This window comes from Apostichopus japonicus, chromosome 4, assembly GCF_037975245.1.
Source record: "Apostichopus japonicus isolate 1M-3 chromosome 4, ASM3797524v1, whole genome shotgun sequence".
Classification (NCBI taxonomy): domain Eukaryota; kingdom Metazoa; phylum Echinodermata; class Holothuroidea; order Aspidochirotida; family Stichopodidae; genus Apostichopus; species Apostichopus japonicus.
The window spans coordinates 22,469,917-22,614,095 of record NC_092564.1 but is presented as its reverse complement, the minus strand read 5'-3'; the positions used below and the strand labels follow the sequence as shown (position 1 = coordinate 22,614,095).

The 144,179-nt window shown below is 37.9% G+C and overlaps 4 protein-coding genes across 16 annotated transcripts in view; 2 read left to right on the top strand and 2 right to left on the bottom strand.

Annotated features, from left to right (window-relative positions):
• Window positions 1-27,489, top strand: part of LOC139966826 (uncharacterized) — a 44,106-nt gene extending 16,617 nt beyond the window's left edge. Inside the window, exons 7-27 of one of the 5 annotated variants that reach the window (XM_071970209.1) lie at window positions 708-950; window positions 1,690-1,932; window positions 2,671-2,913; window positions 3,642-3,884; window positions 4,624-4,866; window positions 5,604-5,846; window positions 6,575-6,817; window positions 7,557-7,799; window positions 8,538-8,780; window positions 9,514-9,756; window positions 11,209-11,454; window positions 12,599-12,703; window positions 13,968-14,098; window positions 15,370-15,540; window positions 17,921-18,266; window positions 19,430-19,653; window positions 19,996-20,163; window positions 20,809-20,918; window positions 22,086-22,348; window positions 23,004-23,103; window positions 25,171-27,489. In XM_071970209.1, coding sequence (XP_071826310.1) covers window positions 708-950; window positions 1,690-1,932; window positions 2,671-2,913; window positions 3,642-3,884; window positions 4,624-4,866; window positions 5,604-5,846; window positions 6,575-6,817; window positions 7,557-7,799; window positions 8,538-8,780; window positions 9,514-9,756; window positions 11,209-11,454; window positions 12,599-12,703; window positions 13,968-14,098; window positions 15,370-15,540; window positions 17,921-18,266; window positions 19,430-19,653; window positions 19,996-20,163; window positions 20,809-20,918; window positions 22,086-22,348; window positions 23,004-23,103; window positions 25,171-26,425 — 5,549 coding nt within the window. In that variant the 3' untranslated portion in view covers window positions 26,426-27,489. The remainder of the gene's footprint in view (window positions 1-707; window positions 951-1,689; window positions 1,933-2,670; window positions 2,914-3,641; window positions 3,885-4,623; window positions 4,867-5,603; window positions 5,847-6,574; window positions 6,818-7,556; window positions 7,800-8,537; window positions 8,781-9,513; window positions 9,757-11,208; window positions 11,455-12,598; window positions 12,704-13,967; window positions 14,099-15,369; window positions 15,541-17,920; window positions 18,267-19,429; window positions 19,654-19,995; window positions 20,164-20,808; window positions 20,919-22,085; window positions 22,349-23,003; window positions 23,104-25,170) is intronic. The other 4 variants (XM_071970212.1, XM_071970211.1, XM_071970210.1 and 1 more) reach the window with 4 other exon arrangements.
• A 188-nt stretch (window positions 27,490-27,677) lies between these two features.
• On the bottom strand, window positions 27,678-56,330 carry LOC139966833 (aspartyl aminopeptidase-like). Its single transcript, XM_071970232.1, has 15 exons — window positions 56,144-56,330; window positions 53,007-53,094; window positions 51,903-51,991; window positions 51,243-51,356; window positions 43,594-43,719; window positions 42,731-42,858; window positions 42,307-42,382; window positions 41,464-41,571; window positions 40,084-40,161; window positions 39,537-39,617; window positions 37,164-37,315; window positions 35,347-35,386; window positions 34,454-34,555; window positions 30,680-30,847; window positions 27,678-30,129 (listed from the first exon to the last, which is right to left on the bottom strand). The coding sequence occupies exons 1-15, from the start codon at window positions 56,159-56,161 to the stop codon at window positions 30,079-30,081; spliced, it is 1,419 nt and encodes a 472-aa protein (XP_071826333.1). The 5' UTR covers window positions 56,162-56,330; the 3' UTR covers window positions 27,678-30,078.
• Window positions 56,331-64,766: 8,436 nt separating this feature from the next.
• Window positions 64,767-108,172, top strand: LOC139966824 (condensin-2 complex subunit G2-like). The gene is made up of 28 exons (XM_071970203.1): window positions 64,767-64,924; window positions 68,516-68,621; window positions 70,874-71,029; window positions 71,743-71,863; window positions 73,835-73,904; window positions 74,730-74,817; window positions 80,699-80,833; window positions 81,497-81,591; window positions 82,791-82,860; window positions 83,354-83,446; window positions 86,208-86,300; window positions 86,597-86,722; window positions 87,365-87,544; window positions 89,139-89,291; window positions 92,145-92,370; window positions 92,971-93,215; window positions 95,382-95,459; window positions 95,946-96,016; window positions 97,063-97,258; window positions 98,024-98,197; window positions 98,990-99,103; window positions 100,234-100,431; window positions 100,813-100,912; window positions 101,870-102,066; window positions 102,909-103,156; window positions 104,315-104,415; window positions 105,861-105,981; window positions 106,441-108,172. Exons 2-28 carry the CDS (start codon window positions 68,520-68,522, stop codon window positions 106,616-106,618), a joined length of 3,729 nt encoding a protein of 1,242 aa, XP_071826304.1. The 5' UTR covers window positions 64,767-64,924; window positions 68,516-68,519; the 3' UTR covers window positions 106,619-108,172.
• On the bottom strand, window positions 107,616-137,799 carry LOC139966821 (nuclear envelope integral membrane protein 1-like). Of its 9 annotated transcripts, none has more exons than XR_011792772.1 (10): window positions 137,520-137,799; window positions 136,929-136,958; window positions 123,998-124,104; window positions 120,445-120,655; window positions 118,803-118,875; window positions 116,720-116,813; window positions 115,262-115,617; window positions 114,404-114,571; window positions 108,448-113,794; window positions 107,616-108,368 (listed from the first exon to the last, which is right to left on the bottom strand). XR_011792772.1 is itself a non-coding variant. In XM_071970195.1 (9 exons), the coding sequence occupies exons 1-9, from the start codon at window positions 137,617-137,619 to the stop codon at window positions 113,659-113,661; spliced, it is 1,275 nt and encodes a 424-aa protein (XP_071826296.1). In that variant the 5' UTR covers window positions 137,620-137,799; the 3' UTR covers window positions 107,616-113,658. The 9 variants fall into 9 exon arrangements, 5 of the variants coding, with proteins under 5 accessions (XP_071826296.1, XP_071826298.1, XP_071826297.1 ...); XR_011792769.1 differs by having other exon boundaries at window positions 107,616-108,708; window positions 108,947-113,794; XR_011792770.1 differs by having other exon boundaries at window positions 107,616-109,551; window positions 109,709-113,794.
• Window positions 137,800-144,179: the final 6,380 nt, after the last annotated feature.

Sequence of the window (144,179 nt, the reverse complement as noted above, 5' to 3'; positions counted from 1 at the left end):
ACATATTGCTAAGAATTAAAAAAAAAGGATATCTGAATGCTTCCTGTTTAGTTCAGTCTCTTCTCACAAATTTATTTCCATTATCAACAAAGATCATTTAAAGCCTAATTTATTTGATGGGAAGTTACGGAAAAACTGTTACGGACAAATGCATGTATCAATTAAGCACCAGATAAGGTTATTTTGGCAAGAAGCTTAGCTCAGTGGCTGATCTGCACAGATCTTACCTACAGATGACATGTTTTACTGACCAAAACTCCCTACCTATGGTCCATTCCTAAAACAAACATTGATACCAAATATCGGAATGGGCCTTTATGATATTTCAGACTGATCAAAGCTATATTTATGTTCAAATTTATTGATAAACATGAAGCTGTTACCTATACTTATACCCATGATGTTTTACTTCCTTCAATGAAAAGTTGTGAAGACAAGTGTCAACAAGTTTTAGACATTCTTTTAGCTTAAAAAACATCATTACTGGTAGATTTAATGATATGTGGCTGACAATTGCAACTGCATTTATTAGCAGCATCTTTTACACGACGTACTATAGCGTTTGTGACCATCAATTTGTTGCAAATAGAGAGTTAGACAATAAGCAATGATATTTCTTAGCGCCTCCCAATAATGAAATCAACAGTATTATCACATTTAAGTACATTTGCTAGTTAACCTTTCTTGTCTGCCTTTATAATTTGAAGATGTGACTCATCCTACGGCTAGCTGTCCAGATGATATAGATACTGATGCAAGGCTGCAAAAAGGAACCACTGCAAGAGTTGATTTTGTGACAAAATGTTCTGACAACGTTGACACAGGCATTCAAGCTGTTTGTAATGCAACAAGCCAAAGTGAATTTCCAGTGGGAGTAACAACAGTGAATTGTTCTTGTGAAGATTTGTCTCAAAATACTGATGGATGTTCTTTCACTATCACAGTTAAAGGTTAGTTTGAGTGAAATCCTTACATATTGCTAAGAAGTTTAAAAAAGGGTTATATGAATGCTTCTTGTTTAATTGAGTCTTTTTTTCGAAAGCATATTTCCATTATCAACAAAGATCATTAGAAGCATAGTTCATTTGATTGGAAGTTACGGAAAAACTATTACGGACAAATGCATGCATCAATTAAGCACCAGATAAGGTTAGTTTGGCAAGAAGCTTACCTCAGGGGCTGATATGCACACATCTTACCTACACATGTGATGTTTTACTTCCTTGACCAGAAATCTCTACTTATGGTCCTTTTCTAACACAAAAATTGACACCAAATATCGGAATGGTGCTTTTTGACATTTCAGACGGATCAAAGCTATATTTATGTTTAATTTTATTGATAAACAACAAAGCTATTACCTATACTTATACCCATGATGTTTTACTTCCTTCAATGAAAGTTGTAAAGACAAGTGCTAACAAGTTTTAGACATTCTTTTAGCTTGAAAAACATCATTACTGGTAGATTTTATGAGATGTGGCTGACACTTACAACTGCATTTATTAGCAGCATCTTTTAGACGACATACTAAATCTTTTGTGACAATAAATTTGTTGCCAATTTAGAGTTAGACAATGAGCAAGTTTTTTTCTTAGCACTTTCCAATAGTTAAATCTACAATACTATTACATCTGTTAAAAAAACATTTGCTAGTTAACCTTTCTTGTCTGCCTTTATAATTTGAAGATGTGACTCATCCTAATGCTAGCTGTCCAAATGATGTAGATACTGATGCAAGGCTGCAAGAAGGAACCACTGCAAGAGTTAACTTTGTGACATCATGTTCTGACAACATTGACACAGGCATTCAAGCTTCTTGTAATGCAACAAGCCAAAGTGAATTTCCAGTGGGAGTAACAACAGTGACTTGTTCTTGTGAAGATTTGTCTCAAAATACTGATGAATGTTCTTTCACTATCACAGTTAAAGGTTATTTCGAGTGAAGTTTTTACATATTGCTAAGAATTAAAAAAAAAAGGTTATCTGAATGCTTCTTGTTTAATTGAGTCTTTTCTCAAACAATATTTCCATTATCAACGAAGATCATTAAAAGCCTAGTTCATTTGATGGGAAGTTACGGAAAAACTATTACGGACAAATGCTCGCATCAATTGAGCTCCAGATAAGGTTCGTTTGGCTAGAAGCTTAACTCCGTGGCTGAGCTGTACAGATCATACCTACACTTGTGATGTTTTACTTCCTCGACTAAAATTTCTTCTTATGGTACCTCTGAAACACAAAAATTGATACTAAGTATCGGAATGGGCCTTTATGACATTTCAGACTGACCAAAGCTATGTTAATGTTCAACTTTATTGATAAACAACAGAGCTGTAACCAATACCTATACCCGTGATGTTTTTCTCCGTTGAATGAAAAGTTGTGAGGATAAGTGTTAACAAGTTTTAGACATCTTTTAACTTGAAAAACATCATTACTGGCAGTTTTAATGATATGTGGCTGACACTTGCAACTGCATTTATTGACAACATCTTTTGGACGACATACTATAGCTTTTGTGACCATGAATTTGTTGCTAATCTTGAGCTAGACAATGAGAGAATTTTATTTCTTAGCACCTTTCAATAGTTAAATCTACAATACTATCACATCTGTAAACAAAGCATTTACAAGTTAACCTTTCTTGTCTGCTTTTACCATTTGAAGATGTGACTCATCCTAATGCTAGCTGTCCAAATGATAAAGATACTGATGCAAGGCTGCAAGAAGGAACCACTGCAACAGTTGATTTTGTGACATCATGTTCTGACAACGTTGACACAGGCATTCAAGCTACTTGTAATGCAACAAGCCAAAGTGAATTTCCAGTGGGAGTAACAACAGTGACTTGTTCTTGTGAAGATTTGTCTAAAAATACTGATGAATGTTCTTTCATCGTCAAAGTTAAAGGTTATTTCGAGTGAAGTTCTTACATATTGCTAAGAATTAAAAAAAAAGGATATCTGAATGCTTCCTGTTTAGTTCAGTCTCTTCTCACAAATTTATTTCCATTATCAACAAAGATCATTTAAAGCCTAATTTATTTGATGGGAAGTTACGGAAAAACTGTTACGGACAAATGCATGCATCAATTAAGCACCAGATAAGGTTATTTTGGCAAGAAGCTTAGCTCAGTGGCTGATCTGCACAGATCTTACCTACAGATGACATGTTTTACTGACCAAAACTCCCTACCTATGGTCCATTCCTAAAACAAACATTGATACCAAATATCGGAATGGGCCTTTATGATATTTCAGACTGATCAAAGCTATATTTATGTTCAAATTTATTGATAAACATGAAGCTGTTACCTATACTTATACCCATGATGTTTTACTTCCTTCAATGAAAAGTTGTGAAGACAAGTGTCAACAAGTTTTAGACATTCTTTTAGCTTAAAAAACATCATTACTGGTAGATTTAATGATATGTGGCTGACAATTGCAACTGCATTTATTAGCAGCATCTTTTACACGACGTACTATAGCGTTTGTGACCATCAATTTGTTGCAAATAGAGAGTTAGACAATAAGCAATGATATTTCTTAGCGCCTCCCAATAATGAAATCAACAGTATTATCACATTTAAGTACATTTGCTAGTTAACCTTTCTTGTCTGCCTTTATAATTTGAAGATGTGACTCATCCTACGGCTAGCTGTCCAGATGATATAGATACTGATGCAAGGCTGCAAAAAGGAACCACTGCAAGAGTTGATTTTGTGACAAAATGTTCTGACAACGTTGACACAGGCATTCAAGCTGTTTGTAATGCAACAAGCCAAAGTGAATTTCCAGTGGGAGTAACAACAGTGAATTGTTCTTGTGAAGATTTGTCTCAAAATACTGATGGATGTTCTTTCACTATCACAGTTAAAGGTTAGTTTGAGTGAAATCCTTACATATTGCTAAGAAGTTTAAAAAAGGGTTATATGAATGCTTCTTGTTTAATTGAGTCTTTTTTTCGAAAGCATATTTCCATTATCAACAAAGATCATTAGAAGCATAGTTCATTTGATTGGAAGTTACGGAAAAACTATTACGGACAAATGCATGCATCAATTAAGCACCAGATAAGGTTAGTTTGGCAAGAAGCTTACCTCAGGGGCTGATATGCACACATCTTACCTACACATGTGATGTTTTACTTCCTTGACCAGAAATCTCTACTTATGGTCCTTTTCTAACACAAAAATTGACACCAAATATCGGAATGGTGCTTTTTGACATTTCAGACGGATCAAAGCTATATTTATGTTTAATTTTATTGATAAACAACAAAGCTATTACCTATACTTATACCCATGATGTTTTACTTCCTTCAATGAAAGTTGTAAAGACAAGTGCTAACAAGTTTTAGACATTCTTTTAGCTTGAAAAACATCATTACTGGTAGATTTTATGAGATGTGGCTGACACTTACAACTGCATTTATTAGCAGCATCTTTTAGACGACATACTAAATCTTTTGTGACAATAAATTTGTTGCCAATTTAGAGTTAGACAATGAGCAAGTTTTTTTCTTAGCACTTTCCAATAGTTAAATCTACAATACTATTACATCTGTTAAAAAAACATTTGCTAGTTAACCTTTCTTGTCTGCTTTTATAATTTGAAGATGTGACTCATCCTAATGCTAGCTGTCCAAATGATGTAGATACTGATGCAAGGCTGCAAGAAGGAACCACTGCAAGAGTTAACTTTGTGACATCATGTTCTGACAACATTGACACAGGCATTCAAGCTTCTTGTAATGCAACAAGCCAAAGTGAATTTCCAGTGGGAGTAACAACAGTGACTTGTTCTTGTGAAGATTTGTCTCAAAATACTGATGAATGTTCTTTCACTATCACAGTTAAAGGTTATTTCGAGTGAAGTTTTTACATATTGCTAAGAATTAAAAAAAAAAGGTTATCTGAATGCTTCTTGTTTAATTGAGTCTTTTCTCAAACAATATTTCCATTATCAACGAAGATCATTAAAAGCCTAGTTCATTTGATGGGAAGTTACGGAAAAACTATTACGGACAAATGCTCGCATCAATTGAGCTCCAGATAAGGTTCGTTTGGCTAGAAGCTTAACTCCGTGGCTGATCTGTACAGATCATACCTACACTTGTGATGTTTACTTCCTCGACTAAAATTTCTTCTTATGGTACCTCTGAAACACAAAAATTGATACTAAGTATCGGAATGGGCCTTTATGACATTTCAGACTGACCAAAGCTATGTTAATGTTCAACTTTATTGATAAACAACAGAGCTGTAACCAATACCTATACCCGTGATGTTTTTCTCCGTTGAATGAAAAGTTGTGAGGATAAGTGTTAACAAGTTTTAGACATCTTTTAACTTGAAAAACATCATTACTGGCAGTTTTAATGATATGTGGCTGACACTTGCAACTGCATTTATTGACAACATCTTTTGGACGACATACTATAGCTTTTGTGACCATGAATTTGTTGCTAATCTTGAGCTAGACAATGAGAGAATTTTATTTCTTAGCACCTTTCAATAGTTAAATCTACAATACTATCACATCTGTAAACAAAGCATTTACAAGTTAACCTTTCTTGTCTGCTTTTACCATTTGAAGATGTGACTCATCCTAATGCTAGCTGTCCAAATGATAAAGATACTGATGCAAGGCTGCAAGAAGGAACCACTGCAACAGTTGATTTTGTGACAAAATGTTCTGACAACGTTGACACAGGCATTCAAGCTACTTGTAATGCAACAAGCCAAAGTGAATTTCCAGTGGGAGTAACAACAGTGACTTGTTCTTGTGAAGATTTGTCTAAAAATACTGATGAATGTTCTTTCATCGTCAAAGTTAAAGGTTATTTCGAGTGAAGTTCTTACATATTGCTAAGAATTAAAAAAAAAGGATATCTGAATGCTTCCTGTTTAGTTCAGTCTCTTCTCACAAATTTATTTCCATTATCAACAAAGATCATTTAAAGCCTAATTTATTTGATGGGAAGTTACGGAAAAACTGTTACGGACAAATGCATGCATCAATTAAGCACCAGATAAGGTTATTTTGGCAAGAAGCTTAGCTCAGTGGCTGATCTGCACAGATCTTACCTACAGATGACATGTTTTACTGACCAAAACTCCCTACCTATGGTCCATTCCTAAAACAAACATTGATACCAAATATCGGAATGGGCCTTTATGATATTTCAGACTGACCAAAGCTATATTTATGTTCAAATTTATTGATAAACATGAAGCTGTTACCTATACTTATACCCATGATGTTTTACTTCCTTCAATGAAAAGTTGTGAAGACAAGTGTCAACAAGTTTTAGACATTCTTTTAGCTTAAAAAACATCATTACTGGTAGATTTAATGATATGTGGCTGACAATTGCAACTGCATTTATTAGCAGCATCTTTTACACGACGTACTATAGCGTTTGTGACCATCAATTTGTTGCAAATAGAGAGTTAGACAATAAGCAATGATATTTCTTAGCGCCTTCCAATAATGAAATCAACAGTATTATCACATTTAAGTACATTTGCTAGTTAACCTTTCTTGTCTGCCTTTATAATTTGAAGATGTGACTCATCCTACGGCTAGCTGTCCAGATGATATAGATACTGATGCAAGGCTGCAAAAAGGAACCACTGCAAGAGTTGATTTTGTGACAAAATGTTCTGACAACGTTGACACAGGCATTCAAGCTGTTTGTAATGCAACAAGCCAAAGTGAATTTCCAGTGGGAGTAACAACAGTGAATTGTTCTTGTGAAGATTTGTCTCAAAATACTGATGGATGTTCTTTCACTATCACAGTTAAAGGTTAGTTTGAGTGAAATCCTTACATATTGCTAAGAAGTTTAAAAAAGGGTTATATGAATGCTTCTTGTTTAATTGAGTCTTTTTTTCGAAAGCATATTTCCATTATCAACAAAGATCATTAGAAGCATAGTTCATTTGATTGGAAGTTACGGAAAAACTATTACGGACAAATGCATGCATCAATTAAGCACCAGATAAGGTTAGTTTGGCAAGAAGCTTACCTCAGGGGCTGATATGCACACATCTTACCTACACATGTGATGTTTTACTTCCTTGACCAGAAATCTCTACTTATGGTCCTTTTCTAACACAAAAATTGACACCAAATATCGGAATGGTGCTTTTTGACATTTCACACGGATCAAAGCTATATTTATGTTTAATTTTATTGATAAACAACAAAGCTATTACCTATACTTATACCCATGATGTTTTACTTCCTTCAATGAAAGTTGTAAAGACAAGTGCTAACAAGTTTTAGACATTCTTTTAGCTTGAAAAACATCATTACTGGTAGATTTTATGAGATGTGGCTGACACTTACAACTGCATTTATTAGCAGCATCTTTTAGACGACATACTAAATCTTTTGTGACAATAAATTTGTTGCCAATTTAGAGTTAGACAATGAGCAAGTTTTTTTCTTAGCACTTTCCAATAGTTAAATCTACAATACTATTACATCTGTTAAAAAAACATTTGCTAGTTAACCTTTCTTGTCTGCTTTTATAATTTGAAGATGTGACTCATCCTAATGCTAGCTGTCCAAATGATGTAGATACTGATGCAAGGCTGCAAGAAGGAACCACTGCAAGAGTTAACTTTGTGACATCATGTTCTGACAACATTGACACAGGCATTCAAGCTTCTTGTAATGCAACAAGCCAAAGTGAATTTCCAGTGGGAGTAACAACAGTGACTTGTTCTTGTGAAGATTTGTCTCAAAATACTGATGAATGTTCTTTCACTATCACAGTTAAAGGTTATTTCGAGTGAAGTTCTTACATATTGCTAAGAATTAAAAAAAAAAGGTTATCTGAATGCTTCTTGTTTAATTGAGTCTTTTCTCAAACAATATTTCCATTATCAACGAAGATCATTAAAAGCCTAGTTCATTTGATGGGAAGTTACGGAAAAACTATTACGGACAAATGCTCGCATCAATTGAGCTCCAGATAAGGTTCGTTTGGCTAGAAGCTTAACTCCGTGGCTGATCTGTACAGATCATACCTACACTTGTGATGTTTTACTTCCTCGACTAAAATTTCTTCTTATGGTACCTCTGAAACACAAAAATTGATACTAAGTATCGGAATGGGCCTTTATGACATTTCGGACTGACCAAAGCTATGTTAATGTTCAACTTTATTGATAAACAACAGAGCTGTAACCAATACCTATACCCGTGATGTTTTTCTCCGTTGAATGAAAAGTTGTGAGGACAAGTGTTAACAAGTTTTAGACATCTTTTAACTTGAAAAACATCATTACTGGCAGTTTTTATGATATGTGGCTGACACTTGCAACTGCATTTATTGACAACATCTTTTAGACGACATACTATAGCTTTTGTGACCATGAATTTGTTGCTAATCTTGAGCTAGACAATGAGAGAATTTTATTTCTTAGCACCTTTCAATAGTTAAATCTACAATACTATCACATCTGTAAACAAAGCATTTACAAGTTAACCTTTCTTGTCTGCTTTTACCATTTGAAGATGTGACTCATCCTAATGCTAGCTGTCCAAATGATATAGATACTGATGCAAGGCTGCAAGAAGGAACCACTGCAACAGTTGATTTTGTGCCATCATGTTCTGACAACGTTGACAAAGGCATTCAAGCTACTTGTAATGCAACAAGCCAAAGTGAATTTCCAGTGGGAGTAACAACAGTGACTTGTTCTTGTGAAGATTTGTCTAAAAATACTGATGAATGTTCTTTCATCGTCAAAGTTAAAGGTTATTTTGAGTAAATTTCTTACATGTTGCTAAGAAGTAAAAAAAAAAGGATATCTGAATGCTTCCTGTTTAGTTCAGTCTCTTCTCACAAATTTATTTCCATTATCAACAAAGATCATTAAAAGCCTAATTTATTTGATGGGAAGTTACGGAAAAACTATTACGAACAAATGCATGCATCAATTAAGCACCAGATAAGGTTCGTTTGGCAAGAAGCTTAGCTTAGTGGCTGATCTGCACAGATCTTACCTACAGATGTGATGTTTTACTGACCAAAACTCTCTACCTATGGTCCATTCCTAAAACAAAAATTGATACCAAATATCGGAATGGGCCTTTATGATATTTCAGACCGATCGAAGCTATATTTATGTTCAACTTTATTGATCAACATGAAGCTGTTACCTATACTTATACCCATGATATTTTACTTCCTTCAATGAAAAGTTGTGAAGACAAGTGTTAACAATTTTTAGACATTCGTTTAGCTTGTAAAACATAATTACTGGTAGATTTTATGATATGTGGCTGACACTTGCAACTGCATTTATTAGCATCATATTTTAGACGACATACTATATCTTTTGTGACAATAAATTTGTTGCAAAACTAGAGTGAGAAAATGAGCGATGATATTTCTTAGCACCTTCCAATAGTGAAATCAACAGTACTATCACATCTGTTAAAAAACATTTGCTAGTTAACCTTTCTTGTCTGCCTTTATAATTTGAAGATGTAACTCATCCTAATGCTAGCTGTCCAAATGATATAGATACTGATGCAAAGCTGCAAGAAGGAACCACTGCAAGAGTTGACTTTGTGACATCATGTTCTGACAACATTGACACAGGCATTCAAGCTTCTTGTAATGCAACAAGCCAAAATGAATTTCCAGTGGGAGTAACAACAGTGACTTGTTTTTGTGAAGATTTGTCTGAAAATACTGATGGATGTTCTTTCACCGTCACAGTTAAAGGTTAGTTTGAGAGAATTTTTTACATATTGCAAAGATATATTGAAAAAAGTTTATCTGAATGCTTCCTGCCAAATAAGTCTTTTCGCAATCGATTTATTTCCATTATAAATAAAGAATATTAAAAGCCTAGTTTATTTGATGGGAAATTACTAAAAACTAGCACGGACAAATGGTCTCATCATGCACCAGAAAATGTTCGGCTAGTTTGCAAGAAGCTCAAATCTGTGGCTAATCCTCACAGATTTTACTTACACATGTGACGTTCTACTGTATTGACTAAAGATGATTTCTTTTGCTCCCTTTTAGACCCAAAATTGATAAGTATTGGAATGGGCCTTTACACAATTCTGACTGACCAAAGCTATAATAATGTTTCACTTTATTGGTAAGAACAAAGCTGGAACCCATTATGCTGTACTTACTTGAATAAAAAGTTGTGAAGTCCTGTGTAAACCAGATTTGGACATTCCTCTGGCTTCAAATAAAACATGATGACTAGTACATTTTGTGACATATGGCTGACACTTGCAACTGAATGTTTGTCAACATGTTTTCGACGACATGTTATACATGGTACAAACAAACTAATACAGACCGGCAACGAGCGGGATTTGATCCCAGTTACCTCACATATGGGTGTCATTGTGGAGAAGTTAGACTCAATTAATTCATTTTTATTTCGAATCTTTGAATACATCAAATATAGTGAACATCTGGTATATCTAAGAAGGACATTCCCCTGTTAGAGTTACTCTGCACTGTGATGTTGTTAACTCTCAATTCAGTTTTGAATATTAATATTACTATGCCCAAGTAGACGTTTGACTTTTCATATCAATGGAACGTACTAAAATTGTTTTATTGGATCTATCTGTTCAACAATATTGCTCGAGTTGTAAATCATTTCAACCTGGAACCAGATGTCGTGGAAATTACAAAATTACAATTACTTATTACTTACAAATTACAAATTACTTACAAAATTTGATCTCTGATGCCTTCAGCGGTCTTTTCCTGAACTGCTGATCGTGTGCAACAGTCATCTTAAATTCATAACGTTTTCTTATAATGGGTTTCATGCGCACCAATAACTGTAAATATATTTAATCTTATATCCTTATATGGGCCCATTTATTTAGTACAAAACATGAATAATAACTGTAATTACAATTCTCACATGATCCAAATCATTTCAGTCTTTGTTCTCTTTCATTTTGTGTGTCTTGCTTTCTTTGGTCATAATACTAAAACAAGGGTCAAATGATCAATTACTAGTCCCTGAAAATCCCACACGAGCACCCTTGCACATATATACCACATGCAGCCTAATTCTCTTTAAGTTGGTACATGGCAGTCATAAATGTTTTTGATATTTCTAAGGCAATCATATATCTATAATTGCCCGAAATCTTTGCCAAAGACGATTTACCCGATTTTATTTTACATTGATAGATGTTACTGAGCCAAATGCTACCTGTCCAGGAGATATAACTACTGATGCAACAGAGGAATCTAAGACCACTGCAAGAGTAACTTTTGTGGCATCGTGTCCAGACAATATCGAAATGGGCATTCAACCTAATTGTAACGCTACATCAAACCAAACTATGTTTTCAGTAGGAGTAACAACAGTCACTTGTTTATGCGAAGATGCCTCTCAAAATATCAATGATTGCTCTTTCAATGTCATCGTTAAAGGTTGGTGTGAGATGGATATAGATAAATCTTGATTAAAAATTCATACTGTTGATCAAAGTTTCTTGGGTATGAAAAACTTTGTATATTCTACTCACTTATTCTGTTCCTACATGTATAATAAACTTCTCTAGATCTTTCCTGGTTCACTCTCCCATGTATTTGTGTCAGTTTTTGTTGCAGTATAATATTAAATCCTTTAATGTTATTCCTTTCATTCTTATTCACATTTTGACTTGTGAACATTATATTATTAACTGCCTGATTAGAGTCTATATTAATGCAGTTAAATTGATGCTTCTCCCAGAGATATTGATGACTATACTGTTAGTTAATTTGGGAGTATGTATGGTCATCATGATGGTAAATATAGTGTGTTGAAGAATTTTAATTTAATCCTGTAATCTGTTCCCTTCCATTTAAAATTGGGTCATTTTGATGCATGTGGTTACATCTCCACATTCTCTCCCCTAATATTATATTAGAATCTATGCCCAATGACTTTTGACCAGTGAACACTTTGCTCAGTCTATTGATGGCCTGGACTATGTCTATATAATCAAAACATTTGCTCTGCAATTAATTCTCTGGATATTACAGCATGAGAACATAATAGAGTATTGCAGACTTTGATTAAGATATACCTGGGATACCTTGCCAACCACAACAAAAAATCAGACGAACTGCTGAAAGTTCATATCAGTAGTATGATATATGCTATGGTGATATAAGTATAATGAAACAGGTAACATTTTGTTTTATTGCTTCCCTTCACAGCTTCTTCTGCTCCACATATTACATGCCCTAGGGATGTTAATGTAGCTTTGGAACAAAACCACAACACCACACTAGTATTATCCGATAACCCTCTATGCCAAGATACATTCAACAGAAGTAGCTCTGCATATTGTACACCAGAATATCCAGAGAATTCAGTTTTCTCTAGCTTATATGCAGTTTGTTTAAACACCATGCATGCTATTGTCATTAACTTAGTTCCTTCATCACTATTTATCATTTGTCTTAGAAGATTGCACTACCAAGGATGCCGCTACAGATTGTTTCATATTGTTATGTACTCTCAGTAACAAAACATTACCAGCTGCATATACTCCAAAGTTCATTGGCCTTTTGTTCTACTCCATAGGGTATTGTTACGAGGATAGATACGATTACACACCCGATATGAGATTACAATTCCAAAAGACTGAGGTAAATGAAAATAAGGGGTCCAATGAAAAGTGTCCTTCAGGTAAGCACTGGTTTGAATTATTAGTCTTGTTTGTGGACTATAGAGTTGGATCAATAAGTTTAACAAAAATTGTCTTTGGAATATTTCTATATTGTGTATAACATTGTATATACTCTTGATATCATTATAGTATCCAAAAGAAAGTCAATGTGAACAAAATTTAAAGTTTATAGTTGCATTACATTATAAACACAGTCAAACAGATACATACCTTGACAATCTTTGCTTGCTCTAATATGTGCTTTCTAATTACTCAGTCATGAAAATACACCTTTGTAGAGATTAGGCAATCCAAATGTAAACATGAACCATAACTGTGTCTTGCCATTGGGTTAATAGCTGGGTCTTGGTCCTAGTTCAAAACATTAAAAGTTCATGCACAAATGGTCTCACCTCTAATACACAATAATAATAATGACATTACAGCACTATAATGTGTTATCTATCTGGAAAGTTTATTACAGGGTACAAAGAAAAGTAAAGTCCTTAAATAAAAGCAGCACCAAACAGGTGCGACTTGAGACAAACAGTGATGAAATCAAGACAAGTACATCACCAAAGGATGAAAAACAGTATATTTACCTCCATAATGGAATGTTTAATATAGCCCAATCAGTATCAATCATGTGATGAAGTGGTAGAAACATGCTACAAATACTTGTAAGACAGAAGAACAACCATGAGAAGCAGAAGTAGTTTGCTGTTGGATGACAAAACTATTTTCTGTTGAGGAATTATTGCATGGACCTGTGTGAAGAGAAGCACATCCTCATAGAGCTGAATAGTGGAACTAGGGTTGTATTAAATGTCTTATTAAAAATGTTAGGAAACATTGCAAATCAACCCCAACAAGTGACGAAAATGTGTGTAAAAGTAAGAGGGTCTGACGTTTCAATGTTACTGATCTTCGCCCCGGTAATCTCTTGTAATCAATTAGGTCCAGACAGCAGAAACAAGTTTTAGCAAGAAAGAACCCTACACAGACTGAATATGAAGTGTAAAGCTATATAAGAAAAGCAGAGCTGGTACACAACTCTCTCTTGTACCACTTTCAAAAATTTGATAAACTAAATTTTTCTTAAAATTATCAGTTTCGGAAACAGTCTGGTCGGTTAAACTGCTTCCTTCCGGAATCCTTTGAAGTGATTTGATTGAGGAAAGACACAATGCTGAGTTTGTCTTCTGTGTATTCTTCAAGCTTAGTTCACGTCATGTTTTTTTTCATTCCTTGAAGCAACAACTTATTTTACTTTTATCATCGTAGGAAAACCAAGAGCTTTACGTAACTGTTCATTGTCCGTTGACGGAAAAGCTATTTGGAGCAATCCTGTGCTTATGGAGTGCTTTGAAAAGGCAAATAACACTAAAACTCTAGTCCAAAATACATTAAAAGGGGTAAGTAGCTTCCTATTTTCTCTCAGCTATATTGATGTGTATGTAGCTACAGTATATTATTAGCCCCATGGTGGTCACGTCTGCCTATAGAAAGACAGTCCTCAAATTCACTTACTCATTAATAATTTGTTACTTGATAGCATAAACTACCCCAAACACTGCCATCAGGATTCATCATTGAGCGCACCTAAATAATTGACCAGTCATTGTATGTGGGTGAAGACAAATTTGGATAGTATAATGTGTGTTTAATCTTGAATTTGTGCAGAGGAGCGTTAGGTATGGTAGCATTGCCAAGTGAGGTAGATATTCTGTCTCCCCAGTTTTGGGCCAAAAACAGGGAACTCGGGGGGTATTTGCTATAGGCAGGGAACATCATAATGTAGGTTTTTATCTCATGCCTTGTCATATGTATTGGTGAATAGAGTAGGTATTTAATCGTATAATATGTCATAGGTATTGGTGTATACAGTAAGTATATTATCTCATAGGTATTGGTGCATGTATATAGTATGTAAATGATCTGATACTTGTTATAGGTATTGGTGTATGTAGTAGGTATACCATATCATCCTAATCACAGTGATTGGTGTATGTAGTAGGTATATTATCTCATCCTTGTCATAGGTATTGGTGTATGAAGTAGGTATATTATCTCATACCTTATCATGGGTATTGGTGTATATAGTAGGTATATAATATCATCCTTGTCACGGATATGGGTGTGTAGAGAATCTATATCTCATACCTTGCCCTGGGTATTGGTGTATTTAGTAGGTATATTATCTCATCCTTGTCATGGGCATTGGTGTGAAGAGAAGCTATATTATCTTATACCTTGTCATGGTTATTGGTGTGTATAATAGCTATATTATCTCATGTGTACAGTAGCTATATTGTCTCATACCTTGTCAGGGGTATTGTTATGTAAAGCGGGTCAATATTTACATTGAATTGAATTATAATTAAAGATATTTGTATGTCGAGTCAGGTATTGTAATAATGGGGATATAAAACCTTTCAGACCTCCCAATTTTTGGCCAATCTGTCTAATATTAATGTAACCTACATATGTATTGTAACTTCATACTTGTGAAAACTTCCCCTACCCCCTCTTTTTTTCAGTCTGGAATGAAACCAGCACCTAGCACTCTACATACCTAAACAGCTGTACTGCACTGTACATAGGCCTACACTGTAGCTTTTGCCACACAATTGCTAGCAAGTTTTAATAAATTCATATACTTTTTGCAACATTGTTGTGCACACAGCTGGCTAAAACATCCAATGTAACCACAGAAAATGCTGGCTTTGTTGCTGAAGACTTGGAAACAACTATCAATGTGGTGAGGGAAGACACAACCTCTCTGACAAAAGAAGTTATTGATGATGTAGTCAACGTGTTTGAAACCCTCAGCAAAGTTGTCAACCAGACTCAGAACGTAAGGATTACCATTGCCTGATTAAATCTTAGATTATCATATTAAAACCTTGTGTAGGCAAATTGAAGCTGCAGTTGTTGTTGTCCAGAAAATTTCTCTACCCTCCCCACTTACTTTAACTTATATTTCAAATGAAGATATCATACATGTCTGCTTTAATTAGATCTATAACTATCATTCAATGATTGTACTAGTCAACAGCCTTTACCTAGCTTATGGGCTTTAACCAGTACTGCTTACGTCAGCCATGATGAACATGCACTTACTGTGGGTTTCACTAAGGTTGTTGAGTTATAAACAGTGCGCCGAGATGTGCAACAAATACAAATACAAAGAATACAATCAGCCACAATTGTGTCGTTAAAACTATTTTATAGGCGACATTTTCACATTTGTTGTTTCGATGCTAATCGTAACCTTTGTAGCCATGCAGGTGTGCGTCTGCCTGTGTGTGTGTGATGCCTTCCTTGTAAACGTGATATCTCAAGAAGGGAAAATTGGACCAATCTCATATTTGGTGTGTAGGAGTACCACTTTGAATAAAGGAAGCCTATTGTTTGGGGAGGTCTAGGTTATGTGGGGTTACCAGGTGTCAAATTGTGAAAACCTTGTAAACATGATATCTCAAGATGGGAAGCTTAGACCAATCTCATATTTAGAATGTACTTGTGACACATAGAGTACAAGAAACCTATTGTTTTGGTGAAGGTCAAAGGTCATTTAGAATCACCAGGGGTCAAATTGTGGAAACCTTGTGTATATTCTACCGAATCTCCCACAGACCGGCCTGTTAGATAACATGTGTGTTACGGCTCATTAAAATAGTAGAGGCTGTAGACAATGTGAAATTAGATTAAGGCCATCCTTAGATCAGAAGTTTCGACCGAATCTCCATTGACTTAATTTTGAAGGTAATTTTTGGAGTTGCCATGTACGTCGCTGCATACATGCCTGTGCACAAAGGTGTGTAATGAACGTTGTTTGCCATTGGAATGGACAATGTCATTGTGAATCATCGGTAATATATCTTTGCTTCCGAAGTTGAAATTCGACTGTCGTATATAGCAACTGTCGAGATTCAGTGTCAAATAAAAACTTCAGGTTTGGATGTAGTAAAGTTGAGGAACAGACCGGGCGCCATTTACGAAACTTAACTGTCGCCTACTTAGATATTTTGGAGGCTTGCTAGATGCAAAATCTTGGGGACCATTAGGGTGAATCGCCCGGCGCCTGCTTAAAGTACGACTTGTAGGTGTAACACATGAGTAGGAGAAGCCTGTTGTCTTTGGTAGAGATCACTCTGTATGCTGAATACAAGGATAGTTTAAATCTTAGTCATCAGCTGCCAATGTGAATATTGTTTGTCATATCTCAATGTTTTTTGCTGTACTACTTAGATTGAAGTATGTTGTTCATGGTGGCTATACCCTACAGCCTAGTGTGTCACATACATATAAGTTTATTCATGTAGCATCATCAAAACCACTCTGCAGTTTTGCTGTCTGTTTTTTTATTGACTTTCAATAATAGTGGCATAGCTGCTATTATGTAAGACGAACATTGTTCAATGCCAAACTGGTAAATTTTATTGTCACTTTTCATATCTAATATGAAAATCACTTTTAAAATATATAACTGCATTTTAATACTCCTTTTTATCCAGTATTTTGCCAAAAGTAGTAAACTTAATTTCATTATTCAGTATTCAAATGTAACATCAATACATTTCACTGGCTTGGTTTGAATGAAAAGTAAATTGCTTAGAAAATTTCTTATTTTAGACCAGATTTATTGTTCATGTGAAATGTATTTCTGTGTGACAGCATGTCCAGAATGTATGAAGTCAGTGATTGCTTTGAGGGTATTCTAATATTGAATAATACTATAAAGTATGTTTGAAGTCAGTAATTAATTGTCGATATTCTATATTTATTAATACTTTATAGGTCTGATGAATTCCAGGTACCTATGTTGTCGATGACAACACTGGTCTTGTGGTCTAATATCTTGCGATATGTAAAAGATTTTCTCAAACTTAATTTAGTGTTGAAAAGTAACCTGCACTGATAATGGTTGTATTTTAATGGTCCGTCTGCAAAACATCAATTCATCACATTATACTATGCGAGGTTGTCAAATAGTCATGACTTATTTCATGTGAGCACATATGACTTGGATATGTTCCTTCCATTTGGATATTTTCATTCAGTTAATGTTTTCATGTTACTGTTAACCCTCATGTAATATGTCTTGTTACTATTTACCATCATATCATATGTCTTGTTACTGTTTACCCCTCGTAGCATATGTCTTGTTACTGTTTTATTGATATAGCTTTCGTTCTGATTATCTTATATTTTTTAATTGATGTTTTTTTCAGGTAACAAAATCAGTTATCAACACAATTGACAAGTTTGTGTATATTTTGGATAATACAGAAGAGCAAGTACCTCAAACGTCGACCAAACCTAGTACAGACAAACTGTTGCTTGCTTTGGAAGCACAGGTAATGGCTTTAGGAGCAAATGATGGGAACTTCAGCAAATCTGGAGAAATGTTTGATATATGTGTTACCCATATATCACCCCCTCTTGAACTAACATTTCCTAGCGTCAATGAGGAGCAAGTCGACAATTCAGGACAAGTCGAAATTAAAGATGAGGAAAAGAGCAAGGTATCTGCCTCCATTAAACTACCCCAAGAAATACTCGACGATTACTTCAAAGGTGTGCTATTTTATCTTCAGTAGTTCTCCTTTCTCTACCAACTTTCTTGAATGAGTAGTAAATCTTTAATATTAAAACAAGAAACATATTTATGCATAGTACAAATAGATTAGGAGCATTATTGTAAGCCAGAGGGAGGGATGTTCGGTGGTGACATTCCTGGGGGTGGGGGAGCTCGGTTCGTACTGGTACAACAAGAATGGAATTTACAACAAGTAAGCGTAGTTTCTCATTCATATATTTACTCTACTAACAAGCTCTCATAGAGCTATTATTAGAACTATTAGAACTTTATCTGAAGCAAATCAGAGACCCAAAACGTAGTTAAGAAGTGCGTGTTTTAGAAAGTAACGATATGAGAGAGAGCAAAATATTTCGAGGATACCCCTTGACGGGTTTCTAAATCTTAACTGAAGGGTTCGAAAAACTTACTGCGGTATTATACATCTAAGGAAGGCCAGTTACATAAAAATAGCATGGCCCTACATAATTGTAGAAATTAAAATAACGAATGAAACCTGCATTTAATTATAAACGACTGGGTTAAAGGCAACTAGCTAATTTGACTAATTATTTTAAAAGCTTGCCAACTATTTATACCCAATTCACATAATGCAGCTTACATTGATTTAGAGCAGATGTATAGCTTAGTTATAACCATTTTGATGAATTGTAACAAAAGTAGCTTCAACTGTCCTGTAGGACTAAAATGCTGTTTTTGCATCAGTATATTTAATATGAGGCATTTGTTTGACATTTCCCCAAGAGAATACCAAAATACCTTAAATGATGATGATATTAATGTGTACCTGTTATTTAACCAGCTTACATGCATATATCAAGACTTTCTCCCAGTACACTGCCTCGATAAATGTCATAGAATTTAGCAATACACTGTCAAATATGTGCAGTAGGAAAGACCTCTGGGAGACATTGTTTTTCCTTCATTTTAGAAACATGGATCAGGTTGTTTGAAACTAAGGTTGGAAGGGGTGATTGTAGACTTTCAGTAGATTTGCAGGGTAGGGGTTACGGCAGGTTAGCTGGAAAGATGGTCGGCAGAGACAGACTCCATCATAGCGATAATGCACAGCATTCTGACTGATTGTTTTATCTTGTTGTTACTTGTTACTTGTTTTCTGTTTTCTGGTTTTTTTTTCAAGGAGAGACATTGATTCCTATTTCATTGATCCTCCACCATTCTGAAGTCCTTTTTCAAGACCCAGCAATTGAGAAGGAAGGCAAGAAAATCGGGTCTGCAATCATATCGGTCTCCACACTAGAAGAAATTAACAACTTAACATCGCCAGTTGTGCTTACATTTAAATTAAACGAGAACGTCATCACCGAACATGAAGTAGAGGAAAAGAAAAAGAAACCTGTTTTGGTAAACAGCAACATAAAAAACAAGCAAAAGAAAAAATGATATATATACTTGTCTCTTCATTAAATTAAAATACTGAGTTCGCATGCTCTGAGATTGTCATGATGATATTGATGTGCTCTACTGCAGGGTATAACACAAAACTTGAGTTAGTGGAATATTAGCTCATTAATTTTACTCTTAGGTTTTCACAGCTTTGTTAGAATTCAGAACTTGCCTGTATTTGTGGCTGCCAGGAAAAAAATCGTAGGACGGTGCTCCTCCTACAGTTGGCTTCATTTTGACATACTGTAGAATACTTTCTAAGCAGTTCATAAATAATCACTTTTACTTCTTACTCCACAGACCCTAAACGATTGTACAGATCCACCAAAGATACCAAAGCCAACTTGTGTCTTCTGGGATCATGCTACAGCTGGGTGGTCCACCGAGGGCTGCCAAACTATTCACCGGACGAACGATAACTACACAGTATGCCGTTGTACGCATTTGACAACTTTTGCTGTCTTGATGGTAACTCATTACAATATCTCTTTTTAGCTTATCTTCAAAGAAAATGATAATTCCTTCCCTGTTTTTTTTTACATTACTTGTCATTACTGCCACAGGATGTTGTGTTTGGTATGCACCATGTAGTTATTTTAATGTGGTCGATGATTACTTAAAGTGATCATACAATATATATGCATTGTGTTGCTGCTACTAGATATTACATGAAACTGATCTTGAGAAAGCTGTTGGCCTTCTAAATTTATAATTCAAATGCCTTCATTACCAGATGTAACCCTGATATCGGCTTTACTGGGATATTGAGTTTTGATACTCTCATGATGGGTTAAATATTTGATTTGCTGCCATTGTAGGTAAATAACCCTATGCACTGGAAGAGGACATACTGTTTCTGAAGTGTTTGATGATATCAGACTTGAAATAAAATAAGCAACTACCTGTCCCAGGTTCCTGAAGTTGTTCTATATTTCTAATGCTGATTGATCTTAAGTCTTTAAAGACCATGGATTAGTGCCACAATACAAGACTCCTCACAGGTGTAAACATTTATCCTGTCTTTGCTCATTGTTCCTTGGCTTCACAATACAAACTTAATGTTTATTTTAAAACGCTTATTATGTGTGTCTGTGTAATTTTGTTCATTGAAAGGATTGGCAAGGAGATATCAAAAAACATGGATTGACCATCTTTAGTCAAATTGGATGCGCTGTGTCTGTCTTCAGCCTGGCTGTTACTATCTTAACCTTCCTCTCAATAAAGTAAGCAAACATTTATTAAATACCTGAAGAAAACGTTATTGGCCAATGAGGTACCTGACACAACTCTTGCAGACTCCATTTTGTCATATTTTATAGTACTCTATAGTCATACTTTACAGTCATACTCTATAGTCATACTCTATAGCAAGTTACTTTACAGTCATACTTTACAGTCATACTCCATAGTCATACTTTACAGGCATAATCCATAGTCATACTTTACAGTCATACTCTATAGCCAGTTACTTTAAAGTCGTAATTTACAGGCATACTCCAGAGTTATACTTTACAGGCGTACTCCATAGTCAAACTTTACAGTCATACTCCATACTTATACTTTACAGTCATATTTTATCATACTTTGTAGCCAGTTACTTTACAATCACACTTTACATTCATACTACATAGTCATACTTTACAGTCATACTCTATAATCATACTCTATAGTCATACTCTATAGCCATACTCTACAGCCATACTCTATAGCCAGTTACTTTACAGTCAAACTTTACAGGCATAATCCATAGGTTCCATAGTTATACTTTACAGTCATACTCTATAGCCAGTTACTTTACAGTCATGCTTTAAAGTCATACTTTACAGTCATACTTTACAGTCATACTCTATAGTGATAGTAGTGCTGTTTAATGAAAACACAGATGGATTTGTGTAACTTGACACTGGTTTATTTGGACATTTTGTTGCTCATGTTTAGAGTATACCTTTACCTAAGGATCATTACAATAGAATATCAAAACATTACAGTCAAACTTTAACCATACACGTAGCATCTATAACATTATTCTTTAACCATACACGTAGCAAAAATTACATAATTCTTTAACCATACACGTAGCATCTTTTACATTATTCTTTAACCATACACGTAGCATCTATCACATTATTCTTTAACCATACACGTAGCACTTATAACATTCTTCCTAGTTTAGAAATGACTACACTGTAACGGTTTACATGCCAGTTATTTAAATTACACTGAGAAGTTGCCAAAACTTCTGAGATGTAATTATCACCGAACTGTCAACATAAACCTATTCCCCTATTAAAAAACTGATCAACAAATTGAAAGGAAATGAAATGCTCTTGCAAACATTGATGTGAATACTCAAGAAGACATATTTTGTTTTACTTTGGTTTTAATGACAGAAAGCTTCGCAGCAGTAGACCACAGCAGATTATTCTTCAAATTTGCATAGCACTACTGGGACTTGACATTTTCTTCCTGGTCGGTATCGATAGAACAGAATTGGCTCTGGCCTGTGACATTGTTGCAGCATTGATACATTTCTTCTGTCTGGCATCCGTAGCGTGGATGAGCACCGAGGCAACTTACATGTATCTTCTCTTCGTGCAAGTTTCCTCTAGCAATGATCGCTACTTCATGCAGAAAGCTTCTGTGATTGGCTGGGGTATGTTAAAGTTAATATTTTCCTTTAGTCTTTCATACTGAAAGCTTCACTAATTCATTGGGGTTATTACAAATTAGTGTGGACCTACATGCTGAAAGCTTCTCTTATTGGCTGGGGTTAGTTAAAATTAATATGGTCCTTCATTCTGATTGGCTTAAGTTAGTTCGAATTAGCATTTTCCTTCATGCTAAATGCTTCTCTGATTGGCTGGGGTGAATTCAAATTAATGTTGTTCTTTATGCTAAAAGCTTCTCTGATTGGCTGGGGTTAATTCAAATAAATCTTGTCCTTCATGTTAAAAGCTACTCTGATTGAGCAGGGTTAGTCCAAACTAGTATGTCCTTCAGTCTAAAAGCTCTGATTGTCTAGGCCAGTGATTAAGGTAGTTTTATTCTCCAATGATACATTCGGAATGGTTTGCCTGGTGGCTACGTCCTTGCAGACCGGGCAAGAGAAAAGCTTTCAATCAAAAAACAATAGTGCACATTAATCTGACTCGCTCTTATCTGCGAGCGTTCATAATCGATGAATCTGCGAGCGACAGTGTCGCACAAATATGGGCTGGCTAAATCAATGGATGGGGCTAGGTCTGCCAGTAACCATGTATACTTACGATTCATTTCATTGAATTATTCTATTTGATGTCTTTCCCTAGGTTTGCCTGCAGTTATTGTAATAACAAATGTACTGTTGGAAGTAGAGAAACATGAAGAACATTATAAGTGGAACCATTCATACATCTCCACTTGTCAATAGTGAGTATCACGAAAGACATTAATAATGCTTTGTGCAATTCAAATTATTTTCTGGTCACACATAGCAAGATGCGATAATGGGTAGGTTGGTAAACAAATGCAGATTACTGTGCCACTATGTCTACAAAGTGTATTTCATGGAAAGAATAAACTAATAAGGTTTATACCGCTGTACAAAATGCAAACACTACAGAATTCCTTGCCACCATGTAGAAATATTACAGTTAACATAATTTAACAAAGTATTAACCTTTGATAACATGTAGCGTATGACTTTGAACAGTGGATACGAATAATGTTCATATGATAGATTGGATAAGATTTTGAATTTTCTGTTCTTACTACATCATAACTAGAATGTAGCGTCGGTAAAATTAAGAACCCTAGGTAATGTTTAGTGGACCACTTTTATGCTGTTGATTGTTCCTACTGAACTAGTAGATATAGAAGCTTCAGCTCCCAGTACACAGTTTCTCTGTTGATTACAACTACTGTAATAATTGTTAGAATTCCTGGCTACAAACCTGCTTGTATTACAGGTTGTGTATGACATGCTTCAGCTCCCAGCATGCATTGTCACTCTGTTGATTGCAACTACTGTAGTGATATACAGAGCGGCTTCAGCTCCCAGCATATATACTTACTATTTTGATAAAAACCACTGTAGTAATAGGTAGAGAGGCTTCAGCTCCCAGCATACATAGTTAATTTGTTGATTGCAACTACTGTAGTATTATATAGTTATAAAGTTTGCAGGTCCCAGCATATATAATTACTTTGTTGATTGCAACTACTGTAGTATTATATAGTAATAAAGGCTTCAGGTCCCAGCATACATAGTTACTCTGCTGATTGCAACAACTGTGGTGCCAGAGAGAGACGCTTGGGCTCCCAGCAAACGTTACTCTGTTCATTTACTGTTTGCTAAGCAAGGATATCTTTATACCCATTCCTGGCAGATTCTTTCCGTCAAACCATAAATAATTGAATTAATTTAAAGTAGCTTTATGCTGTTAACATTACGTTTATGTATTATTATTTCCTGGTTTAAATGCTTCAAAATCAGGACAATAACTAGAAATCCAGAGGGCTTATTGTTGTTCCTTGCCAATTGAGATTATAATCCCAAGCTTTTGTTATTGTTGATTAAATTGATCAGCAAGGTTCTTTCACTGTGGACCTACCTTCTAAATATGTTAACTTACCATGTTTACAAGCTATTTTTAGCAAAATTCAACTCAACTCAACTGTACCAGCTATCTACCAACACCTTCACACAAAGTATGATTCAATTCTGAAAATGTTGACATTTAACCCTGTGACCTCATTAATATTCTTGAGATTAGCACCAAAATCATTATGGATCTTCTACTCATAATGGCGCATATTTGTACCAAGTATGACATCAATCCAATTACTTATCGTTATTCAGTTACTGTTTACCAGCTAGTTTAGTGAAAATCAACTTAAGCCCCGCCCCCTAATGAATATACATAATATCAACTTAAACATATATCACCGTGTACCAGCTATCTATCAACATATTAATACCAAGTATAAATAAATTCTTACTTTGGGTTGCGGAGTTATTAGCATTTGAAGAATTTTACGTTTGACCACATGACCTCATTATTATTCATGAGATGAGCACCAAAATCAAAAGGGTTCTACTCAGTATGGCGCACCTATGTACCAAGTATAACCAAGTATCCAAATTGCCATTGTTGGGTTAACGTGTTTACGAGAAAAGGGCGTCACAACACACACACGCAATCACTGTCGCATAGATTCCTTGAGCCTTCGGGCAAGAAATAATAAAAATGAACAGAATTTCTCGGTAGGTGGTAAATAGAAGCAAGTTTGATGCAAAACTCACCTATCTTACAATCTTCATTATGACGGGCATAGCTTTATTATCATTGGTAGGATGAAAGTCTCAGTATGGAAATGCTCATAGGAAATCCTCATCTGAAGAACAAAGTGTGGTGTATATGGCAAAAGATTAAAATTAATGAAGGATTTTATGTCAATGAGTACTGGTTATGTGAAAGTTTCTTCCAATTACAGTTGCTTCCTAGACAACAAATCTAACGGTTTTCGGTTTGGCTTGGTGGCTGTCCTTGCTGTGTTTCTTACCTACAACCTACTACTCTTCATCATGATTGCATGGAAACTATCCTGTGGTCGCAAGAGGCTGAAAAGCAGCTCTGCAACTCGACGGCAACAAGTTGTTCGACGGATGCAGAATGTTTCTGCAATCTCCATCCTTCTGGGAATAACCTGGATCTCTGGTTTCTTATCCATTGGTCCTTTCCAATTGGTATCTAACATCATATTCTGTGTTAGCAATTCCTTGCAGGGCTTCTTCATCTTCCTTCTCTTCTGTGTCCGTCAGAAGGACATTCGATCAGCTTGGAAAAATTCCATCCTGGCTAGACCTCTCACTACTAGTCTACACAGAAAGACAAGCAGACGCCCCTTCAAATTAAGCAAGCACATCAAAGTAGAAAGCCAAGCTCAAGCAACAGATGGTTCATCAGAAATGACAAGGTTAGCCAAAAGAAACACATATGAAGACTTTACGACTACCAGAGCAATGCTGTCGGGAAATGAGGATGTTGATTGTGCTGCAGCAGCATTAGCAAGTTGCGCAATCATGGAGCCCACCTCCAGCAATTTTGTCTCCGTGCAACAATCACCAGACTTTATTTGTCACTCTCCCTCCATGGCAACTTCCAAAGGTCAAGTAGGTCAATTGATTGACATTGACATTGATTCAACTGAAAAAGGTTTGGATTTATCACCTCCATCCCCCCTTGGGACCAATGAGACACCATACCCTGGCCCCCTGACAGTAGTGCCACCAAAAGAGTCCCCAAGTTTTGATAGGGGACCTCCATCCCCCATTGGGACCATGGAGACACCATACTCTGGCCCTCTGATTGTAGTACCACCAAAAGAGTCCCTAAGTTTTGATAGGGGACCACCATCCCCCCTTGGGACCATGGAGACACCATACTCTGGCCCCCTGACTGTGGTGCCACCAAAAGAGTCCCCAAGTTCTGATAGGGTACCTCCATCCCCCCTTGGGACCATGGAGACACCGTACTCTGGCCCTCTGATTGTAGTACCACCACAAGAGTCCCCAAGTTTTGATAGGGTATCTACATCCTCTGATGCCAAACACACAACAGAGAATCCCTATGCAATGTTCATAGCGGCAACAAACACAGGGGGGACTCTGAGCACGGCGAAAGTCATTGATGAAGGCGACAATTCTCCACTTCTTGGCCCTCCAATAAAAAACAAAGATTACAATTAGCAGAAACTATAACAATCGAGAGATGAGTGGACTGAATCAGAGCGCATCACTAGTTGATGTGATTCTTACTGACTAGGGCAGTATGAAGCCTAATGAAGCTATCATTGGTCTACATATGAATAACATCACTTCCTTTTTATAGTCATAAAGTTTCATGTTAATGTTAAGTCAACTTTTCGTGTATATCTTCATGAATATTTCAATCAAGTTGGATCAATTTAGCTTTACCCACTGGAGTTACATTTCATATAGTCAAAATTTTATTTTACAAGTGACTTATACAAGACATTGAGAATTCATGCACTATTTGCTCTTTACCATTAACTTGTAAAAACATCTCAGAGGGTTTTTAATTGCCATCTTAGTTGTATACAGCTCAAAAAATTCCTGCAAAATTATTTCAAAGGCTAGATAACACAATTTTATGACTGGTATGTATGAGGGTGAAAATGTTTGACTTAAGCTCAGAATCATTGCAGTTATGCTATATATCAGTTTGTACAAAAATCTGCACCGTGATTAAAGGTTAATTCTCTTGCACTTTGTGAAACCAGGGAACTTGTCGTCTTATAAATATTTCCACATCTCAACATTATTTGATTATATACTTGTAATGTCTGCTATAATTGAGACAGGCCACCAAGAGCATTTGTTGCAAGATCATTTATTTGAGGTGTGGACTATATTGGTTTTCACTCCTGCATCAAGTTGTGGAGTTGTTCTAGTTTGTAATCACTTTCTATTGATTCTTCTTCTACTTTTTTCCATTTGCACATATCCACATCACTTTCTTCTCTCATTTATAACTGCATGTAGCTAACTCCATTATTGGAGAAAGAACAGATATCAAAAGGTTTCTATCAAGTAATTTTACTAAACAAAGAATTGTCCCAGACGAACATGTAAATACTTCTCTTGAGAGGTCTTCAGTATTAAAATTGCACTCAGAATTGCTTCGATTCTAGAAATGTTAACTACAATTAACAAACATTATTATGTCAACATTTTTTAAACTTATGATGGCATCACAAGCTTTTCTTTAATAAAACATTCCATTTCATTCATTTATAGTCTTGTCTTTTTATTTTCTTGTACCTGATGAGTTATCTCTGAACTAACACCTGTTTCTCTGAGATTTTTTAGTTCTTGCAGTAGTTTACATTGGACATATCCATACAATGAGCATGGCCATACCATTAACACAAACGTAACAATGATGACATTTTAAAGAAGTACACTTTGAATTCAAATCTGAGTTTGACAATTATATTTCAAAATTTGAAATTGCAAGTTTGACAAAATTGTTATTTCTGTTACTTGATTATTTATACATATGTATGATTGCATATGCCTGTACTAAACAAATGTCTTTTGCACATGATAAAAGTTTTCTGTTTTATGGAAATGCAAGAAAAAAATAGTATGAAAGAAAGATATCAGGTTATCTTTCTGATGTTTAATTGGCTCCAAAAACTAACATCAGTACTGCTACAGAAGACAATCTTTCTACTGGGTTACTCTCAATAGACAAACCAATTAAACTGAAGCAAGATATTCTTCTTCTGCTGTCAATTGTCATTGTAAATATACAACAACTTAAGGCCAACCGGCCTTGAAGGTATTTACTTTCAACCAAGAATTCATTGTTAAGAAACCAAAACTTTAGGACACCAGGCCTTGAAGGTATTTACTCTCAACCAAGAATTCATTGTTGAAAAACCAAAACTTTAGGACACCAGGCCTTGAAGGTATTTACTTTCAACCAAGAATTCATTGTTAAAAAACCAAAACTTTAGGAATACAGGCCTTGAAGGTATTTACTCTCAACCAAGAATTCATTGTTGAAAAACCAAAACTTTAGGAATACAGGCCTTGAAGGTATTTCAACCAAGAATTCATTGTTAAGATACCAAAACTTTAGGAATACAGGCCTTGAAGGTATTTACTCTCAACCAAGAATTCATTGTTGAAAAACCAAAACTTTAGGAATATAGGCCTTGAAGGTATTTACTTTCAACCAAGAATTCATTGTTAAAAAACCAAAACTTTAGGAATGCAGGCCTTGAAGGTATTTACTCTCAACCAAGAATTCATTGTTGAAAAACCAAAACTTTAGGAATACAGGCCTTGAAGGTATTTACTCTCAACCAAGAATTCATTGTTGAAAAACCAAAACTTTAGGAATACAGGCCTTGAAGGTATTTCAACCAAGAATTCATTGTTAAGATACCAAAACTTTAGGAATACAGGCCTTGAAGGTATTTACTCTCAACCAAGAATTCATTGTTGAAAAACCAAAACTTTAGGAATACAGGCCTTGAAGGTATTTCAACCAAGAATTCATTGTTAAGATACCAAAACTTTAGGAATACAGGCCTTGAAGGTATTTACTCTCAACCAAGAATTCATTGTTGAAAAACCAAAACTTTAGGAATACAGGCCTTGAAGGTATTTACTTTCAACCAAGAATTCGTTGTTAAAAAACCAAAACTTTAGGAATACAGGCCTTGAAGGTATTTACTCTCAACCAAGAATTCATTGTTGAAAAACCAAAACTTTAGGAATACAGGCCTTGAAGGTATTTCAACCAAGAATTCATTGTTAAGATACCAAAACTTTAGGAATACAGGCCTTGAAAGTATTTACTTTCAATCAAGAGTCATTGTCAAGATATAACAAGTTAAGGATAACAGGCCTTGAAAGTATTTAGAGCCAGGAAGTATGACATCAAAAACCCCATCCATACATCATATGAAGTGCTTTAAGTCATACTGAACTTGGAACATTTGCTGGCAGACTATTTGCTAGTAAAAAACCATCTTCCCTCGGTCATACTCTTGAATAGTACCTTGTTTAGAGGTATGTCAATATTCAATGCTTTTGATTACTTAATGACTTGTATTCAATGCACCAATTCCCTACAGGGTAATCTTCAATACTAACAACAACTGCATCTGCCTGTTAGTGAGCTGGTAAGCTCCTGCAGATTGACACTTGGTTCAGTCTCATTTCACCATACACAGGCTTAGGCATTGATTAATTTGAAATTAATTAATTGACATTGAAAAGTAACATAACCACAATCACTGCTGAAATACAAGTCAATCTGGATCTTTGATTGAGATCTTTATAAACTAGGTAATTCAAAAGTAATTTTACTAATCATATTATAAAAATCCATTAAGGCCATCTGTGCAATTGATATCATCTTAGCAATCTATGAAAGCAGAATAAAAGATTATAGAAATACATAGTTCTGTCTCTCTGCTGCAGAAGAATCCTTCCTTAAAGTCATGAATGTTTGCAGTACATAATGTTAAGTATAGTGCCCTTTGATTGCAACAGAGTAAAATACTATTAAGTTGTCAGCTGCCAGGACGTTTTATTTGAAACATATGGCGATAAATCCTTTCAAACTACCTTATCCAGCAATGATATCAAACTACTCAGTCTTCAAACCATCTATATTATTTTGCTTACTTGAAGTAGAAAGGAAGCGCTGTTCCAGCTTCAACCCCACCCTCACACCTTTGTCAATGTGATGTTGCTTTTTCAAATATGTTCCCCTTAATTTTAACCAATATTGTTATCATCCTATGCACCAGTTGTTGTCTTCTTGTCCCTCAATAGTACCAACAACAGACATTCAGTTTTCAGTCCACCGTTACTTGAGCATCAATAGCTGGGAAATCTATGTAGAATGCCTGCAAGGATAACCAATAAAGTGGTGAAAGTCAACATGTACAATGTTACACCATGCACTTTGCACCATTCACGCACTTTATAATAGTGTTCACACTTATTCCAACATTAAGCCTGCTGGCAACAGAAAGGCAATGTTTGTCTCCTTCAATATGCTGTTGCAATCATCTTATATCACCGCTTACGCTTCAAACTTCAAAGTAAAATCTTATTGAGATATCATGAAAATGTAGCTTGACACTGCAACCTTCACTTTATAAACAAAAGTTCAAATTATAAATGTTAACTTAAGAGGAAAACAAATAAAAGCCTTTGCCTGTATCGTAGGCTTATTTTAATCACAACTCTATAGGTTAGGTGAAATAGATGACCGAGGGCAAACAGTTGCTGTAAAATTATACCTTTCAATATCCTATCACACCCTCCCCCCACCACCACCACTCTCCACAATCTCCCCCAACTAGTGACACAAGCTGGTATAAACATGAATGCATTGTGTACATATTTAGCCTTATTTAACAGACTACATTGATCATATAGCTACAGCCTTACCTTAAACAGCTGTGTCAGTTGGTAGATGGATGTCGTGCAGCAAACCTCGCGTATTGAATGCATACTTAACTGCGGAGAGCCCAGGTCTACTGTCCTCAGTCCAAGCTTCGCAGACAGGATTGGGCCAATGGTGGACCCACAAGGGCTGTCATTTCGAACCACAATATCCTATAATTGAAAAATAAATCAGGAAATGCATTGAGGATGCATTGCAGTCTCTATGATATAATCAGCTGCATTTCTTAGGAATGTCTGAAGGTTCCCTTCCTGGGGTATCATGCTAAAGGAGTTTCCACAGACACTGAAAGGAAGATTAAACGTCAGCAATATTGGAGTTGATGTATGTAACGTGACTTTACCATCTATCATGGTTGAGGGTTTATACACCATGAAATAAATCTTTCCATATTGCCTGTTTGTGTAACAGACCCTATTGAGATACTATTCCTGTTATTCACTTTGGCCACTTGTACTTTATTGAAGCATACCAGTAACTTATACCATATTTTCTTTAGAAAGGGGGAACATTTTAATGATTTGGGGTCTACAGTAGCCTCAGCCTTATTTCCCACTTCCAAAATTGTTCAATATACAGTGAGAAAGATACTATTGTAGTGGCAGAATGAATACATCCCTTGCTTGGTAATATCAATGTCACACTGTCAGATGTATGGGCACAGGGCATCCACAGGGACAACACATGGATAGCACTGTCACATCTAAGGGTATAGGACATCCACATGGATAGCACTGTCACATCTATGGGTAAAGGACATCCACATGGATAGCACTGTCACATCTAAGGGTATAGGATATCCACATGGATAGCACTGTCACAACTAAGGGTAAAGGACATTTACATGGATAGCACTGTCACATCTAAGGGTAAAGGAGATCCACATGGATAGCACTGTCACATCGAAGGGTTTAGGAGATCCACATTGACAGCACTGTCACATCTAAGGGTATAGGACATCCACATGGATAGCACTGCCACATCTAAGGGTATAGGACATCCACATGGATACCACTGCCACATTTAAGGGTTTAGGACATCCACATGGATAGCACTGTCACATCTAAGGGTATAGGACATCCACATGGATAGCACTGTCACATCTAAGGGTATAGGACATCCACATGGATAGCACTGTCCCATCTAAGGGTATAGGAGATCCACATGGATAGCACTGTCACATCTAAGGGTATAGGAGATCCACATTGATAGCACCGTCACATCTAAGGGTATAGGACATCCACATGGATAGCACTGTCACATCTAAGGGTATAGGAGATCCACATTGATAGCACTGTCACATCTAAGGGTATAGGACATCCACATGGATAGCACTGCCACATCTAAGGGTATAGGACATCCACATGGATAGCACTGCCACATTTAAGGGTATAGGACATCCACATGGATAGCACTGTCACATCTCAGGGTATAGGAGATCCACATGGATAGCACTGTCCCATCTAAGGGTATAGGACATCCACATGGATAGCACTGTCACATCTGAGGGTATAGGAGATCCACATGGATAGCACTGTCACATCTAAGGGTATAGGACATCCACATGGATAGCACTGTCACATCTAAAGGTATAGGACATCCACATGGATAGCACTGACACATCTAAGGGTATAGGACATCCACATGGATAGCACTGTCACATCTAAAGGTATAGGACATCCACATGGATAGCACTGACACATCTAAGGGTATAGGACATCCACATGGATAGCACTTTCACATCTAAGGGTATAGGACATCCACATGGATAGCACTGTCACATCTAAAGGTATAGGACATCCACATAGATAGCACTGACACATCTAAGGGTATAGGACATCCACATGGATAGCACTGTCACATCTAAAGGTATAGGACATCCACATGGATAGCACTGACACATCTAAGGGTATAGGACATCCACATGGATAGCACCGTCACATCTAAGGGTATAGGACATCCACATGGATAGCACCGTCACATCTAAGGGTATAGGACATCCACATGGATAGCACCGTCACATCTAAGGGTATAGGACATCCACATGGATAGCACCGTCACATCTAAGGGTATAGGAGATCCACATGGATAGCACCGTCACATCTAAGGGTATAGGACATCCACATGGATAGCACCGTCACATCTAAGGGTATAGGACATCCACATGGATAGCACCGTCACATCTAAGGGTATAGGACATCCACATGGATAGCACCGTCACATCTAAGGGTATAGGAGATCCACATGGATAGCACCGTCACATCTAAGGGTATAGGAGATCCACATGGATAGCACCGTCACATCTAAAGGTTTAGGACATCCACATGGATAGCACCGTCACATCTAAGGGTATAGGACATCCACATGGATAGCACCGTCACAACTAAGGGTATAGGACATCCACATGGATAGCACCGTCACAACTAAGGGTATAGGACATCCACATGGATAGCACCGTCACATCTAAGGGTATAGGACATCCACATGGATAGCACTGTCACATCTAAGGATATAGGACATCCACATGGATAGCACTGTCACATCTAAGGATATAGGACATCCACATGGATAGCACTGTCACAACTAAGGGTAAAGGACATTCACATGGATAGCACTGTCACATCTAAGGGTATAGGACATCCACATGGATAGCACTGCCACATCTAAGGGTACAGGACATCCACATGGATAGCACTGTCACATCTGAGGGTATAGGACATCCACATGGATAGCACTGTCACATCTAAGGGTATAGGACATCCACATGGATAGCACTGTCACATCTAAGGGTATAGGACATCCACATGGATAGCACTGTCCCATCTAAGGGTATAGGAGATCCACATGGATAGCACTGTCACATCTAAGGGTATAGGACATCCACACGGATAGCACTGTCACATCTAAGGGTATAGGACATCCACACGGATAGCACTGTCACATCTAAGGTTATAGGACATCCACATGGATAGCACTGTCGCATCTAAGGGTATAGGAGATCCACATGGATAGCAGTCACATCTAAGGGTACAGGACATCCACATGGATAGCACTGTCACATCTAAGGGTACAGGACATCCACATGGAGAGCACTGTCATATCTAAGGCATAGAGCATCCACAGGGACAACACTGTCACATCTAAGGGCACAGGGCATCCACAGGGACAGCACTGTCACATCTAAGGGCCCAGGATATCCACATGGATAGCACTGTCAACATCTAAGGGCACAGGACATCCACATGGATAGTACTGTCACATCTAAGGGTATAGGAGATCCACATGGACAGCACATGCAAATAAATATTACAAGCTAAGAGTAAATGCTTGAGTATTTTCTTTGAAGTGCTAGCTTCAGCATACATTCAACAGGGTGCTCATACTGGTTTGCAAGGGATAATAATACATGTAATGAAACGAGTGAATCACAGAAGGAAACTTAGGATTTTGAAGGAATAGTACTCACTTATGGGCGGTTGTACCTGCTACTAGTACTAACTTGGGAAATTCCAAGATATTCTATGAATCACACAAAATGCCGTTTAGCTTCATTAGTCACTCAACTTCACAAGTATTGCAAAACTGGTTGTCATGGTTACTCAGAGAGGCTTTATGAAATGAATTAGCTTGCTGTGTGTTCAAAGATCCCTGATGGTCAAGATGGTGATGTGTTCTGTTTGATGCTATAAATAATAGTAGATACACTAACTAGCATGATACCAGTTAATGCTGCTATGCAATGAACTCATTTACTTTACCTGTAAGGGCACATTTGCTTTCTCTGCTACCATTCTAATGAGGGTGGCTGTTACAGCAGTTGTTGCATATCTCTGGTTACTGTTGAACTTCAGCACAGGTCCCTGTAGTAACAGTAAAATCGATACAAAAGTCATCATTTAATATGAAGTCTTTATTTTATAAGGAAAGGCAAAGTGACATTGGGGATAGCAACAGAAATGTGGATAGCATTTAACATTGGTATAGCAACTGATAATGGTATAACATCTAACTAACATTATTAAAGCATCTGACATTGGTATAGCATCCAACAATTGTATAGCATCCAACATTGGTATAGCATCTAACATTGGTAAAGCATCTGATATTGGTATAGCATCCAACAATTGTATAGCATCAAAAATTGATATATCATCTAACATTGGTATAGCATCTGACATGGGTATAACATCTAACTAACATTAGTAAAGCATCTGACATTGGTGTAGCATCCAACAATGGTATAGCATCCAACATTGGTATAGCATCTAACATTGGTAAAGCATCTGACATTGGTATAGCATCTAACATTGGTATAGCATCTGACATTGGTATAGCATCTAACATTGGTATAGCATCTAACATTGGTAAAGCATCTGATATTAATATAGCATCTGAAATTGATATAGCATCTAACATTGGTAAAGCAACTGACATTCGTATAGCATCTGATATTGGTATAGCATCTGACATTTGGTATAGCATCTGATATTGGTAAAGCATCTGACATTCGTTTAGCATCCAACAATGGTATACACTTTAGGTTGTTTCCTGTGGATTGACAACTAGTAACATAGTACCAGAATTTAATATACTAGATGTGTTATGACCTAACATCAATACTAGCAATGAGGGAGAGGAAATTAATAATTACCGCATGCATAGCTGCCTTATGATTATCTTCATGCTTGTCCCTGTTGAACCAACACCAGAAAAAAAGAAAAGCATTGCAATGAATATATGCACATGGACTGCCAAGAATGTAGTGTTATATGCATTAAATACACATGTGTATCAGTTTATGAAATATACCAATCCACACACAAAGGCACTGGCACATACTAACAAATCTCTTCTAACTAGAGCACCAAAGGTGCAGTAGCTCATACCAGATTGATCATTTGGACAAGTGTTTCTTAATAAATGAGCCTACCTGTATTGGATTTAAGTACTTATAGCTGACTATGACTAACTTTAATTAATATCTATTGCTATCTGTAGGGAAAAAGCAGTTGAAGGTTTTCATAGATTGATCCCTACTGACCCCTAGATGACCTTTAACTAAAATAAAAAATACTAAACTGTCAATATGAAACATCTGTCATGGATCAATATCACCCAACTTTCATTAACAGCCATTGGTATCCTTAGAAGCATTTTGGATGTTTTCAAAACAATGACCCCAAATGACCCCTAGATGAGGTTGACCTCAATTTATCAAACATATGTATGATGGTCCACCACCCATGGACCATTGTCTCCAAGTTACATCCAAATCCATTGAACCATGCACAAGAACAAGCAATTTGAAGCATTCACCCTAGACCACTATTGACCCCTTAATGGCCTTTCATCTATAAATCATCAATGCCCTATAGGAACCACCAGTCACAGATGATTATGACTAACTTCCATTCATATCCATTGCTATTTGTAGGAGAAGAAGTATTTTGAAGATTTGTAACAGATTGACCCCTAATGACCCCTAGATGACCTTTGACCTCAAATGATCAAACACACATGATGGTCCACATCCCATGGACCATCTATATCCATTGAACAATGCACAACAACAAGCCATTTGAAGCATTGACCCTAAGATTGACCCTTACTGATCCCTTGATGACCATTGATCTAAAAATCGTAAACACCCTCTCGGCACCATCAGTCATACAGTAGATGATTATGACAAACTTTCATTAATATCCATTGCTATTTGTAGGAAAAGAAGCAGGTTTACAAGTGTGAACAGATGGATAGATAGATAGAAAGCATGATGTACAATAGCTCAACCAGCACTACATGTTGGTACGAGCTAAAAAAACTAACATATTTACAGACTAGGGGGCTCACAGCCTTGCCCACAATTGAAAATAGGTACCAATATCTGAGTACAGGCTCATATAGGGAGTACCATGAAATACACACAAATCACTGGCATTATTTAGACCTTCAAGTGGCCCAGAAAACTTTACTGGAATGTCAAATTTCAACAACTAAAAGCCGATGTTCTGGTTATATTGTGCTAAAACTCGAAGCAACCTGGTGTTGAGATTACACACAACACTTTCGCCTCAGAACTTGTTTATTGTGTCAGAAATATTCCTCCAACTAAATATTTAATTGATATATTAATGTTTTCTTATAGAAAGGCAGAGCTTCCAACTTTTCCAAATCTGGAAGGAAATTTATACCTCAACTATTTAGCCCACTTTTCTTTTCCTTGATACATGTGATGATTAACATATTCCCAAACAAAGGTGCAAAAAGCCTGTTTTGATTTGGATTCATTCTTTATTGATCTTTTATTTCCAAACATTCCCAATTATTCCTTCTCCTCCTCCCACCTGGACCCATCAGATGTATTGGAAAGGTTTAAAGATTGATGGTATCATATAAAACCAAATCTTACCCATTCCCACCCCCCCCCCCCAAAAAAAAAATGGGGAAAGAGAGGTAAATTTAACTTACGCATAGTTAGGGTGTACTGCATGGGCCTGGTCTGCACTTATCAGGAGAGATTTTGGAATTGCTTCTTCAAATTTATTTCCTTCACCAGCTAGTCTCCTCATCAGCCACTCTGTCAATGAAGATCCAGCTCCTTGTGCACTCTCAGATCCAACCTGTTTGTTGTAAAAAAAAATGGCATTGGACTGACAGTATTGAACTTATAGCAGTGACTATCCATATACAAAGTTTAAATAACAAATACTAGTAATAAACAAGATTTGTTATAGATGTATGTATATTTATTATACAAGTACGTTGTACAAGTATGTTATACAAGCATGTTATACAAGCATATTAAACAAGTATGTTATAGCCATTGCACATACACATTCTTGAAAACCAGAAAGTCAAATGACTTAGTGATTCCTTGCCAATATGAGAAGAAACTTTAGATAAAAGCTTTTCCAACGATCTGAATTGCTGAGCAGAGATGGCAAGTTCTGCAGAATTGATTAATTTATACCTATGCAAAGAGGGTTGAAGGTCAAACAAACTTAAATTCTGCATAGTCAGACTTATTCTGACTGTAAACTGTAATTGTCCTTAAATGAACTTTGACCTCAAGAGAAACTGTAGACATGTATTTAGCAAGGGCTATGTACATACCAAGTTTGAAGTTCAAAGCAACTTCTGAAGTTATCACATTTCAGATTTCTCAGACTTTGACATCTGTTGAATCAAACAACCTTTGTCCTCCATGAAAAACAATAGGGATCATCTGCTTACCGAGGGCTACCAACATACTAAGTTTAAAGTTAAAGCAACTTCTACTTCTTGAGATATCGTGTTTACAAGGTTTTCAGCGTTTGCCCTCTAGTGACCTAGAATGACCTTTGACCTTCATGAAAAGGATTGAGAACATCTAATCACTAATGGCTACCGACATACCAAATTTGAAGTTCAAGCAACTTTCACTTCTTGAAATATCGTGTTTACAAGGTTTTCAGACCTTCACCTCTCTTAACCTAAAATGACCTTTGACTTCCATAGAAACAATAGGGATCATCTACTTACCAGGTTCAATCTATGAAGCAAGTTTCAAGTTTAGGCAACTTTTGGTTCTTAAGATATCGTGTTTATAAGCCAAGGCTTCATATACATACACACACATACATACACCCACACACACCTGCCATCACCATCGCATAGATCCCTTCAGCCTTCCGCAAGGAATCAATAAGGGATGTTAGAAATTGCAAGACAGAAGATAGATTTGTTCATCAAGTCTTAGGCAGGTTAGGACATATAATACAGAAAAGGCTGAAAGCACCAATAGCTATCAAAACATCATAGCATAGGAAACAAATATACCCACTCCAAAGGTGGAACTGTGTGTTGTTACAATAGAAACTACAATACACAGTGAGGTTGTATACCAGCTAACAATTCTACAGATGATCCTGCAAAGAGTAACTGGTAAGGATCAATGGTACATGGAGTGACAGCACATTGCAGTTAAAATGTCCTGGGAAGAGCACTCCACAGGTATGAAAACGTACCAACACTGGTGGGTCATGTGACATGCTACCAGGTGCTACTTACATATTATTTTAACTCTTTGTCACTTTGAAGAGATGAGCGTTCCGTAGACAACAGAAAACCACTATAAACGGACACTTACGGTAAATTTGAGAATAATTGCTTAGGTTTGGATGCTAACGTTGTTGAGATTTTCTTTCCATCTCATATATAGCTTGATCTGCATGGACCCTGACTACTACTATGCGAACATCTACTGTCAGATCAGTCTTATAGATTGCTTATGGCGGTCACTCCTAGCATATCATATGCACTTGTTTGCATCCAAACATTGCAAGGAGCCTTGTGTTTCTAAGGAATGACAAATCCTGTCATCTGCTTCTGGTGTATATGTAAATTTGTGTACAGTCCTGATATTAAAGCTGTATGTGTTCCAGCTGCAGTCCGATTGTTTGAAAGAGTTAACAAAAGTGAAATTGGAAAAATGTACCACTTAGCTAGATTACATCTGTTAATGTAGCTCAAAGGAAGGTGGTAGTTATGAGATCATGACATTAGTAGTAAAATATACTTTAAGGAACACTATAAGGGTTGAGTGCTACAAGGGAGCATGTCACGTGACCCTCCATGGTTGGTACATTTTTTTGCGCATCTCCACATTGACATAGTCGGTCCAGGATAATGTATATATGCCTATGTAACAGCAGAGAGTAGCAGAGCACTAAAATATGACCAAAACACTCAATACTTTATTTCTGGAAAGGTAGACAAAGTTTATTTTGAAGATAAAGAGTAATTCTGCCTTTGGTAACCCAAGAATCTTTCTTGCTTGGAATAAATCCTTCAAAGACCCACCTCTTCATTGTCAAATAGGAGCATCATCCGTACATTGGGATCTATTTCAAAGGAACCATCTTTACAGGACTGGATTAACCCCTGTATATGAAAACAAGAGTTTAAGAGAGATTAAACATGCAGAATATATTTACAATGGTTCCTGCTTAAAACATTACACTTAAGCATCTGGTAATGGTCCTCTCCATGAAAGCACACAGCCAGCAATTCATGTGTGTTTGCCATATCAATGTTCGTTTATAACTTCCCAATCATTTTATTGCCGATGATTGAATACCAGACACCAAAACATCAAGCAAGTCTAAACTTGTGGTAATTTAACCACACTAATGATAGCCACCTAACTACACTAATGATAGCAACAACTTACCACACTAAATGATAGCCACAACTTACATTGCTATACCATTGAGTCCTAGGTTACTCACTCTTAAATTGTTATTATGAGACAGATCTAATACCTAAAAAAGTAAAAATTACATCCTTTAGAAACAGCACTTTTGATGGAAGAGGCAATGTCATAGAAGAATCTGGAAGAATGTTTTACCGTTAAGGCACAAAAGCAGTTGACTTGGTTGTCCAGTCTAGGTGAGAATATGAATTCATCCAGAGCCCCACCAATGGTCTGAAATGGAAAGATGTCACCAGTTAGCACAAATATGACAACATGGCCCCAAGAAAGTACAACAAAGTGTTAGTTCTCCCAAAAATTCTCTATAAATGTATTAAATGGAGATTCTTTCATTCATACTTTCTTTGCATGCTATGTTATACTTTTCTGTGAAGGATTTACCCTTCTTTTATCATTTCAACAGATAACAGCGTAATAATTAACAAATGTTGTTAAGAGTCTTACCATACAACATACATAAGAACACTGATTTATCAAGTGGGTATCCTATTACAATAATTCACTTTGACCATAACAATTTTTGTACAATCTTATCCTCAAAGAAAACTGTAAGGCTCATTGCAGCTGTGATTTTTCATGGCCTTCAAATCATACTGTACTTAACAGTCTCTAGCCATACTAATATATTACCAAGAAAACAGCCCAACGGACTTTGTTTTTGCACTCAAACTTTCATAACAATGTAAATTTCTTAGGTAAGATTTTCAAGATGGTATATGTTCCACCACAGAGACACACACAAGATAAGAAGTGACACAGGCATGTGTGTTGGATACATGCTGGACTATCAAACATTGTGGTAAAGAATATGTAAGAGTATTCCCATATTACTATCTAGTAGACTTATGTCTTTATCACAGTAAGTTCATCGCTTCTAAATTGGTTGGTTGTGATGCAAATTTGTCAGGAATTGGTAAATGAGTCAAGCCTAACAAATTCTTTAGTTTTGAGCTATTCACTCTTCCTTCACACTAACAAAGGACAAATTTTGTGTTGTATTAAGGTTGTTAATTAAGTACAGTACCAAGATAGACAACCTTTGATTTCCAGGTCCACCCCTAGACCCCCTCCCTTGCACCTCCCTTACACCCTCGCTTTGGCAGAAAGTCTCCTTAATTTAGCTCTGTGTCATCACATTCACAACAATTTCATGAAATTGCAGATTCACACCATTTGTATTAGTATATATGTCTGCTACTTGTTTCAGCATCTGATTTTATCAATATGTAACTGCTTGGCTCACATGTATTCACTGAGCACAAGAGTACTTTAGGTGTTCATATAGTCAATGCATTACAAACTTAAACAGTTGCAAAACACCCTTTAAACTAGAAAAACAAAGTCAACAATCTTGATTAAGAGAAAGGAAGTGCAGCTGATAGAGAAGACGACACTCAACTGTCACATTTCTCCTCATCATTCATATTTTTCATTTCAATTATTCTTTTTTTCCTCAGTGTACGAAAACTTCAAATAGTGACAAAGTAATGCTATTCTCTACTCGTAAATACTCACAGCTGGCTGTGTGTCTGTCAGACAAAGCTCAAAGTCCATTATCTGTTCCGGCTTACATTCAAGTTCATCACACAACAGTTTCACAAATAAGGGATGATGTTTGATTTCCTGCAGGTGGGTAACATTATTATACCAGAGAATGTAAAATAAAAAACAGTACAAACAGCATATATTTATTTCCAAACAATAAAACTTTAAGATCTAGGGTAACAAGTAATTCCTATGGTTCAGGGATCCATGCATGGGTGCTTGTGTCTGTTATGGTATTAAAGTTGTAACATGGCTTTGGCTCCACAGCTGCCTTTTTCCTGGTTTGGTTTCTTAAATTACTCAAGGTTGGTTTAAGAGTGATTAGGGAGAAGTGTGCAATGGCAATACAGGGCTGTTCTTGTCCATATTCTGTTAATGATTACTAAAGTAGAGTCTACATATTGCGTTCAATATTAGCATGCTGGACAGAGCATGTAAATGCCATTACTCAGTCATGACTGACATTGCCAGGTTTCAAAGTTCTTGATGAATGGAGGGAAAACCTGGGTCAAATTGTCTAAAGACAAGGTACCTTGCTTAATTGCACCTTCTAGTGACTGAGTTTTTATGGGGGAAGGAATGGGGAGGGGGAGGAGGGGGAGGGGTGGGTGTCAAACCAATATGAATTTGATCATAATCATGTACTATAAGCTACCACAGGAGGCCACTTCAAAAATAGTGATGAACCAAGAATCCGTTTCCTCCTCTATGGCCGGTGAAATCAGTTAAGCGTTAACATTCACAGGTGCAACGTTCACATACCATGAATCCATATATGCATGGAAAAATCTGTGAAATGGTTTTGTAACTTACAGCTTGTGATAGTGTTTCCGTTGTACCTGCTGGTTTTTCTAATTCCTGCTGAGCAGTGGTGGCGATGATGGGGACCCTGAGAGAATAATAACAACTTTCAGCAACCGTTCTACAAATTCTCATTTGGTGCTCCATAAAAAAATCTAACTCTACGTTGGGCATGACTTTAAATCGGAAAAACTTTTCGTGAAAGTGCAGTTTGTCAATTTTTAGCAAATTTTGTAGCATTCTAACAGTTGATGACAATCCTATTAACTTTCCAACATCCTGTAATGATCTTTGCTGCTGAGCAAATTTTCCGGATGAGTGAAAGTTTAATTTCTGGTTGAGAAAAACTCAGAGCCTCACAGGAACCACTTCTGCTCCTTATCGTAATATTTTTAGATTCAAAATCACAGAATGAAGATGTAAGAGCTTTACTCACATTTCAGTTTCCTTGTTTGGTGCAAACTTTGTATTGTGTTCACGAAACAGATGAATGGCAATGTTTGGTACTCTAAGGATCGGTTTCTTCACATGCACAAGACGGTGGGTGATATGATTGTTTTCATCCTTTATAAAGAGAGAGTGAGCATTAAAGGTAAATGTTAAACAAATAGGGATCTGTGGAGCTGCAGATCTACTCCCAAAATATGGTTTTATGACTGATATGATGTCATTACTCTGCACAAACATCCATTATTTATACACCCACTAAGTTTTAAAGAGCATGGGCCTTATGGTTAAAGGGTTTGCAACGCACCTTTTTCAACTCATGACCTTTGCCAATTGATGTTAATAAACACATTGAAAGTCATTATTTACTACATGAGTATGACGCTGTCAGCCACTTTCTGTCATAGAATGTTCATAATAGCCAAACGAATAATTTTGTATTCCCTTGAAGAAGACATGGGAATCTGTACAATAGTGTGTGATGTCTTGACTTGTAAACACTATACATCAAAAAGTATCAGGTACTTAAACTAAATACATAGTATATTAATTAACCTAAGTGAGTACAACCTTTCATGGCTGTGGATGCTTGTATGAGATCAAGGCTGTTAACACAAAAGCTCAATAGTAAAGAGCGGATGAACTTTATGTTGTGCTGTGGATCCAAAACTTTAATAGAACTTTGTGATGTATTGTCACAAAAATGTGACCCTGCTCTTAACGGCAAAAGCATTGTTTTGGTTACAATGAAGTTTAACCTTTTGACTTTTTCATCCACATCATGCCCCCCCCACTCCCTCACCATTGTATTGCACTGCATCATGTTGCACTGACTAATGCTTAAAAGCTTACCTTGAGAAGAACTCTGCCTGCTATGGTAAGGTCTCTATCAAACCAGGTGTGCCAGATACCACCCCCATAACACTCTACTCCAACTGAAAGGTAACCACTCTTTGTCTTCTTGGAATTTGGTTTCACCTAGAGAAACAACAAAAAAACAGGTAGAGTACCAATTGCTTCTACTCAGTCTGTAAATACTGTAGCTTTGGTAATAAGAATGGTTTCAACATCTACTTAACATGTGAGCCTGTGCACAAATACACATAACTTGGTAATCACAGGAAGTCAATTGGCAATAGGAATCTTAGAGACAGCATACATGATCCACCCATCCAGATATTTTCACAAATTTTCATTAAAAACATTTCATATTTTGTCTTCTTGCAAAAAAGTTTGCTACGAAGTGAAGAGGTTTGTTTACAAGTGACAAAAACTTCAGGCTCTGATAGCAAAAAGATCTACATGGTCATTATACGGAAAATTGATGGTGCCATGATATGCTTTTGTCAGCTATCCAGTGATGGGTAGCATTCAGCTATGTGAGTTCTATCTAGACTTAGTGACCACATTGCTTTTTGTGACTTAGTGTGTAAGTCAATGGGGCTTTTAATGGGCGTATGCTACCTAAAGCTTGGACTGTCAGTGTGCATATTTAGACACTCACCTCTAAGCTTAGACTGTCAGTGTGCATATTTAGGCACTCACCTCTAAGCTTAGACTGTCAGTGTGCATATTTAGACACTCACCTCTAAGCTTAGACTGTCAGTGTGCATATTTAGACACTCACCTCTAAGCCTAGACTGTCAGTGTGCATATTTAGACACTCACCCCTGAGCTTAGACTGTCAGTGTGCATATTTAGACACTCACCTCTAAGCCTAGACTGTCAGTGTCCATATTTAGACCAGTGTTAACACGGGTCCAAAAATCGGGAACCGGGTACCCGAGGGCCGTTACCCGTCGGGTATCCGGGTACCCGGAAAAAAAATTGTTTACCCTCGTGTATCACGATTTTCAAGAAATTACATATTGGATGTTGTAATAAATGCATTATATTCTCTACTGACAATGTTTTCATGTTCAAATACGTAGGTGTAAGATAAGGTATAAAACCTTCCTCAATAATTTTTATTTGCTTTTGTTTCTTTCATTAACTTGTCAATAAATTAATTATTTAATTATAATTAGCATTACTACTAACATCGCACTGCCGCCGCTGCTTATGCTTGCTCGTGCACGTCTATTGGATCAAACCATATAAATATCCAATTTAGCTCTTAAACAGTTGTTACAACTACTACTATCTATTATGCAGGCCCAGGGTTCGCATTGGCCGCAAGATTGCGCGATTCGCGCAATTTGATCGCATTTGGAATAAACGATTAGTAAAAAGCCACTTGCGATTACTATTTTTTAGTTATCCCGTCTATAATCCATAAACATCTCGTAAAATTCCTTGTCAGTCTTTCCTTCTATGGAATAAACGAATGAATAATTAATAATTTCTTCCACATGGTAGCCTAACACCACACTTAGTCAATGAGAAATCTAGCTAAGCCTAACCATCTGTTTATTTGCTGAAGTTGTGACGCAGTTATAAGACATCCATGGAAAAAATACTTTCGTTATTGCTGTTACGTTCGACCACATGGTTGCCTAACACCACACTAAGTCAATGGGGGTAATCTAGCCTAGCCATCTGTTTGTTAGCTGAAATTGTGACGCAGTTATAAGATATCAATGGAAAGCTTTCGTTATTGCTGTTATCTTCGACCAAATGGTAGCCTAACAACACACTAAGTCAATGGGAAATCTGCCTAACCATCGGTTTGCATTTTTTTTTTTAAAACAATCACACTTTGCATAGTATTCGGGTAATAAATTAGGAACCGGGTAGTATTGCGTCGGGCGGGTACCTTCGTTATTGCTGTTATCTTCGACCACATTGTAGCCTAACACCACACTAAGTCAATGGGAAATCTGCCTAACCGTCGGTTTGCCATTTTTTTTTTTTTTTTTTTTTTAAATCTCACTTTGCGTAGGATTCGGGTAATAAATTAGGAACCGGGTAGTATCGCGTCGGGCGGGTACCCGGATAACCCGTGCAAACACTAATTTAGACACTCACCTCTAAGCTTTGACTGTCAGTGTGCATATTTAGACACTCACCTCTAAGCCAAGACTGTCAGTGTGCATATTTAGACACTCACCTCTAAGCTTAGACTGTCAGTGTGCATATTTAGACACTCACCTCTAAGCCTAGACTGTCAGTGTGCATATTTAGACACTCACCATTAAGCTTAGACTGTCAGTGTGCATATTTAGACACTCACCTCAGAGCTAAGACTGTCAGTGTGCATATTTAGACACTCACCTCTGAGCTTAGACTGTCAGTGTGTGCACATTAGACACTCACCTCTGAGCTTAGACTGTCAGTGTGCATATTTAGACACTCACCTCTAATCTGAGTCTGTCAGTGTCCATATTTAGACACTCACCTCTAAGCTTAGACTGTCAGTGTGTGTACATTTAGACACTCACCTCTAAGCCTAGACTGTCAGTGTCCCTATTTAGACACTCACCTCTAAGCCTAGACTGTCAGTGTGCATATTTAGACACTCACCTCTAATCTGAGTCTGTCAGTGTCAATATTTAGACACTCACCTCTAAGCTTGGACTGTCAGTGTGCATATTTAGACACTCACCTCTAAGCTTAGACTGTCAGTGTGCATATTTAGACACTCACCTAGAGCTTAGACTGTCAGTGTGTGTACATTTAGACACTCACCTCTAAGCCTAGACTGTCAGTGTGCATATTTAGACACTCACCTCTAAGCCTAGACTCTCAGTGTGCATATTTAGACACTCACCTCTAATCTGAGTCTGTCAGTGTCCATATTTAGACACTCACCTCTAAGCTTGGACTGTCAGTGTGCATATTTAGACACTCACCTCTAAGCTTAGACTGTCAGTGTGCATATTTAGACACTCACCTAGAGCTTAGACTGTCAGTGTGTGCACATTAGACACTCACCTCTGAGCTTAGACTGTCAGTGTGCATATTTAGAAACTCACCTCTAAGCTTAAACTGTCAGTGTGCATATTTAGACACTCACCTCTAAGCTTAGACTGTCAGTGCATATTTAGGCACTCACCTCTAAGCTTAGACTGTCAGTGTGCATATTTAGGCACTTACCTCTAACCTAAGACTCTCAGTGTGCATATTTAGACACTACCCTCTAAGCTTAGACTGTCAGTGTGTGTACATTTAGACACTCACCTCTAAGCTTAGACTGTCAGTGTGCATATTTAGACACTCACCTCTAAGCTTAGACTGTCAGTGTGCACATTTAGACACTCACCTCTCATCTTAGACTGTCAGTGTGTGTAGTTATATACACTCACCTCTCATCTTAGACTGTCAGTGTGTGTAGTTATATACACTCACCTCTCATCTTAGACTGTCAGTGTGTGCACTTATAGGACACTCACCTCTAAGCTTAGACTGTCAGTGTGCATATTTAGACACTCACCTCTAAGCTTAGACTGTCAGTGTGCATATTTAGGCACTCACCTCTAACCTAAGACTCTCAGTGTGCACATTTAGACACTCACCCCTAAGCTTAGACTGTCAGTGTGCATATTTAGACACTCACCTCTAAGCTTAGACTGTCAGTGTGCACATTTAGACACTCATCGCTCATCTTAGACTGTCAGTGTGTGTAGTTATATAGGAAGCAGGACACTTCGCCCAACAACCATTTCGCCCAACTGCCATTTCGCCCAACCAGCCTGGTCATTTCGCCCAACCAGCCTGGTCATTTCGCCCAACCAGCCTGGTCATTTCGCCCAACCAGCCTGGTCATTTCGCCCAACCAGCCTGGTCATTTCGCCCAACCAGCCTGGTCATTTCGCCCAACCTTGATTAAATATGATACTTCAAAAGAAAACGTTCGGGAATTGTTAACGTTACAGGATACGAACCGAATATTAGGAAAACTTGACGATGGATCAGTGTTTTAGGGGTTAGGTTTGATAGTAAACGTTCGGGAATTGTTATTAACGTTACAGGATACGAACCAAGTATTAAGGAAACTTGAAGTCGTGGTTTAATTGATTACATATGTGATTACATATGTGGTCACATTGATAAAGTGGTTACATTGATTAAATATAGTACTTCAATATTACGGACAGGTTTATATTTTTTATTATTTTTTTTTCAATGTAATAAGGAAACGTTCGGTAATTGTTAGTCAGGATGGATCAGTGTTCAAGTTAGGGGTTAGGTTTGATAGGTGTTTATGAAGACCGATTCCCCTGTGTTTGTATAATAATATAACTTCCATTGTATGCGTAAACGCCTTAAGTAGTGCAATCCTCCCATTATACCCGAAATAACTGCTCACACTCCGATTGATATCGAGCGGACCTCACTTTTTTATTTACCTATGGCAGATTTCACAGTAAAGGGGTCCAATTATACTTTTCAAATATGAGTTGAGGTAATGCAACATATTCAATTTAAAAAAAATTGTGATACCAGAATTATGCAGTTATATGATTGTAGAAATAAAAAACATAATGATCTTTATGTGGTGTCTTTTTTTGTCTGTGTCCGAAGTATTTTTATTAAGTGGAACTATATATTGTGGACGGAATAGGGTCCCATATGTTTATACACCTCAATTTCTTGAGGCCTCCCTTGTTAAATGACCCACCCCTTCAAATATTGTCCACCAATTTTAAAACAGGGTAGTGGAACAAAACAAAAAATAGTTAGTTTTGGTTCAACTCCCCATTCAATTTTCTCTAATCAGACATTGAAATTCTAACCTTGAACTTCTAAAATTCTGTCCAATTTGTGATCAAATGTATATCTATCATTTCCTTCAAAACAAAGAAACAAATTCTCCCGTCAGTCAATGTGATTACAACATTGGTAATCGCCCGTCATCATCTTGTCCAAAACATGGCAGTAATTGTAAAAATGTGTGAGTTATAAGCAATCTTTGATGTCGAACGTTATGTCTGTCCAAACTTCCATGTCACGTTTGCTCGATCACCAAAGAAACTTCATTGAAGGTGAACGAACTTATCGTCATCAATGTTCTGTTATCGCACGATTATTTAGTCTGTATGAAGTCAGCCTTCAATTGTGTTAGGCCAAACATTTTCGTAAGTACAAAACGTAACGAAAAAATCACATTTTAACAACTTCTGTCCACCTGCGTGACGTTCGATTTACTGTTACGTTCGCAGAATTTAACTTAGGAAAAGTATTAAAACTTTAAACTTAAAAGTTTTGTTGGACTGGTGGTATGGATAATTTGATTTATTTTGACCGTCTGCTACAAAGTAACCATACTTCCATGTGTACATATAGCACTCTGTTAACGATAGGTCAAAACAATTATTTGACAAGGCGAACATAATGCTCCTAAAATGCGAACGTAACGCGGGACGGACAACAATAACTTTAATGTGTGAGTATACCGGTTGCGCGAAATTTTGTAGTACTTATTCCTACACCTCTAGTCATTGATCGCAAATTTTGATGCAAAAGTATTTTAGGCTCAGCCACCCACTAAACCTGTTCATATCACTATTCTTTAGTAGTGTTTGCACGGGGTATCCGCGATACTACCCGAATCCTACGCAGTGTTGTTATTATTTTTTTTTTTTTTTTTTTTTGCAAACCGATGGTTAGGCAAAATTCCCATTGACTTAGTGTGGTGTTAGGCTACAATGTGGTCGAAGCTAACAGCAATAACAAAAGTATTCCATGGATACCTTATAACTGCGTCACAATTTCAGCTAATAAACAGATGGTTATGCTAGATTACTTCATTTACTTAGTGTGGTGTTAGGCAACCCCTTGGTCGAAGATAACAGCAATAATGAAAGTATTTCACGGATATCTTATAACTGCGTCACAATTGCAGTATAGGCTAGATTTCCCCCATTGACTTAGTGTGGTGTTAGGCTACCATGTGGATGATATTGAAAGAATTCTCACAATTATATTTTATACATTCGTTTATTTTGTACATGGAATACTGACTAGGTATTTTACGAGGTGTTACTAATGGATTATAGACGGAACAACTAAAAAAATATTATATTCTTGAAAATCGCGATACACGAGGGTAGACAATTTTTCCGGGTACCTGGATACCCGACCGTTAACGGCTCTCGGGTACCCGGTTCCCTAGTTTTGGACCCATGTAAACACTATTCTTTAGACAAGTTCGGGGTCTGGGAGAGAGTGGGCCATGGCTATTATGTGGCTGCATAAACCTTTCCTGAAGCAATTTAACTTACCTTACCTTGAATGTACATGTATACCTGTATAAAAAATGGAACGGTTGAAAGCAGGTCCAGAAATGTGATAAAATTTCCCCCCCCGTACCCCCCGTACCACCCCATCCCTCTCTCTAACACCATGCTCTTGCATTCAAGTTATTGTGATATATTAGCTGAATAAATAATTGTCTTATTTATTGTAAGTTTGTCCTTCAAGCATGTCAATGGTTATGTTTGCAATGTGCATTTGACATTTTTTTGTGTCCAGGGGTAACAACTGCAAAACACAGTTTCTAATAGCATGATATGTAGGTGGAATTTGGATGAATCCTAACTATGCCATGAAAGCATTCAAGTAATCATTTAATTATATCAAATGATTAAACTATTGTCTTACTGATAGTGAATCTGTCCGTCCAAGGTTATGTTTGCAATGCATATGTTACTTTTGTCCGTCCAAGTGTTATGTTTGCAATAGTGATGTTTCACCTAATTTTTTCGTTGAATTAACATTGAATGTTTGATTTGCATTCAAATGTTTGATACTCCAGTTGTTATTAATAAACTATGAAACACTCAAGTACCTGCCTTTTTTATATCTTATTCAAAAGAATTTTTCCATTTAAATTTTATGAGTTTTGTCTGTCCAAGTCCTTAAAAGTCTTCATGCTCCAGTAGATGGTAAACTTCAGCTGTACAGATGAATCTGATGGTTGATATCAGATCCATAGTACTAATAGTCTCCTCTAAAAACAAAACAATTATAAAAAGTTCCTCCTCAAACATGAAAAAGAAGAAAGTATGATTAACATGCATTCATCATCTTCCATAGCAAAGTTTCCACTCGTGTCATGTTTCACTTTTATTTCGTAACAACCGTAGGTTATTTTATCTCTGCGTTTCACAAATGATAATTGGGATGTCAAAGTTACAAATGGTAGGTCATTTGTTTTGAAACAAAGCATTTGAATTTGGGATCTGGAGGGACCTTTTGGACCCTGTAACTGTGAAATCTGCCCTATTACGAAATAACCTAACCCAAAATAAATCAAGTTGAACTAGCGGAATAGAAAAAGTAATATTATTCTGACTGAATATTACTAAAAATTAGGTTGGGCGAAATGACCAACACGGTTGGGCGAAATGACCATGCTGGTTGGGCGAAATGACTATGCTGGTTGGGCGAAATGACCAGGCTGGTTGGACGAAATGGCAGTTGGGCGAAATGGTTGTTGGGCGAAGTGACTAGAAAGCGTTATATACACTCACCTCTGATCTTAGACTGTCAGTGTGTGTAGTTATATACACTCACCTCTCATCTTAGACTGTCAGTGTGTGCACTTGTAGGACACTCACCTTTAAGCATGGACTGTCAGTGTGTGCACCTACGATACTGAAACCGTTTCCTGGCTTGTACTGGCCTCCAACAGCAAATGCAACAATACTGGACTGGTTTCGAGTCACAAAGTACTGATAAAAGAAACATTACAATTTGCAAAATCAGTAATAGCAAGTGGCAAATATGTAACTTCCCCACTTTCTCCAATATGAAAATTTACTTCAAAAGGTTCATATTTGAACTACACAGCTGTGGAATACATCACCCCAGAATATTTAAATGTTCCAATCCATGACACTAGTACAGAGTAAGTTGGATTCAACCATCGTTTCTCTATGTGGAAATATTCTACCTTTTGACAATCCTACAGCTCTCCTTTTTCAGGTCAAAGAAGGAATATAATGCTTGTTACCAACAGATGAGGCTTCTTACTTGTACAGTACATACTGTTTGATTCTGTGGTGAGAAATTTGTTTCAACTTTAGTAATAATTAAAGCTTATGCATATTAATTATGTCCAACACAGGTTAGATTTTTCTATAAAGAATAACTTAATAATAAATTCTTCCTCACTGTATGACTACATCTTATTTTGAATTTATGAGCTTCTCAATACACAGTGTCAGGAACTTACTGTACATATAACACCAAATGCCAGTATAACTCTACTCATGTACCTTCTGGAATGGTTTTATGTTCCATGAATCTCTCTCCTTGAGTTCCACAAAGCCGGCGTCACTAAGACTTTTACGACATTCAGCCACCACTGTTGGAATTTACATATAAAATACACTTGTGTCAGAGCATGTTATGATTGCAACAGGTTTTCCATAACATACATCATGGACAACATGGCCTAACATCATCATTTTAGTGAGCACACATATGACCCCCTACAAACATCCCTACTGTATTAACTTACAAGTACAGTAGTCAAGGTTGTATTCAATGAGTCAAGAAGATGCAAGAAAACTTCGAAGAAATGGATAAGGGAGTTTACAACATCAAATCATCTATAAAGGGGTATGATGACTATTACAGCTGGTTTCTCTTTAAGTGACATTTTGTTAGATCTTTACCAATGCTCTATATTAATGTATTCCAGAACCTGCAGTTGATTAATAATGTTGTCAAACATGCTACCTCTAGGGTTGGAAGATTTATTCCTTTGAGCACTAAAATATATTTATAAGTACTACTGTAGTATCATAGAAATAATGGTCTGAAATGATTTGTTTTATTTCTGAGCATGTTTATCAACAACAACAAAAATGAGAAGGAACAAGCAAGGTCTGGAAACACTGTATTCCTGGTTAATTTACATTTTATAACCAGCTCTAGATGAGCAGAGTATCAAGAATCACCCTGAGGGTAAATGACGATCAAATGAAGACCACTTCTGTAAGAACAAAATTCATTGTAACAGGGGAATGGACAATGCTTCTACAGTAGCTTAGTTTTGACAAGTGTGGAATAACTACTTATACTGTTAAGACCAGCCATCCATAAGGAACCTCTGTGCAATTAGTGACTTTATAATGAATCCAATGATATGTAAACTTCTGCTAAACAGTTTTGTGATGTTTTCAATCTCCTGTCAGACAGCTCAAGCTGACATAAAGGTTGTTCCGCAAACAACGAGTTTTAGCAGTGATCATGTAATCATGATAACCTTCTGAGCTCTTAATGTTGTTGAACAGACCAATTCAGCAATTTTATTTTTTGAAAAATTCGTCTTGTACTGTACCCTGGTCATCCATACCAGTTGTAACGATACTTACCATGGTAAGGAGATGGTGCACTGTTCACAAAATGCAAAAAGCTTTCAGCAGCTCCTTGTAAGGTTGCCTTTGGAACAGTCTTCAGAGTCTATAGAAAATATCACATGTGATGAGATTTGTTGGTTCATCTTTAAATAACAACCATGAAACATTTCTACTGACTGCCTCAGCCTTAAAATGCACATGTACATAAATATCTAGGAATATATATTTGTGATATGATATAGTCGAATCGCTAAAACATTCAAAATATAAAAATGTGTTTCTTTGGAGTAAAAAGATAATGGACATGAGAACTGAATAACCCAAGAGTAACCAAATAATAATGCCCAGAGTATAGCTGTGTGTATTGTACATTTCAAAATGTTCATTTAAGCACAGAGGAGTCATTTAAGGCCATGAGAATGAAGGTTGTAGATCTGTGTCCACTTCCAGCATGCCAAAGCCTCCCTCCAAAAATTTGTATTCTTTGTAAAACAATTCATTATTTACATGAATAGGTGCATATATGCCAGTTCCACATCAATTAACAGCATTACTCACATAGTACCCATAGTATTCACCAAACCAAATTTGCCTTTTAGAAGTGGGTGATACAGCTTTACCCAATTGCTATTTCTAATCTGCCAACATCCGACAACATTTAATTAGGATTTAAAATCTTGGAAAATACCTCCAAAAAATAAGGAGCCTCATTTCATTTGAAAAATGTTTGCATGCCAATATAAAAGCTTCTTTCTTATGACCTACAGTAATGTCATGTTGCCTGCTTGAAGAAACAATCCCATATGGTATTTCATAGTGTAATGAAAATCAATACAGCAGACATTACAGATTATCCTTTTGGCAAATGGAATGTCTGAGTGTGGAAAATTCCATAGGGTTCCTGAGGTTCTTTGTATTGCAAAGGAGTTAGGTCTAGGTACAGTGGTTCTTCTCACCGACGAAACTATTCCACGCAGAGAATGGCCTTTACAGTAGGTAGAATCACTACAGTTTTCAAAAGTAGCGATGGGAAAGTGTGAAGTGTTGAGGTACAGGTTTGATATAAAATACTTGAAAGACTGGTCACAAAATTGTGTATAGTAAAGAGAGTGCCGGATAAGCCTAATTACAGATTTTTCTTTGAACATATCTTCCCTTTGTCACAGTGTCCTAAATTGTTTGATTTGATGTAAAGTCCATATGATTCAACAGGGGGGAGTGTAAATGTGCTCACACAATGTGCTGTTTCAATGTATTGTTATGTAGTGTGCGTCATTTAAAGTTGCAGTGCTACTGTACTGTGCTTGTTTGTGCATGCTGCGTGAGTGTTAAATTTGCTGTTTTCTGACAAATTCGTTAGTTCTGTCTTTGTCAAGTATATGAGTTTAGTCGATATGAAGAATGTGTACAAGCAAAAAGTGTTTTCCGGTGTAAAGCCAAAGATTTAATATTGGTTGTGTATTTATTAAAGGGTGTGAACACTCGCGCAAAAAGAAACATCTAATGCGGGTAATCTGACCCAGTTTCCAATGAGGTGTAACAGAAGTGTTAGACACCACCATCGATTAGGGATGCACCGGATATCCGGTCCGGCCGGACTATCCAGCCGGATAGTGAGCAATTATCCGGTTCCGGTTCCGGCCGGATATTTTTCAAAATCCAGCCGTTTTTTTTTCAAAATCTGGCCCGATCTTTTACAACATCTGGCATAAATTATTCCTTAAAAAGGTGGTGGTATTAACTTAAATCAATGTAAACTATTTCCAAAAATTAATAAAAACATTCAAAGTAAGAAAAAATTAGGTTTAACATGTTTAATTTAATTTTCTCAATGGGACCTACAGTAAGATTTGCTCCTTGTTTCTTACTTCTACTTCTTATTAATGATTTTCTTTTGTGTAATGAAAATATCCGGTTCCGGCCGGATTTTATCCAGCCGGATTTCATGTACTATCCAGCAAAATCTGGTTCTGGCCGGATACAAAAAGTTGGATCCGGTGCATCCCTACCATCGATCCCAGAAAATACACACACACAGCTTGCTACCATCGGTAATTAGACACTAGTGTACAGTAAGCTTAGTACATACAGCTGCGGTCAATACCCACAGTACAGTGTACAAACAATACAGCGATGGACATCTCAGGTCCAGCTAAAGATAACAAGGTATCACATTTCATTACTGTACTGTCTGCATTTTGTAGCGACACAAACAAAACGTCACTTGCAGGCAACGGAAAGTTAACTTTTTCAGATGGCCGCACACGGTTTGGGGCGAGTTTTCAATGCCTTTAATATAACTTTGTATATTTGATGATTGTTGTATCATTATTTCCCTGTATGATTTGGATTTATGTTTAGTTTAGTTTAGTAGAAAAAAAGTCTCAGGAGGGACACCTAAGTTCCCATCAAGGACCCTATAGAGAGAGGGATAAAAAACTGAAGACACAAACACTCAGACCAGATTACAATGCTTAAAGTGCTTGTCCAAAGCATTCATAAACCCATTGACACTACTTGCAAGTACAACTTTCTCAGGCAAACCATTCCACTCATGCACAACCCTATTAGAAAAAAAGTTATGCCGAATATTAATCCTACTATGCGACTTTTGGAGTTTAAGACAATGACCTCTAGTACAACTACTATTAGCAAACATGAAAAAGTCGGTAAAGGATAAATTGTCGAAACCATACACAATCTTGAAAACCTGGATCAAGTCCCCACGTAACCTCCTAAGCTCCAGTGTGGTGAGATTCAATGTGTTTATTGATTAAATTTACTTATCCATTCATTGATTTCCTGGTTGTTTAAATATAAACTTATGTTTTGTTTTAATTTGTTTAGTTACCAGATGGTAGCAGATTGTAGCAGATTATAGACCACAGCAAATATATGCCACGATTAGGGTGTGCATCACCATTCCCCTCGAAAGGGAACAGCACTACACCTGATCTTAGCCAAAAGGCCGATAAAGCTTAGAAATGCATACCGACCCCAGCCAATGGAAGCAAGGTATACAAATCTTGGCCTTTACCGCGATGGGGGAAAAAATCGCGCCTAGGCCTACAGTAGGACAGGAGTTAGTCAGTGCTCAGGCTGCAGTCAGCCTATAGGGTAGCCTAAGTTAGTAGTAAAATACGGCTACTCACCGAGACAGTGGATGCCATAATCGATCACTTCCCTTCACTCTTCTCTACTTTTCTAAATGATAACTACCGATTATAATGACGCATTAGGTTGCTACTTTTTGTCAACTTCGGTTCTCGATCGAAGACCAAGGTTTCTTGGACCTATGTCATCGATGTGTCGAGTTTGGCTGTTTACTCCTATGGAACGCCAAAACTGAAATAAAAAGCAGAACAAAATAATGTAAACCTAAGTCAATATGTGAATTCAAAAGTGGCGATATGCAAGTATCCACATAATGACTAACGCAGTTCGTGAGTCCTTATGTGGCGATATGCGGAATCCACATAAGGACTAACGAATATTGTCGGTTTTGGCGCGTAGGGAAAAAAAATAGTTGCAGCAAAAATCAGTGCAGCAAAAGTCGCGGAGTTTTCCGTGGATTTGGGATTTGTGAACTTGGAAAAAGGGGTTTGTTTCTTGTTCTTCACTTGGTTTCGATATAACTTTGTTCGTCATGGCTGCACTACAGTGATGTCGTTTGAGAAAGTGGTCAGATGCTGGAGTATATACTCTCGTCCGTCGGATGGGGATGTTAAATGGCGTTCCAGGGATCAGGAATGGGAGCGAAGTAGCGGCGTAATTTGACACCGCTACTGTTAAGTTCCGACAACTGTTAGCGCCCTTAATTACCCTTGTGGTATCGCTAGTTCGAACTTACACCACTTCGACTTCAGGTGCGTAGCCAAGGGGGGCGAAGGGGGCAGCCGACCCCCCCCCCTGAGCATATTTTTTTTTTTAATGTTTTTATGATATCGCTAGTATTTTCAAAAGAGAAAATGCTAAGATGCAACTAACAAAGCCTGGGAAGTGCCATTTCCAGCGATCTGGGAGGCATTTTCAGCCAAAATTTTCTTGTACGCTTCGCGCCAACATGGTGGCGCTACGCTTAGATAGTTTGCAATGCCGAATCTACAGTTTCGCCTTTCCCTTGGCAAATTCCTGGCTACGCGCCTGTTCGACTTTCGACTTCGACCGCTCGACATGACGAGCTACCAACGACGTTAATCGCCTACATTAATCGCCTTATTATTACTTTCGATCGGATAATTCTTATCAACTTGGCAACCGTTGTCTTTCTTCTCCAAAAAGCTAAGTGCTACGTGAATCTATACAGTGCAATTGAACGCGAATTGCTTGCCATTATCTAACGCTTAAAATTTCCGCTACACATTAGAGGGACGACAATTCACGATTTTCACGGATCACAAACCCCTCACTTATGCACTGAGCACGAACTCTGATAAGTATTCCCCTAACTTTGTATTCACATAATGACTTAGGTTTTTTTTTTAATTTTTTTGGTCGGTTTTGGCGTCCCATACGAAAAGGGCACGGCAAAAAAATGCCATTGGTAGTTTCCAATTCTGAAGGGCATGACGGCAAATGGGAAGGTTAGGATGGCAAAACTGAGTCTGAGTAAGGGCACCGACGGCATTTTTATGTTAAATGCCATATTTACGTCATTTTATGAGCATAAAAGTGTCTTATCAGGCCGTTTCGTTATGAATAACTAAAAAGTACAAGTATCAAAATACAAATGGTTATTTTTCATTTCTAACGAAATTTTATTTTCAGTTTTATTTACAAATCAATTCCGTTTGTTTCGTTCGCTTCATGGCAGAGTGAACCTGAAATGCCGAAAACTTGTAATCTTCACGTGGTTGATAATTAGTTTAAAGGCGGTGCAAAGCAGCTTTTACATTGAAAGTCCCGTAAGTACATATAAGTATCAATCACCCCTTCCAGGCTTACCTGGTATGAGCCGGACATCATTCTAGGGCTGCGACCGTGTAACAAATGCATTGAACGTTCAATCAAAAAAAATGTGATCGTTTAGCAATTTATCGCGATTGACGTCAAGCCACCGAATAGACGACGAAAACCCCAGAACCCATCAGTTGAAATATAAAAACACAAGTTTGCTTTACGTGTGTGGATAAAATTACTCACCACCGAAAATCGAAAGTTGCTTTAATTACTCATGCGATCCTTTAGCGATTAATCGCTACAAGCCTAAAATTGACTAAAGCAAGTTCAATTTTCACGCGACAGAGTCAATGGGATTTTACTGTGTGATTTCCATCGCACATAGTTAACTCAATGGAGAGGTCCCATTGACTTACTGTGGAAGTAAAAAAAAAACGTCGAGTAGTAAAGTCCTTGCAAAGAAAGCCTAAAAAGCGATCTCAACGACATTTATGTTTGTACTGTATGTCTAATAGATACGGGTGGCCGCCAAAACTTGTGAGAAAGTAAAAAAAGGGCTACTGCATTGGATGAATCATTACTCTATAGTGTAACTAAGTGTACTACGCAATGACGCAATGTACAGAGAACCGACGGCAAAACATAGGGCATTTGCCATCGGAGAGGTGTATTTTTCAGGGGAACCACGGCAAACAGCAAGAGCATGACGGCTTTTTGACGTCGGTGCCGCCGTCGGTTATGTCAAGCAGGCTGCATAAGGACTTGTGAATATTGTGGGTATTGACGGTCATTATTTGGCATTGCTATAGGATCGCATCATAAATAAAATCTTAGTCACTATGTGGAGGTGCTATTAGTGCCATATAAGGACTTAATTAAATTGGTCTTGGTCATTATGTAGCGATAACTTTGTATTCACATAAATGACTAAGGTTTATATAATTTGTTTTGCATTAATGTCGGTTTGTCGTTCCATACTACTCTTCTATCAACATAGATAGTGCATTTGATTATCATACATGCATATGGCGGGCCATCAGTCTCAAATCGTGAGGAATCGACTTCTACCGATTTAAATCGACATATACCAGTTTAATTCGACATATCATCGATTTAAATCGACATATACCAATTTAAATCGATGATAAGTAGAAAAAAATCGATATATGTCAATTTAAATCGACATATACCAGTTTAAGTCGATGATATGTCGAACTAAATCGATATATGCAGGGTTCTGCCCAGGGTGGATTGAGTGCCGGCAGGACTATCTAACCGGAGCGCCACCATCGGTTGGCGCGGAGCGTACAAGAAAATTTTGGGTTTTGGAAACCCCCCAGATGGCCGGAAACGGCCCTTCCCGAGTATTCTGAGCCACATGTAGACAGCTTTGAAATGAGATCTCATGTCTGGAATTTTTCATAATTAATGAAAAAAGTTAGGACAAATATCTGGAGCACCAGAGTACAGACCAGCCGGTGGTGCCTATTAAATAAATCATTCAGGCTGAGATGATCATTTTAGATGGACAGTGAGTGAGAGTCCACTCCCAAATAAAGACGAATCATAATGAATTATGTATTTTCTCTCATTTATTCAACATCGGGCCTATGAAATCGGTCCATTGAAAGGATATCACATAATTACATAATTACCCTACCCAACTACCACGGTACATGTGCTGCAAATTTTCCCAGGTACCTTGCCAAACAACTGTGAGCTCACCCCCTGTCTAACACCTAAGTATGACACTGTGATGTGTTGGATATTTTGAACAGTTATGAACTGGATTTCCCCTAGTCTCAAACAGATTGTTTCTGTACGTTCGACCCTCCGGCTATGGAGCTGTTTTTTGGAGTTCCTATCGAAAATAAGTGCCGGTCGGAAAAGTCACTCAGGCAGATTGTGGCGGTCGGTAATTCAGCGTGCCGGTCGGGCCCGACCGGCGCCGACCGGCAGCGGCAGAACCCTGTATATGTCAATTTCAATCGACATCTACCAGCTTAAATCGATGATATGTCGAATTAAATCGGTAGAAGTAAATTTCTTTGGACTTATACCAGTTTCTAGCAACTCAAATTGACATATACCTATATTTAAATCGACATATCATCGATTTAGCTCATTAACATATTCCAAATCCCGATTTCGGTGATGATTGACATGTGAAGATACATCACGTGCAGTCACCTGACAAGGCGGGCGAATAATTAAATAGTTCCAAAATGACCAAGCTAGCAAGGGTGTTCATCATAAGTATGTCAATGGTAATTATGGACAATTACTTGCAAAAAGATTTCGGTGTAATATTAAGGCTGAACAACTGATACGTCAATGACGTGCAATTATCTCAATACAAACTGGGATTGTCTACTCAAAGTCAAGTTAAGCTGCTGGAAACTGGTATAAGTCGAAGGAAATTTGTACATGTCGATTTAAATCGGTATAAGTCGATTCCCCACGATTTGAGACTGATGGCCCGCCTTACTGCAGAGTATACAACCACTAGGGATATGGGATTTGTGGAAACAGTGACTGGTGAACGTTGTCACATGTCAAACAGTTGGGGAATCCCTTTTCTGCACACCCAAATATGACTTGGTAATATAATTGCAAATTCCTGGCTACGCGCCTGGCATTATGGACACTTAATTGGCATATAAGGTACTTTACAGGGGTAAACTGAGGAGGGGCATAGGAAGATGTGGCAATACAGGATGGGGCATTCGATTTCCACCATTTTATCTCGAAGTGTGCAATTTTTATTTGAATATGTGATACTGGGGAGGTGCCAAGAAATTGAGTCCAGCCAAGCAGTTAATGTCAGACGCCCTCTAATTTCCAACCTCTGATTCCGCAAATAAACCAACTGATGATCATAATCAAAGAATTGAGTTTGCGAAGACGCAGGTAACGACTACTCCTGCCCGTAGTAAAACCCTCATTATTGTGCGTGCAACAAGGTCGTGATTTTGAAGACGTTTTTGAAATAATTTGTTCAAAATTTATGATCGGCCACGGTCCTACGTAGGCCTACGTGCAGTAAGCTGCATTGCACAGAATCCAACGGTAGCGCTACTACTATTCTGTTGGGAACTCATTGGCATTTTCGTATACGTCATAACAATGAACCGCGCTGTTCTGCATTTTCACTTTAATTGATCTAGCTGCATCTGAGAGACAAAACAAAATATGAAAAACTGTCGGATTTGTCATATGTAATTGGCAAGAGGTGAATAATATAATGATTCATGCATAACGTTTTCTGAGCCCGCTTCGGTCAACTTGAACTCGAACAGTGGTCCGTATAGAGACCAACAGAAGCTCTATGAGTCATACACATTGGTCGTATTTATTGAGGCTATTTAGTGTACATTTTAAGTAGAAGTTAGAAGTGGCATTGTGTGTAAATTCTATACATGTTGCACACAATGCTGTGTTACACTCGAAACCTACAAAACTAACAACTTGAAACGAGATCCATTCGAAGCTTATTTCTTTGTATTTTAGAAAATGTTTACTCGAGTAATATATACCTTTATAAACATAAAAATTGTATCTTTTCATGGTTTTCATGTGCGTAGCTCTCATCGCTTTAGCGTAACTTTAGCGTAAGTTACATTTTCACTTATAAGGGTAATGCATGTATATACACTATACTTAGATATAAATTTTTTGCTTGTTTCATAATTCAGTTTTACTCAAGAAAAAATGTATAATGATTCATGCATAGCGTTTTGTGAGCCCTCTTCAAACTCGAACAGTGGTCCGCACAGGCCAACATAAATTTCGGTTAAGTTCTATGAGTCATATTCCTTGTTCATACCCATTGGTCGTATTTATTGAGGCTTTTTAGTGTACATATGAATTAATATACACTTCCAGACCCCGACATAACTCGGCAGGCTCTCGAATCACACATTGCAGGGGCGTATCCAGGATTTACCAATAGGGGGGGGGGGCGCCAGGCATGAATGATCGCCGTCCTGGGGGATGGGTCTAAGGGGAGGGGGTGTAGCCTACAATTTTTGCTTTCAAAGAAGGGCTGAAATGCAAAATGGTGTCATATGCATGGGCGGCGATCCGTACTTCCGAGTGAGGGGGGGGGGGGATATGACCTTGTTGACTATCTAAGCGTAGCGCCACCATGGGTTGGCGCGAAGCGTACAAGAAAATTTTGGGATTAACAAACCCTCTAGATGGCCGGAAACGGCACTTCCCGAGGTTTCCAAGCGGCATATACCCAACTTTAAAATAGGGATGTCATGTCCGAAATATCTCATAATCAGGATCCAAATACTTTTCTTTTTAATTTCGGGTGTTATTTTGGGAAAATTGCCCCTGTCAATCTTGTTTCAGGCGCAACGTTAGAATGTTCGAGAGCTCTGTTATATTATTCGATGAAGAAAATGGCCTCATGCAGGCTATTATAGGCCTATACACATGCAATACACAATTACACATAGTTACATTCCTAGGTACCGATTGCTAGGGCATCCAGGTGAAACGTGTATTAAGCATTACCCTGGTTACATGAGATTCTCAGCTGTTCGAGGGAACATGTACGTGTGTAGGCCTACTATAGGGCCTATATGAATACTATGAGGGTGCATATATGTACTATATCAATACCGTGGGCGCAATAATACATTTTGTTGTTATAGGGCCAATGAAGCCTACAGTCGACTATTTTTGCTTTATAAAGACGCTTTATTTGAAAAGATCGCACTGCGTTTATGGTAGGCGAGAAATGATGCTAAAAAAGAGCCGTACATTAACGAAGATGCATAAATGTAGGCATGAAAATATTCTTATCCCTGGCATTTTGTGGGGGGGGGGTATGGTGCATTACATCCCCTCCACCCATTTTCATGGGGGGATATATCCCCCCTCCACCCAGGATTGCCGCCCATGGCCATATGTGATCCATTTTTCGACCTTAATAATAAGCAACATTTCCAGTAAATATGGACACAAAATGCACAATTTAGTATGGCTGGCATGTCATTTAGTGTTTATAGTGATAATACAAACACAATTACCATCTATGTTTCTAAAACTATTATGCCGCCGAACTTCGCCAGAACCTTTTTTTGGCAAACAAAAAATAAAGCATACGGGAGGGGGGGGGGGGGGGGTTGAGCGATCACCGACATCTCACATAAAGGTCGTCATCAATTTTTTTTTTTTTTGCTAAACTTTTTTTTTTTTTGGTGACGGCCAATAGGGGGGGGCGCGCGCCTGTTGCGCCCCCCCTGGATACGCCCCTGCATTGTCACGCATAGTAGAAATGCTACGCAGTGAGTGCATCATGATGGTGTCGTCCAGTGATTCTTCAAAAATGCGCTACAGTGTTACGTACCGTGCAGATAAATATCATACTAAACCGGTGTATCTATAACGTCCCATCAACTATTCATGGCTTCCGAGTCCCAGGCCAACTTGTGCGTACTGGGAACTGCATTAAATTGACCATGTGCCTGCGTCGGTAGAAAGACGGTTTGAAGCATGTAAGACAGGACTTAATGCCATCAGTCCGGGTCCAGACCCGGCAAGCCACATTCCTCTAGATTATAACACCCCCTAAATTCAGCCATGCCGGTCTTTGCCAGCGTGGCACCGTAGAATCGCCTCTCTCAGTTTGCCATATAGTGTTCCAGTGAAATCTAGTCTGGGGTCGCCAAACAGCTCATATTTCTTTACCGATTGAAAATATCATCGAGTCTTAGTTGTCATCGAAATATTTGGGACTAATGTCAAGAAAACTTTCAGGATGCTAGAATTTTGTGTTCAATACCTATGATCTATAACGTTAAAGGCATTGAAGACTCGCCCCAAACCGCATGCCGCGCACTGAAAAAGTAGCAACGGAAAGTTATAACTTTCCGTTGCTTGCAAGTGAAGTTTTCTTCTTGTCGCTACAAAATGCAGACAGTAATGAAACGTGATACCTTGTTATCTTTTATCTAGACCTGAGATGTCCGATCGCTGCTATGTACACTGCGTTGTGAGTATTGACCGTATAGCTGTATGTATTGACTGTAGACTGTGCACAACACTAGTGTCTAATTACCGACGGTGGCAATTAAGCTGTGTGTATTTTCTGGGATCGATGCTTGTGCCTAACACTTCTGTTACACCTCATTCGAAACTAGGTCAGATTACCGGCATGAGACGTTACTTTGTGCGCGAGTCTTCACACCCTTTAATCAGTCAATCAAATCAGTCACTCATAAAGCCTACTTTTCTAAATGCTTAACTGAAAAAAGCTAAATGGCAATGAGCTTCTAAACAAGTGTAGTCGGTCATTCTAGACGTACTTAACAACTGGCATGAGACAATAAGCTGAACGACTGAATGTATACAAATTTCTGAAAGAATATTCCCGTGGCATACAATGTAGCCTACGTCGTAACACTTACAAAAGGAACATATCGCTCTCCAGACGCGTAGCCAGGAATTTGCCAAGGGAGGGGCGAATCTGTAGGCAAACTATGAGCCTAGCCGCAGTTTCTGCATTGAAAACTATCTAAGCGTAGCGCCAGAATATGGCGCTACGCGTACAAGAAAATTTTGGCTGAATTCCTGCCAGATCGCTGGAAATAGCCTTTTCCAAGCCTTGTAAGTTGCATCTAAGCTTGAAATAACTAGCGATATCATAAAAACATACAAAAAATATCCTCAAAGGGGGGGGGGGGGCTGTCGCTCTCTACTTTGAAAACCCGATATACCTCGAGATATTTGATTGAATATAACCTTCTTAAGTTGATTGGCTAAACCTTTGATCCAGGAAGTAGATCACATTTTAATGTTAATTTAATGTTCCTCAACAGCATTACTTTTCTCGTGTGATTATCTTGTTGATTTTTTCCAAATCTGGCGTCCCATAGCATGTTTTGTTTATCTATGTTTCCAATTCCGGGTCAATCAACTGTATTACGAACTCTGGCGCGATTTTATGAATCAAAGAAGTTAACTGATCCAAAACCGTTCCCTTGCACTATATATCCATTTCTGTATGTGACATAAGCGAGGTAAAATACATGCATGCTGCTGTTCTACTATCTATTTTGAAACAACAGGACAAGGTTAACTGTCCTATGCCTAGGCTATATCGTCGCAGGCCTACAGCCGCCTTATTTATATCTTAGTTCTTTGGGCCTAGTTCAATTTCTATGGCCTAGCCTAACTTACTCATTCATAACCTGTACTGTAGCAGTAAAAGTACTGTAGCCAGTAGGCTAACCAAACGTCAACCGTGTCTCGTAGCCTCAATGGAAAAGTACAGTATGTAGACTAGACATACGAAAATAAATAGCGTTGTGTAATGGATTGGATTCTTCAAAGTAGAATAAATTGTGGGTCAAGTTCCATAACACATAGGCCTAGGCCTATATTGGATTCTTCCATTTAGTTTGGTGCTGTCCTAACTATACTAGCCTAAGTTAAGTTACTGTAGTCTATGGAGTATGGGCCTAGCCCTAGATCATGATGAAGTGTCTAGGCCTAAATTGTATTTAGGCTTTTTGCAAAGGCTAGGCTATTTTCTTAGCTAGGCATAGCCTAACTAAGACTAGTATAGTCAGTATTGCGAAGTTCGGCATACTGCGAAGTTCGGGCACCCTAAGAAATGCACGATTTTCACCATGAAAACCTACAGGAAGAGCCAAATTTCACCAAAAAGTACGAAGCTACAGTTATTTTCTCTCCAAAATGTCCCGTGTGCAAGAAATTACTTACATATTAGTCAATAAAATGACGGAGATCTATGAAGTCTGTTATATTACTGAAAAAGCAACTGCGCCACCAATTTTATCACCAGCGCCACACTGTGGGTTGCGTGTCCGAACTTCGCAATACTCTAGCAAGAAATACCAGTTCCACAATCACGAAGAATCTTCTTGGAAAACAACGTGAAAACAGTTTGCAGGAAAGAAAGTTTGGCCGTGTATCGTACTATAACAAAATTCTCCCACCATATGAAGTATATTTTCAAATGATTTATACCAGAAGATTTAGTTTTGGGGTGTTTTAAGTCTTAAGTGGCCGAACTTCGAAGTCACCATCCTACTACTAGTGTAGTACTCGTAGTAGGCCAGTGGTCTAGTTCTAGGGTAGTGGTACCGGAGCCAAGACTAGCCTGTCCAGTTCAGACGAATTGTTGGGTAGGTTAGGGGTAGGATACTGTGATGGCATAGTCTAGGCCTAATCATTAATTAAACTGAGCTCATGCAAGGTGATTTACCTGACCAAGTTTAAGATCAGCCTGGTCCTATATATAATTTATTCAAACTATTGTGTAAATATAGGTCTAGGATTCTAGGAACTTAGGAAGGCTAGGAGCCATTTGTACTGTATGTCATCTCGCAAGGTAGCAACTAGCACTGTTGTATTGGCATGTAATGCTCTGAAGTCTTATCATGACGACATTTGTGGTCGCTGTGCCGTTTACACGTTTAAACGTGTAAACGAACAATACATCGTTTAAACGTTTAATAAAACCGCGAAATAACAACACAACTTACAATCAGTCGAATCATAAACCGCGAACGTAATCCTACTATTGTTCCCCCCCCCCCATTGTATCCGGCGATATGAATGGCTTGTATTCACTACATTTCTGATGTATGAATAACAGATTACGTGGTGCACTGGTGCTAATAGATTTTCTACCGGCTTTAAAGGCGTGCACACTGCTTGCTCTAAGCTTTTTGTAACACTTACCGATAATAATCGGCCCTAACAGATTTTTTAATACGGGCACGAATAGCTTGCGCTCTGCAACGCTGTTATTCTTTTGTGAAAACTTCCTGATTTCGCGGCACAAGTGTACTTTATATCGAGCCGACAGCGGCGGCGCAGATAATCCAGTCAATGCATGTTCGATCGAAATGATTACAATCCCTGTCCATCATGTTGAACTCTCCCACCAGACAATACCGGGTCGAATTCTCGACTTGGTAATAGTTGTTCAAATACATGATCAAAGGAAATGTATCAATTGGAGATTGTAAAAAATTGCTTTATAATATGATTGGTCCAATAAATTCAGTAGTGGCTGACAAAGTGTTCGAAAGTACCAAATTGCACAAGGCTCTAGCCATGTTCGCGGGTGGTGTCTTGGCGTTAAAAAAAATTCTCTCCAAGGAGTGAAGAGAATCTACCGTCTATACTTTACGGACAAGTTGAAAAAATATCGCTGGCAAAAGTGGAGATTTGGTCAGCAAATGTCAAAGTTCACGTTAAAGTTCGAAACATGTGTACATCAACGTAAGCGAACAACCAACAGAAGAAATAGTGAAAGGAAACTTACAAAGAAAATAAAATCTATTAGCGCACAAAGAAAAGATTTCCAACGGCAACATCTGTAATTTCCAGCCATATATGCAACATTTTTACTCCTTTAGTATTCCTTGGCTCAACCCTGACGCCAGGTGTGTCTGTGAATAATAGACTGTGATTGGTCGAATGTTACTTTTTGCATTTTTATTGTTCAACTAACGAGCCATGTTCAAATGTTTTCTCACTGCTAGGACTGTGTTCTGGGCCAGCTGCGTGCGTGGCTGTACATGTCGTATGGTATTGTGGATTGCGCAATTTACCTTTCAAGTTTTAACAATCATTTTTTGGACACGAACTGTGCGCAATGTGTTTGAAAAGATTTTCCATATCCTCTTGTACTGTTAAATTGAAGTAAAATAATGAAAACATCACAAAGAGGACAAACACATTGGATATAACAATTTATTTGAACTGCATATTGTCATTTGAGTGTGTACTTGTCACAACTAAACGTTGGCCACCAAGGTCAGTTCAATACTACAAGGTCACTAAACTGATTCACGCATATAAGAAACTGCATAGCCTAATGTTAGGCCTAGCTTCCATCACTCAGCACTGGTATATGGCGTGTGCCGATCGTAGCTGACAATGTCGTCTAGCAGAAAAGCTTTCTCTTGTTGGAATTTACTTTCATATTGCAAAAAAAACAGTAAATAGGAGAAACCAAAGTCAAAAAATGATGGATGGAAGCTTTAACTTTGTTTTTTTCCAGTATTTGCAATTCACATTTCGGTTTTCTTAAAATAAAAAATAGTACCGAAATTCGGTCAGAAAAGACCGATTTCGGTACTAAAACCATTTCCCGCGATTTTCGCGAACGTTTAAACGTTTAGACGAACGAAAAATCGGCCATTTAAACATTTAGGTCTTTAAACGAAAACTCACAGCCCTACTACTATGTCAGTAAAAACTACTAAGTGTATGTACAATTTCTCATGCACATATATTCACTTATTAGTGAGTATTTTGCCTGAAAAAAAAACAGACCTGTGTTTTATTGGTGGCCTCTTTGTATATAAATTTCCAGTAGCCTACTTTATAATTCATGAATGTTTCAATGCAGCCAATGAGCAGGAAGCAAGTATTGCTGAACACTGTCGAGCCCTTAAAGTAGTAAATTAGTAAATATAGAAGTGTACAATCAATGTGTAATCAATTTCCGCAGCATAGAACTGCACATAAACTATGTGGGATACAACTACTGTACAGTATACAGTAGGTATGCATAATGCAGCACACCTTATCTTCTCTCGCTTTTTCTCTCTCTCTCCCTCTTTCTTCAGGAAAATGAAGGTAGCAACCTCTAAATCAAATGACTACAGGGAAGCCATTTTGACTTGTACAGCAGGGAAAGATTATCAACATCTTTGTCAGATTGTCAAAAAGCATGTGAGTAACTTTGATCATTGAAAAATGTTTAAATCTATCAGATACTATTAAACATGAGAAGGCTTCAATCAGGCATGACTATGCATTAAAAACAATACAATAAACATGTGAAAATGTCCTGTTGAAGATCAAATAGTAGAAGATGAAAATGTCTTGTTAAAGTAGCAATTACTTAACTTTAACAAGTTAACATATTAAGTGAGTAGCTAGCCTGAAGTTGAAGCCTTATATCGCTCTAACTTAAATCAGTCTTTTTGAGCTGATTTTGCATATGTATTTCTTAATGCTGGTCAATACAGCAATGGAGTTTATTAACTTGGTCAGGCAAATCAAATTTTAAATAATGAAATAGAAGTTGAATATTAGCTTATTATCTGTTATAAAAACTAGTGATTGAAAAGTTTCTGGGCGACGAACTGTTCAGAGCTAACTGAAACAATTGCTCATTAACCATTTAGTGGAAAGTTTTTAGTGTATAAATTTAATGAAATTTCAAGTGGTTGTCCCCAAGACAACCAGCTAACCAATTTTTGGTTGTCCTGCTGACATTTTGGTTGTCTTGCAGTGGAAACATGTAGAGTAGGATATATGTTTGTGAGATGGCCAAAGGAACTCCAATAAGGAGAAGATACATTACATGGATGTTGCTATTTATCGCCACATGTTGCTAGTTGCTTTGATTCGTGTGTACAATCTTCTCTGGAGTGTAATGCTCGAGTATTTGTAGGCTTATGAATAAGTAGAATGTACTCCTAGTGTTATGAAATAGTAATACCATCTCTTTGATGTTACCGAAAAACTCCATCGAGATACCTTACAGGCCTCTTATGTATTTATCTAGGTCATGGATTCAGTTTTCCCACGAGAAGTTTTTAACTATCTTATTGAATCTTGGTACAGGGCCTTTTCCCAAAATAGATTCCATTATGTCTGTGGAACATTCGAGAAGGTTCTCTCACGTGGTATGGAAGTTTCCATAGAAAGGGGAGGGACTTCCAAACTCCCAACCAATCAGGGCAGATCAGTGCCAGCGCACTTATTTTTATATCGTTAAGTTAATACAGGATGGTCATGTTATTGGCTGCCTACTGATTGTGCGCAGAGGGATTTTATAGAAGTAAGGTATAAAAGGGCATGGGGCCGAAAGTTTATTTACTCCGTCAGAAATTTATCACTCCGTCATCAGTTCGTCGCTTCGTCATTGCTTCGTTACCATTTCATCACTCCTTCTAATTGTTTAATTGACGAAGTCAAGTCAAGTCAAATCATTGTAATTTAGTTTTATTTGTAAAGAGAATCGACAGAGAAGAAATTATACCGAATCACTAATCAAATCCGATCTTGTTTTTCTGTGAACTCATTGTTTTCTTCCGTTCGAGACATCTCCTGAAGAAGCAGAAATACGGCATCAAGATAACCCCAGTACCTTTCTATCGCGAGTCTGATATAGTTTTACTATCGGAGGAGCCGGGCTCGTCACAATATTACACTAGTTTGATCAATGGTTATCTTATATTGAGTAAAACTCCGAAAGTTGCTTAATTTAATAAATGTAAATATCTGCTTGATTGGTGGTCATTCATTATTGGCTGAATAGTTTGAACAGCCTCACAATATGCTCTTGGAGAAGTTTGCAACTGATATCAGAGAGTAGAGAAAGGGACCTTAAAGCCAAATCTTAAACAACTCCATATTGATAGCTCATGAAACAGTTTATAATTAGTGAATTGTAATTAAATAGCACTTCTGGCAACACCAGTCAAAGTGCTTAGCAAAAAACAGAAAAATCAGAGAAAAAGAATGATATGATTTCATTCCTGGTCTGTAAAGGGGACAACACCACAATAGTCTGGGGCATTTCACATCTATAGCTTTAAATGTCTGTCCATGTTTTCACTTACTGTACTCTACTGTATGTTTGTAGGGCTTACCATTTTAGTCTTCACCAAGATTTCTGTTTAATGAAACAGCGTTCCAAATATACTATTATAAGTACAGTAGCCAACTCCAGATTAATATATCATCTTTAAGGCTTTCCACACTCAATGATTGAAGACTAAATTTTCTCAGAATATTTTTTGTCTTCCTTTTTAATCATTGGATTTATGCATAGACTAGATAATTAATCTTGCTAACAGGAAGTACAGTCTAGAGGTCAAGTGATTCTTTCTCACTCACTTCCCTGTGTACTTTGTTCCTCTCATAAACTCTGTTACCTTTAAACATGTCAGGATCATCTTTCTCATGTGCAGAAAAACAAGACAGACGACTTCAATTTTGATGATGTCGTTCAAAGTTTCTCAAGAAAGCAACATGAGAGTCTGTGGTCTGGGCTATTTGGTATCTTAAGTGACCTGAGGGAGCATCTTACACCGTCTCTCCTGGAGGATGAAGAGAACATCAATCAGGTAGTATTGTTTGTCCGCATCTTGCTTCACAGATGGAGAATCTCTTGACAACAGTTATATCAGGGATTCTGTTTTCTTCAGATAAACAAAGTTTGATAAACAGTACTTTTTGGCTTGTGCTGGATAATATCAGCACAAGATCTGTTAAATTAATGTAAGAAGATGTAATAAAATAGCCGTAGTTTAGTAGCTCTCACAATAAGCATACAATGTTTAACTAGTATAGTAGCTCACAATAACCATACAATGATTAACTACATAATGAAAAGTTTCTGTAGCATACTGCATTCAGACATTCTGTTTTTTGACATGTAGCAATTCTATCTGCGTGATCAACATTCCTGCAATTAAACTCTAGGCCACATTAAATTCCTAATTTCAAGCTTGTGTAGATGGTTCAGTCAATATGTTACATATTTGCATAGTGAGTTTCTGCTTGCTGCCACAGTTTCACTGAAGAAAGTCACACGACATCTACAGCTCATCTCATTTCTCATAATTTTGACAATGCTTTGTATCATGGCATGTAGCAGAAGGTATTCAAACACAGATTGTTAGTATGGCATATGTTGATCTACATAATAACTAAATATAGGCAGTGTGGCTGCATGCAGTGTTTATACACTGCATGCCGTCAAGGTCATGTAAAGGAGCAGACTTTAAAATGTTTATATTCATAAAAATAAGTATAAATAAAGTTCTGTTCTCCCCAGATAGAAGAAGAAGATGTTTATTCCTGCTTGGAAGCTACTTTGGTTGTCATGGCAGCATATATGGACCAAGAAAAATCCATTGTCACTGAGAAAATGGTTGAATGTGCAAACCATTTGCACGGTAAGTTTTGTTGGTATTAGGGTGTAGAGATATATATCATTTATTTTCATAAGGGGAGTGGGTGACTGGAGAGATACTCGGTTTGCCACTGAATTGGAAATAGGATATACTGTATGTTAAAGTCTCAGTAAGTGTTTGACAAATTCAAACCTCGACCTTTCCAGCTTACTGCACTAAAAGTTCAGTGAAAAATGACACTGTTCTATGCAATTTTTATATCAATATTCATTATTTATATTGAGTTATTTGTCATTAACAATTTTAAGCTGAATAAAATTGGCCAGATTTATTAACAAGTCTGTAGATTCTACAAACTTCAATCAAAATTTGCAAGCCCCGCCCAACAGATCATGCGCCAGTCAAATCTCTTTTTTTGTTTTTCGACCGTTAGACCTACTTTTACTTTTGTGGCTAGCCTGTCTTAGGTCCCTGCTCTTGTATCTTTCTCGGTCTTACCGATGTAACTTGCAAAATTGTGACATTGCCTTGCATTGCAATGAATAAACAGGTGTATTCAGACGTTTCTCCCATGGAATTGTAAAAAGTGGATATCCACTTTTATCATATGATAAGAGTATAGGACTGCATAATAATCTCGATTGGGCCACATGTGTAGACTATTTTGTTTACATTTGGGTAATGAACATGCTCACATGGGCAGTCACAGTGATTTTACGGCAAACCGTTCGCTTCATAAGGGCCACAGAAAATAAACTTCTTTCTTTCGATTGCGACAGCTTTTCTCCATTATCCGCCTGGTCAGAGTGCATTTAGAATAAAACACATTGAATCTACTTCAGAAGTTTGTTTTCCGAAATTCATCAGCAAACAGTTGAGACTTATAAGTTGGATTTTGCAATGGCCTCTAACATTGCATCACATTGGCCAAGACATGATATATTCATATATAATTGCATAATCCTCATTTGAATCAAAAGGTCTCTTTGGTGCAGTCATTTGTCTGCTTCTTATGTCAGTGAGTTATTAAACATTGATTCAATACAGAAAATGTTGTCCCACAAATTTAGTGTACAGATGTTCTCATTGCAACATATTGGCCAAGACATGATATATTCATATATAATTGCATAACCCTAATCCTCATTTGAATCAAAAGGTCTCTTTGGTGCAGTCATTTGTCTGCTTCTAATGTCAGTGAGTTATTAAACATTGATTCAATACAGAAAATTTTGTGTTCCACAAATTTAGTGTACTGTACAGATGTTCTCATTGCAACACATTGGCCAAGACATGATATATTCATATATATAATTGCATAACCCTAATCCTCATTTGAATCAAAAGGTCTCTTTGGTGCAGTCATTTGTCTGCTTCTAATGTCAGTGAGTTATTAAACATTGATTCAATACAGAAAATTTTGTGTCCCACAAATTTAGTGTATAGATGTTCTCATTGCAACACATTGGCCAAGACATGATATATTCATATATATAACTGCCTAATTGTCATTTGAATCAAAAGGTCTCTTTGGGGCAGTCATTTGTCTGCTTCTAATGTCAGTGAGTTATTAAACATTTGATTCAATACAGAAAATTTTGTGTCCCACAAATTTAGTGTATAGATGTTCTCATTGCAACATATTGGCCAAGACATGATATATTCATATATAATTGCATAACCCTAATCCTCATTTGAATCAAAAGGTCTCTTTGGTGCAGTCATTTGTCTGCTTCTAATGTCAGTGAGTTATTAAACATTTGATTCAATACAGAAAATTTTGTGTCCCACAAATTATGTGTATAGATATTTCAATTGCAGCACATGCTCTTTTGGTCGAAGTCCAGTAACAGGTTTTCAGGTACCTTATCTTTACTGTGGCACCAAATTGTAACATATTCAATTGCAATGCAGCTTGAAGTGGGCATTAATCGTATAGAAGGTTTTTGTGTGAACTGTTTCAATTATTCCAGGGTAGATGCCGATATCCTTCTTTGTATATTCTTACTGCAGAAATGCTAATGGAACTGCCGGATTCACAAGACAAGCTGAGATTGAAAATTGCAAAGCTGTTACAAGTATGGTAAGATGCCCGCTTCTGCGGAACAGTTTATTTGTGAGCAAAGATGATTAATTTATATTGGCTTTCATTTCTATGTTTGACAATGTAGTTCCATGATATATACTATTGTGGCTAATTCAAAAGCCCAAAGACATGTAAGGTGAAAGTACAGTAATTATGAGAAAGTAAATATGGGAAGTATTTGCTACAAGTTCTGATTATGTTAATTTGAAACAGTTCTCTTCACAAAGAGAACTTTCAGAATGCCACAGATGGCTTAGAACTAATAAACTGAATGATAGGTGGTCATGAGTGAAAAAAATTGTTGCACTATCATCTTCAACTTAAGATAGCCAGAAGTGATCACATCTCAGTACTGCTCTGTCCTCTCTATGCAATTAAACTTAAGGTAGCCAGAAGTGATCACCTGTCATTACTGCTCTGTCCTCTTAATGCAATTGAACTTTAAGGTAGCCAGAAGTGATCACATCTCAGTACTGCTCTGTCCTCTTAATGCAATTAAACTTTAAGGTAGCCAGAAGTGATCACCTGTCATTACTGCTCTGTCATCTTTATGCAATAAAACTTAAGGTAGCCAGAAGTGATCACCTGTCATTACTGCTCTGTCCTCTTAATGCAATTGAACTTTAAGGTAGCCAGAAGTGATCACATCTCAGTACTGCTCTGTCCTCTTTATGCAATTAAACTTTAAGGTAGCCAGAAGTGATCACATCTCAGTATTGCTCTGTCCTCTTAATGCAATTAAACTTAAGGTAGCCAGAAGTGATCACATCTCACTATTGCTTTAATTATGGAGTTCATTTTTCTCTTCCATCTTTCTCTCAGGTGGGTCCAAGATTTTCCAGGTAAAGAAGACATTGCTCCAAACATGATGGTCTGTCTCATTACAAATGCTCTTCAACCTAATGCTTACGTGAGTTTGTAAATATTGACCTAGATCTTATAGGTCAGAACAATAAAATCCTACAATCATTGACTACTTCAACAGTAACTAAGGCAGGGCTTAATCTTGAGAAAGCTGGTTGGTTGTTCTTCTTTCAGTCTGGATTCTCTTCAAACATTGTTTCAACTTTCAAGTTCTTTGTTTACATAATCATGGTTTCATGGAGTGTAACACTGTGTGTTAATCATATCAATTAAAATGGTTGTAGTTAGGAAATCTGCAAGGATAATTTTGGTTGTTTGAGAAGAAATATAATAGTCTGAGACCACTGGACTGCCTGTAGAACTCAGTCCCATAAAATGAGTGAAGTGATCAATAGACGGTCTACAAAAAATGCAGTAATCAGCAGAGAGTTTACAAATAACTACAGTAATCAGCAGATAGTCTACAAATGAGTGCTGTGATCAGCAGACGGTCTACAAATGAGTACAGTTATCAGGGGGTGTTCTATCTCAGTCAGCCCTGGTTCTCCTGCAACAGTTACTATTGTTGGCTAGTTGAGTGGCACAGAGTTGGTGAATTGTAAATTTTTTATCTTGAAAATGCTGAAGCATGGTAATACTGAAAGAGTGGCAAAAGTTTTCAGATAGGAAATAGTTGCCAGGAGTGTTAAAATTTTGTATTTAACTGTTTGAATTGCAAATAAATTGATAAAAACTTTCATGGTTTACAATATTTACAGTAGTTTCATGCCAATTAGTGTAGCAGCATAGCAAACCTATTGTGCATTTTGTGATACAAGCACCAAATTTTGCACACATGAACATTAACATATTGCAAACATTTTAAGATATTGGGCCACTGGGAATTCTCTCTTTATGTCCGCCATATTGGATTTCAAAATGGCCGCCATTTGAAATCTGCATTTGCGATTATCTCTGGGTCAAATGCTGCTATTGACTTCATTTTGGTGTCTAAATGTATGTTTTTTGGGGCAAGGAATCCAATGGTAACAACCTGCATTGCGTATTTTTACCAATGGGCCGCCATATTGGATTTCAAAATGGCTGCTTTACATTACATGGCCGCTTCTCGATCTCCCTTTACCTGTTAAGCGCGCAAGATTTGCGTTCCGGTTTCCGGTGATTTTCAAAAAATCCCAAATCCTACACCGAACACCCCCAGACCTGGAAAATAGCTTGTTTGAAAGAGGACAGAATAAGCTTTCATTTGATGGTTTTTTTAGGGGGGGTTAGTGCAGGAAAAACCAGACAAGATGAGGAGACGGCAACAGTATTCAGATTGGCCGATCTTGTCCACCTCTATCAGTCCAGAATGGAACAGCTTGGAGTGCAGTTCGACACAAGAGTCCACTCCACACGACTGAAACAGAGACTGCTATCTCAGTTTCCTGACATGCGGGCACACACCAAGGGGAGAGACATCCTGATGGCATTTGAAGAAGATCTCGGTGCTGCTCTTGACAAAACCTGCGAGCTGGACAGTGATAGTGATGCAGTCCATCTTGCCCGTGCTGCACACATTGTTCGCCGTCACATGTTTGGAGAAGCCAAGCCCTTCACAGGATTCCGTGGAGGATGTCAAGATGTGCCACCGTTGCTGCTTGCCCTAGTCAGCATGATCCTAGAGGGACCCAGCATCAAGGACCAGATGGCAGACACTAACCCTGCAGCAATTACCTCAGCCCAGATACTGAAGTTCAACAGCGTAAAACACAAGCGAACACGTGGCACCACATCATCCATCTATGTCAGGCAACTGCCGCTGTAGACAACATAGATCACAACCCTAGTGCAACAACATCAAAAGACTCCTTCCATGGTACCGCTATCTCCCTCATACAACATCCTTCTTACACTGGTGAAGGAATAAATCGGAGCATCGTCGTTGCTGGAGAATCTGGGGATGCACGGTCCAAGACTGTCTCCCCTTTGCCGCACTATTATACTGATGTACCCCCTGTCACTAGCAGCATCAAGAAGTCGCCTGTCCCAGCTGCTGGAGTTGTGTCATTGGCCAGAGGAGACTTCAAACAGCAGACTGATGAAGAATACCAATGGCTAGGCAATGCAAAACAAGTCCTGGAAGACAACACTGGTACAGTGGACAATGAAAACACATCTTGGGCTGCATTTCATGCCAGCCGACAGCCACCAGATGCTAGAGTCATCTGCCCCACGTCGCTGCTTCCACTCCTCCTGGAAAGTGGCCACACTGTGGCCATGATCCGGCATTCAATGGACGTTGCGAAGAAAGCTGTAGAACACCTGAATCCTGGACACCAGTGGTCACCTTGGATCAGCCACTGTTTGCTTTGGCCAAGCAGATACAGTGGAAGTGGCAAGAGAGTTATGGTGAAGACCACATAATGGTGATGTTTGGTGGTCTCCACATAGAGATGGCGGCACTGAAAATACTGGGGGACTGGCTGCAAGGGAGTGGTTGGGTGCAAACACTTGTGCAAGCCGAGATTGCGACAGCCGGGACAGCAGACTCATTCCTGCGTGCATCTCATGTCTTGCGCACAAGAAGAGCACATCAAGTGACTGCAGCAGCACTGTACATCCTGCAACACCATGCCTACAACCACTACTGTCTGGGAGAAACCAGGGATGCAGAGGACCTTCCTGCATTTGAAGACTGGTGTCGCCAGAGACGAGACAACATCCCCCAGTTTCGCTATTGGGCAACTGTGCTGGAACTAGAACTGTTGGTTCTAGTGTATGTGCGTTCTCTCAGGCAGGGATCGTTGATGATGTACCTCGATGCTCTGACAGAGCTGGTCACCTGGTTCCACGCACTAGATCATACCCACTATGCTAGGTGGATACCAGTGCACCTGAAGGACATGGCCTAACTCACTACCAAACACCGGGACGTAGCCAAGAAATTCAGTGAAGGCCATTTCACAGTTCAGAAAACACAGATGGTGTTCTCTTCAATCCCGATTGACCAGGCACATGAGCAGAATAATGCCTGCATCAAATGAGACGGTGGCGCAGTTAAGCTCACTGACAACCCTAGTGCCCTTCGTCGCTGGATGGTTGCGGGACCAGAAGTTGCTAGGGTGATCGAAGAATTCCATGACTGGAACCAATACTGGAGACGGCAAACAGCAGACACACGTCATCATGATCAGACGCCAAGTGTACAGGCTTCATTTGTGAAAGATATTCGCTCTCTCGTCGGTGTCATAGAGGAGATGGGCAACCCATTCGAGGAGAACAGTCAGGATCTAGTCACACTGGACACAAAGGACATCGCAGGTCCTGCAGCCGTGGAGACCGTGATGAATGCCAAGAGGATTGGCCAAGAGCAGTTCGAGGCTTTCACCAGAGAGTGTCTGTTGGACAGAACAAAGGCACTGGACGACCCCATTCGTCGTAACAAGCTGAAGGTGTTCAGCACTTCCACTCCAAGAAACCAGAGCAAAGGTCAGCAAGAGCTCGCCTCCGTCAAGAATGACCGTGAACTCTTCGCACGCCTGTACATTAGCTGCCAAGGGATGGAAACCTTGAGGAGTTCTTTCGTCACGAGAACCAGGCATGTCCTCCTGCACTGTCTGCTGGTGGAAACCTCTTCACTGGTACCAAGAATGATCTCATCACATGCTTGGAAGAAGTCTCCAACGCCAAGACAGAGACTCCTGTCACTACCTGTAAAGTGCTTGATGGAGCAGCCATCGTCCAGATGCTGAAGCCGGCTGCATTAAAGACCTTTGAAGAGTATGCACATCAGATCTTCATCCCATATATATCTACGAAGCTGCCAACAGTTTCACGCCTGGATCTGGTCTGGGATACTTACCTTGCTGATTCACTGAAAGGTAGTACACGTGCAAAGCGGGAACAAGGCGTGCGGAGACGTGTGGTGGCCAACGCAGCCATACCAGGAAACTGGCAGAACTTCCTACGAGTGGACAGCAACAAGACCGAGTTGTTCAGGTTCCTCTCAGCAGCTCTCATGGAATGGTTTGACCAGGAGGACAAGCAACTCGTCATTACTGATGGAGAGGCAGCCACTACTACCAGATCTGACCTCACTCGCCCCATGTAACCATGAAGAGGCTGACAGTCGGATGTTGCTGCATGCATCTCATCTCATCTCAAGCATGAACACCATTCAATAGTCATCCGGACTGTAGACACCGATGTTGTGGTGCTGGCAGTGTCCGTGGTACAGGAGTTGCAACCAGAAGACAAACTATGGCTGGCATTTGGAACAGGCCAAAGATTCCGATACCTAGCAGCACACGAAATAGCAGCTGGACTGGGACGAGAGAAGGCTCGTGCACTGCCAATGTTCCAAGCTCTAACTGGATGCGACACTGTGTCCAGTTTTGCCAGACATGGCAAGAAGACTGCGTGGGCAGTCTGGACGGTACTGCCAGAACTCACTGAGGGGCTGCTGCTGCTGTCCTCCGCACCACGTGACATACCAAACGATGCAATGTGCATCATCGAGAGGTTCGTGATCCTGTTGTATGATCGAACCAGCAAATGCACGGACATTGACACGGCCAGGAGTCAACTCTTCGCAAGGAAGAACGATGTGCAGCTGATCCCTCCAACGAAGGCAGCTTTAGAGGAACATGTCAAGAGGGCAGTGTATCAAGGTGGACATGTGTGGGGTCAGATACTGCTGCCAGCACCAGAGCTCCCTCCACCAACCAACTGGGGTTGGTCAATGACTGGAGGACACTACACACCATACTGGACCAGGCTACCTGAGGCAGCTCATAGCTGCATTGAGCTGGTTTCTTGCAAGTGCCAGAAAGGGTGTGTGAGGCGCTGCAATGCAAGAAGGCTGCCCTTCAGTGCACAGCCCTCTGTATGTGTGAAGGGGACTGCACATGACGATGAGTCCACAACATACATGTACTCCTGGCAGTGCTGAACTTGTTAACATGACACTGTTAATGTACACGTATCTTCAGTACCGATATATACCTAGCCTCAGATACCAAGTAGGCTGAGGGGGCTTACCAGGCTGCATCCCCTTCAGCCTACTTAAGAATTGTGCATGGATTGTGCATTGGATTGTGAAATTGGTACCGTTGGATTCCTTGCCCCAAAAAACATACATTTAGACACCAAAATGAAGTCAATAGCAGCATTTGACCCAGAGATAATCGCAAATGTAGATTTCAAATGGCGGCCATTTTGAAATCCAATATGGCGGACATAACGAGAGAATTCCGAGTGGCCCAATATCTGAATATGTTCGTAACATGTTTATATACATGTGTGCCAAATTTGGTGCTTGTATCACAAAATGCACAATCCTTTTGAATATTTGGGCTAAACTGCCCCGCTAAATTTGAATTACTCGGGCATGTAATGGTATTGTAATTAAATGAGATTTTATCAGTCTTACTGCCTGTTTACATTGTTGATAGTTGTTCAACATCTTTTAATGTGTTAAAGTTGCATTTGTGGTAGTCATCCCCTTCTTTAACCAAGTAATCTCTAGAAATATCAAAAATGTAATTAGTGCTCAGAGCTTCTACATAATGTATGTATTTTAGATCCTCCTGCAAGCAGGAACTCGCGAATAAGCCATCATTGGCTTATCAAAGCCACAAGCTGACCGAAGTCAGTCTCTTAGATTCATATTTAACGTCCATAAATATGAATTGTCAATTGTCAACAACTCTGTAACTAGACGACATACATTAATCTTGGAGTGACTCGAACTCGGGACCTTATGATTGAAAGGCACTGGCGTTAACCACTGAGCAAACACTCCTAACACTCCTTAATCAGTGCTGTAAGACTTGGTTAAAATACCAATTTTACTCATCTTGACTATTATGCAAAGTGCAGCAAGTCTTGACTGTATTTTGTTTTTCATTTAAACATTAAAAATATTACTGGTTCTTCATCAATAGCAAGCGGACATCAAGGCAGTGAACTCCATAAGTGGATCTATGTGTCTTGTAAACTGGAATGATTCATCCTCTTCTGACATGGAAGATCTCCTTGAGCAGTGTGTGACATGTCCTACTTTCCTGAAGGTGAATGAGGTGAGTATCTCAACGATATAATTGATACAATAATCACCAGACACTCATTGCAATATATGATATGGAATGATGGTTTTTGTGACATAAATTTGTTGGAAAAACAGAGGCAGAAATAATATTATGCTGGTTGAAAATATGACTGTGTTTCCTGCTTGCCAGTCAGTCCTAACCATGCAGATGTATCTACACATCTTTCCATATCTAACATTATAAGCCCTGTAAGCCTTTACAGTAACTGATGTGTGTTGTATGTCAGGAAATTGCCTGGAAGAACTGGATTTAAACCAAAAGATATTTCAGGTACTGGCATTTTTTAACCAGTGGATACAATTATGATAGTCTACATTTGTCTTGTCCCATATCACATCCTGAGAAATTGGTGTTTTAAGAAACAATTTAAGTTTGAGGAATATATAAATATTCAATCCTGTGGAGCTTCCGATATGGCTTTTCTTTTCATTTACCAAAGGTTTATGCAATGATCTTATGTTACTATCTCAAAAATGCAACATCCATTAATTCTGTAATAAGTATTTTTCCATACTTAAACAACAACAACAGATGTCATTAAACTGAAAGTTTTCAACTCTGAATATAGTATTCACTATCCTATTTGAAAAATCACTTCCATAGTTTTGTTATGAGACTTTCCTTTTATTTCAGGGTCGTTCATTTCTGAGTGGCTTGTTTGGATTGAACACCAAGCTCATCAGTAAACTACACACGGCTATTAAAGGCCATCTGCCGTTCAGCTCAAAGTATGTACAATTAAATGGATACCTTTTGTATGTATATAAATCCAGCTTAGGTATATGGGATTAGCAGGTTATTCATATAAATATATATATATATATATATATATATATATATATATATATATATGCTGTATATATATGTATATATATATATATATCTCAATCTCAAAAGTATCTCTTTCGAGATCCAGCTTTAGGAATCACAAATGATTTCGAGTTGGTTAGCATCATGTTTGATCTCTAGAGTAAGGCAAAATATGTCACCAAACAGAACTAGTATTGTTTGATACAGGTGACAAATGCCTACAGTAGAATTACCACCTCCCTCACCGGTTTTCGAACCTCTGGACATATAATCAGCGTCCATAGCCTAGTGGTTAGGGTGTCTTCATATAAAGCAGGAGGCCTTGATTAGAATCCTGGTGGAGGCTGGAAATTTTTTACTGTTCTGGATTTTCCAACTCATTGCGATTTCAATTATATATATTCATTTGCCTTTTTCATTAAGAAAAGTAATATAGATAAGTACTGTAGCTGACATTGTTTTTGTTGAGGATCTTGTGCAGCTTATGCTCTGCTGGGAAGTGCCTCTGGATGAGTCGTAGAAAACTTCCTCTTACAGTTGTCTGTATGTGCTTACTGAATGGCGGGTTGAACCAGATGATGTTTCGTGCCCTATTCTGGTGTTGTGAGTTTTCTGGGGTTTTTATGTAAATCCTGCTGAGAGTTGTATGTAAAGCTGCGATTTGAGTTAGCAGAATGATAATAAACTGCAGTCATTGCCGTTCCATTATTTATAATATATTGAGTGTGATCAGAGTGTGACATGCCTCATCATGGCTCCTGCAGGTTAGCAAAGAAACTTAAAACATAAAAGAAAACAGACTTTTCGTTATTTGTTGTTGTTGTAATATTTGGTAGGCAGACAAGCAAAATATTCAGTGAGAGAGCTAAATTACCTACTGGGAGGCTGTTGCAGACCTGGCAAACCCACCCACCCTCCCAGGAAGAGACCATCAGCTAAGAAGAAAAGAAAAATCATAATAATTCTGCTATTCTCCATTTATATTGACCCTTAGAACTCAACATAGGTAACAGACTGGGATTACCACAATCCTACTTCCAGTTGAATTACTTAATTTCCAACTTCTACTGGTTATATAATGTGATTTAATAAGTATCATTCTACTTTGGTTCCGTAGAGCTGAGGTACAGTATTATGGAGAGATATACTTCAAGGCTTGGAAAACTGCTACTGGAGATATACTCATGGTGAGTGATAATTGATCAATGGTTTTACACTATAAATACTGGCAATGTAGATGTTGACTGAGGTATTTGATGGCAGTCAGAATGATAGCTGATTTTGGTCTTTGGATTGGTCTGACTCTGATAGACTCCACCTTCTCCATTGAATACTGTTTTACTCCTTGAATGATTACAGAAATATTCAGTTGAGTATTTTGCACTGGAATAAAAGCAAGATATTTTACTATGCATTTACCAGGTCTATGCAGCAGCAGGGGTGCTTACAGCAGGGGGGCTAGCTTACATGGACTGTTTAATATGTATGTTTCCATGACCAACGGTAATAAACAGATATAGACAATTAGGTGAACTTATATAATACACATATGGCTACAGAAGACAAGTTTGCTGTTAGTCTCACCAACAACAACACTGTTAATCCTTTAGCCTAGATGGATCCAGTCTTCTGTTTACAAATGTTTCTCATTTTTTGTTTTGTCTTTTCTGTTTAATTCAGACAATTGAGCAGTCATGCATTCAAGACTTGATGTTCTTTGCTGTACATGCAAAGAGACAAGGTTCACATTCATTGGCTGCCATCCTTGTACAGGTAACAAAGACTAACTATTCATTACATTTTATATTAAGTAAGCAAATTAAAATTTCAATTACTTGTGAATTACTTTGTGCATGCCCAAGTTCAATTCAAAAGAAATTACGAATCTGGCAAGCAATTTATATGCTTTGCACAGGTTCTATTTGATTTCTGTGTTTAGGATCACCAAATTGATAGACTAGGATTCTGTGTTTAGGATTACCAACTTGATAGACTAGGTTTCTGTGTTTAGGATCACCACATTGATATACTAAGTTTTTGTGTGAAGGATCACCACAATGATAAGCTAGGTTTCTGTGTTTAGGATCACCAACTTGATAGACTAGATGTCTGTGTTTAGGATATCACCAAAATGATAGACTAGGTTTTTGTGTTAAGGATCACCACAATGATAAACTAGATTTCTGTGTTTAGGATCACCAAATTGATAGACTAGGAGTCTGTGTTTAGATTACCAATTTGATAGACTAGGAGTCTGTTGTTAGGATCACCAAATTGATAGTCTAGGATTCTGTGTTTAGATTACCAATTTGATAGACTAGGAGTCTGTGTTTAGGATCACCAAATTAATAGACTAGGTTTCTGTGTTTAGGATCACCAAATTGATAGAGTAGGATTATGTGTTTAGGATTACCAATATGATATAGCGTTGTGCAGTAGTCGGATTTCACACAACCGGTAGTGTTGCAACATGAATCCCGGTATCGTAACTACAACCGGTATTTTTCTTCAACTTTCATCTACGGTTCAAAGCACTTAGTTACAAGACTGTCAATGTCATACATTCAATATACATACCATATAGGTTATGTACATACTCTTACACGCACGTTCATAAAAAAAAATAACACGCTATATTAGGGCCTTTGTTTTTTAACATACACTTCCAAAAAGAAAAGCACAAACCTTGGAAAAAAGCAACCCACACCATCCTTCATTCATACTCGACGTACGATATTAGATTAACACGTTCGCACGTGGATTAAACTTGTAATCCGTACACAAACATAAATTGGGAGTTCCCCACTAATCCATGATATTGGAATAGGGCAACCCCTTCAAGTTCAAAAGTTCACAATGAAAAGTTTTTAACTATCAACAAGTCACCACGTGTTTGGAACTTAAGACAATAAGAATGTTACAAAGGGGCTACGTAAATACGGGATTATAAACTACATACATAAGAATAGTACAGATTTATTTATATCGTTAATCGGCTTTTGTTTACTCCAGAAAATATACTTTCAATACGTACAATATCAATCTTTCGTACAAAAGATCTTAAAAATTAAAAAAGTAGCGAATAAATAAATATAAATGACATCGTGGAACCCCCCGCATAAATAAACGAATCCATTTCATTACATCATCAAATCTCAAGAACTGCTGTGTGTACCTGTACCGTACCCTAGGCTATAATAATATACAGTCCCGTGCGAAGATGGATTTAAACTGGATATACTCCCTGCGGTTTTGGCTGAAAATTTATTAAATCGTTATAATTATTATAACAAAATGAGGTGAAATGCATAAGAGTAAGATTTTGTACATGGGAACCTTGACAATCATCGTTTGAAGGAAGAATAAATAACGAAAATTTCAGAATAACTTTGAGGTCCCGTAACATGCTGAGCGCAAGTAACATTCGATATTTGGTGTAGCCTAGGTGCAAATTACTACGTGAAAAGTTGATTCGTTAATATATAGGTCTAGGCCAGTACGTAAATTGGTCAGATATTATTCAAACTAAGAACACAGAAACCAGAAAAAATCGTGTTTTGTTTTCTTTATTTCAAATAGTAACACGTAGATATTTTTATTATGTCCGGGATTCCCGGGAATGATACCAAAACGAATGTAATAACCGGTTGTTTTCCCAATACCGGTAGTATTTACACATTGCTTTGTGATCGGGATAAGTCAATACCGGGATCGGGATACCGGGATTCACTTGACTACCGGGATCCCGCACAACCCTAATATGATAGACTAGGAGTCTGTGTTTAGGATCACCAAATTGATAGACTAGGATTATGTGTTTAGGATCACCACATTGATAGACTAGGTTTCTGTGTTTAGGATCACCAAATTGATAGACTAGGATTATTATGTGTTTAGGATCACCACATTGATAGACTAGGATCCTGTGTTTAGGATCACCAAATTGATAGACTAGGATTCTGTGTTTAGGATCACCAAATTTGATAGACTAGGATTATGTGTTTAGGATCACCAAATTGATAGACTAGGATTATGTGTTTCGGATCACCAATTTGATAGACTAGGTTTCTGTGTTTAGGATCACCACATTGATAGACTAGGATTATGTGTTTAGGATCACCAATTTGATAGACTAGGTTTCTGTGTTTAGGATCACCACATTGATATAATAGGGGGGTGGAACAGCTTATAAGTACACTTATAATCAAAATTTGTTTAATAGTGCTGAGATGGAATATTGCCTTAGTTTCATATTAGACTTTTATACCCAGTAATTACTTTAATGGCACACAAAGACAAGTTTAACCTCATCAAATAAGTCTGGATGTCAAAAAGATAAATTCTGTAAATTTACATGTTTAGGATTCTGTTCCCTGAAGAGAATATTTGTACCAATGTTACAAGTTGCTATGTATCATAGGAAAGCAGATCTTTCTAACGAATCAAGTTAGCCGATGATTCTAGTGATTTGTGATGCAGATTAAAATAAATTTCTTTGACTAAATCTGTTTTTCAATTTTCCCTTCTATTTCAGCTACTGGGGTATTTCACTAAGCAGAAGAGACTGCAAGGAGTTGATAAAATGTTGTGCACCCTGTATGAGCCTATTCTATGGAGAGCATTAAATGTATGTAGTAGCCCCTTCACTTTGTGTGGTCTTGCTGTCAGCATTGCGTACAGAATAAGATATTGCTTGAATTAAAAATGTTTTGATATAAAGTAAACAGTAAAATAGCTCTGATGGATGATAATCAACAAACCCCAGTAAAATACAACTCAGTCCAGAAACATCAGCAGACTCAACTTCTAACTTAGATTCTAGTATGTGTCCTTTTAATACCTCTTGAATATGTATATTTACAGGCAGCCAATCCAGAGGTGATTATTAATTTTTATTAAAATTTTGAATATGTATATTTACAGGCAGCCAATCCAGGGGTGAGGGTTAATGCAGCGTATCTCCTCATTGATGCTTTTCCTCTTCAAGATCCAGAGAGTAACAAGGAGAGCATGGATGCTATTCTTCAGAAGCAGATTGATGCATTAAATGTGAGTGACTTTAATCTGTTTATCAATACTCGTATATTGACACGACAACGGAGACCACGATGACATTGAATAGGTTAAATCAGATTCTTCATTACCGACATGAAAAACCGTATCAAATAGTTATCAAAAATAGAATTAAATCAGTCAACAGAAATATTAAAATTAATAATAAATGTTTGAACTAATATTATCAAACTTTCTTTTTTTCTGTGTGTAACACTATTGGATTGTCCCCTTTAATAATGTTTGGTTTTCTATTAGACATTGCTGTGTGACCCGTGTCCTACCTCTTTACTAATTTTTGTTTTCTGTTTAGACATTGCTGTGTGATCCTTGTCCTACTGTGAGAGTCACAGCTGTACAGGGTGTCTGTAAGGTGGTTAGTGTCTACTGGGAGCTCCTCCCAGCTGTTGCTGTCTCAGTCTCTGTGTGTATCAGTATTAGATTAACCTCTTTACTAATGTTTGTTTTCTGTTTAGACATTGCTGTGTGATCCTTGTCCTACTGTGAGAGTCACAGCTGTACAGGGTGTCTGTAAGGTGGTTAGTGTCTACTGGGAGCTCCTCCCAGCTGCTGCTGTCTCAGTCTCTGTGTGTATCAGTATTAGATTAACCTCTTTACTAATGTTTGTTTTCTGTTTAGACATTGCTGTGTGATCCTTGTCCTACTGTGAGAGTCACAGCTGTACAGGGTGTCTGTAAGGTGGTTAGTGTCTACTGGGAGCTCCTCCCAGCTGCTGCTGTATCTTCCTTCCTGGCCAAGCTCATTCAAGATCAAGTCTACGATACCAGCTCTCCTGATGTTCGTGTGGCTGTCTTTAAGGTAAGGACTCTCTATTTGTACAAGTGACCATCACCTATCAGAAGAGATTTATAGAATTGAAAGACTTCAACTTCCATTTGTGAAATTTGTGTCCTTAAGTAAATTTTTTTATCACAGAGAAAATCAAGTAAGTATATTGTACTATATGCAGACTCTTTACACTTTTAAATTGAACCTTAAACCCTAACCCTTAAATTGAATCTTAAACATGAAATTTAACAGAGATAACTCTTTAAACCAGGGGTGGGCAACCTACGGCCCGCAGGACACATGCGGCTGTCCAGTGATTTTTATGCGGTCTGTGAGATGTCTCAAGAAAAAGAAAAAAAATCAATCTGTTTAACATCATCACAAAAAAACAAGCTGGCTGCTTAGAATTTATTGGCACTAATGTTGCTGTCAGGTAGGCCTATTATCCCCATTAATTATCAACTATACTGTTTTGACATTATGTTTTTGTGAATACAGATTGAGTACACACACCTATTGCTTGAAAGTCCTTGGAATCAAAGGTTTGAAATTGTTGTTTAGGTGAGGCCCGGTCAATTTTGCACCCCTTATATCTGGCCCATCCATTCTAAAAGGTTACCCACCCCTGCTTAAAACATACAACATGCTTCTAGCAGATATGCCAATCTTCAACCTGAGTTTAAACAGATATAGCTTTTAAACATACAACACGTTACTAGCAAGCCTAACCTACTAAGTACAAAAGTCTTGGGATAACAAATGATCGAGACTCAGTTATGTCTGGTTCAATAGTGCCCAAAATTAAGGTTGAGATGGTTTATGAGGTAGTAAAAGGCTGCTAAAACCAATGAATGGAAATGCAGGGAAAACAAGTATTTATAGCAAATACAATAACAGGAAGTGTGACATCCAGTGTGAAAGACCATGATACATGACTGTTTCTCTTGCCACTAAATCTGTTTAATTTTATTTTACTCTGGCAAACAACAACATTTTGTTACCCTATTTAGAGTTACATTGTGCTGTAGGACTAACAGTTTGTCATGTCTAGACATCAAAGTATAAGAAATAGGTACATAATATAAACTGCCAAAGTTACATAGTGCTGTATAAAAGACTAGCAGTTTATCATGTCTAGACATCATAGTATTAGAAATAGGTACAGTACATAATATAAACTGCCAAAGTTACATAGTGCTGTATAAAGACTAACAGCTTATAATGTCTAGACATCATAGTATTAGAAATAGTAACAAAATATAACTGCCAAGTTACAAAGTGCATGGTGTAAGACTAACAGTTTGTCATGTCTCGACAACAATGTTGTTATTGCTGAAATGTGGTTACAAGTTAATAACATACTGTACCATGAGCATTATTAAAATGGTTTTTAAATGGCTGATTAGATGAATTTATGACAATAATAGTCAACAAACTGTTGTATTTAGACATAACATTAATCAGTGCATTGACGTTGGAGATCAGTAGTGTTGTTTGCTGATCAACATGTCCTGGCTAGTGGTAATAGTCATCATTTATTGAGTACAGTGTATTCAAGTTCTTCATCCTTTTGTAGTTACAGCCTTTGTCATTTCTCTTGTTCATACCTCATTGTATTTCACAGGGTCTTAAATACATCCTGGACAATCCCCTGAGCCATCCCCTTTTGAAACACACTCTGCCGTCTCTAGGCGATTTCATTCATGACACCTCAGAGAAGGTTATCATCAGTTTCCTGGAGTTGTTATTGAAGGTCAAAGGTATCAGAACCATCAAGGTATGTCCTAACATCAATTCCTGCTAACTGAGCTTAACATACAGATGTTGAATGAGTGTTGCAGTCTCATAGCAGGCCAGTATCTGCACAACTTCATTCAAAGTCGTAAGATCAATTTTGATGAAAACGTTCTCTAGTGCCATTCAGCCTTCCTTCATTTAAGCTGTAAAATGCCTAAAACAGTAGTGACTTATCCAGGTGGGAGGAGGGGGGCAGGGGGAAGAGGTTGGGGCAGGGGGTAGAGGGGGGTTGAAACACACTCTGAGGTCTCTAGGTGATTTCATCCATGACACCTCAGAGAAGGTTATCATCAGTTTCCTGGAGTTGTTATTGAAGGTCAAAGGTATCAGAACCATCAAGGTATGTCCTAACATCAATTCCTGCTAACTGAACTTAACATACAGATGTTGAATGAGTGTTGCAGTCTCATAGCAGGCCAGTATCTGCACAACTTCATTCAAAGTCGTAAGATCAATTTTGATGAAACCGATCTCTAGTGCCATTCAGCCTTCCTTCATTTAAGCTGTAAAATGCCTAAAACAGCAGTGACTTATCCAGGTGGGAGGAAAGGGGCAGGGGGAAGAGGGGGGCAGGGGAAGAGGGGGGCAGGGGAAGAGGGGGGCAGGGGAAGAGGGGGGTTGAAACACACTCTGCCGTCTCTAGGTGATTTCATCCATGACACCTCAGAGAAGGTTATCATCAGTTTCCTGGAGTTGTTATTGAAGGTCAAAGGTATCAGAACCATCAAGGTATGTCCTAACATCAATTCCTGCTAACTGAGCTTAACATACAGATGTTGAATGAGTGTTGCAGTCTCATAGCAGGCCAGTATCTGCACAACTTCATTCAAAGTCGTAAGATCAATTTTGATGAAACCGATCTCTAGTGCCATTCAGCCTTCCTTCATTTAAGCTGTAAAATGCCTAAAACAGCAGTGACTTATCCAGGTGGGAAGAGGGGGGCAGAGGGAAGAGGGAGGTTGGGGGGGTTCTATGGCTGCAGCCAACTCTCTAGACTATGCTTGGTCACATAGCATTGGATACTGAAACATAAGCTGATACCAGAAATCAGGCCTCAACAAGAGAAGACTGTGTCACTTGGTGGGTATGAAAGAAAATCATTCTCCTCTGATAAATGTAATACTGTAATCTCTGTAGTTGTACAATGCAGTGATGGTTTTCATTTCAAACTGGAAAAGTCGGCCCATGAACCTGTAAAGTTTGTAAACACTTACCAAACATGGGGAACGCTCACAGCACAGGCAATGAATGAATGAATTTACACAGTTAACACCCATTTAGCTCAGCTTCGCAATGTGAATTCATCACGGAATAGCCATTTTTTGTTTCTTTACTGCAGAAATTGAGAAACTTGGAATGTATTTGGGTTTGCTCAGCAATGATATGAAACCCTGTAAAGTTATCATTTTGTAAGATGACTGCAAGTCCTCAGATGCAGATGTTTTAGCAATTGTGTGGGTCTTTGTATTCACTATTATTTCACTATATGTTGTAATTTACTTTGAGAAATCCATAACATTAAAAATGCAGTGGTGAACAGAAATAATAGGCTTGGTATTATTGTGTAGGTTAGTAGCAAGGCTTGACTGGCCCTTGCGTCATTAGCCAAAGTGTCGAACATAGTGTAGTTTTTCATTGACCAAAGGCAAAAAGTTGGTGAATTCTCTTGTCGGGGCCTCTGCTATGGGTAGCACCTATCCCCAGTGCTGGGCTTGTTTAATACTATCAGGCAGTTATAATCGATTACGAGACCTTATTGTAAGTTGCGCTTTATAAGAACTGTTTATTATTATTATTAATCGCACAGCTCTTCTCGCGGTTACTCGGTTACATTTATGACGTCATCACTGTCGTTTATACATTACAGAAATACAGTCAAACCAAATCTTTCTCCATGGTGCACTGTCTTTATTTTTTCTTTCCTGTCTTAACGTGTGGTGTCTAAATCATGTTAAAACATCTACCTTTACCAAACAAAAACTGTGAACAACTTTCAATCTACAACATTTCTTAAAATACATCATTGTAAATGAAAAAACTTTCAAATTAATCTTTGAGGCTACTTCAGCTACTATCACTAATAAAAGCAAACACGCAAACTATTCATAGATGTAACACCTTGTAGCGGTGTGATGTTTAGTATTTCAAGTGTTTGCAGTAGAAGGACATTCTAAGCTATGCTCTATTCTAGCGAGATAGCAGGCACATATATTGCACATTGAAATTAAATTACACCACAGTTGATTAACTCTATCAGACATCTGATAAGTGTGAATGAAGCCAGTAATGAAGTCATTGTAAACATGTTTGAAGAAATGACAAATACTTTGGCAATCGTAAAAGATTAATAAGTTTCAAATTTGTGATTATGCGTAACGATTAAACATTGGTAGGATTGAATGTTGCACTGCTGAACAGTGTAGTATAGCATTGTGAGAACCTGTATACTTTTGCGATATTTGCTGACAAACTGCTTTAGTGTTGTTTATAGCAGTTTAGGATATTTTTCAAAAGCAGATGATGTGTAGTGTTAGCTTGTAATGGAATATTCGCTAGTAAGGTTTCAAGTGCGATTAATCAAACTTCCAAAGTGTAATCGTGAGTAGTGGCGATTAATCGACTACAACTATCAGCACTAGTATGTTTACACAAGTTACTGGTGCTATTACCTCTCTTGCTGTGGTTAGGCTCAATCCAAACTTTGGTTAAAATATTGTGAAGTGGGTAAAAGAACCTTCAACCGTTCTGTGAACTACAGTTCTGCTGTTTTGGTCATGAAATGTTGCAAGTTATAATTTGTTGTTTCAGTGACTGGTTCTCTCATTTCCTTCAGGTGTCAAGTATCGTGTCTATGGAGCATTTGTTAGCACGGCTCGAGGTAGCCAGCGCTCCACTGGCTCGTAGGCTGGTATCTCTGCTCTTCAATTCCTTCCACCCCGCTGACCAAGAAGCTGATATCAAGATCGAGAGGGTGATGCATTTAATTCGGACTAATGAAGGAGCTTGCAGGATCTTCTATAGACATGCTGCAGCTCAACAGATGTCAACTGCAGAAGCAGGTAAATATGTGAAACAGTATATTAATTAACTGAACTGTTAACTGAGCTTGTGGAAGTTACTCACTGTAGTGCAGATCAAAGTACAAACAAGATTTTTACAGTCAATTTTTTTTCATGAGAATGGTTGAAAAGGTGCTATGAGTTAGGTGAATGCAGATAAGCAGGTAACATTGCAAAAGAAGAGACAATTCTGGCTGTATTTTATCTGCTATTTTGCATTTTGACCTCTGTTAAGCCCGGGTCACATCTGCGCGATTCAACACGCGATTCAACTCGCAACTAAAATCACGCGGATCAGAAAAGTTGCTTCTAAGAAGTTGCGCTGATTAGAACATTGCTCTATTGCAAATCGATGGCACAACTTTTCTTGCGCAACAAGTTGATACCCGTGTCTAACTACGCGATTCAACCTTCAATTGTATTGCGAGTTGAATCGCGTGTTGAATCGCGCCGATGTGACCCGGGCTTTAATCTCATAAAACTGAAATGACCTGCCACTTTGAAAATCAATAGGGAAGAATCTTCCCACAAAAATAACTTACTGATTGTTATGTTGCTATGTTACTTCAAGTACTTTGTTTTGGATGTGTTGTTTGCCAGTGGCCTTGATGTTGCTGCTCTGTCGATGTCTAAGAGGTTGCATCAAAGCCACCCAGGGGGAATCTCCCTCCATGAATGCCAGCGGAGATTCTAACATCTCAAGCAGCGGTGACAACGAGCTGGACAAGGAGAATGAAGATGTTGGAGAAGATGCTGAGCTGTCACTGAAGGATAAAGATGTACTTAATGGAATGCTGGAGATCATTGCCATTCTATGGACTGGCATTGGAAATCAGCTGACAAAGGTAAAGCTCTTCAATGCTATGAACGTAACCTAATCATTGGGACTGTGATAAGGTTAACTACACCCTGTAACCATCTTGGTTTACATTGTGACTGTGATAATGTTAACACTGCATTATAACCACCTATGAAATAGGTTTACTACACAGTGTTACTTATATATCTACATTCATTTGGACTGTAATGATGCACACCAAACTGTGTAATTCTCTTTAATCTCATGTTTGTTGAGCCCAATTACTGCTAGTACTCTACTAGTGGTATTGCACTATACTAATAATCACACTACAATGCTGCCTCTAGTGTTTCTAAGGTGCTCTGAGTGGTTCTAGGTTCCTCTGAGTGGTTCTAGGGTGTTCTGAGTGGTTCTAGGTTCCTCTGAGTGGATCTAGGGTGCTCTAAATGGATCTAGGGTGCTCTGAGTGGTTCTAGTGTGCCCTGAGTGGTTCTAGGGTGCTTTGAGTGGTTCTAGGGTGCCCTGAGTGGTTCTAGGGTGCTCTGAGTGGATCTATGGTGCTCTGAGTGGTTCTAGGTGCTCTGAGTGGTTCTAGGGTGCTCTGAGTGGATCAAGGGTGCTCTGAGTGGTTCTAGGGTGCTCTGAGTGGATCAAGGGTGCTCTGTGTGGTTCTAGGGTGCTCTGAGTGGTTCTAGGGTGCTCTGAGTGGTTCTAGGTTCCTCTGAGTGGATCTAGGGTGCTCTAAATGGATCTAGGGTGCTCTGAGTGGTTCTAGGGTGCACTGAGTGGATCTAGGGTGCTCTGAGTGGATCTATGGTGCTCTGAGTGGTTCTAGGGTGCTCTGAGTGGTTCTAGGGTGCTCTGAGGGGATCGAGGGTGCTCTGAGTGGTTCTAGGGTGCTCTGAGGGGATCGAGGGTGCCCCGAGTGGACCTAGTTATGAGGTATTCACTGCTAGGTGAGAATATTTCTTAGTTTCTAGTCATGTACGAAATGTGGTTACGAACATCGCATTATCTCCAGGAATTCAGTCTGATCACTCTTTCATCTGTTTATCCTTGTCAGCTTTTCAGTACTGGGTGTGGATACAGTTTACAATTCCAGCTTCACTTTGGGAATATTTTAAATTTATAACTAGAGCATTTAGTATGAAATACTCAAAATTTAAGGAAGAAGAATGCAGTGAGAAAGAAGCAGAGACTATTGGTTCTAGTGAACAAGATATGTATTTCAGGGAAACCTCTGAGATATTACATTGATGAGCTTTAGGGAGCAATAGATTGATCACCAACCTAACTGGTGGAGGATGGGGGAAAAATTAAGAATACTTTGAAAATTTAGAAAAAAGAAACAAATGGCACAATGGTAGTTTTAACTAGTTTGACAAATAATGTTGACTTCTGGTCCAAAACATGACATTCTTGGACATATCAAAGCTTATAATGAAGACCTCTATACTCTTCCACATGTTGCTATTTTGTCATACACTTCCAAACCAAAGCAATGATGACCAATTGTCATGTGATGTAGAAATTAATTTAAGTGAATGTTTCCAGACCCTATCTAAGTGAAAAATGAAAAGACTCTGGACAATGATGCACCTTCTTCTAATTTTCATAAGACCTTTTTTTGGCCATGGATATACAGCTTGTGATAGAATCTTTTAAATATGGCTATAATACTGTAGTCATCTCGCATCAAAGAACTTTAATCCTAAAAACCAAACGAGGACTCCAACCTTTTGCAAACTAATAGTCCTTGCCAAGGCATTTTTTTTAGATTGAAAGGTGAGCTCCTTAATATGATTGGGCCTCAGCGAACCAGTTTTTTTATTTACCTGGGCAAATAATTAGGTATGTATTTGACTGAATTGATCCTCTGACTTAGTGTGTGTAGTGTACACTGAGTGGATCTAGGGTTAGGGTACTTATGATATCCATGTCACATGACTAATAAGCATTTCTCATCTAGGGTTAGGGTACTTATGATATCCATGTCACATGACTAATAAGCATTTCTCATCTAGGGTTAGGGTACTTATGATATCCATGTGACATGACTACTAAGCATTTCTCATCTACAGTAGGGTTAGGGTACTTATGATATCCATGTCACATGACTAATAAGCCTTTCTCATCTAGGGTTAGGGTACTTATGATATCCATGTCACATGACTTATATACACTTTTCATTGAAATCATCTTTTTGATCTAGCCAAGTAATCAACACCTCAAGATGATGTTGGTCAAGAAGTTCAGCAAGGCATTGCCAGACTTTCTAGCAAACTTCCAGGTTAGTGTTTGTATTTTGTATTGTCGGTTTACTCTTTGATGGACAAGCCATACACTAGACAGAGATGTTTGTGTAGGATAGTGATTACATTAGTGATTAGTGATTACATTAGTAGTGCTAGTTAGTCAACCAGTCTAAATATCCATCAGTGATTGTCAAAACACCTCAATATTATTCATTGTTTGTTATTCCCTGATACAGATATAGGCTATGTTGAATAACATCCTTAGTGAAAAATGATCCATGCCAATGATTGAGTTCACTGGGCTAGTATTGCAGCATCCAGCATCGCACATGGGACTTGCTCTGGGGGTTTATAAATGGTTATAACCATATGGGCCTAAAGCTGGAATATTTTCTTATTACATACTCACTTCTGATATCCTGTTCGTAAATATTTATATTTATACTGGAAAATAAATAAATGAAAAGAAGAAGAATAATTGGAAAAGAGACTGTAATTCTTTGTTTCTTTTTCATGTACAGGATGCTAGGTCAATACCAGCCATTATGATCCTGGCCTCTTATCTCCCTGCTTCCTCAATACCATCTTTCAGGTAAGATTTGTACTGAGTGTCATATTAACCCCAGGCTGCTAATCATGGGCTTGAATTTATCTCAGGAAACTGGTGCAATAACAAATATGATGTGGCTGAGAAAAAGAGGAAATATTCTTTATCATTAATTGCATTGTAAATTCAGGATAAATCGAGAAATGACAAAGATTGATTTAAATTAATGAACATAATTCATCTTTCAAGACCATGGACATGACTTTGACAACTTCCCTGTGACTTGTAACAAGTTAGGGCAATTACCTACATATATATAGTAAATAAATAAAGAACAACACACCAGAAAAATTCCACTTCATGACCGGTTTCGTCCTAAATTGGCTTATTTATTTATTTACTATATGTCTGTCATACCACTTGCTACTCATTCATTTTTTATTTACTGCTTGGCTTGCTTATAAAGAGTGGTTATTTCTGTGTAAATTGTCAGATTCAAGCACCAGTGGTGCACTCTGTACAATCATAGCACTTGGGTAATACGCCCTCAATGACAGCTATACAAAGCCAATTTATACGCATTCACACACCAGTAAATCACTGTGGTCGAGTGGTATGGACTTCGGTCTGTGACACAAGATCCGGGGATTTGATTCCTACCTTCCCCTGATGAGTCCCAAAAGGACGAAACTGGTCGTGAAGTGGAATTTTTCTGGTGTGTTATTCTTTATTTATTTACTATATATCTGTCATACCACTTTCTACTCATTCATTATATATATATATATATATATATATATATATATATATATATATATATATACACTCACTATCAATCCTGATTGATCACTCTGCAACACACACTGGCAAATACTGTGATGAGAAAAAAGGAATGGTTGAAAGAAGTATGTGTTGTTACATTCACAGGATGTGGTATTCTTTAAAAACAGGCATCAAGATGTCTTTACTAAAAGAGAAACACCTGACCCCAAATTTGCCCCCTCTCACTGATTACTGCCTGAATGTAGAATGATGTCCACAAAGTAAGGTTACTGGAAGATGAAAAATGCCCATCGTTTTCTTCCTTCTAGCAATGGTTGTTTGTCATCCTTGAAGACTCTCCCTGTTACTGCCACAGCAGACTCATTCGGCCCTCTTCTTACTTGCCTGATTTCTTGGGGCAGGGGAAGAGATGTCTTGGAGTTAATTGGTAACTGGCTTGAACTGACTTTGACCTCAAGACAAAAGAAGACTGATGAATATGCAAAGGAAGAAGAACAAGATAAGGTAATCATCTTGTATTGCAGTAAAGTATATGTAGGGAAAGCCTAATGGATGCTAGCTTGTTACAGATGTTGTTGACTAAATTAATTTTGCCGCTCATTATGAACTGAGTTTGAGTTCTTTGCCTAAGGCAGGAGTCTATGTGGTGGTGACAATTTGGTACGTGCGTTTGTTTGTTACGCCTTGGCTGGTGAGTATGATGACTCAAAACGTACAGGGTGCATAAAATTCTCTGTGGATGCAGCCTATGGACTAAAAGTTTGATAATAGGTCAACAGAAGTCAACAGAGGTTAAAGTCTGAGCCCTATAAACTTGTAAATCCACAAAGATGGGTGAATGTGATAGTTGTTGTGGCTCCACCTTAGTGAGCACAAAAATTCCTATTATTTTCTTATTCTGTGTAATTCAGAGGTCAATATAGGTCAAAATCTTGAACTTTGCAATCACAGTAGATTCAAACAAAAAAGTGGACATACGTTTAATATATAGATCTAGGTTAGTGCAAGAACCCTGATTTTTGTGGAGGTCAACAGAGGTCAGTGTCCATAAATTTTGTATATGTGATAATGCCAAATAAAAGCTTGAATGAACATCATACTTGGTATGTCGATAATAAGTGGGTTAGTCGATAGTAAGTGGGATAGTCAATAATAAGTGGGTTAGTCTGTAGTGAGTGGGTTAGTTCATAATAAGTGGGTTAGTTTATATAGTAAGTGGGTTAGTTTATAGTAAGTGGGTTAATTAATAGTGTAATTGTTATCCAACAGTCCAGGAAGAAGAAGAAGAGACGGGTTGCTTTTGTTGAGCCTGTTCAGCCTCAGCCTCTGATGGGTCTCAGATTCTTGGACTGTATCTTCAGCCATTACCCATCCAGGGCCCGTCTCCTGCAGTCATGTACAAATGAAGTTATCGAATTGATAGCAATTCTCAAGAAAGCCATGGTAAGACTACTCCCTGATCTAAAGTAAATAATTGAACTCTCAGGTAAAGTGATGGTAAAGCAACTCCCTGAAATAAAGTAAATAAATGGACCCTCGTGTAAAGTGATGGTAATGCTACTCCCTGATTAGAGTAAATTAAATGAAACCTTCAAGAAAGATCTTATCATTATTACCACAAAATATCAAAGTACTAGTTACTGATGTGTGTGTAATTGTAACATATTGCCTCAAACTGATATGAATCAAATCCAAAAATTATCAATATTCTACATACTCAAATTCTAACACCTACATGAGCCCATGATGATGAAATTTTGCAAGTAATTTTTGAAGTACAGGAGACATTGAGTACTTGCAAGATGTCTAAAATGCTATAATGAACCACATTCCATAACTTGTTACATTCTGCTGTGTCATTTCACATTTAATGTTGCTGAAGTATTGAACAGTTTTGGCAGCACCTTTAAGCAATTGTATCGCTGCTAGCTCTCAGAAAATGTTCTTTTAAAAGAAATCATTTTCAATCATATCTTTGATGTATCATTGGATTTATCTGAAATTATCATTGTTTACAATACAACTTTATACTAAGTTCAATTATGCATCATTTTAAGGGAAGATGGCAGCAGTTTTCATCAAGAGGCATAACTAATTAGACTGAGAAAGCCATAAATCTGAAGACAGTCTTAGCATAATATGAATCTTTCATGCTTGGCTAATTACCTACTCTACACAGAAATACTTCTGACAGAGACTTTACTATCATCATGTTAATGACTTATTCTTCCTCAGCTCTGCATTGAACTCAGATTTGTATCTGCTTCTGTTCTGAGCTTTACCACTGATGAGGTCTTGCAAAAGTCACTTCACTCCTACTTGAGACTCTTGTTGCACATCCAGTCAAAGGTAAATCCTAATATTCATGTGGTACATGCCATGTAAAGGTAGCTTTTAAATTCCTGTTACAAATCTGATCAAAGGTAGGCGTTTACTCCTGTTTCACATCTAACTAAAGGTAATCTCAGATTAATGTTGCACATCCAGTCTAAGGTAATCTTAATATTCATGTGGTACATGCAATCTGAAGGTAACTTTTAAATTCCTGTTACAAATCTGATCAAAGGTAGGCCTAAACTCCTGTTTCACAACCAATTAAAGCTAATGTTATGTTGCACATCCAATCAAAGGTAATGTTGTGTTGTACATCCAATCAAAGGTAATGTTGTGTTGCACATCCAATCAAAGGTTATGTTATGTTGCACATCAATCAAAGGTAATGTTATGTGGCACATCCAATCAAAGGTAATGTTATGTTTGAACAACCAATCAAAGGGAATGTTATGTTTGCTCATCCAATCAAAGGTAATGTTGTGTTGTACATCCAATCAAATGTAATGTTATGTTGTGCATCCAATCAATGGTAATGTTATGGTGTACATCCAATCAAAGCAAATGGTATGTTGCTCATCCAATCAAAGGTAATGTTGTGTTGTACTTCCAATCAATGGTAATGCTGTGTTGTATTTCCAGTCAATGGTAATGTTATGTTTGCACATCCAATCAAAGGTAATGTTATGTTGTACATCCAATCAAAGCTAATGTTGTGTTGTACATCTAATCAAAGGTAATGTTGTGTTGAACATCCAATCAATGGTAATGTTATGTTGTACTTCCAATCGATGGTAATGTTGTGTTGTATTTCCAGTCAATGGTAATGTTATGTTTGCACATCCAATCAAAGGTAATGTTATGTTGTACATCCAATCAAAGCTAATGTTGTGTTGTACATCCAATCAAAGGTAATGTTATGTTGCACATCCAATCAAAGGTAATGTTATGTTGCACATCCAATCAAAGGTAATGTTGTGTTGCACATCCAATCAATGGTAATGTTGTGTTGCACATCCAATCAAAGGTAATGTTATTTTGCACATCCAATCAATGGTAATGTTATGTTGCACATCCAATCAATGGTAAGACCCCTATTACACTTTCAGTGAACTATATTTAATAACATTCTACCCACTCTTCTCTAGGTTACCTGGGATTCAGAGAGTCTCTCCTCTGAGCAGATTGAGGCTGAGGAGATGGATTTCAGTCCCCAGTTTGAGGAGCTTCTCTCATGGATGAGCAGAGAATTGGTACCATCCCTGGTGATACCATGCTCTGACTCTAGTGGGTCCAGATCAGATATAGATCAGACCCTGCACCAGCTTGCAAAGGACATTTGTCAAGTGAGTGCTTTGATGGGCTCTACTGGAAAGTGTCTCATGTTTAGGATTCATACACATTTATGTTAAAACTCTATGATTGTGCAATCTTATCTATGAACACATTAACTTTAAATGGGTTTGTTTTCAATGTTGTTTGTTTGACCATTTCAGGATCTTCTCCAGCTGTTTACAGATTATGTTATGTTGGCTGTTGGGGGTTCTAATGTTGTTTATTTTGATCATTTCAGGATCTTCTCCAGCTGTTTACAAATTCTGTTATGTTAGCTGTTGGGGGTTCTAATGTTGTATATTTTGACTATTTCAGGATCTTCTCCAGCTGTTTACAGATTCTGTCATGTTGGGTGTCGGGGGTTCTAATGTTGTTTATTTTGATCATTTCAGGATCTTCTCCAGCTGTTTACAGATTCTGTTATGTTGGCTGTTGGTGGTTCACAGCTACCTGAACAAGTCTCGCTATTCTACAAGGATGTTCTACAAACAGGTAGAACCTTCAATATATTATCTCATCTTTGTTTTCCAATTGAATCTTGTCTGCCTGTATTGTTTTATTGTGATCAGTAATTGGTTCATTTTGCAGTTGCAATCTTATTTTTATGAGGTAATCAATTCTTTATTAAATCCTCTATTTTCAAAATGAGAGGAATGGGTGTTCATAATGTGATGTCAATAATAAATTTAAGATTAAGATCTTTGCTATTCCAAAAAAAAGTGAAAACATTTGCATTGAAAGTTAAAGTAGTACTACAGACTCCTAGCCAATTTGCCCCATATTCAGTACATTTGTTGTGTGTGAGTAATCTCAAGTTTTGGACTTGAATGAAAAGCTCTTTCTGTTTCCAAGATATAAACACTTTTGAAGTTATTGATAAATTTGGGAAACTCATTAAATATATTCAAACTATGACGTGGAGTGTTGCTCTCATTAATATTTCTTATTTAGGCCTAAATAAGTTAACCCCTAATTACAATCCCACATATATCATTTGAATAGTGTGATGTTCCTCTTTTCAAAGAAAAAAATAAAATTTTCAAAACAATCACCTTAGGGCACAAACCTGTGTCCAGTGTCCTTGGAACAAAGGTTGTACAAATACAAAGGAATAACGTAACAGAATCTTAGGCAGAAACCCCCTTAACACCATCAATGTGCATAAAGTAGCTAATGTGTATTCATAAATAAAACTAGAATTAAGAAAAGACTTGCAAAATCTTTGATGAGCATTGCAGCTATTTTCATGATTTCTAATGCCTACTAGATTGATTAGGACAGTGTTAACACTGTCCTAATCAATCAGACACCAATGAACAATTGTTCATTGGTGTCTGTATGCTTTTAACTTAAACTGAAAGTTTTTACACTGTGACATTCCCTCCCTCAATTGTATATTTGACACTATTTTTCCTTTCTAGTGAAGTATTTTCTCCTTTCTATCTGCAGATTGTGCTGTGACATTCCTACCGACATCAGTTAAGGTAATGTACCACCTCAGTCAGAGGATGATGAAGGAACAGCTGGATTCACCACAGGCTGAAAGTAAACTAGAGGGCAGTATAACATCACTCTTGGTAACAATCATCAAGACATTATCCCACCAACAGAAAGGAGAGGACTTTAATGAAAGCAACCTTAGAAAGGTAGAGTTGGAATGGAATCTGAATATTAAGATGAATAGTAAAGAATATTGATAAATGTTAATGAACATCTAGCATCCCATGGCCTTGGAAAATCTAAAATAATCATGGTAATCTGATAACAAATTTTCAGGCCTGGAATAGTCTTGGAGAGAGATAAAATTGTCAGAAGTCATTGATATCCAGATGGATTGTTTTAAGTTCTTTGTTTAGTTTGGTAGTGATGTTCACTAATGAATATTTATAATGCTAGATGAGCTAAGTACAGAATGCCTTTGTTTAGTTTGGTAGTCATGGACACTAATGACTATTTATTATGTTAGATGAGCTAAGTACATAAAGCCTTTGTTTAGTTTGGTAGTGATGTTCACTAATGAATATTTTCCCTTACATTACTCAGTGTTTGAGAAAGTTCACAGCATTTGGTATGTTAATAATTAATATTCATGAAGAATGTTACCAGACCACCTAATCATCACTGTTTGTCATAAAGCTAAGGCGTAGGAAAACGCATTTTCCTTTACTTAGATTGATGGACAGGAGTATGATGCAGTTGGAGCAAAGTGCACAACTAGAAAGTTAGTTTTCATTTATATCAACACAACTTTTGTTGAAGGTCATAACACATTTAACACTGCTTCATTATCAAGATGTTTGATGTTAAACCTCTAAAACTGACAGAAATGGTTTCTGCCTCATTGAACAACAGTTGAAATTAATGTTTAATAACAATGAGAACAGAATGTTTCTCTTAAAGAAGTGTACCTTTCATTATGTCAGGTATATTCTAGATCCCCATTGCATGTTTAGGGAGGAATGTTAATGTCTTTCTGTTTGATCAACAGATTATGGCAGATATCAAACCAGGTTTGACCGAGAGCCTGAAGCTCTGTCAGCGCCATCGTTATATTTGTCCCTCTCTTGACCACAACATCATGTCTTCCATGATGGCGGGGATAATCATGGAGTTGGCTGGGAATTTGGCCAAAAAGGATGGTCACGTTACACTTGAGCCAGTAAATGCCGTAGGCTTGCTACCTGCTGTGCCAGCTTTCCTGCTGAGCACAGTGGCTTCTTCCAATGCGATGGTGGGGTAAGTAGGCTGTAAGCTTATTGACCAGTTTACCTTAAAACATTGGACTGTCATACATGCCAAAGTAAGCACAGTGATACTTGCCGTTGATATTAAAATGCATAGCTGGAGAGAGACAACAAAAATTGGGGGTTCATACTAAAGTATTTTAGTATTCTAAAAATACTGTGGTTCTGTGTAGTCGAAAGAGACAGTACTTTTAGAGAAATTTGATGTCAAAGTTGCCATCTTTGACTCTGTTAATGCCCTATTTGACTCTCTGTTAATGCCATCTTTGCCTCTCTGTTAATGCCATCTTTGCCTCTCTGTTATAGCCATCTTTTGCTCTCTGTTATAGCCATCTGTGGCTCTCTGTTAATGACATCTGTGGCTCTCTGTTAGTGCCATCTTTGACTCTCTGTTATAGCCATCTTTGCCTCTCTGTTAGTGCCATCTTTGCCTCTCTGTTAATGCCATCTGTGGCTCTCTGTTAATCACATCTGTGACTCTCTGTTAGTGCCATCTTTGACTCTCTGTTAATGCCATCTTTGGCTCTCTGTTAATGCCATCTTTTGCTCTCTGTTATAGCCATCTGTGGCTCTCTGTTAGTGCCATCTTTGCCTCTCTGTTAATGCCATCTTTGGCTCTGTTAATGCCATCTTTTGCTCTCTGTTATAGCCATCTGTGGCTCTCTGTTAATGCCATCTGTGGCTCTCTGTTAGTGCCATCTTTGCCTCTCTGTTAGTGCCATCTTTGCCTCTCTGTTAATGCCATCTTTGCCTCTCTGTTAATGCCATCTTTTGCTCTCTGTTAATGCCATCTTTTGCTCTCTGTTAATGACATCTGTGGCTCTCTGTTAATGACATCTGTGGCTCTCTGTTAGTGCCATCTTTGACTCTCTGTTAATGCCATCTTTGCCTCTCTGTTAATGCCATCTTTTGCTCTGTTAATGCCATCTTTTGCTCTCTGTTATAGCCATCTGTGGCTCTCTGTTAATGACATCTGTGGCTCTCTGTTAGTGCCATCTTTGACTCTCTGTTAATGCCATCTTTGACTCTCTGTTAATGCCATCTTTGATAATGAATTGATAATGAACCATGGTATCTATTTATGGTCGGGTACTCTGTTTATTCTACTGGGTTGATAAGGAGTGACATCTTATGTGCCTTTGTTTTTCAGGTCCTTTGTGACTGAGATTCATCAGTGTGTGAGGTCTGGTGCTCTAGAGAAGAATGCTGACATCTATGCTGTACTTCATATCCTACAGGCACTTAAGGAAGGTACTTCATTTATTGTCATATTTTATAAGTATGACTTAACTTTAAGTCAAAGGAAGCATGAACCCAAGTTCTTTTTTATCATGAATTCAAACCATTGCAGAATGAGGAACAAAATTCTAATGAAAACCTGTTAACATGTCATGAAATGTTTCCTTATGGTTCCTTGCTAAAACTAGGAATCTATGCAGTCAGGTTGGCGTGTGCGTCAGGGTGAAGGATACTTGCTCAGTAGATGTATTATAGTGAGAAGGTGTGCCCTATTGTTTTTGGTGCTGACCATATGAATATTAATGAGGTTATGGGTCAAACATAAAAGTCTTTACACTGCAACAACTCCGCAACCTGAACTCAGATTGTAACCAAACCTATGGTATACAGTTGTTGGTTAATAGCTAGTACATGTAGGTCTAATTATTTTGGGGACAATCTGGCCCCACAAATTCCAGACCCATTGTGTGCCGGCAGGTCTGACTTTTATTTTTCCCCCAATGACATTTTGGGACACATTCTTTGGTCCATATACGTGGGGCTCACTACTTTTGGGACCACATTTTATTTACATTGCAAGAACTTTGCAACCTAATGTAAGATTGTAGCTAAATGTGGTATACAGTTGTTGCTTAATAGCTCGTACATGTAGGCCATCTGGGCCTCCCAAAATTCCGGGCCCATATTTGGCCGGGTGGGCCCAAAGTTTATTTCCGCCTCAAATACATTTGGGACACATTTGTTGGGCCTGAATTTGTGAGGCCCAATATTTTTGGGACCAGTTTGGTTCAAAATTTTATTGGGCCGAATTTTTGGGGAGGGTCCAAAATTGTTAAACTCCTCAAACTTAAATCAGATTTTATCCGAACTTGGTACATGTGGCATAAATATTATGATATTGGGTGATGACATAAAATACTTTCATATTCCACTAAGCAAGGAACCATAGTGCCCGCTTCGCTATTTATTATGTAACAGGACTGTTCATATCCAAATCCAGTGTTCTGGTGTTTTGTTTGAGATTTGTGTAATTTTTTAGAATTTTGTCAATGTTACAGATATTGATTTAAAATACCACCGGAAAAATAAGTACAAAAACTTTTCTTTTGCCTTTCCACAAGGCATGCAAAAAAAACTTTTCAAAGCAGACAACTCTCTCAATAATTGATGACAAATGCTTGCATTTTATATATTTCAACCCTCCCCGTGAAGCATATCGTAAATTTAGTCCTGTTTCAGACCAGTTCCAAAATTCTCAGCAGAAACTGGAAGAATTTCCAGGAAGTCACTCTTATTTCCGTTACAAAGACTGACTTATACACTATTGTTTTCTCATACATCAACAATGCTGCTAGTCAACTTTTTGTTGTCATATTTTCATGAAGACATTCATATCAATAATGACAAATTTTCAGCTAGAATTTTTTTTGTATCATGTTGTTATCCTGAAAACATAGACAAAAAGAAATTGCCTGGTCTTGAGAACTGCTTAGGGAGTGTTGAGGCCCAGTTGGATGCTCTAGAGAGAGGATTCGAAGATGAAGAGAATAAACGGGAAACAGACGATGGTTTGGACAGGTGAGAAACAGTAATTATCTCATTGTTTAGATGCCGCATGTGAGTAGTAAGTTGGACATTTCAGTCTCAGACCGTGTGGTTAATTCTAACGTCTGTATACCAGCTCACTTACTTGGGATCAGGTTGTCCCTCTTTTTGATGCCTTATTACTTGATAATTTCTACTTGCGACACAAGGTCAACAACATTCTCTATTCGTCTGTTCTATCAGGCACATGAAAGTATTGTATATTAGTATAAGATGTTTTTATTGTGTAGTTATTATACACTATACAATACAATATGCAAAATAATTATGTTGTAGAGGTGAATACCTGAAAAAAACATTTTAAAAGCAGGACCTGTCCGAACCAATTGTAGGCCTTCGTATATGAACAATATTTTTTGTAGACATTGTATCAAGAGCCTTAATATGAGCAGACCACACTAATTCTTAGCATTCGCTGCATCAATTCAACAGGGCCTGGCTTTTTGAATCTCGAAAACTGTTGAACAGTTTGCTGGGAAAGGAACCTCCTTTGAAGCCAGCAGAAGTGGAGAATTCCCTGTCAATGTCCAAGGAGAGTAATACGTCCAGCACTTTGAATAAATCTAAGAAGAAACTGTACAACTCCAACAGTAGTAGTTTACTCATGTAGTATCCAGAGGCACAGAGCTTTAGTTACTAGTCTGTTATCTTTTCACTGGTTTCACAAAAGAATGTTATCTTTTAAATGAGCTGTAGTGGTACTTCACAAATCCTAAGCTTGGGTGACCTGTCAAGATTTGTCATGTTGGAAGATTAGTATTGGATGTGTAGTAACAGCTTGTAGTTGCTTCCTTGGCTTATCCACAGAGACATCTATAGTACTGAACTGCCTTCAATCACAATTGGAAATTCCCAGCAAAGACCATGCAAGCTGTCTTTTGCCTGACCGAAACTTAGTACAATATGTATAAAGTATTTGACTGAACTTAGTACCATATGTATAAAGTATTTGCCTGAACTTAGTACCATATGTATAAAGTATTTGCCAGAACTTAGTACCATATGTATAATGTATTTGACTGAACTTAGTACCATATGTATAAAGTATTTGACTGAACTTAGTACCATATGTATTAAGTATTTGCCTGAACTTAGTACCATATGTATAAAGTATTTTCCTGAACTTAGAACCATATGTATAAAGTATTTGCCTGAACTTAGTACCATATGTATAAAGTAATTGACTGAACTTAGTACCATATGTATTAAGTATTTGCCTGAACTTAGTACCATATGTATAAAGTATTTGCCTGAACTTAGAACCATATGTATAAAGTATTTGCCTGAACTTAGTACCATATGTATTAAGTATTTGCCTGAACTTAGTACCATATGTATAAAGTATTCTTTTCATACTGCAGCATGTGTAATCGCTAGTTTTAAGACTGCTGAATTTGGAAGGTTTGAACATTTTACCTTAAAATATTTGCATACACAATGGATATTTTATGTACAGGGAAGACATACACAGTACAGTGTAAGGTTAGCAGCATCCATGGTGGAAGACCCTGGCTAAAGATGCTAAGTTTCATGGCCACATTTCAGGAGTCTATTAAGTGAAATGGTAGGTGAGAAGAAAAGAACACCCTTAGTAATGTAGAGTTGAATAAATTCTTTGTACTAATTTATTAAAAATGTAAGAAGTAAATCACTTACTAGAACAAAACAAGTAAATAAATACTTTTGATGAATGGAAAACATAATGCATGTGCAGTTGATATCATGTGACTATCCTGCTAATTGGGTCTTCTTTCCATATTGTCTACAACTCTAAAGAGTATGTTGGGTTAGATGTGGTGTATAATGTTAGTACTGCAGTCATGAATACCAACATCACACAGAAGGTAACATGGAGGTACTTGATTTCATTATCTTTGTTTATATGGAAACAGTCATTCATATCTCCACCACATCTATAGGTGCCAATAGTTTAGTAACCGGGATCATTTAAGTTGTTATTAAACTTAATGAATTAATTAAATTTAAAATTATTTCCGGTATTCAGTATGAATGCAACAATCATAATCAGTGAATACCAAAGCATATGCAATGTCAAAATAAAGAAACTAAACATAAACAGTTCTCAAGCAATGAAAGACTTACTGGCTAGTTTCTTAATACTTTGCTCTTACATGTTGCTGTAAATAGACAAGTGTAAAGTCAAGTTATTCCTCTTGTTTCACATTCTGCTTCATTATAAGTAGAGCAGGTTAAAATGACTGCAACTAACAACGAGGTTAAAATGATCTTCAACTACAAGTAACAAGATTAACTTTTGTTTCAAGCCTCACAATCTGCTTCATTAAGTACAGCAGGTTAAAATGACCTTCAACTGCAAGTAACAAGCAGGTTAAAATGACCTTCAACTACAAGTAACAAGATTAACTTTTGTTTCAAGCCTCACAATCTGCTTCATTAAGTAGAGCAGGTTAAAATGACCTTCAACTGCAAGTAACAAGATTAACTTTGTTTCAAGCCTCACAATCTGCTTCATTAAGTAGAGCAGGTTAGAATGACCTTCAACTGCAAGTAACAAGATTAACTTTTGTTTCAAGCCTCACAATCTGCTTCATTAAGTAGAGCAGGTTAGAATGACCTTCAACTGCAAGTTACAAGATTAACTTTTGTTTCAAGCCTCACAATCTGCTTCATTAAGTAGAGCAGGTTAGAATGACCTTCAACTGCAAGTAACAAGATTAACTTTTGTTTCAAGCCTCACAATCTGCTTCATTAAGTAGAGCAGGTTAAAATGACCTTCAACTGCAAGTTACAAGATTAACTTTTGTTTCAAGCCTCACAATCTGCTTCATTAAGTAGAGCAGGTTAAAATGACCTTCAACTGCAAGTTACAAGATTAACTTTTGTTTCAAGCCTCACAATCTGCTTCATTAAGTAGAGCAGGTTAAAATGACCTTCAACTGCAAGTTACAAGATTAACTTTTGTTTCAAGCCTCACAATCTGCTTCATTAAGTAGAGCAGGTTAGAATGACCTTCAACTGCAAGTAACAAGATTAACTTTGTTTCAAGCCTCACAATCTGCTTCATTAAGTAGAGCAGGTTAGAATGACCTTCAACTGCAAGTAACAAGATTAACTTTTGTTTCAAGCCTCACAATCTGCTTCATTAAGTAGAGCAGGTTAGAATGACCTTCAACTGCAAGTTACAAGATTAACTTTTGTTTCAAGCCTCACAATCTGCTTCATTAAGTAGAGCAGGTTAGAATGACCTTCAACTGCAAGTTACAAGATTAACTTTTGTTTCAAGCCTCACAATCTGCTTCATTAAGTAGAGCAGGTTAAAATGACCTTCAACTGCAAGTTACAAGATTAACTTTTGTTTCAAGCCTCACAATCTGCTTCATTAAGTAGAGCAGGTTAAAATGACCTTCAACTGCAAGTTACAAGATTAACTTTTGTTTCAAGCCTCACAATCTGCTTCATTAAGTAGAGCAGGTTAAAATGACCTTCAACTGCAAGTTACAAGATTAACTTTTGTTTCAAGCCTCACAATCTGCTTCATTAAGTAGAGCAGGTTAAAATGACCTTCAACTGCAAGTAACAAGATTAACTTTGTTTCAAGCCTCACAATCTGCTTCATTAAGTAGAGCAGGTTAGAATGACCTTCAACTGCAAGTAACAAGATTAACTTTTGTTTCAAGCCTCACAATCTGCTTCATTAAGTAGAGCAGGTTAGAATGACCTTCAACTGCAAGTTACAAGATTAACTTTTGTTTCAAGCCTCACAATCTGCTTCATTAAGTAGAGCAGGTTAGAATGACCTTCAACTGCAAGTAACAAGATTAACTTTTGTTTCAAGCCTCACAATCTGCTTCATTAAGTAGAGCAGGTTAGAATGACCTTCAACTGCAAGTTACAAGATTAACTTTTGTTTCAAGCCTCACAATCTGCTTCATTAAGTAGAGCAGGTTAGAATGACCTTCAACTGCAAGTAACAAGATTAACTTTTGTTTCAAGCCTCACAATCTGCTTCATTAAGTAGAGCAGGTTAAAATGACCTTCAACTGCAAGTAACAAGATTAACTTTTGTTTCAAGCCTCACAATCTGCTTCATTAAGTAGAGCAGGTTAAAATGACCTTCAACTGCAAGTTACAAGATTAACTTTTGTTTCAAGCCTCACAATCTGCTTCATTAAGTAGAGCAGGTTAAAATGACCTTCAACTGCAAGTTACAAGATTAACTTTTGTTTCAAGCCTCACAATCTGCTTCATTAAGTAGAGCAGGTTAGAATGACCTTCAACTGCAAGTAACAAGATTAACTTTTGTTTCAAGCCTCACAATCTGCTTCATTAAGTAGAGCAGGTTAGAATGACCTTCAACTGCAAGTAACAAGATTAACTTTTGTTTCAAGCCTCACAATCTGCTTCATTAAGTAAAGCAGGTTAGAATGACCTTCAACTGCAAGTAACAAGACAATCTCCTCTTTGAATTTCTACAAAGTTTGTTCAGATGAACCAAACAATTTTCTCTTTTGTGGCTGCCATCAAAGATAAATGTTTACCTCTTTATGCAAATTTCAGGTGACTTTGTCACTTCACAAGAATTAAAAACTTTAAAAAGAGAGTACTTTCCATAAGTTATCATGTATATACTTAAGTGTTTTACGATAACGACAGACAATCCTTGATGGTGACAACTTTTTGAGCAGGTTTCCTACTGTGAATTCCACATAGTCTTGGGGCTACTGCAAAAGTCAAACAATATTTGTGAAGAAAAGTAAGTGTGATGGGTGAATATTCCCAATGACATTTGATAGTCACTGGCAAATACTTGAAGTAATAATGATTAACTTCCAGTACATGCTCTTCCAGTACATACTAAAGTACATATGTAGCTTAGCAGTAGTCCACTTTACTGTCATAAAGCAGCGGCAGTTTTTCTGTCGTCTTTTTGAATTCTAAAAACCGCTCACAACTAGAAAGGGGAAAGAGCAGAAGAGAGTTTAGCCAAGAAGAGAGCAGAAGAGAGTGGCAATTTTTAGATTAGTTGTAGTATTTAGCACCATGCACAATCATTAATAGCCTTTGCAGTTTTGGGGAAAGTATATATATAGGCATCAATGGTTGCAAAAGAATCCTCGATTCTGTTTTCAAGATTACATAGCACTAAGAGTAATCAGGTTGGTTCATTAAAACAAGTCCTTAAACTGACGTTTCAATGTGTAACAAACAACAGAACAACTTGACAGGCTTTAAAGACTCATGACCTCCGAAAGAATTTTGTTTACAGTTGAAGGTTACACAAACAATGGTCATATTCCCAAACATATTCCCAAACAGAAGGTTACACAAACAATGGTCATATTCCCATAATAAAATCATCCAGTATTGATAAAAAGGTATAGCAAACTGAAAGTTTAAAACACTTAGTTCTGACTGCAGACTACAGCAATGAACTTCCAAATAAAAATATAAATGACAGTAGACAAAGATAGCACCTTGGTTTATGCTGGAAAAATCTTCCAGTAGTAGTCCCTAGTCATCTGAAAATCAAACTTTGTGAAGCTTGCATGAAGTTGTAACTGATCAACTCCAAATATAAACTTCATATCATAGTGAGTACAAGTGCCCCACATATTTTCTGTGGCAGCTAAAAATCATTTGAGGTCAACAGAGAAATAGGTCTGAACACTTCAAGAACATGTTATACAAAAGTAAAGACTGAATAAACTTGATATGTGGGTCCACCTCATAGAGTACAAAATACAAAAGTCAATTGAGTTTGACATTGGGCAAAGTCAGGTAATTGCAATAAAGTAAAGCTTGGATGAACACAAGTTACATTACAGATTCACTTATGAAAAGCAACTAGGAATCACTAAGACTTAGCTTTCTGTATATTAGTTTTAGGTACTGGTTTGCAATAAACCAGTAGCCATACTCCACTTAACATACTAGCCAGGACATATTCTGAAGCCAAATAGTAAAAAATACTGATGGATTGCAGTGTTATATAACAACACCTACTTGTATGTACACAAACATATATACTAATACATACTTAAAGGATTTTTTTAGTGGCAGTCTATTGGGTATATAAAAAGAACTCCATAATTATTTAGTTCAGGGATTTTCATTCTATGATTCAGGAGAAGCCAATTTTTGAAGCTCGCGCCAACTTAATCTTATGTATTTGAACGGTGGAGAACGATGAGCGACTGTGACGTCATCCGCAGCACTTCACTTCAGAGGCTGCAGGGACGCTTTAGCGAAGAAAGTTAATCTTTCTGAAGATAAAATAGCGATTTAGATTGAAATTTCTCGGTGAGTCACAGAAACTAAAATTCATTACAGGGCCATACAAAGACAATAAATTATATGACCGGATGGACTGGATCCTATTTTTCACTAAACAATTCCTTTAAACATGGTTTAGGGTTAGTTTGCAACTTTGCGGTTATGTATACATCCGTATACATACATATACTATCAACACATCTTGCAATTATACTACTATATTGATCTATAGCAGCATAATCTGATCTATAGTAAGGGGACCATACTTGTGCCACAAAATCTGGGGACATGGTAGTGATGACGCCTCGTCACACAACATGTGACATCAAGGGATACTATATACCTACACTGTTAAGATAGGGATCACTCAGATTATTTCAGTTCTAAGTACAGTAGGCTGACAGACAAATGCCTAATTAAGACACCTCATCCAAAAACAAGTTATATGTCCAAAGAGGTGGAAGGTAACTGCAAGTCTTCTTATTCTATCTATCACTATGAGCAACATTATGCTTTTCATGTGAATGACAGGATATGAAACTAAATCAATGAACTGGGTTGCCTTTATCTGTGAGCCATTAATAAACTTAATGTTTGTAGTTTTATTTATTTGTATTTTATGATAGGTGAAAGCCACCTCTCAGTCCTGTAAATTGAAATTATTCAGTTCTTTTTGTATGAATTCAATATTTCACCAGGACAGTACATAAATGGAAGGTACATAAAATCTAGGGACTGTTCTCTGAATTGGAGACATCTGTTACATCATGCTAGATATAAACTACCACAGTTTATTGCAGTAAAGCAATATACACTGCTAGATAGCAGCATACTTCAACTGTAGTTAAATTATAGGCAAAAGCAAATGTTTTATACTCTTTTCTTAACTTGGATTCGACTATAGATATATATATGCTACAATATAAATATATATATACTACAAAATGTTTGAATATTTACAATACAAACTCATTTGATTTAACGATTTGTTAAACAATGAGATATCAGTATATGAAAAACACACCTTTGAATGGAATTCCCCTTTTGAATACCCTTTTGAACTGACACAATGGATGTTATGACATAATTTCAAGTCTTCTATTTGTGATTATGTTACTTCTCCCTATGAATTACTCTAATCTCACCCTTTATGGTAATCAATCCTTCCCTCTTCAACAGTTTAGCTTCCCTTCTCATAAATAAACAAGCTGAGCATAAAAGCAGTGTTGTTTTTGTCTAAAATTGAGATGCTTGTAAAGTTTCATACTTTTTATAGGAAAGTAAAAACTTCACAGCATATAAGCCTTAAAACCTGAAGTTTTAACTATAAAGGAAGTCATGTGGAAGCAGAATGAAGCCATGTTACTGCTCCAGGCTGTGAATGACTGCAAGCAACTACCATTCACTATCACTGTCACTGGTTAGTAAACTATCATTAACCTCAGGTTCTGGTGGTATGGACATGTCAGAATCGTAGAGAGTAAGCTCATGTTCACTGAGATGATCGTCTCCGAGCACAAACTGGGCAAACCTGTTGGCAGAGAAGAGAGTTGAGCACTGTTATTGTCAAATTGCTCATCAGGATCAACAAGACACCTCACCTGAGTCACATTGAGATGTTTCACAATTGCAAGCCATCAACCAACGGAAATGTTAAATTAATATTACTGCATCACTGATAGCTACACACCATTAAAACCATTTGTTTACTAACTACCATCACTGTCATAAAGAACTGCATCTTTCTGGTAGCGGAACTGTCGAAACATTTTGTTTACTAACCAACATCGTTGAAGTATGTCTGTTTCTCACAGACAGAAACACACCTATCATACAGTTTGTTTAATAACCAAATAAATCATTGAAGTAGGTCTGACAGAAGCACACCTATCATACAGTTTGTTTAATAACCAAATAAATCATTGAAGTAGGTCTGACAGAAGCACACCTATCATACAGTTTGTTTAATAACCAACTTCATAATTGAAGTATCTATGTCTCACTGACAGAAACACACCTACAGTATCATACAGTTTGTTTAATAACCAACTTCATCGTTGAAGTAGGTCTAACTGAAACACAACTATCATACAGTGTGTTTACTAACCACCTCCCATACATGTTGTTGTTATAGCTTTACCTTTCAGGTGTCTCCATCTTGTTTATCATTTTCCAAGCATTACACTGCGGACTATTGCAATATTCTCTCAGCTGTTCCAGAGCTTTCTTTGTTTCCTCCACGGCCTCCTGCTCAAACTCATCTATACTCAGAAGCCGTTTCCTCACTGAAGGGTACCGCTTTCTATTCCTGTCAAACGACATTTATTACTTGGGTTTCATAAAGTCCAGAACACTTTCCATAAATGACCCTAAAATACAAACTTCCACTGCACCTACAGTAGATGTTTATTTATCTGACTAAGATTCAATTATGGAAACAACTACTGTAGGTTTGCACTAGCTCAAAGTTTATTTCATTCCAGTTTGTATTTCATGAATGCTGGGAGCTTGTTTAATACCACTTACTTCCTGTGCCCTTACACCTCATTAAATAACTGTTTCAATCTGTATATTCCACTTAAACTGTAAATGTAACACAATGAGAATTGATACCAAAGAACCATTAAGGTTGTAAATATAACACAATGAGAATTGACACCAAAGTAACATTTAGTTGTAAATATAACACAATGAGAAATAACCCAAGAGCACCCATATAGGTATGTAAATATGTAGGTTGTAAATATAACACAATGATATAGACCATCAGAGAATTGCTAAGGTTTGTTCTACAAGTTCATCTCTGTACCCAACATCCTCTTTAAGTTACATTTAACCGTTAACCCTTTCCAAAGGTCAAAACCCAGAAAACATTAGACAAAAGAAAATAGAACAAATTTTGTTTTGACAATCCAGGTTTGGTTATGAAAATCATACAGGGCTGTAAATGCAAAAGTGAAATCCAACTCTATGTTTTTCTCATGATTAAAGAACTTACCACCACCAACGAAGCCTTGGTGTACTTGGCATTGATTTTACAATTCCTTTCCTTCTAAGAAATGTTATACCAGCCATAAGTGCTATGAAAGCAACCGCTGTGGGCTTGTGTTGAATTCCACTATAAATAAGTAGACATCCGATCAGATAAAGTACACCTTCCAGGATATGAACAGTTCTGTCATTCTGGATGGGACCGTACCAGTAACAAACGATGAAGCTAAGGATGCCTGCCACAACAAAGTAAGCCAAGATATACTCCCTGTACTCTGTAGCAAACAAACTCAGCCCGACCTCTCGAATGAAATACACCACTAACGACCACCCACCAGTAACAAACGCTATTGCTCCAATTTTCTGCAAAGAGGGGATGAAACGAGAAAGTTAATGTTTGAAAGGAGTTGAAGTAAGTTGACCATTTTAAACTTGAAAGAGTGATGATGATCATGATGATGATGAAAACTTAAAGCACCTACCAGTGGCAAATGCTTTTGTCCAATGTGATAAAACAAAGTTGGTTTGAGTACTAGATTAACCCTTATACACTCTACTCCTGGGCTGAAGCCATAAACGGGATGTTCGGGAGTCCAATTTCAGGCCAGGGGGTTAAAATTGTGGCTTGGGACGGGGGGGGGGGATTTTGAGCAAATGAATCCCGTCAGTACTTTGTGAAGCCTACTGTACATCAGTTCTTTCTCACATTATAAGTTGTATTTTATGCTGTATTCTTTTAAAGAATTGACTTAGTGTGTTAACCATACCACTTACTAAAACGTAAGTCTGTGTACTTTTGTTTTTAACTTCACTAATGTTCTTTCAACATTGCTGGCTCTAATAACTTGTGTATTATTATGTTATTCAGGGCAGTAACTGTAGGCTAGGCTAACCACTGCACACTATCTAATTGGTGATATTTGCTTTGAAAAATTAAAGACTTTCTTGAGTCACCCAAACTATTATCACAGTTATAAGACACACATAGAGTTGCTTAGAATTAAAACTTTGATTTATGACACATGTTTTACATAGCAAACATCTAGGAACAATTAAATCATGAAACAACCTTTAAATAATAACATGAGCTCTATAACAATTTACTTAATGAAACTGTGTCAATTTTGACACATTTCTTAGACTGATAAAATTATGGACCTTAATATTTTCTTTGCTATTTCAAAAGAGTCGTAAATCCGTTTATAATATGATTGTTTATGTAAGTGAAAATATTGTGTGTTGGTCCACTACAGTAATTGTTCAAGCAAAGAAATGGCCGCAGCACCAGCAGTTAGTTTTAGAAATTGCACAGGGAAGTATATATGCAAAAAGAGATAAACTGCTTGTAGTCAAGCTTCCACACTAAGTGGATTCACTGTAAACTAGGTAGATCTGTTCATTTATACCTCTTTAAAATGTTGAACTTCATGCATCTATGCAAGATAGTTAGGGTTTGGTAACTCACCTTAGGGATAAATCGGCTAATGATGTAAACAATGATGAGTAACGAGGCCAGGATACCAATGGTAACTCCAGAAGAATAATGGAAGTATACACTCCTGTGAAGTAGAAGAAGATTGACAAGGATACAAACACTATTCTATGCTTGGTATTAATGTAAGAGCACATTGGTTGTGTGGAATAATACAATCCTGTAAAGAAAGAAACATTTATAGTTTTCACTGAAATATAGTAAACATTCTATATTTACTTTTTATTTGTTGATGATGAGATTCCACTTATTAGAAATTTGATATTTTATAATATGATACAATAGATCAACATATATAATACCATATATAATAGGATAATGTGATACCATAGATCTATTGACAAAATAAATCAATCAATCAAATATGTCCTTAATTTGCTCTCTTTGGTGCTAACTTTGGTTTAAGGACATTAATGACAATATAAAAAAAAAAATATATAAAAATAAACTGAACAAGGAGTTACAGCAGATATTCCAAAACTTACTGGTATGGATGTTTACGAGTGACAAGCTTACCTGTCTCCCCACAACCTTAGCACCCTCATTCTACTGTGCCTAGAAAGTCCTGGTAATGTTTTAACACTATGCATCCTCTACGACCGACTTCTCCGGTCATCGCTCTTCCTCTCATGAGACCACTGCCCCTCCAAAGTGATCTCTGCCTTGGAGTCCAGTAATAGCCCCTTCCCGACAAATTAGGAGGACTACCCCCCCCCCCGACTCCGAACCCAACATCAAATTTCTGATGCTTCTGAAGGGAGGGATAGTTCTCCCTGCCCCGTAAAGAGGGGAGGGGGGGACTACCCTCTACGACATGTACCCCTTAACTCTAACAAGAGAGGCCAAAAGTAGCAGAAGGTACTTTTAATGTTAGGCTCCAACCCCATACACCGCATGTGAGGCTGAAGCCATTGGTTCGTACAGCTATTTGTTAGTGCCTGCAGTACTCTTGATAGACCCCAAGAAGGAGCGAGCCGTCTAATACGTGGGCGTTTGTTCGCCATCCCCCTGATCAGCTGGGCGCTGTTGCCTGCCAAGCCGCGGTGGATAGCAGTTATTGACAACAGGTAGCTGTGATAGTCAACACTTGCTTGTCCTCCTCAAATAGAGAGTGGAGGAAGTCTACCATGTGTGCCAGAGAGGTCTCGGCTGGCAGTATCCTTCTGTTCTGGCACAATTCCCCAACTTTTCGCAGCCAGGAATCATAAGTTGCCTCGGTTGATGTTCTCCTGGCATCCGAAAAAAGTCCTGACAACTTCCAGGCAACTAATTGTAGACTCATGATGTCTGGATGGTTGAGGGTCCCCCATCTCTGGGACAGCAGATGAGGTGTGTCTGGTAGGATCGCTGGGGTGCCCATTAGGAGTTGTAGGATTTCCCCGAACCATGGTCTGCGAGGCCAGAATGGGACTATCAGCCTATCAGTATGACCCTCCCCCTGGGGTGGAACCGCAGAAGATCTGAAGTTTGGTGTACTCCGCCATCGCAAACAGGTCCACCATTGGTCTGCCAAGAATGTTGATGATCCTGTTGCATGTCTCTTTGGATAGTGCCCACTCGTTGGGGTCCATCTCTAGTCTGGACAGAGCATCAGCCATCACTTTAAGTGAATGGGATGCTCGTAGCATCATGCCAGAGTCCTTGGCTGTCATTAGGACTTCCACAGTGGTGTTGTCCGTGGTCGCTGTTTTCTGCAAATTCTCTCTTAATGTGAAGTCCCAATACGCAATTGGAAGCCTAAGTACCGTTGATGGTGTCAGTGCATGGGTATGTGCGAGCAAATCCGATGGATAAAATAGGCTCATAAAATAACGATCTAGACACTTTGGATGGTAGAATGAGGAAGGCAGGGATTGGAGGAGCCGCTCGTAGAGGGTGCACATTGCTATAAAGGTTACCAGGACATTCTAGGCATGGTAGAACGAGGGTGCTCAGGTTGTGGGGAGACATGTAAGCGAGGAACAAAGTAAATTCTGGTACAACAATTTTGGTTATTTTTGTTCGACAATCAAATTTAAGAATGCTTTACAGATTTCAATTGAAATGACCCACAGACCTACTGAAAGTTGGTGAGTACAGAAAAATTAAAAGTCCAGCAACAAACAGTCCGATGTAAAGAGGGTCAATTTCTGAAAAGAGGAGAAAAAAAGAGCATTCATTTATCTTTACAGAGATACTAATCCTATTACGTACCGCACAACACTTTCCATTAATTGGTGAATGTGTACCTGACACTAAACTTTTTATGTTACAACTGCATTCATTTGGCAATGTGATGTGATTCTGTCAAAGAAACAAACATTGTCTAAAGCTCTCAGATTTGGACAAATACAGTAGACAACTACTGTACAATGAGTCAAAAAATGTAAACTCCACTGTTTTGCAAAATGCACTGTCAGAAACCTAAGATACTACACAGGGCCAGATATGAAGGTATTTTTTTTTAAAATTATGGGAATAATCGCAGATTAGGAAAGATCTTTCTGTAATTCTGATCATATTTTTTCAAAAAAGGCTTTATAATATTACAGAAAGTCATGTCACAATTTTGAAGGTTTCCTTTCTCCTGCTGAGGTGGAGTACTGTATGTACTAACAATAACAAGGGAAAGAAATGGCCTTGAAACAAAAGTAGGCACAGGTGCACTTTACTCTTTACAGTCTTAAAAAAAAAATTGTCCATGATTTTTCATTATACTTTGATTAAATGCTGAACGGAAAATGAAATGCTTTTACCAATCTCCAAGCATGCTGCAGATGTATTTTCAGGCCGAATAAGCTGAAGACCATGCACAAGCCATTGAAACTTTAACTTACCCCTAAGTTTACCATGCAGTTTAACTTACCCATTTAATACAGTAGTTTACCATGCAGTTTAACTTACCTTTAGTTTGCCATGCAGCTTATCTTATCCCTTAGTTTGCCCTGCAGTTTTAACTTACCCCTTAGTTTGCCATGCAGTTTTAGCTTTTCTCTTAGTTTACCATGCAGTTTAACTTACCCTTAGTTTGCCATGCAGCTTAACTTTCCCTTAGTTGCCATGCAATTAAACTTATCCCTTAGTTTGCCATGCAGTTTTAACTTAACCATTAGTTGCCATGCAATTAAACTTACCCCTTAGTTTGCCATGCAGAACTTTTAGCTTTGCTCTTAGTTTACCATGCAGTTTAACTTACCCTTAGTTTGCCATGCAGCTTAATTTTACCTTAGTTTGCCATGCTATTAAACTTACCCCTTAGTTTACCATGCAGTTTAACTGTCTTTAGTCCGCCATGTACTGTAGTTGAACATATCCCTTAGATTGCTGTGCAGTGTAACTTACCCATTTAATAGTTTGCCATGCAGTTTAACTTACCCATTTAATAGTTTGCCATGCAGTTTAACTTATCCATTTAATAGTTTGCCATGCAGTTTAACTTCCCCCATAGATTGTCATACAGTTTAACTTACCCATCTAATAGTTTGCCATACAGTTTAACTTCCCCCATAGATTGTCATACAGTTTAACTGACCCATTTAATAGTTTGCCATGCAGTTTAACTTCTCCCATAGATTGTCATGCAGTTTAACTGACCCATTTAATAGTTTGCCATACAGTTTAACTTCCTTCATAGATTGTCATGCAGTTTAACTGACCCATTTAATAGTTTGCCATGCAGTTTAACTTACCCCTTAGTAATACCATGCAGTTTTACTTACCCCTTAGTTTGCCATGCAGTTCACAGCCATCTTCACATTCCACTCCTAAGCAGGATTGATGTAGAACAGATAATCTGTCCCCTGGACATTTCCAAAGTCCATGTGGTAAATGGAGAAAGCCTTTGTTCTTTTGGTCTGCCCGCACCTCACTGGCATTATTACCACAGTAGAAACTGGGCAAGTTCTGTGGATTTGTTGGTTTAACTTCCACCTTGACATTGATAGATAAAAGATAAATTGATCTTCTGATTAATCCCAACTATAGCACCGGTTTCTGAAGACAATAGGTCATTGACATTTATAGTCTAAATCTAACAACCTTCATGGACCATTGCAAGCTCATACTGAAACTTTGCTTGTCAGTTATTTCACACACAAAAAAAACTGCTGCAAAATATTCTGCATATATCTTCAGTTCAAGACCACATTCTAATAACTACTGTAGGTATTATACTGTATATTGTGGTGATTCAAATTTGCCAACTTGCTGCAATGTTTATGTATCATGCAGTATGTCAGCAGCAGAGATATAGTGATGTCATTTTGCAGAAGAAACTGGCAGAAATCAACTTTTTCTAGTTTATCAGTTCTTCCATAAGAAATCAAAGCCCTGGCAGTGGCTGTCTGAGCGCATGAGTCCACTATTAAATTCACTGCTCAGGTAAACATTAGTAGTGCGCACATGCAGTTCACTGTGGATACTGTGAATGTTATTTTACCTACTGTACAAGCATTTGATGTCAGGGAATGATTGAAACTTTGCATAACACCGTTTAATCACATATTCAGTTTGTACTTAAGTACTACTTGGTTTTCATGTACTGTACTACAGAGTACATACATTTAGCTGCTATTCATCTTTGCATTTTGTTGCAATAGTTTATAGTTGCTACTGTATTTTTCTATGCTGGGAGACAGTAGACCACAGTTGCAATTCGGTTCTTTGATTAGATTTACAGTATATTTAATGTGTACTAAAAGTAGTACATGCATAATGTACTGTATGGATTAACAAATTCCTTCTTCTCAGCAGTTTTGTTGTTACAGAGCAATTAAACCTTTTCTTTTCTAGCAGAGAGTTATTGATTACTTGCCATCTATCCAGATGCATGACCTAACACACACAGTATGCGGGGGTTTCAATGCCCATACACTAGAGGACATAGAGTTATATTCAGATCAGAGTTTTAAGATCTGATGAGCTGTTTTATTTGATACACCTTATTATGAATTATCCACATCTTGAATGGCCAATATTAAAGTTAAATTGGTATTGAGAGGCCTACCAAGAAGGACCTTTCTTTTTGGGCCATGATTTGTACATTTTTTTCCATATTTTGTTGTTGTACTTGTAAACGTACTGAAAATGCAAAAGAATAGATGATAAAAAGAACCCAAACCCCACTTCCCTCCTGGGAGAAATTTTCCCTTTTGCGATTGAAATCTTTGTTTTTCTTTCTGTTTGCCTTACTCAGAGCTTTATTTTGGGGGTATTACTTCACTTTGTTAAGAATTGTGACAGGTTCAGATCTCTAGGCTGCACATGTACATCATGTGTCCTGATATAAAACAGTCCTTTCTATTAGAGTAATAAACTTGTGTGATGCAACAAACTAATTATCAAACCTATAGCACTACAGTAGGTACAGTACTTCAAGCTGGTATTACTGTAGGTTGTACGCTATATTCCAAATCCACCTCAGCTGGTGTAAGGTTGTACGTTATATTCCAAATCCACCTCAGCTGGTGTAAGGTTGTACGCTGAATTCCAAATCCACCTCAGCTGGTATTAGGTTGTACGCTTTACTTCTAGATATGCCAGGAATGCAACATTCAAACAAGTATAGGAAACTGCTTGGTTACAAAATAAGACTGCTCAGAATAAGATGTAGTAAGACGTAAGACTGTTGAGGGGATAAAATACCACCATACTATTCTAGGTAGAGATGCACTCTATGGCATAATTGCTGCGTTATAAATCAGCTGGGTCCTATAAAAAAACATAAAATGGTGCAAACCAATGTTTGGGTTTATATATATTGCTGTCATTATTAATAGGGTTTATTCTAGTTAATATCTTTTATGTTTGTTTAATCTTATTTTGACATTCTACTTTGGTATTCGTTTTTGCTATTTAAACTGATTTGTTTGCATATTTGTTTGTTTGTGGGTTTTTTAAATTTATTTATTGCTTTTAACTCAGCTCTTTGAGATTTTCAGTATCAGTGTAAGACATATAACTGAATTAAATTATTATGCCTGATTTATGAGATCAACAAATATTGTAAACATAGTAAACAGATATTTGCCCTCCAAACCTACATTACATTTATTCTGTTTGATGTCTGTGAGTTTAAGCACTGTTTGCGCTCTAGTTTGCTCCTGAAATTAATATGAAGTTTTTGTTTGAATATTGACTTGGAGGAGATTCTGAGTCAAGTACGTGCTACACATCTCATCTGTGCTAACACACCCTCTTACCCAAACAGAGAAATGTAACATACTGTATGTACTCATTCTACGTATTGTATTTTACACCACCCTTTAGCAACCACAATATGTCCTGTTATTGTAACCACCAACCTACCCTAAGAAGCCTGGGGCTGTAGTCACTCTTAGGAATGTTTGTAGATGACATATGACGCATGTTAGTAGTTCTAAGTAGTTAAGAACAATGAGTGTGTATAATGAGACACTCTGAATACAGAAGTCAAAGCAAAAACAACTCCTCTTTGAATCATCTCTTGTACTCATTATTATCAAGAATATTACAAGAAATGTGTTACACTGGGTCCCATTGCTACCAATAGTGTCCAGGCCTCTAAATCCAGGCTACGATACTTACTGACTAAATTGTGTTTTTGTTTTGTTCTTTGCTGATTGCCAGAACAAAAAAGAGCACTAGCAGTGTTTACCAGATAACAATTAACAACATTGATATCATCTTCAAAAAGTGGTATGATTTCTGCAGAATAGCAAATATTATTGGGCTGCTCTCATAAGCTTTTTCAGTCTCTGAGATGTGTTGTAATTTAGACAGATGCCAGTAACAACTTCATTTGAATAGCAAGCAGATTTGCTATGCATGTGCAAGTTTGCATTTTAGCAAATGACCAAATTGTAAAATTCTGGTGTGGGTACCTAAATGAATGATTATATACAGTATTCAAATGCCATGCTGAAGCACATATATCTAGAGTACCATATTTGGTACTCTATATATGTACCTTAACAGTATAATCTGGTCTCAAAACTTTCAAAAAGAGATTGTGGATGGGAAAACTACCTTAACATGTTAAAAAAAGTAGAAGATAAAAATGTTAAATCACATATTTAATGTTACTTATTGTAACCTACGTAACCACCACAGATGTATAAGACTAAATCAATTTCAACCAATGTCAGAGCTCACATCAACATCTACAGTAGTCTAGAGCTAAAATGCTTTCATTACAGCAAAGTCAGAAGGCTGTGTACTGACTATAAAGCTCTAAAAAAGGTTTAAAAAAGGAGGAAAAATGAAAGACTGAAGTAGTTTACAGTATTCACTCACCCAAAGACTGCTAAAAGATTTCAGTACTGGAAAACCTGTCTTTGGTATGTAACAATACACTTTAAATCCCTGTATATCTTTGTCACTGGTGGGGAAGTATCCATCTACTGTTGAATATTTGGAGAAAACAAATTATCAGCTTCCATTAATGAAAAGTAACTGTTCTTCACACGTTGAGATATATAACAGATTTCATCACAGTTTAGGTTGAACTTTGTTATTTTATACTACAAGTTTGTTTGGCATGATACAGTAGATCTGATCCTAATATCTTCTGCAGTATCAGGGATTATGTTCGGCTGTCAATAACAACTTTGATTTATTCATTCCTAACAACCAGAGAGAGCCAAATAGGTTTATGTGAGTCATTTCCACACTTATAGTAGACTTCTCACAATGTTTACAAGGTTTGCTTATTGATACCAACAAAACGTGTACAGTACTCAGTTGGATCTATATACTACTGACATACCAAGTACAAATTCATCTTAAGTTCCATTTTTTGCAAGACTTTCAGACTTTGACATAAATTTTATTGACCTCAAACTACCCTTTGACCTACAGTAGACACAAAACCAATAACGTTCTTGAACCACTATCGAGGTGGATCTACATACAGTACTAGGCACTAAGTGCCAGTCAGTTTTCTGATACTTTGCTATTGAAATTATATTATGTTTAAATTTTTAGATTACGACCTTGAGGTCTATTGATCTTCATCTCCACCAAGTTTTATAAGGCTCTTTTATTTCCTATGATAAATGCACATATACTGTATACCGAATAGGAAGTACTACCATCCAGGCTTGGGGTAATCGTAATCAGTAATCGATTACATTTTTTGAAGTAATCGTAATCGATTACTTTTGGGCAATTCCGTAAAGTCGGACGTACATTTCGGACAGTTTGTTGATCCATATCTCAATGGCTATATATAGGAGATAACTTTTCATTTGGGTTTTATGGAACATCTACCTTGTACTATTCTTGTATGGAGTTTCATTCCTTGTCCATCTAAATAAACCAAAAATACTCAAAAAACCTCCCTGTGACGGACGTACCCAGAGAAAGTGACTTTTTCAGATCGTAATTTTCTTTTGAAAATTTCTGTGAATTGGGATGGGATGCAATTTAAAACTACTATACATATGATGAAGAAGACTCTTAACTACACATATCAGTAAACAAGCAGTTGAAACCTATATCACTTCCCTGCAATATATTCAAAAATTCCTCTGTGACGGACGTACAATTTATTGTGACGGACGTACATGTGTGAAATTATATAGTAAATGTACGTCCGTCACAAACAAAAGTGCTACTTGGTATCCCTAAAATTTTAATTTGTGACAGAGCTTCACCCAGAGTTTCCATTGTTGACAGATTTACACAATAATGCAGCTCATTTACTTGTGGCTAATGGAACAACTTAGGTAAAAGTAATAGTGAAAAGAAGGTTTACCCTCTCACAAAATTTCTATTCTATTGGAAATCTATATTTCACTTTAAGTTTTATGCAAATCATCAATGGTAAGCTCATTTAAAATTTTGTGTGCATCATTTCAAACAATACAGATGTTAGACCCCTAGGGAGTTGAAGTTCTTTAGTGGGTCAGAATAATGGGTCTTTATTAATGGTATGAGCACCAAACCATTTTTCTTTCACTTTTCTTCACACCCTGTTTATTTACTTGACAATTTTTTTTTTATTAAAATACATACATGCTGCAAGCATCTGTATGGATGACTTAACAGCACATTTCAGCAAACAAGAAATTTAGAACTTCAGATGTGTGATACATTGTGTTGTATTGCTTTAGGAGTTCTTAGGCTGTGTTCACATTGGATTCCCTGTTCTTAGTCCTGTGTTGACAATTTAACCGCAAATATGTTTCCAAAATCTCCTATTTTAGTGTTCACACTTGAACTCATGCTCCAGCTCTGATTTCCCACTCTGAGTCAATGAAGAGGAAGTTACAATATTTGTAAGGTGACTCTCACAAAAGTGCAAATGCATAAAGTGTATGGCAAATTTCTAATAAAGATGAGTGTCACTAACTTCTGCATGCAGTGTATATTGATTCAATATTGAGGTGAAAGTGGGAGAAAGAAGTCAGTGTTATAACACTGTTATAACAAGTGAAGTCAGTGTTATAACCAGGGTGTGCATACTACAAATAGCTATTCAGCAGTATTGCTGAATAGCTATGAGAGCATTAATTGGCAATAGTTCTTAAATATCTCATGTCAAGATACAGAGATACAGCGGCACACCCTTAGCTAGTATAGCAACTATGAAACATGTATAAAGGTAATACACACAAACACTGTGAAGTTAAGGAAGAACCATCTGGTAACTCTGTCCACCAACATAAAACTATGAGTACATGTGGTTCAAAATTAACTTTTGTTCCACATAATGATACCTGAAACCCAACACAAAAGGTAATGAACCTAAAGCAAATGTAGAACAAATTACATCAAAACAATAACATGCATACTACAGCGGTAACAAAATACTAACAATTGCAATAACAGTTCTTGATGACTCTCAGACAATCTTCCTTCTAAAACTGATTTATTATTTACTAAAAACTAGTTGAACACAGTGTAAAATATACAGTGTGTTGGATATTGAAAGGAAACCTTATGGTCAGAGGGAAGAATAAATGGCAGAACTACAAGAAACAATGTTGTACACAAACAAATCGTTTGTAGCTAATAGTTCCATATATGTCCATGGTAAGTTTGCCTAATAGTGAGTTGAACAGACATGGTGTTATGTAGTTTGTTTGCCTTGATCTCCGGTCACTTTGGTCCCGAGTCTTCACACTCTGGAACTGATACCCCCCAGAACAGGGGACCAACATGTCGCGGTCTGACCCTGAGAAGGATAGTATTTACATTAGGATGTTGATCTCGAGCAGGGGATATGATTCGGTCGGATCCCCTCTGTGTGTTTTCTAATGTGAACAAGGCTTTCAGATGAAAGTGTTATATCAATGTAGACAATAGCATACTGAACATGTGGTTCAATACCATGCCATTTCTTTGATATCTTGCCAAGTGCTAATTCCAATAACACAAATATATATGCTACAGTAGTTGACACTGAAGTATGTAATGTTTGCATACCACTACATTTATGCTAATGAAGCAACCACAAAACTACCTAATATCTGTGTTAATGACTAAATGGGTTTGATTATTAAATTCAGAGGTACTGTAGTGATAAACATGTTAAAATACATTGTTTACAGTATCTAAACAAAAATAGTGTGACGGACGTACCCGTGACGGACGTACGTGACGGACGTACGAAAATACGTACGTCTGTCACAGCATTTTCTGAAAAAATAAAATCCTAGGGATTAAAGGCACATTATGTAGTTATTGAGTGTTCAAAATGTGCATTGAATTGTAGATGTCTTGAAATCTGGGTACCTCCTTCTGTATGAAATTTTAAAAAATGTAATTTTTCTGTGACGGACGTACACATGACAATTTACATTTGTACAAAAAGTTATTCTCAGAAAACTGAAAATCCCTGCAACTTTATCTGTTTGTCAACTGAATCTATATATTATATCACTTCAGCAAATCAAAGAATATTTATTTCTATGAAGATACACAGGCAAAAATAGGCATTTTGTTTTGGGGTAATTTTTGTGAAGCAAATTTGAGATTTTTTCGGTTGACTAATACACACCTTAATCTGCCTGAAAACAATGTGTTCTGTGAAAATTAGCTAAATATTATGAAACTTCAGAGTTTTAGCTTTCATCTGATACCCTATATGTAATGATTCAACGTTTTTTAAGTTTTGGTGAAAAGGTTTACTAGTTTACGGAACTGCCCTTTTGTCAAAATTACAAAGTAATCGTAATCGTAATCGATTACAAGGGCAAAATAATCGTAATCGTATTACATTTATGATTACAGTGAAATTTGAATGAGAAGGGCAAAATTAGTAGAAATGATTAAAACTAATTCTTACTTTTGGCTTTTAGTGTGACCAAAGAAGTGTTCCTGCTTGTAGAATTCTCTAGCACAATAAACCTACTGTATTCAGAAATTTGCCTACATTCCATTGTCCAATAACCCATCCAACTTTGCACCATTTACACCTCTTTAATTAATGTAATTAACCTTGTTGCTGAAAAAATCACTGCAAATTAAGTATCTTGGTGGATCAGAATTTGCTTTACCAGAGTTGACCACTTTTTGATGAAAATAATTTACTTTTACTTTGGCCTTCCATGTCCCATGTACTGTGGAATGCCCCATTTCAAAGCTGTTTAGTTTTATTTTGGTGTTATAATGTAAAAGAGTTTTTAGTTTTGCTGCTATGCAGAAATTATTACAGTAGTTTACAAAATATAGTGTTGCATGAAAAACTTCATTTGTTTTACTTTAGTATTTGTCTGTTTACATTGTCACAACTTCCATGGGATAAAACAAAATGGCACCTTCTAGCGCCCCCTCTGTTGCGACCCCGGGTTTTTCCTTTGGCCTTCAAGGCCGATAAAAATAAAATTTTAGATAGATTACGGGAAGTAAACTCAAAGGACCAAAAGACTACTGAGATGTTTCTGAAAGTTAACAAAACGATATATTTACAATGATATGATCTCTACTGATTTGTACAAGGATTATTGGTACTAGAAATTTGGAATATTACAGACAGATTTTACAATATTATACGGCCGTTAAATTTTTAAAAGATTACTTAACTTATCTTACGCGGCGCGTGCCGGCTCTCGGTTCCTTTCGTAGCTGTTCTGACCTCCTTGCGTCACCAACAACGATGTCGGGATTAGGCTCCCTCGTAGGCTGGTATCCTGTGACTTGGTCAGGCGCAAAACCGTTCCCCGCTGGTCCAATTCGACTCAACGTTTGTATCCCAAGGATGGCTTCCTCCTGGGTGAACTCCGAAAAACTCTGCCGAAGTCACGCCTGTCCCGGTTAAACGACGCACCAATCTTATAAACAAACAGTCCACCGGTTCCTCCGTCCGTCCCCTCGATTAATCTTTTATCTCAGATGAATTTCTTTTCACAATAGGTCGGAAAACTAAACTAAACTCTTCATCACCGAAAATATCTCTTCTATATATAGCCGGGTTTAATCTCCTGAAAGTTCTTTTCCAGGAATCCTGACGGAAAAACATCGAGAATCATCCATGTCTCGAAGATACGACTGATATCATTCATTGGTCGACGATATCCGGTCACCTGCTAAAAATAACTTCCCGTATGTTCTGGAAATTTGTGATCGCTAATACCGAATAGCGCCATCATTTCTGGTCGCTTCGAGTAAAAACGCACAAGTTGTCAGTCACGACGAGTGACCTACTTATCACCCTGACCAGCATATACTGAATACACGTACAATGAATAAAGTCGTTCGTGACAATTACTCCCCCTTTAAGATAAATATTTTTAATATTTCATCTATAAATGGACGTGTATGCAACTTTAAATTAAACATAACTAATGAATATTGATAACCATCTTAAAATACTCAAACTAACAATCCCATAAATGTCAAATTCTATAAACTATAAACAATTCTATAATCCGACAAAACTATGTCAATCATAAATGTATGATAGCATAACAACAATCAATAGTGTTACAATCAACACATCTACATCTGATTAAATGAATGAATAACCCGCTTACATTCGGCTCATATAATCTGCACCAACATTGTACTTTCCTTTGATTGATTCCAGTCTGAATCTATACTCTTGTAGTACTAATGCCCATCTCATAATTCTTGAGTTCAGCAACTTCGCTCTATTTAAATAAGTGAGTGGTTCGTGATCAGTCTGTAAGACGAACTCACTTCCGTACAGATATACACGGAATTTCTGTACTGCCCAAACTAATCCTAGGCATTCTCTCTCAATCACTGAATAATTTCTTTCCCTCTCCAATAACTTTCTACTAGCATACGCTACAGGAAATAATTCTCCTTCATGTTCCTGTAGTAGGACTGCACCAATCCCTACATCGGATGCATCGGTCCTCAGAACAAATTGCTTATTTACATCAGGAAGCCTGAGAAGGGGTGGATTAATAAGCGCTCGCTTCAGATCATTGAACGCCTTGTCCTGGGCGCTTCCCCAAATCACTCTATTGGGTGAACCCTTCCTCGTCAGGTCCGACAGTGGGGCAACTAGTGCAGAGTAGTTTGGTACAGTATATAGTCTCTGTAATACCCCGTGAGACCAAGAAACGATCTGACTTGGGTTTTCGTCTCGGGTTTTGGAGCGTTTTTGATTTTATCAAGGGTACACTGCTTCGGGCCCAACTTCCCGTTTCCAACTGTGTGGCCCAAGAACTCCAATTTAGTGAACCCTATTTCACACTTACTCGGACGAGCTGTCAGACCGCTCTCTCTCAACGTCTGAAATAACAACTCCAAACACTCTACATGCTCATCCCATGTCTCGGTATGAATCAAAATATCATCCAGATAATTGACAACATTTGGCACATCCCTCAAAATGGTTCTCATCAACCTAGTGAAAACTGCCGGTGCCCCAACCAATCCAAAGGGCATCGTTTTAAATTGCCATAACCCATCTGGAGTCACAAAGGCAGTCTTCTCTTTCGCTGACTGTGTCATTTCAACCTGCCAATATCCCTTCGTTAGATCGATTCGACTGAAGTACTTGTCATTCAACAATTCCGAGAATATCTCTGTCATGGTTTGCATAGGTTCAGCTTCATACGTGGTTACTTTATTGAGCTTCCTATAATCCACGCAGAATCTCTTCGTACCATCAGGTTTAGGTACCAACACCACAGGTGAACTATAAGGTGAGTTTGAAGGTTCAATCACTCCCATGTCAATCATTTTCCTAACTTCCTCTTGTAACGAATCTCGCATCGAGAGTGTTACAGGGTAAGGCTTTGCTTTGATTGGCTTATCAGTAGTTAACTTGATATCATTTGAGAACATCAGTTTTGCCAGGTACATCAGTCAGGACATCAGTGAACTTGGATAACACTCGTTTAACCTCGTGTAATTGGCCTACACCTAATTCGTCATTTACGACAACATCCGATGCCGATTCACTCTGATTAGTCTGCAGCGCAGGTAGTTCGAAACAACTTTCCTGCTCCTCATCCTCAGACATTGAAATGACTGTAGTCCCAACCACATTTGACTTGTCTCTACTTATGTACTCTTTCAGCAGGTTTGCATGAAAACTTTTCGACTTCCCATTGACATCGATTGAATAGCTCGATTCGCCAATTTCACTCAATACGGTGAATGGCCCCTTCCACTGCATCAACAGCTTGTTTTGATCAGTAGGCAAGAGTATCAACACCAAATCACCTGGTTTGAACTTGCGACTTTTAGCCTTCCGGTTATAGTACTTCTTGTACCTCTCTGACGATTCCTGTAACTCTGATCTAGCCAGAGCCCAAGTCTCCTCTAGCCGTTCTCTCAAATCTAGGACATACTGATATGTTGACCTAGTTTCAGGGTTGTCCACTTCAGATGTCCACATCTCCTTCAAAATGGCCATAGGACCTCTCACTGTCCTACCATAGAGTAACTCGAACGGTGCGAAACCTGTGCTGGCTTGCGGAGCCTCCCTATACGCAAATAGTAGTGGTCCTATATAGCGGTCCCAGTCTGACGGTCTCTCCTCACACATGCGCTTTAGCATCCTCTTCAAGGTACCATTGAATTTCTCAACTAGACCGTTGCAGATCGGGTGGTAGGGGGTAGTGGTGAGTTGTCGCAGTGACAGTAATCGACTCACCTCCTTCATCACATCTGAGGTAAACTGTGACCCCCTGTCAGTCAGGATCTCAGATGGGACTCCCACTCTTGAAAATATGTCCACCAAAGCTTCTGCCACTCTCTCAGTATCTATGTTACGCAATGGAACTGCCTCAGGGAACCTCGTTGCATAATCGACAAGTGTTAGGATATACCGATTCCCATGCTTGGAAGTAGGACTGATCGGTCCGACAATGTCTACCGCCACCCTCTTGAATGGTGTGTCAATCAAGGGCATGTGACCCAATGGGACCTTAGTGACCCTACCCTTATCACATGTTCTCTGGCAAATATCGCATGACTTGCAATAACGCATTACGTCGGATCCTACACCTGGCCAGTAGAATTGAGACTGAACCTTGTCAGTTGTCTTGGCTACCCCTAGGTGACCCGCCATAATACTGTCATGAGCCAGTTTCATCACTTGATTTCTGAACTTTTCGGGTACAACCAATTGATCACTAGGCTTGTCATTCCCCGAAACTTTGCGATATAGAATATCATTCCTTAAAATGAATTCGGAGATCCCCTCTTTACCTTTCAGTGGTCTGGGATTCCCAACATGCTTGAAGCAATTTTTGAGGGTTGAATCCTCCTTCTGAGCTTGTCTCAATTGCTCAGGTGTTACGTCATCCATAGGAACATTAGCCGTTTTTAGGGGTTTCAGATTTTCATTTCGTTTTTGCTTTTGTGCACGTGTCTCTACGGCACCTCCAATATCTGAGTCATCGCCTACGTCATCACTTGGAAGCATTTGATCCGCAGCGACTTCCGGTTCATCACGTGACTCAACACTGGTTCCTAGTTCAACACTAGCTGTTTCTTCCACATTGTGAGGTTCACACTGCTCACTTGGAACTTCTTTTACACTCCAATCTGGGTCGGGATTCTCAGGACCTCGAACACCAGGAACATTCCCAATTATTAAGTCATACACTGGCCTCTTCATACAGAGAGCCTTGAGGGATCCTGTGAAAAAGGGCGTGTCCACCGCCACGTTAGCTTCTGGAATCTTCCTCACTGTACCGTCAATCAGTACACAGTTGATCTACACCGGTCAACTGATCATTGGAGATCAAATCTCTCCTAACGATGACACCAGAACACCCGCTATCGCGTAACACTGACACCTTCCTCCCTTTAAGATAGCCCTCAACCACCGGCATGCGCTCCTTAACATCTGACAAAATTTTCTCAGTAATGTCGGTAGGCTCCTCACACGCCGCACTGACTATTGGGATCTCGTGACCACACGCTAAATTAATTGAATAGCTGTCACTTTCCTTGATTTGTTTCATCAAACACAGATTCGCGGTTTGTCCGCTACGATGATCTTTTTGCGACCCATCGCTCGATCCTAGTTTGTCGGGTTTGGCATTTTCAGTCGCAACCGCCGATTGCGCTTTAAACCTCTGCCTGCAATCGTTTGCCTTATGCCCTAATTTCCCGCAAACAAAGCATTTTATGGCTGAACGCGTGTTTCTGTTTTCACCCGCGTCCACAATTTTGGGTTTGTATTCCTGACTGTTGGGGTTACCGTCAGGTTTTTTCACATTTCCCTGGTTTGGTTGGAAGGATTTCACACATTTTTCAAGATCCCTGTGATGCGCTTCTAAGTATTTGTCAGCCAGCTCTGACAGCGCTTTAAAAGTCTTGCAATCATGTTCTCTCAGGAATAATGCCAATTCCTTGCTGCATACATTTAGGAACTGCTCCCGCAACATGAGATCTGAAAATTCCTCGAACGTTTTGTTAATTCCGCCCATTTCCAACCATCTGGCCATATAATTTTCATCCTTGCCATGTATTGAATTGATGTTTCTCCTTTTTTGGGCCTTTCTCGTCTGAATTTCTGACGGAAGCCTTCCTCTGTGAATTGAAATCGTTTCAACAGGGCTTTCTTTAGCTTTTGATAATCTTGTGAGTCATCGGGTGGCAGCCTAGAGTAAACACAGAGACTTTCTCCCTTTAGACATAGCCTCAAATTTAATGCCCATTGTTCCTCTGGCCACTCTTGCGCTGTTGCGAATCGCTCGAAGCGCAGCAAGTATGCGTCGAGGTCTTCCTTCTCATCAAAGTGAGGCATTTTGGGCGTTGGGATTCTATTTGGCTCGCGGCTTGAAGTGGAGCTACGGGAGGAATTCAAATCGGCATTGCCATTGCTATTTTGCTGCAACTCAGCTTGCTTTTCAAGCTTAGCCAATTCAAACATTCTTTGTTTTTCCGCCTCAGCCCTTTGCTTTTCCACCTCAGCCCTTTGCTTTTCCGCCTCAGCCCTTTCTTGTTGCCTTTCGTCACGAGCGATCTGCTGCTGTTCTTTGACGAAGTTTAATAGTTCGCCACCCGTAAGACCGATTTTAGCCCCCAACTCAGTTAATTCTCTAATATCCATCATTCAGTCAGGCAAACACATGTACCAATAACAATATATCAAATATATATGGTTTCAGAAACTTCTCAGTTTTGTAAGTCACTTCGGGATATACTCCTTTCTGGTGTTTTACACTTTTCCCGTTTTGTTTTTATTTTTTAAACACTTCCCCGTTTTGTTTCTATCCTTTAAACAATTCCCTGGTTTGTTTCTATCTTTTAAACAATTCCCCGGTTTGTTTCTATCTTTTAAACAATTCCCGGATAGGCCCCCATTAATTGTCACAACTTCCGTGGGATAAAACAAAATGGCACCTTCTAGCGCCCCCTCTGTTGCGACCCCGGGTTTTTCCTTTGGCCTTCAAGGCCGATAAAAATAAAATTTTAGATAGATTACGGGAAGTAAACTCAAAGGACCAAAAGACTACTGAGATGTTTCTGAAAGTTAACAAAACGATATATTTACAATGATATGATCTCTACTGATTTGTACAAGGATTATTGGTACTAGAAATTTGGAATATTACAGACAGATTTTACAATATTATACGGCCGTTAAATTTTTAAAAGATTACTTAACTTATCTTACGCGGCGCGTGCCGGCTCTCGGTTCCTTTCGTAGCTGTTCTGACCTCCTTGCGTCACCAACAACGATGTCGGGATTAGGCTCCCTCGTAGGCTGGTATCCCGTGACTTGGTCAGGAGCAAAACCGTTCCCCGCTGGTCCAATTCGACTCAACGTTTGTATCCCAAGGATGGCTTCCTCCTGGGTGAACTCCGAAAAACTCTGCCGAAGTCACGCCTGTCCCGGTTAAACGACGCACCAATCTTATAAACAAACAGTCCACCGGTTCCTCCGTCCGTTCCCTCGATTAATCTTTTATCTCAGATGAATTTCTTTTCACAATAGGTCGGAAAACTAAACTAAACTCTTCATCACCGAAAATATCTCTTCTTATATATAGCCGGGTTTAATCTCCCGAAAGTTCTTTTCCAGGAATCCTGACGGAAAAACATCGAGAATCATCCATGTCTCGAAGATACGACTGATGTCATTCATTGGTCGACGATATCCGGTCACCTGCTAAAAATAACTTCCCGTATGTTCTGGAAATTTGTGATCGCTAATACCGAATAGCGCCATCATTTCTGGTCGCTTCGAGAAAAAACGCACAAGTTGTCAGTCACGACGAGTGACCTACTTATCACCCTGACCAGCATATACTGAATACACGTACAATGAATAAAGTCGTTCGTGACATACTCTTTGTCTGTTTAAATTGTATTTTTTACTGGACTTATGGGTTACACATCTTAAACGTGTTAAGGCATAAATGTGTAATGCCTGGTAGGAATTGTAGATATACTTCCACAATTTTGTCCATATATACTGTAAATGCCCTTCCTTTGCCCTATTTCATTGCCCTATTTCCCGGCAGAGAGTTATATTAAACAGATATGCAGAGGATTGTGCAAGTAACCACAATGTAATCATGATTGTAATCACGATTACATTACAATGTAATCGTAATCGATTACTTCAACTTTAGGCTGTAATCGTAATCATACATTCTCAAGTAATCGTAATCAATTACATTCAGATGTAATCGCCCCAAGCCTGCTACCATCATGTATATTTGAGTGATTATATTCACAAATGCTGTCAAACACATAGTGTGTTTAAATGTGTGTGCACACATACAGTAGCATCGGCGTAGATTCCTTATACTGTACCTGCAAAGAAAACTATTCTGCTTACATTTTTTCGTTGTTGTGCAAGGATATTCATCTGACAAATCATCCCATTTCACAAAACTGGATGTGTGGTAACTACACATGCAGTACCCAAGCATGCACAGACTTAGTAGTGTGTGCCACAAAGGTGGTGATTACATACCAAAGTCTGGGACAAACTAAAACGAATGACAGCGAATGACCGAATGACAATTGACTTTGTACAGGGTTAATTATCATTTGCAAATGACAGCGAATGACAACGAATGACAACAAAGGACAGTGTTGAGAAGAGATAGAATGATTAACGGAGTGGAGTAAATGCGGTTATTGGTTTTCTGCGCAAAAATGATTTGAGGAAAATCGCATGTTACGTGGTTGCAGGGTTTTGGTGTAGTTTATGGATAGAAACCACAGGGAAAGTTTTTGTGCGAGAATGCGCTTGAGTGCTGTGCTTTTTACCTCTGTAGATTTATATAGAAAGATAACTGAAGCCGTTTCAAGATTATAGTATTGTTAGTTTCTAACAATTAATATTGGAAAAATGACGTTAAATTTACTTTTTAAAATCAGACTTACAATTTCGCTTACGATAAGGTGCGTTTTTATCTTGTCCGTACTTTACTAGATCTAGATACCCACGAAGTCTGAACTGTGATATCCGGTTGAAGCAAATGTCTGTGCTGTCGTTACTGTCATTCGTTTTAGTCAACGCAATTTTTTAGTGTGTACTTCATATCGTCATTCGTTATGTGTAACGCAATTGTCATTCGTTTTAGTAACACCCCAGTCTTGTCAGGCAAGGTACTTGTAATGTATGTTGTAATGAATTTATATAAAGCACACTTATCATTGTATCTGTTCAGGTTTGAACAAAGTGTACATACTGTAAGGTATACACATGAAATATAAAATAGTGGGGTATATATGAATATGGCAGAAGAATATATGAGCCAGGAAATAACACACATTACAATACTTTATTAATTTTTGTTCAATTAAAGGCTCCAATGCCCATTACCTTTGCATACTGTATGACTTGAATTTTCTCCTGTGAAAAAGACACATAACATAACATAACAATTAATATTTATATAGCGCTATTCCATCTAGATCATAACGCTTGTGACACAGACACAAATTAGCAAATTAGCAGACACGAGGACAGCAAAAATGCATGCCTTTGGCTTTAGAAATTAGATCCTCTAACTTCTACTGTATACTAAGCCAGCTACAGTAGGTTACACTACAGCTTGGTGTGTGTGAATTGTGATGTGTATTTTTTTTTTTTTTTTAATTATGGCTACTTTGGCTTGTCTTTCTTTCCTGAAGTGTAGCATATCTATCTGTGATCATGCTCACAGTCACAAGTCACACTCACAGTGGGATCTCCAATTCCAAATCTCTAATGCAATTTCAAACCATGTAAAAAGGTTTGTACAATTAATTTTACTAGCCACCTGGCCTTAACATGCCAAAATGCAATGTAGGACTGTGTGACTGTTAATTCGGCTATGCTGAGCCTAACGTTTAGGATAGACTTAAGCCTAGCCTTATTTCTCCAGCCTTCAATCTTAGTTCTTATGCTGAAATCTAGCTTCATTACACTCACCTGACGTATTCGCATCGTGTTCAATAGATGTACTTACGGAGACTAAAGTCAAAATTAGTAATAAATTGACACTCATCATTTCTTGAAACGTATTTTTCATTCCCTTCTGCAGCAAACACGATCTTCCGATGTTCGGCCTTTAACTTAGAACTGTACTTAAGTTACTTTCTCGCTTAATTACTACCAATGGGTATCTTTGTTACTAACTAGGGAAGGCCAAAGACCTACACACCAACATTCAAACTCCCGCTACAACGGAAGCGCAGAAGAGACATTATATATTCACGACACAAACACATTGCAAAACCAGTATTTTCATATTTCTTTTTACAGTTGTACATGGTTAATCGAGAAGGTAAAATTTTGCAAGATTTTTACGTCTTGAAAAGACGGTAGTAAATGTGGGAACGGTAGTTTATATATATATATATATATATATATATATATATATATATATATATATATATATATATATATATATATATATATATAGGCTACATATATAGGCTATATATATATAGGCTATATATATATAAATATAAGTATATTGTTTTTTGCATTTTGCAAGCTTATTACACTCTCCGTCAACGCGATAATTGTCAGATTCTGTAGGCCTAAAGCCTATGTTTTGTCAAGATTGTAAGCCAATACAACACAACGTAAAATTCAGATTTTTACTATTTACACGGTCATCTCGTTGAAATAGCATTTCAGTTTTTGAGATTTAAGGCCGTACAAAAGATTTTTACCGTTTTTCAATTCAAGTTAAAGGCAATGAATATTCACATGTCCTTAGGTAGGGATCTCGCATGTCGCCTAATAAGGACTAACGCAGATCGCTGGTCATAGGTACCGCGTAAAATTTGTCACACGAGGTTTGCTCAGTCGTAATCACGCGTAAGGTTGGCATGTAATATACATTTTTGAGTAGTCGTTGAGTACGTTTCAGACTACATAAAAAATTACGCGTGGTCCTCATACGTCTTCCGCCGTTGCAAGCAGTTATTTTCGTTATATATCTATAGATATATAGATCTATAGATCTATTTCTGTTACCGACTAATCTAACGTTACTCCTACCAACGTTATACACTACCATACAAAGCTTCAGGTATCTTTTTCGACTTAACTAAACCTATGGCAGTTGCATTACTGGCAGAGAGAAGTTCTCTTGGAACTTTTCCCACAATTGTTTAAGCATCTCACCACGAAAGGTGAAAGATTCTACTCTGCAAGCACCCGAAAATCTAAGAACCGCACCAGAAATTTAGTGCAAACTTGTTTGGAGTTCATGATCTTTAAAGCATCCATATGATACAATACGCGTTCTTATGGCAAGCCGTTTTAGTCTTTATTCTGTATTTGATGATATCGCCAATTATTTGATGATATCACAAAATCAATTGATGATATAAGCAATCGAATAATTGATATGTACATATCACCAATTCATTTGCTGATATCACCAATTCAATTGCTGATATCACCAATTATTTGGCGATATCACAAATTCAATTGCTGATATCAACAAATGGTCGAATTGGTGATATCATCAAATGAATTGGTGATATCACCAAATCATTTGTTGATATGTACATATCAGCAATTCAGTTCCTCGGTGCCTAGTTGTAGCCACGACCATATGGCAAGCCGTTTTACTTTTTATTCGATATTTGATGATATCATCAAATATTTGGTGATATCAGCAAATAATTGTTGATATCATCAAATCATTTGATGATGTCATCAAATAATTGCTGATTTCAACAATTATTTGGTGATATCACCAAATAATTGTTGATATCAGCAATTCATTTGCTGATATCAGCAATTCATTTGCTGATATCACCAATTCATTTGCTGATATCACCAATTCATTTGTTGATATCATCAAATAATTGCTGATATCAACAAATAATTGCTGATATCAACAAATATTTGCAGATATCAGCAATTATTTGGTGATATCAGCAAATGAATTGGTGATATCAGCAAATCATTTGATGATATCAACAATTATTTGCTGATATCATCAAATAATTGTTGATATCATTAATTATTTGCTGATATCAACAATTCCAACATATCACTAATTCATTTGCTGATATCAACAAATCAATTGGTGATATAAGTAATTGATTTAATGATACCAGCAAATGAACCGTACATATCACTAATGCATGCTTTTGTTGATATCACCAATTCATTTGTTGATATCTCTCTCTCTCTAGTCGACAGAAGTCGGAATCATGTTGAGATTTGCCCATTCATTTCTGTCCCTCATCAAGTTAGGAAGATAAGTTTGAAGCACCCCGATGTCCCTAGCAACTACATCTATATAGCTGAGCTTATGTTTTCCCCTGTTTCTCCTTCCATGTTTTGGTGTCCACATGATAAGTTGAGAGACTGGTTCCTTGGTGTTCCTGTATGAGTGCCCTGCTAGTTTGAGACGGCGTTGTTGTATCTTACAGGATAGTTTTGGTTCGTTGCCATACAGTTCAGTATTTGTCATATGTTGACTCCAATGTACATTTAAACATTTCCGTAAAAGTCTTGTGTAGCACCCATCTAGTTTTGCTTCCAATTCCCTCGTAACTGTCCATGTATCGGAGCCATACATGATGACAGACTGTACAGTTGATTTAAAAATGTCTAGTTTGGTCTTTCTGTTGAGGCCAGATTTCCACACAGTGTCCATTTTATTACAAGCAGACCATGCCATGCCAATTCTTCTGTTGATTTCACTTTTACTATCTCTCACAAGGGAACCAAGGTACTTGTAGTTGTCGACTTCATTTAGTTTTGCGCCACTACTTATTTTGATGTCGGTTTTGTCCTGGGTTTTGATGTTGACTGTGAGATATTCAGTTTTTGACTCATTAAGTCTAAGGCCCACACTTCTAGCATGCTTTTCAGCCTTTTGCAGTAGCTCTTGACCGTTGTGCTGATCATCGCTACATAGGACAATATCATCCGCAAAATCTAGATCACATAGGACTACTTTTGGATATCTTGAGCTTCTTCTTTGGTTGAGTGTGAAGCCTAGTTGCTCTGCATTTATGGTTGATTTCCTCATTATGTAGTCAAGTACGATAATGAATAAAAACGGGGCCAGAGTATCGCCCTGTAGAACTCCTGCTTTGATTTGGAAAGGATCAGTGTCGCCGTCGGGTGAGAGAACGATGGCTTCGGTGTTTTTGTACATAACTTGGATGGCACTGACCATTTTTTCCGGTATTCCATAAGCCCTGAGTATTTTGAACATTTTTCCTCTATGAATCGAGTCGAATGCCTTGCGAAAGTCAACGAAGGTTGCCATGAGGGGGAGATTGTGAATATCTGCTTCCTCTAATATGCACCTCAATGCTAGGATGTGTCCAGCAGTACTCCTACCCTTTCTAAATCCATTTTGGTTCCATCTAAGCTTTTCTTCGACAGGGCTTCTGCATCTGTTCAGTATGAGTTTATTGTATATCTTAGCTGCCATTGGTGTCAGGCTTATTCCCCTGTAGTTGGTGGTCAGGCTAAGGTTACCATTCTTAGGTAAGGGAACTATGGCACTCCTTGCGAATTCAATTGGTTTTTGGGCTGAGTCTAGTATGAAGTTACACAGAGTCAAGAGAAAAACTTTGAACTCGTCAATTTTCCAGAATTCTAGCGGTATTTCGTCAAGCCCTGGCGCTTTGCCTGCCTTTGTAGCCTTGAGAACTGCATTGAGCTCATCCATAGTGAAAGACTCTGTAGATATTTCTAGGTCACCGTCTGAAATTATTTCAATGTCTTCAATGTCATCTAGTATTGAAGGTTCTTCTCCAAGTAATGCTTCAAAGTAGTTTTTCCACTGCTTCTGTCTTTCTTCAGGTGTATTGCCATTCAGCCTCCCTTGGGTCGTTGCTTTCCTACCGGTTACATGGTCTATTATTTTCCAGGCTACTGATGGATCGTTACAGTTAAAGTTGCCAGATATTTCATCAAACCTTTCTTTGTAATAGTTATTTTCTGCTATTTTGTATGCTTCTGAGAGCTGGCTTTTCAGATTTTGTACCTCATTCTGTTCGGTTGCCGTCTGCAGTTTTTCTCTTATGTCCACAACTGACTTAATGTTGTACAGGGCTGCTGTCTTTGTTCTGCGCTTCCTTTTTGGGAGTAGTTTTGGGGCTACCTCTTTATTTGCTTGTACTAGGTAACTGTACTCTTCACAGGGGTCTGCAGCATTGGTAGACAGTACAGAATATCTGTTTTTAACTGCAATGGTGAATTTCTTCTGCAATTCTGCATCTGTTCGAAGCACTTTCCAGTCTAGAACTGTTCTCTTTTGAGTTGATTGTTTTGGTGGTGCTCTTAGGCTCAAAACTATGCGGCAAGTGAGGATACGATGATCAGAACCAACGCTTCCGAATGAGCTGTAGGCTTCAATATTTTGAACGCTATTCTTCCATTTAGATCTCACAAAGATGAAATCTAGCTGGGCACGGTAGCCTGATGGATAAGTGAAGGTCCACAATTTCCCTTTGTGTTTTTGGAATTTTAGGTTGATAGGTATGAGGTCTGTTTCATTGATGAGGTCCAGCAGTAATTCACCATTTCGATTTGTCTCTGCATGGAATGCATACTTGCCATCGGAGTGACCAACCTTGGCATTCATGTCCCCTCCGATTAAAAGAAAATTGTGTTTTGGAATTTCATTGATTGCTACTATGAGGTCCTTGTAGAATGTTTTTGTTTTTTCTTCGCAGCTGGCATTGGTTGGACTATAACAGCTGATGATGGTATTGGCTGGGTTTCCACTGAATGATGCTTTTAGTATTCTTGAGGAGATTTTTTCCACATGCTGTAGACATTTACTGGCATGAGGACTTAGTAAAATTCCTACTCCCCCTACTGCAGCACCCATGGAATTCCTTGTTGCAGACGAAGTTACAAGCAACCAAGTGTTGTCCATGTGTTGGAATTTGATGTCCTCGTCGTGTACAATTCTATGTTCTTGAATACACATTATTTCTTGATCATATTTCTCTGCGAGAAACTGGATCTCATTTAGTGCTTGAGTGCTGTTTAGAGTTCTCGTGTTGAATGTGCTAAAGTTCAGAGTCTTACGACACCTGAGAAGTTTTGGAGCTGCTGTCGGCCGATTATCAACTGTTCCCCTCCCCGGGGGGTTGAAGGGAACAGCGTCATTGACTCTTAAAGTAAGAGGTGGTCCACAGAAAACTCCATTTTTGTTTTGATCAGGGGCTTCAACCCTGGTGCTGTTTGGTGTACTCATCATAATTCTTTCAATGGCTAACTTAACTGTCTCCTCGCCACTGGATGACAGCTGTGGATGTCGTTGGCTGAAGAAATGTTAAGCTCATCCGCCTTTTGATGGCTTAAACTCCATCATGGGAACCACTGCCCTACTCAAGCGCTCTTCCGTCTGGAGTCGTTGGCACTTCTTGAGGAAACGAAGGGTGCCTTAATAAGTAATGAGCCCTTCCTACCCCGCAGTGATCGCTGACTGACCAGATGGTCCAAGCCGAGGAAACCCAAAGAGGTAATCGCCGAGCGCCAAGATAACACAGGCGGTTCCAGCAAACTATGCTCCCGCCTACGCTACCAAACCACTGTCCTGCTGCCAACAGTTTTGTCGTACCCTGACAAGGGGGGCTCACGGGTACTAGACCTTGCCCAAGGGTCACCCGGAACTATGCATGGCAGGGGCGTCCAACTCCCTGAGGTAGCATATATGCATACCCGCATACCCGCTATCACCAATTCATTTGATGATATCAACAAATCATTTGCTGATATCAGTAATTCAACCGTGGCGATGATATCAGTAATTCAACCGTGACAGCCCGTCTTACAAGCATGCGCACACGATGTCAGTGTACTAAGCAGTATGCAAATGACAGTGACAAGACAACAGGGTACGGGTAGCGTTACTTTAACTTTGGTGATTGCGGTAAACTTGATGAAGCACAGATCGTTATTGACAGAAGTTCTCGGATTTTGGGCGAAGTAGAGAGACTCTTAACTGGCAATGAGAATGCTTCTGAAGCGAAAGAACGTCTTCTCCAAAGCAAAGAGAAATTTAGAACGGATTAACTCGAGCATCGATGAGCACAGGTTCAATTCAACAGCAACTGTGCTCGATCAGCTCCTTTCCATCGCAGACGCACAGGCACAGCCAGACGGAACGTTGCAGCCATGAGCGGCGATCATGGGGGGGGGGACATATTTTAGGTGGGGGATATAGTATCTAATATCCCCCCCCCCAATATTTGGTGGCATAGTGTTTTTGTGTGGCTATAAATAGAAAATAATGCGTGAGTTATTTATCCAAATCCTATTTGGCGGTGGCTAAAACTTCATCCAACACATGCTCCATGAGGTAAATGACTCTTCGTCGTCGTTTCTGTGACCTGTGACCGTATAGAATGTTGTCACTCATGATTATTATCATAATGTCTGTACATCTCTTGTGTATGAGTGTAAGTACGTACAATCATATATATGATCCACATCGATATGGGTTCACTGGGTTTCCATTTGGCCTGTTTCCTACAAGATTTCTAACCGCAGGCACGTAGCCAAGTAGGGGGGGGGGGTGGGGCGAAGATATTTTTTGTCTTTTTTTAACGATATCGAAGTTTTATATTTATAATATTTGTACACAAT

What these genes read in the sequence shown, in the direction of transcription:
- LOC139966833 (XM_071970232.1), bottom strand. An exon ending in CTGACAGTCCATGCTTAAAG is followed by an intron (nt 43,720 to 51,242) that starts GTGAGTGTCCTA and finishes TTGTTTCTCTAG; the next exon opens with GTGAAACCAAATTCCAAGAA. An exon ending in CAGGCAGAGTTCTTCTCAAG is followed by an intron (nt 42,859 to 43,593) that starts GTAAGCTTTTAA and finishes CTCTTTATAAAG; the next exon opens with GATGAAAACAATCATATCAC.
- LOC139966824 (XM_071970203.1), top strand. Translation starts at nt 68,520, where the DNA reads ATGAAGGTAGCAACCTCTAAATCAAATGACTACAGGGAAGCCATTTTG. An exon ending in CATCTGCCGTTCAGCTCAAA is followed by an intron (nt 81,592 to 82,790) that starts GTATGTACAATT and finishes TTGGTTCCGTAG; the next exon opens with AGCTGAGGTACAGTATTATG. An exon ending in TGGCTGCCATCCTTGTACAG is followed by an intron (nt 83,447 to 86,207) that starts GTAACAAAGACT and finishes CTTCTATTTCAG; the next exon opens with CTACTGGGGTATTTCACTAA.
- LOC139966821 (XM_071970195.1), bottom strand. Translation starts at nt 137,619, where the DNA reads ATGAAAAATACGTTTCAAGAAATGATGAGTGTCAATTTATTACTAATT. An exon ending in AAGTCATACAGTATGCAAAG is followed by an intron (nt 124,105 to 136,928) that starts GTAATGGGCATT and finishes AATATTCAACAG; the next exon opens with TAGATGGATACTTCCCCACC. An exon ending in TTAGCCGATTTATCCCTAAG is followed by an intron (nt 115,618 to 116,719) that starts GTGAGTTACCAA and finishes CCCTCTTTGCAG; the next exon opens with AAAATTGGAGCAATAGCGTT.